The 101,020-nt window shown below is 40.5% G+C and overlaps 1 long non-coding RNA gene across 2 annotated transcripts; it reads left to right on the plus strand.

Moving 5' to 3' along the window:
* The first annotated feature begins 2,331 nt into the window (after window positions 1–2,331).
* Window positions 2,332–56,259, plus strand: LOC311257143. 2 transcript variants are annotated; one of them, XR_014622582.1, is made up of 3 exons: window positions 2,332–2,401; window positions 3,159–3,529; window positions 55,988–56,259. It is a non-coding gene; the product is annotated as an uncharacterized lncRNA (long non-coding RNA). The 2 variants fall into 2 exon arrangements; XR_014622583.1 differs by lacking the exon at window positions 55,988–56,259 and having other exon boundaries at window positions 3,159–4,352.
* The last annotated feature ends 44,761 nt before the right edge of the window (window positions 56,260–101,020 follow it).

Below are 101,020 nucleotides of genomic sequence, written 5' to 3' on the forward strand. Positions count from 1 at the left end.
GCTGGGTTTGATTGATATGGCACATTTCCGATGGCAGGTGGACGACTCATCTCGACATGGCAGTCCCCGGTGATTAATCTCATTTTAAGATGCATCTGGAGGAGTGGAGTCATTCTAGATGGGCTGGTGTAAATTAAAGTGTATAATAATGCAGCACAGTTTGAGCTATTCGAGTCGGGCTGAACTGGAACGTCTGCGGTTCTCATCATTCAGATCAACTGCCAGGGAGGATTGCGGGTCCTGATGAATGTATACGAAGTGGCACAAAGCGAGTGTCAGATTAATAATTCAGCCCACCATTGTGACACCGGAGTGTACAGTGTTGAGACAAGCAGGTACAAACAACACTGGGAATGATTAATCACAGTTCTCACACTTGTGGCCGACTGCAGCGACCCTCGCAGCACCGGCAGTGGATTGATTAAACGCTCTTGATCACCCATTTTGAAATCAAAGCTTTCAAGTGTATGTAGTGGAGGAATGAAGCTCAGTATATTTGGCTACTGTACTGTACCCAAGTATTTTAGGTACTTGTACTTCCTTTATATGCAACTTTATGCTTCTACTCGCCTACACCTCAGAGGCAAGCATTTAAATAAGTCATGAGCATGTAATGTAACCGCTTCAGTTCAAGTAAGGTCTTGATTGCAGGACTATTTTTTGTGTGGTAAAGCTACTTTTACTTGAGTATGGTTGAAGGAGTTATATGCAGAAGGAAAGATGTGCCAACAGTTTGTTCTGTGCAGGGTAGTGCTGATAAAGAGCATGTGTTATCAGCCAAACAATTAACCTTGATAAATAAAGGTATAAATACAACAGCACAGGCGGAGGCACCCAAGGTTAATGGTTTGGGAGAAAACGTATTTCTGCCCTAAGGAGATTATTGTAATTATGGCTTCTAGAGGATGTAATTCTACAAGTGAAATTAGATGTTTTTTCGCTGTGGTCCCTCATAATGCACGGGCCCGTATAGAGGATAGGATGGAGAATCTCTTGGTATGAAAATCAGTATTCTCATTTCACACAGTCTTAAACGATTGGACTTGTTCTGAAGTCTTATTCAGTTGGGTTCAGTCAAAGGGCTCCAAGGCTGTAGAGTTCAGTGGTAACCATGGATTCTTTCATTCAGTTAATGCCTTTTGCTTGAAAGCGAAACACAGCCCGAGAACTCATTGTCTGCTGCAGATATTTAATTGAAACGGAGTAAGGGGGTTTGTCATTTGCACTCTCATTCTCAACTCTTTTCCAATATTGTAAAACTTTCTGTGGAGGGCTGATGTGAAATGATTTCTTATTCTTTATAACTAAGTCTGCTGCTGGGAGAACTTTATATTGGGCTAACAACCCTGTGTTTTCACTCACTTTCTATCCTTTACTGCAAATAGTGTGATAATGTGGAACTTCAGCATATTATGATTACATTTTTACTGAATTACAGTTTACATAAGAATGGAACAATCAGTTATATTTTAATATCAATCAGTTTATCCCAGATTGATTGATGAAAATGATTAAAACATGTCCATATTCCACACCTTAAAGGCAGGGGATCATATTGGCTTTTGTTATAGTGCCTATAAAAAATAATTCACCCTGTCCTATAGAAAGGATTGACAACTTATATAAAAAAAAGAAATTTGTGTTTTATATTTGTAATTAATTTGAATCACTGTAAGTGTAGCCCAGAGCTGTTAAACCAGTCAAAAAGAATATACTGTATATTCTCTATTAATATGCAGGAATTTATACAGTTGCACTTGAAATAAATACACTGGTGTTTAATATGACACATTTATATATGCAGGGTGCTGAATCCCATAAGGTCTGAGCTCCCTGGGAAGCAGCAAAATCACAATGCTGTGGGGGTAACTAGTACAGTACAACAACCATTATTGTAATCACAAACAATTAACTTTGCAATGTAACTATTCTTTACATTAATTATATAAATAGATTAAAAGAGACACGCACCAAATCTTCTCTGAATAACAGTGACACTTAATGTAAGTCTCTTCTGTGCGCTGTCAATCCTTTTCTTATTTAATCTGTGAAACCATAAAAGTCATGGACATGGACCAAGTGATGAAGTGAAGTCAGCAGAAACAGCAATATCCCAGACTCCTTTACAAATCAAGTGATTTTAAGAGTTGCTGCGTCATGAGGAGAAACTTCCCGAACTTTGTGACAAGGCTACGGCAAAGTTTAAATGATTGGCGCCTTCTTGTAAAATCGGCATTAAGTACAACACATTAAGATGTTTTTGTTTCTGTGTTCTGGCTGCTTCTGTGTCTGAAGTGCGCGGTACCTCCCTCAGCCCGCCTCCCGGCCGTCCTCACTAGTCACAGTGGTGAAGGTCAAAGGTCAAAGTGTCAGTCTTAGCTGAGCCGTCGACATTGAGCTGGTAAGAAACTTAACTAAACAACTCAGAAACTCTAAAGTTGATTGTTTACATTATGTTTTGTGTTAATTCATACTCTGTGTTGACAATATCAACTAACGGCTAGCATGTAGCTAACTCGCGGTTACTTCCGCTAGCCGCGATGCTAACTTTCACTGTGGTAAACTCCATTGACGTAGGCTAAAAACGTTAGCGATCTAGAAGTCCGCTAATCGTGATGCTAGTTTTCGCTATGATAAACCCCACTGACTGATGCTAAAAACGTTAGCGATCTAAAAGTGTGGTAGCTGCTATGCTAATGTAAATTACCATTTGTTTATGCTAACAGCGTCTTGAAAACTAGTTGTGTAATGGGTTTAAGAAATACTAATGATAAGCAGACATGTTCTGCCACCATAGTGTATTACAGTGGTTGCTATTTATTGTGTTTTGATGTACTCCTGTTAGTTCCTCTCTTAGCACTTATTCCTACAGTAACGTTAACATTTTAAAGGTGCATCAGGGATAAACTCATGATGTTATTTGTGTTTTCCATTATGCACCTTAGCTGCAGTTGAGTTGCTACTGAACGTGTTAGGTCTTCAGAGTAGTTACTTTTGTTGGTTGTGAATGAAATTGTGATTTTGAAACTAAAGGTAAATTGTACAACAGAAAATTGAATTGGAGCATTAAGTTAAATTCTTAAGCTTTGTCCTTTGTTAGAATCAGGAATGCTCATAAAACTGGCATATATTTAATTTTGTCTTGACCTTATTTATAGGTCAGGTTTTGTGTCGAGTGGGAGACCTCTTAAGAGGACTTCAGAGGAGATCTCAGAGCCAACAGAGGAGATTTCAGAGACTTGAGGAGATTTCAGAGATTCCAGACGGAGAGACTTTTCCGGCACTGGATGGCGAGCCCAGCCCAAAGAGATACCGAGCCAGCTGCAGTAAGCTGGCCGTGAACCAAGGAACACTCTCTCGTACTCCACGCCTGCATCAAGTGCGGTAGGATTGAACTGTACACACATACAGCTCTGGAGACATCATACACCACTTGCTTCATGCTGTTCCTGCAGTGGATCTGGAGTTTGAACTGTGACACCTCACAAAAGCCTTCAAACTATACCCGGGTCTTTATATTCTTTTTAAGGTGCTCACAGTTTGTGATTATTGGTTTATTTTTTCAAACAGATTGTGTACATATTGTATATCGTAACATGTGCTTACCTTGGGTCCCACCTGCTTATTAACTCAATCTAACTGTTTAATACAATCAGTTAAAATTACAGCAGTGTCAGAAAGCCACAACCTTGAATCAATTGTTTAAGCTAATAAAACATGAAAACATCTATCGTGGGTACTTGTACTTATAATAGATTGAACTATGTATTTATAAAATGTTGCCTTAGGAATCAAGACTGGACTTAAGATAATGAAGGTAATGTGAATTCTAGTAGGACCTGATATGAATGAGACAGCAACACTAATTGAAGAGTCTGGGCTTAAACATTTAATTTGCACAAGGTGTGTAAAGGGGCAGAAGTTAACATTTTGAACAGTGTAAGAAACAGCCGTGCTGACGTTATATCAAAGCCATCTATGTTATAAAGTTAAAGGGATGTCTACTGAAATTATCATGCTAACCGGCTAGCCCCTACCAGTTTCTTACTGCCAGAGGCGATTATCCGATAGCCCTGTGTCAGCCCTGTGACGAACTGGGAACCTGTTCGGGGTGTATCCCGCCGCTTGCCCAATGTCAGTTTGGATCAACTCCATCCCGCCGTGACCCTGCAAAGGATGAGTAGTAACAGATAATGGCTGGACAGATGGACCTGCAGATGAAAAATAAGCTGTCAATATGTCAATATTACATGATAAAACATGTTTCCCCCGTCTTCCTTCTGTGTGCACAATACAACTGATTCAAAAACTTTAGAATGAGTATGCATTAAAAGAACCATTCTGTGATAGCAGGTTCAGCCTTTTCTTTGTATTTTGCTGTTGGATCAGAGGGTGTGCTTTTATGTCAAGTGTATGCCAGGTGAAGGTCTTTTCAAATCAGCAGAAACTGCTTGTGTTCTGTCTCAAATTGACCTACATGTCATGTTTTTACAAAGACAAACATCAAACACAGAAAAAATCTACTATAGCGATAGCTTTTTGAGACACTTTGATTCGTCTCACCTCTGAATTGTCCCCATCTAAACATCAGAGAGAAAATAAATTACCGTTCTGTTGACATTTCCCAAAACTGTCTGCAAAAATGGAACATTTTAAGCTTTTTAAGGTTACCGCTTGTTGTAGGGCTATTGTGTAGGATTGCATTTGATTGTGTAGGTGTTCACATCCTGCTTATAATGATAATATACAGGACACTAAAAGAATTAAATGTGACATAAAGTTGTTGAGGGATTTGGTAACACATTTCTAATTGATGACCATACATTTCTAGATCGATGCAATGGGTGTTAAATAGGCCTTGTGGGTCCAGAGGGCACGAATTCTCTGCAATGCATTAATGACAACATAAAATTTAAATTTAAACCTACAATATGCAACTTCTCGCCTCCAGGCAGTAAAGTGAAATGGTACCCTTACACCTCCAACCCTCAGTGGGCCAAGTTCATACCCCAGCACTTGTCATTCATCCTGATGAGCTGTCGACTTTGAAACTACATCAAGCCTGAAGCCAAGGTAACTGACATCCTACAGCCACCACAGGCACCGGGATGAAAATAGACAATATGCAGAACAAATGCTGCATCTGTGTTTTTGTAATGGGCGGCGTCGCTGCTTTTATTGTTTTCCTTCATTGTTTGTTGTCGGCGTGACTTTGCTGCAGAGCCATTACAGTCTCTTTTGAAAACTAAAATCCAGCTGACCACTGATAACACCCAGAGAAAATGCTGTGATCACAAAAAAAACAGACTCAGACATCACTACTTAAAAATATAATCTAATATAAAAAATGAATCAGTCAGCAATAACAGACAAAGTAGCACTAACGGTATCTTGATTATTGAACTTTCATTTTTACCCATAAGCTAAAAAGTAAGCAAAGATTTCTAATTGATTTTAGGGAGCCAACTAAAAACAGTTAGAGCCCCTCTGCAAGAAAGCGTCAATACAGGCTAAGATGCAAACGAGTGTAGAAAGTGCAGTGTTCATTTCATCACAGAATCCCTTACATCATGGGTCTGGCACACAATGGTAATCAATACACGGGGAGTAGGGAAGGTGCCTCTGATTGATTCGGGTCAGAGTGAAAGTAATCAATACAAAAGCAGAGTGGATCATGAACTTTGGAGGGAATCGCAAAAAACTAGGTCATGTATTTGTTTTGCTTGAATACACCAAGGATCAGATATATAATATTTGAATCGATCGCTTTAGTTGACCTGTACGGCGAATGTTCAGTGATTTACTTTGGTGACATTGGTGTCACCTTGACGATTGACATTTCACACTTTGCAAGGACTTCACATGGCTTTAACAGACGGCACAATGAAAGGACAGGATGACAAAGAACTTGATAAGTGATGCTGTCCATGTTATACTCTGTGTGCGTTCTATCTAATGCCATTATTCAGTCTGTTGCTGAGCTGCTGCTGCTTACTCCCGTGTGTGTGTCCACACAACGTGGCTCTTGCCATTGATAATTACCAATATATATAATGCCGTGAGTTTTCTTTATCCCTGTAGCTCACTAAATTTGTGTATATATTCAAATAAAAGTATACTGAAAGGGTTTGCAGTACATTTCTTCAACAAATGTGGTTGAAATTCCCATGACAGCTGTGATTATGCATGTAGATATAGCAGAGGTTTTAAAAATGTAACAAAGCGTAGCCTTGGATGCATCACAACTGATGTCAAACTAATCTTGACGACGTTCCAGTTTCCTCTATATTTATTTCCGTGCTCACAGGTGGGATAACTGACCTGGGGTGTTTTGACCCAGTGCATATTGTATTTGTTCAGTTGGACTGGATGCCTATCAAATTGTGAAATAGGATTTTTGGATCAATAAACAAAATGTTTTCAGTAAGAGTGCACATGACTGTAGCTCCGAGCAACTTTGATTTTCCTTGGAGTTGAGGAGGGGAAGTGTCATCTCTAAGCCGTTTAACTTCTCTCCGCCTCTCTCCTTCTCTCTACATATGTCTGTATGGCTCTCTCGCTCTCTCACACATACACAAAAACACACACTTTACACACAGCTAATATGTAGTTACTTTGCAAAGGAGTTTTTTTATTTCCTCTCAATTTCTCTCTGGGTTTCTTCTTTCAAATTCCTCCTGTGTGTTTCCCATCCTTTCATGGTAGGTTGAGCTTTTCAGGCATTGTCAGACTTGTTTAAATTTTTAACAAGCGGTGGGAAGAAACAAAGAGACTGAGGTCCCTCATCTGAAATCTAAGGTATATTTCCCATGAAATGTTGTGCAGTGACGTGGAAGAGTCTTCGCCTTTTGTGCCTTTTGATGCCGCTGGCCCCTTTTACCCAAATGGTGAACGCAATGCACTCTTCAGCTTTCACAGTCGCGGTTGGTCTACCAAGCATATCTATGCCCAGGTGGTTTAAACTGAGCATCCTTCTTTAAATGTCTTTGAATCCACTCCCAGTTGATTTCATTGGTAACGGTTTGAGAAGTATTTTGCCTCAGCTCTGGCTATGCAGCAAGTTTTGTAAGCTTAGTTTGCTTGTGCTCGAGGGTGATGAAACACAATAAAAAGAATTATGCTAATCAGTAACAATTTTCCGTTATGCCCCACACATGCTTCCCTTGATTGAAATGTAATTGGGTAAAATCATCAGCGGAAGATGTTGATCATGGCTGGCCCAGCAGAAACAGCGTCGTGCCTCATGTTGTCTTCAACAAGGAGTCATCTAATTTTGTGACAGGTGTGAAGGTAATTGAACACTGCCAGACATCAAAAGGCAGAAAGGAACATGAACAACAAGAGAAAACAAACACAGACAGCCATGCAAACCTGCAAATTGAGTTTAGTGCCAGACACTCTGACAAAGCATGATTACTTTGTTTAAGTCTAAGGAAATCATATAGACATTTACCAGGAGACACAACAGTCGCCACCGCTGCGGTCATGGGTTTGGTATAATTTGAGGATTTTATCCAGCGGGAGTTTTTACTTGTCACTTACAAACTTGGAGGTTATTTTATGAACTGATTTCAGTGTCTTCAGACTGAACGCTTTCAAATTATCCCTGGAAATGTAAGCTTTCAAAACCCACTTAGACCTCAATGTTGGGAAATACAATTTACAGCAAAGATAATTGACCAGTTAACTGAATATGAACACGAATTAGAGGCTACAGCCATGCCAGCAGCTTTGTGAGGCTTTATTTAGGCGTAAGGGTGCTTTGAGCAAAGAGCTAATGTCAGCATGCTAAACATACTCACTATGACAGCGCTAACATGCTGCTACTAAGCAGGCTTATACAGACAGCAAACAAACAGCTGAGGCTGAAAGGAATATCATCACTACTTCAAGTACTTAAGTACATTTATTTACTGGAAACTTGATGCGTTGTCACATTAAACTGCAGTTCAATGTTTGACACTTTATGCTAATCTGATGCTCTCCTTTGTCTTTAGCTCTATGAGCTCATTAGCTGTTAGCTGTCTTAGCCAAACACAACGCAAGACTCGGCTGCCCACCCACTGCTTAAATCTAACATGCTCTCCTCCAGCTGATTCTAACACATATTTGTTGCTCACGATGTAGCATTATCAGGGAAAAAATAGGATGCGTCCCCCGTTGACAGAGTCCTTTTGGATTTTAAGGCAGCATATTGTCATCGGTTTTGCGCTGAGTAGCCAGCAAGTGATAGTTACTGAAGCAACAGCATGAGAAAACAGTGCTCCATTGCAGTCGACGCTTGGTTCAGTTTGTCCTTTGTCAAGCAATTGTTGTATAAAAATATAAAATTCCTCTCATTTGCTAAGCATAGTTGTAAATACAAAAATCCCTTTAATCCCAGAGACGTCCTGGGGTAGGATCTCTCTTTGTCCCAACAACATTAACATGACGCCATCAGTCTTGAGCCTGCAGTCCACATGACAGACTGACAGACAGACATTGCCATGCTTAAAATGAAAACGATAAAAGAGACATTTTCTATTTAATACACATTCATATTTTCTAAAGCTGGTGAGGGGCTTGGACCTCCTCACTGTTTCTGCAAATGGTTACAGCCCCTAAAGGACAAACAAATGAACAACTAAGACTGTAAGAATACATACTCACATGTAAGGTTCAGGGACATAAGGACCTCAGTGGCAGACAGAGATAGCGGTTACACAACAAACACCTTCAGTGTACAGTGATTTTCAATTATGACTGCTTTCTTGCTGAGGCTTAATTGCAGCTAAAGGATCTGAGAATAGAAATAGAGTAGAAGTCGACGATCCCTATGAGATGCTTTTGAGAGCATGCCAATGTCAAACAGGAAACCAGGGAGAGTTGGCAAACTGGCTCCATCTCCTGGAGGAGACATGCGATGGGGCTCTATTGAATACAACCCCACCTTCACATGTTCACATTATTCTTTCAGCTGAGTGCTTACAGAAGGCTGTGTTTTATTGTCATTATTATTATTATTATTATTATTATTATTATTATCATCATTATAAACAAGTAATATTTCACTGACATTCAAAAATTCTGCTTCAAAGCATGCACTGCAAATGAATAATAATAAAGCAGAGATCCAGTCCGTTTGTTCCATTTGTTTAGGGATGTCTGCAGGTGCAGTAAGGCATGAATTGGCCATCCATGACCAGTAATCATGTCCTGTCTATTAGACTGTACTGCTGGGAAATAACACAAGGAATAGAAAAGAGCTATGAAATTCCTGGAATTACCACAGCTCACTTGTCACAATCCAATTACTTTGTCTATGTTTGCAGCACATCTCCACCCCCTCCTCTCTCAGTCTCAGTTCATTTCCCGAGGTTAACACCTTATTATTTTTGACCACATATTCTGTAACACGCACACCTGCATATGTCTTTGCCCTCGCAAAACCCTAAAATTGAAGAGAGGGAAAAAAATAAAAACGCGTTAAAATGTCAGCACTTTGATGTCTTAAATGATATATGCTCCACAGGCCATGAATACAGCGTTGCCCTGTGTGGCTTCCAACATATTGGATTTTCCAGTGGGGAAGCAGCAATTATATTCAGCTGTTTGGTGGGGTTTAGAAAACAAGGACTGATCCTTATTGTGCATCTTAAGCTGGTCCCTCTCCCTTAAATGAATTCGTTTAACAAGCACTTCTTGAGGGTTTGTGTGCCAAGAAGCACTGAGTTACAGCTGTTCCACAATGCCTCTCTGCCACAGTCCAAATTTAGCTGGATGGCTGGAAGGGAAATTGCTCTCCAAGCTGGTTCAGGATCTTACTCGGAGGTGCACCCCACTACATAGTACGACAACATTTTCTCTCCTTTACGAACCAGAATAGTACAATATTTACTAACCCATGGCAAAAAAATGACTGCACTGTGTCTGCAGGGGGTTGAAAGGCTTGTTGATCAAGCCATATTGATTCACTTCTGTTCTTTTGTGGTTGAGGTTTGTGATTTTACAGCCCATGTTTTGTAAGAAAAACTCCCACTTTAGTGTCTTGAAGCTCCCAGAGTCCTATCATTCTGTTACTGATGTCCAATTCACTTGTGTCATGATGTGTGAGCATAAAACATAAATTTCCTTTTGTTGTGAAGTGTTTTTAAAAGACCCTTGGGTCTTTGTCTCTCTTGCAAAATTAGCATTTCTTTCATTCTTTCAGTTTCATGTACATGCAAATAAACTGAACTAAATATATGAAAATGGAAGAAATAAAACCCAAATTTCCCATCAGCACAGAGCACCCGCTGAGTGTTTATTCCCATATGTGGTCTTAGCTAGTTTGCTAGTTTGTTGTGTCACAACATTTTCTGAATAAAGTAACAGCTTTTGAACAATAATGAATATGAATTGCCTGAGCCACATGTGCAAAGAAAACATGATGTTGTGTTGTTTCTGAGAAAGTGCAGCCACATGCTGTATGTCCATATGGTTGCACTCTAATGATACTTGCAGAGGTTTGGCTTCAGAGTGAAATTGTAAATGACTGTAACCAAGAGAAACTAGCTTCCTGGCATGCTCACTATGGGGAAATACTTCATTTGTCTCCAGATTTCACTTGAACCCACTCAGCGTTCATGGCTGTCAATGTCAGACAGCCAGTACCATGGCTGTTCACCTTGAGGGGTCCCTAGGAGATTGGCTTCTCTGGAGCTAACAGATATGGACTGGAGCCCAATTTCCTTTTGGCTAATTAGCTTGGCTACAATACCAGTGGCAGTCCTTATCAGCCCCCAAGCCTTCTGCTCTCTGTCTGTTTGTTATTTCTGGAGAGCAGTAAGAAAGCTTGTCCACAAAGTTAACAGTGACAGGTGTCTCTTTGTATTTGCTTGATAGCAAAGGTTACGTGCGTTTGAAAGCATACAAACATGCCTGCATCATGTCCGTCTCAAATTTCAGACACATTTATAGAAACTATTTTATGAGGGATAAACTGGTAAAAGTCTGAAGCTCAGTTAACTCCCCAGAGGTTAATTATTTAAATGGACAATTTCAGAAAATGTTCATACAAAACACACTGGTGAATACATATCTAAGAAAAATGTCCTTTTCAGACTGGCAACAAACTGTAGTTTTACTGACACAACTAGATAACAGACCTTTTGTATGTAAACCTAATTTAATAACATGATTTTGTTAGTAAGCCTAATTTAATAACATGGGCAGGTGATGTTTAAAGACTGACTTGAGTTGGCATTCATAAAAAATATCATGCATCAGATATATCCAGCACCTGTAACTATAGAGGAAAAGTAGTTCAACATTTTAGGAACAATTACTTATTCAAATTGTCACATACACATTATCAGGACAATGGCAGTGTAATGTGTTCCTGCTGTGCTCCCCCCTGTTGTGCAAAGAGTTACATACAAAAGAGTTCAAACCGGAGGATGATTAGAGGAAACGACTGTGGAATATAAAACACAGCCAGCAAAATGTAAGTTTAAAACTATTAAGAACAAATAAAAACACATTATAAATGTTATATAAACATAGAATGCGAAAATCATACAGTGTGCAACATACACATTGTATTGTATGTATAATATCAATAAAATAATTGACATATTGAATGTTGCATCCATGCCAACAGTTTGGATAAGAGCAATACAACTCTTTGCCATTAAGCTACCGAAAGCAGATGGTTAGCTTTAGCTTAGCATAAAGACTAGAAACAAGGGGGAAGCAGCAAGCCTGGCTCTGTATGAATGTAACAAAATCAGACTTTGGCATCACCATGAATTTGCCGGCAAACCAGTTGGATTTTGTTACATCTCGACAGAACCAGGCTAGCTGAGGCTAACTGCCCACAAGTTGTAGCTTCATATCTAACAGGCAATGTATGCGTCTGCAAATCACGGATATGTTTAAACTTAGCACTTCTCTATGTTGCAACTTTTCATTTCTTTGGGTTCATTTTTTATCTTGTATGTTTTATGTTGTGCTTGTGATCTGGTTAGGTTTAGGCACAAAAAACGCTTGGTTAGGCCAAGGAAAAGATTGTCTATCAGCTTGAAGTATCTGTACTTTGCTAGCGCTGAGCTGAAAATGTTGCAACGTTCTGTCACAAATATTCAGTGGTTTCACATGTACAAATGTTGAATCGCAGTCACTGACTTGGCAGTCGTCTAGCTGTAACACAACTGTCTGTGCCCTCCACCTCCCAACATGAAGGTCACATCATATACAGGTATCGTGAACAAGATATAACACGTATTATAAAAATGTCAATAAAGTACATATGACATCCACAAATATGAATGGTTGCAGAACTTAAGCTGCCACCATTTAATTCTGGTGACTGGGCTTTTCTCAAAATATATTCAGTATTACTTTAAGATACTTCACTGTCAGATGATAACATGAAAAATCTACTGTATTGTTATTTAAAAACAAACTATCAAATAGAAATAATCATCATTGCTTGCTTTGGTTGTGGTTAGAGGGGAGTTGCCGCCATTTCTTTTTTATGTCAGAAACGCATTGCTACACAGTTTGACCTCTGATTAGCTTCTTTAAGCAGAGAGACGCTTCAGATGTTCTACATTGTTTAACGTCTCGTTTGTCCCTCTCCTGACTGCTTGGCACCTATCTCATCCACTCTGGACGGAAATGCACCCACTCAGCAAAAAACACTTATTGTGTGAATTTTCTCGTGAGCGGGATATCTTCAGAGAAACCTTATTCTAATTCATGTAATCCTCAGAGATGGCACAGGCCCAGGATGCACCCATTCAGAATGCACCAGTGCCCTCAAATGCCTGCTCAGTCCCAGAACACAGACAGTAAAGGGCCTCAGGGTAATTTCACACTCTGTTATGATTTTGTTCAGAAATAATATGGGTTTGGAGAGAAGTTCGGGTGACTTCAGAGAAAAAAACAAAACATTCTGGTGTTGCTTAAATTGTGAGTCTCGCTTTGATAGCTTAGAAAGCCCTGTACCTGTCAAGTAAATGCAAATGTGTTTGCATATTAAGTAGAAACATTACAGTGATTATGGCTGTGCAGTAACAATAAAGCTTTGTTCTTAGTATTAGCACCCGGAATGAGATAAGAAACCTCGGTGCGTAATCTAATGAAACTAAAGAAAGGGTATTCTCATATAAAGAGCCTGTTCCTGTGTTGCATGTTTCATGACGACATGCAAGAAAAATGGACAACAGACGTTTGAAGGAAAGCACCTGGTAAACACAGACTCTCTAATGTCTCCGTAATGTGTTTCTTTGGAACATTTGGCTGCAGGGCATCACAGGGTGACACATGTACACAATAATAGCGGACTAAAAGAAGCATAGGACCATATAATAGCCGCCGTGACCATTAAACTTTAATAGGTGCACATAACTAATGCAGTTAAACCTGCTGCAGGTTTTTCCTTGTCCCAGACCACCAGACTCACAGATTAAATTTCTAACCTAGATTGATTTGCACAGACATGACCAATGGTTTTAATGTGATAATGCATCGTAGGTCAGTGTACTGTTATGGTGGTGGGGAGAATGATTGTGGTCACAATTACGTGACTAGCTTGCAGCTCTCCTGGCAAACAACACAGAATTACCGCCAAGCAGAGGATGTCAAGGCAACCTAATGCTCTGTCATTGAAACCCATCTCAATTAAGCTGCGGCTGGACAGGTGCCTGGGAGTTGACTGATTGGTTATTCCCTTCCCCTCTCAGTGTGGTGATGTTCCTATTTTCCCGGTGGGAAAACTGAGGATGTTAAGGAGGTCTAAATGGAGTTTCTCTGTGTTGTTCAATAAGGGGAAAGGCACTTACTAACTCTTGAATGTACGAGTCAGGATCTCCCTGTTGTGATAATAGCTTCACTCTGGTCTTTACAGTGCTTAACTGTTTCATTTGGCTGTTGACCTGCTATTTCAGAAGCACATCGTTTCTGTTATTAGAATGTAATTATGCCGAAATTACATACTGTAAATCTTTCTTTAAGTAGGCTACCAAAAACTAGTTTACTTAGTTTCCACGAGGTAGAACAAGAAGAGAAGGACACTCATTATGCTCCTAAAATACAGTGGTGGACAGTAACTAACATTTACTCACCTTGTCACCTTGTAAACATTGTGCTTTTTACTCACTTCATTGGTTTGATGACTTCACTTCTGCTTACTTTGCAGATTCACATCATTAATATTATGCTATATTATCAAAGGTTAAGGCATGATAGGATAAAAACTTCATCGATTCCTGTAGGGGAATTTACAAACTACACAGCACCTGTAACAGCTGCACCATTAAATTGACATACACATTAATGCCTCAATAGTTATCATCAAATACTATAAGATGCATTGTTCTTCCAACATTGCTATAATAACACTGTGAGTGCACTCAACGACAACAGCAGGTTGAAGTAGAAGCAGGAAGTCTGTAAACTGGATGTTTACAACAGCGAGCTCAGACAATAGCTTTGCAGTTTTTTTGCTTTCTTTTCCAAAGATATTTGACCCGTATGACAGCTTGCATTCATTGGACCTATGATTTGTTAATTGGTGCTGTAAGATTTAAATAGTTTCACATTTTCAGAACGATTAGAGCCGCACATGACAAAAATAATAATCCATGATTTCCCTTAAAGTGAGAAATAACCCGTGTAAATCAAAAATATCTCAGCACAGTAGCTAAATATCTAATTATTTGGTTTTCTAAAAACTGCTCTGTTAGATTAATTAAATCAATTAAAAAGAACAGATTGTTTTCTGTTTAAATGTCTGGAACCATTCAGAAAATAATATTTCCACTGAAGAGTTCAGTAATAAAATTGTCAAATCATATTTAAGTTGCTTTTTTGTGAGTTGATATAAATGTAACTGATTGTGTTAAATAGGCACATGATATCATCTCATTTCAGTCACAGGCGTCTGTATCGTACCGAATCGAAATCGTATCGTGGCAGACTTGCTGTTATTGGCAAATATCGTATCGTTGTCCAAAGAATCGATATGATATCGTACCATGATGGCACTTGTGATTTACACCCCTATTAAAAACGTACTGGTTAGGCTTCAGCCTGAGGTGCTGAGGCAGGGAGGCCTAAAACTGAGGGTGATATGATGATTCAGAGTAGACTTGTATAAACTGTTCTCTCTGTCATGACTCAAAATAGAGGTAAGTGGTGTTGGGAGATAGCACGAACCTCCACATGTGTGGCACTCTCCAAGTGAAACTCCCCACTGTCAGGTGAAAAGCAAGTCCGCATGCATTAGAGGAGGCAAATGACAGTCTGCACCCTGCCAAGACTCACAGAGGGGCTGGCAGTGACAGAAACTGAGCTCCACACTAGGAACTGGTGATATGAATCTTTATCATATTTTTAGGGAAACTGCTCTATAAATGAGACAAATAGTTGTTTGGTCGCAGCCAAGACAGAGGCACAGAGGTCTTAATGGTGCTGAACATCAACACAATAACTAGCCAGACTGTAAAGGAATAACAGTCACAAGCCTGTAAGTGATGCCACAGACAGATGCCACGGACGTTAGGTGGCTTCCAGGAGGTAAATTTTCCATTTCATGAGTTTTGTCGCTGCAACTGGCTGATGGGTAGACCTTATCAGAGCACAGATAAAAGAGGACGGTTTCACACTGTCGGGTCGAGAATCTTAATCACAACCTGGGTGCTGCTGCATTTTCTTCCTCAAGCTGTTGAAGACTTCCTCTGGATACATTTCATAACCGACAGCTGTTGTCCATGCTTGTTTTTGACAGAATGCTAAGAAACCTGAGTACCATGACCACCATGAGCCATAATGTGCAAATGAGCCAGCTAAAATATATTATAAAGATATTGGTACACAATCACGTGCAAAAATTATGTTTTGCACATGTGAAGCAAGATGAGTTTGAGGTACAGCAACGTTGATTGCAGATATTCTTGTCCTTGACATGTATAAAGTCTTTGACCAAAACATGGTAATCTTTGAATCATTGAACCGTTGTAATCTTAAAGGGTAACTCCAACAATGTTTACAGGTCTTGGGAGGCTATGTTGCATTGTGGGTAATGTAGGTGGCAGGTTTTGGAAAGCAGTCTGCTGCTATGTTGAACTCATTATTGACAGTTTAAAAACAAATGAACAAAATAGATACAGCAGAACCAGAGATGTAACATTTTGGATTCAACACGTTCTTAGTACATGCAGCTTCTTCTGGAGCCACAAAAGGCTTTATACTACTTTTTTCACCGATGCATTAGTTCTCCTCAACACCTGTAAACACACTTTAATGGATACGCTTAACTTAGAGTATTCAGGTCAATTTACTATAATCACCACTTTAGAAAATAGTAGAGGAAATGTTCAAGTATAACTCAGCAGGACCACTATATATTGAGCTTTTCCCTTGTTAAGACCCTGAGAGGAAAAATGTGTCTTTTTGTAACTGAAAATAAATTACAGTGTAATTAACATATAATAAACGTTGCTTATGTAGGAGGTATGTTGGACGGAGGCAGAGATAATGCCTCATCTTAAAGCTGCCATGTGAAAACAATATTGTTAAACTACTACAAACGCGTCAGGCACTGGATGAATGTTTTTTTTATGTATTGAAAAATGCAGCTTTTATTTTGTAGGCTGCTGTAGTCTGAATAAAAGGGGAATTTAAATGATGAAACAGTAGCCTCGTGCGGTAATATAGTTCACTGAGGATGCCGTACACCGAGATGCATCGAGAATAATTTTGCATTCGAAACACTGACAGCTGAATCGTTATCGGTTGAATCGTGAGGCCACTGAAGATTCACACCTCTAATAATATCCAGTCAGCCATTTTCTTTCTCCTCTTTACCATCCCAATGAAAATTTCTGTTTCACACTTCACATTTCCAATGAAAATTGTTAAATATGTCATTGTTATAAGGTAGGCGTATAATAGAAATGCAAGCCAGGACAGATTAATTATTGTAATTATTGTGGTACAGTGGCTTCTTTGCAGCTCAACAGCAGAAAGAGGGGAATTGGCAGAGATTCAGCGTTGTTTTCTCTTTTGCTGTCTATTTCCATCGCAGGCTTGGTCTTAAATTTCATATAAAGTGGTGTTAAAAAGTGTTAAATTTAACTTGTTTATATCTGTGGACACCCTGAATGCGTTTTGGTGGCGGGTTGTTTAGACCACAGAAGACGCTTTTCATCACAGCGTCCAGTGTGTCTGTGGCTCTATTCATATCCATGATCTCCAGTTTGACCTTTTACTGCTGTTGGAACTTTTACAAAATTCTTTACCAGTCTGATAATAGTTTTTCAACAGAGGCACTGTTGGGGAAAGGGCAGACATTATGCTTCATCCTTAATGGTTCTGCCGGAGAATAAGTGAGGAAGGATCAGGGGGAGTTTCGCTGCTGCTGCTAGTGGTGTACATGTAATATCATCAGAAAGCAAAACAGGCTAATGGGCTCTGTGTCTCAGCCAAAAGGCATTGAAAAAACGGGCTCTTCTCTGGTTCAACAACTGTAGAGGAGCTTCTTTATTTTTAAACTCAAGCTCCTTTTATGGTTTATGCTCTTTTCTGGGGCAAAAAGCACCTCATGGATCCAGAGAGTGAGCCGTTTACTGTAGATTAAATGTTATTCAACCAGTAACAATATATATATTGGATTTGAGCGAATGTTAAACTCCACATTCGAGAATAACTTTGGCTCTCTGGATCTTACAGCTCAGGTTTAATTTATTTAGACATTACATTGCATTGTTTTACTTTCTTATTGCATGTAAGGGTTATAACTCTTCAGGAAGTAGCACAGCATGTAATTAAATGTTGTTTCCCCAGTCTGTTGGTTAATCTGTTGTCTCATGTTTATCGAAGAACATTTTATGGTACATTTGTCAGTGTTGCATTTAAATGGTGATAAGAACCTGATCAGAGAGGAGAATTATGTGGGCATTCAACAGAGATTAAAGCGCCGTTATCTTCAGAGCAAATGTGTACAAATGTGTGCAGCTACAAACAAGTGAAAAGATTCAGGTTTGTCCTTGTTAAAATGTCATACATGTAGATTTAGATAGAGATAGAGCGAAAATAATTTCATATTTAAGAAACGGTAATTTATATTTCGAAAAATTTGTGATTATTTATTAGCCTAGCTTGAAATCTGTTGCGTGACTTAAAGGAAAGGTTGCCAGACTTTACCCTGTACATCATAAAATACACACAAGAGAAACACACCAACACGCAAAGAGCTCTGAACTCAAACGTGCAGTTAAAGAATAAAGCTTGTGGTGTTTGTTGCGGTGCATTAGAGGAAAGTGAGCAACCTGAAGTGGCATGGACCTGTGCACCTGTCATTTCAATCCTGTTCACCCCCTCATGATGGTTTCAGTCCCAGTCTCTCACAGTTGTGCCCTCCAGTCAGTCATGAGGTCTTTATCCCCACGGGGCGGCACAGTGACCTGGTGGTTAGAGGCCAACCCATAACTGAAAGTTCAAGCGACTGAGTTGCTGCATCCATCCGTGCCCATGTGTCAAAGTGGACTAGAGTTAGACATTGAAGTATTACTTACTCCTGTGGCCTGGCATCCTGCTGACCCAGCACTGTTCCCCCTGCAATTTTAAACTGCTTTCTGTGTTAACGTTTATTGTGAGGTTTAAAGGAGGTTCTTGCTTTTGTTTTAAATTGAGTTTTGTCTCAAGTGCGTCTGCAGCTCTAGAATCCACAGTCTTCGTATATCTCTTTAAAAAAGAAAATAAGCAGCTTATTCACCTGAATGCAATTTTTTTTTTACATTTCTGCAAACCAGAGACACGTTCAAATTTGTGTGTCATATGTACCATATTGACATTTTTGTGTCATATCAGGTGTACATTACATGCACTTTTGTCTCAAGACGGGGAGTGGATGGCGGTGGTGTTACAGCTGAGCAAGACTGTTGCCAACACAGACATTCAACACTTGTTGTCGGTAGCTGGCCCGACCGACCAACCCAAAGCGCCAGTTTGGGAGTTGGGAATGTTACTCATTGATCAACTGTCTTACAAATTTGAGCTTTAAGCCAAAACTTAATCATTTCCAAACCCTAACCTAAACCTAACCAGACCATAAGCACAGTGTTGCCATGAAATTGAAAATCAATCCTAAAGAAACATAGAGAGAAACAACAGGGAGAAAGTGAGACTTTAGCATATCCATGGATTACAAAAACATACAAGGCCAATGTTTATTCTGGCGATGGGGGTTGAAATAGAAGCACGATAACACTTGAGTCCAATATCTGGTTTTCTACTTCCTCCTCCTCAGCATTTATTTGTACTTGCCAATGATGGTAAATTAGACTCTTGATTACAGCAGACTTTTAATAACTCTTCCACCCCACTCGATTTGTCATAGCACAGCTCCACTATTTCTCCTTTTCAGAGATTTTTTTAATTTTGAAAATGAATTGCAGTCTCCTGAATTGTGTGCTTTTTCCAACCTGGCATAGTAAGAAAACAAAGATGACCCTGGAGGCAGAGCTTGTGTTGCTTCATGCAAATTCAATTACACTGGCCTAACCGAACAATAAAAAGTAAATAAAACCTTGTTGAACATAAACTAAATTCACACAATATCAGCTGCCCTTTCACTACAATCATTCTGCTACTACTGATAATAATGTTTCTTTTTTACCTTCATTATCTCTCATTGCTGATGTTGTCAAGAACGGCTCCCGTTTTTGAACCGTAAACTCGGTGGGTTGGGAGGCTCAGCAAATGTTGTCCGCCCACCAAAGGTGCCTCTTAATCACAGTAGGAAGTGAAGAAACAGCTTGTGATTCTGTGAGTAAATATAACGTGAGACTTTCTCCTTTAGCAGATCTCTTTTAATGAGTGTTTTGGCATTTCTCTGCTAACTGAGAAAAGCGGTCGTGAAGTACAGTAAGTGCTTTGTGTTAAAATGGAAAACAACACTTTGAATTGAGAAGAAATAACCTGCTTAAAGTGACTTGTATCAGCAGTGACTACAGTGTATTACCCTTAAACTCCACAGCAGATAACAGCGCTTTAGTGAGTTCTGTTTGGCCTTAGGTTCAGTGTCAGGAATAAGGAATAGCACTGTACCTTCCAAGGCCAACGCAAGCCGACTTTTTAATGCCTGCAGAACAGCCATGATCTGCAGGCATAACCATAACCTTCACCTGTCTGAACGCCTGAGGAGGAAGGATAGTGTTTCATGTTAAGAGAGTTCAACTGTATGCCAACTAAAAATCAAAAGACCCAGAAACAGAGCACGTGCAGTCCCCTCTGATATTGACTCAAAAGCTCGGGTTCAAAAATGCAAGTTAAGACATGAAAATCTTGAAAAAGGTGGAAAATAGCGTAAGGAACAAGATGATGATTATATTTTATTGCAGGTTTCTTGTCAGTGAATCATTTTATGAACCTATCACAGTGACAGCTTATAGGAAATCTCAAAATAACAGAACAAACATATAATGTTTTACTATTAGATAGTTCAGTTTGAAATTGTGTTTTCTAAAGAAGCTAATGATGTACAAATATCAATAGAAAACCCTGAAACAGTCCCATTGTACATAAATTAAATAGAAAACCTTCTCCTTTGGACACAAATTGCATTCTGGGCGCCTAAATGGATATTTTTCTGATTGATGACAATGTGCCCTATAATGTAATAAAGCTCATTTGGGTGTGAAATACTACACATCATTTCTATGAGTCCACAAATCCTATCTACTGCTTCAGTGAGCTCCACTTCCAATGGAGCAGCTCTGGGTTTTCTCTCTTCATCACATCACGAATTAGAGCCTCAGTTCAACTGAAGCTTCAGGAATGAACTGTTTAAGCTCGGAAATAACATAGAAATTCTGCTCGAGGGTTGATGCCTGGCGTAAGATTGCTGCTCTTCAAATATACTGGAAGTGTCAGAGCCACCTGCTCTTGCCATGAAATAGACTGATAAGGTGAAGGTTATGATCTTTAATTGATTTCACTCCCATTTCACTCATGAAGGGAGATGTAGATGGAATCATTTTTAAGCCTGGTGACATGGTGGAAAAGGAGGGCAACGTTAGCAAGATGTGTTAATATTTTGTGTAGTCGGGGTATGTGAAGTGAAATGATTAGACCTGCATGGGAGGAAACAGCTCATGGGAATGATTCCCAATGTTTATGTTGGATTATTCTTTGGGTTACTGCAGCTGTCTCTCTCTGATTCATTTGTGACAGAACAGAGATGTGCACATCCAACAGACCTCGATAAAACATCGACTTAAATGAGATATCCAAGCACTGAAATGAGATCTCCTATAAGCATTTATTAGCATGATGTTTCAACCCAACACGGGGCTTCCTCAGGAGACACAGGTCACCTTCATCAGAGGAAAACCTGGACTGGTTGGAAAAACGTTTCAGAAAAACTGTATTTTTCTGCACCGATGTTCATTGAAAATTAGCATTTTTTTAATCACCACATGAAGAATCAGTAAACTGTTGCTTTATGTTGCTCAAAAATATCTTAATTATTAGATATTACAAGGTTTAAACTGAACCTTAAAGCCAAGACACAAGAATTTTGCAGTGCTCAATTAAAGGGGGAAAAAAAGTGATTTGCCTATGGACACTTCACTCGGATGTTTGACCTTCACTGCGCAGAGTGATGTATGTGCAGAGTTTGACACGAGAAGGTTGTTGTCATATTCATCTGCTGCAGGGAGAAAGTTTCTCTGTGCTCATAAATCTGAGTTTAAGACGTGCATCACCATTTTTTTCTGTGTTTGGAAGCTAATCATGGGCCCAATCCCAATGTTCACACTCTCAGACTTTGAGGCGCAATCCCGGTAAGTCAGCGACGGCTCAGGGCTGTCCCACTGTCAAATCATGAAGTTCATGAGGGCTTTCGCACAGACATTTTGAGCCCGTTATGGCCATTTTGTGTAAGTATGCATTTCTGCAGACTTTGCCTCAGACTCAGGGGAAGCCTGGAAATGATTTAAAAAAAGATAATCCAGATCAATATTGAATTTCTTATTAATTTCATTATTCCATTATGCAATGTCTTTTATTCACAGAAATGTCACTATGATCTGACATTTTCTCCAGGAACTGATTCTCTACTTAAAGCACTCAGTTTACTTAACCACAAAAAAGTAATAACCTTTTGAAACAATATGGAACTTTTTTCCTTGAAACCTCTGACTGAACGTGTTTCTGTTTGTGTCCATGTGCACTCCTTTTGATTTTGTTAATATATATATTAAAACAAGTGAAATGTCACAAATTGCTGTTTAAATGCTATTTATACCATTTCAGCCCACTTGCAACCGCTTTCACTCAACACATGCCAGGTGATGCCAGCTATGTCTGTCAGAGTTCAGGGTTTAAGGCCTTACTGGTGGAGGTCTCTGTGACCTTGCATGTGCAATGTGGTTTTGTTCTGTCCTCGACACGGCTTCATACCCCACCAAGAGCATTTAAGAAGTGGAGTGTCATGCCTGCCTGATATTGTCGACTTAATCAGATCATGTTTGTTTCGTAATTTTTCCTTGATTCTTGTGCTTCTACCTTGGGTGAGTAGGCTCTTTTTGTGTCTGTTTTAAAACTGTTTCGATCGTATTAGATTACTTTTATTGTCCACCTCAGTGGAATGTTCATTGTGGTCTGCCAGACTCAATCTGCTCTACGCAGCTTCACGTGGCTTCTGTCGGCTTCTGTCATAAATAAACTTGGCGCGTATTCTCCGCAGAGTAGAACAGAGAGCCGCTTCTGAAATGCACCAGGGTGCTGCTGGTGGAACTGCAAGCACTGTCTAGAATGGCTGCGATAAACTCTGGCGGTTGTGGCCGTAGCGTGACGCAGACGTGCCTTGTCGAGTCTGGGCTAGAATTGGGTCAGTCAGCCATCAGTGAGGTGGCGTTTGCACCAGTCATCCCTCGTCGGCGGCTTTTTGGCAGATTGAGCAAGTTAATTCTGAAGCAGAGCCCGCCAGAGACAGAAATCACACTGACAGGATGGTCAGCTAAACAAGTCTGTGAACAAGAAGTGAAACAGCAAAAAGAAATGGAAAGCCTCTTCACCAGTGCCATTTGCAACTTTTATCGGACATATTGTTAATTAGAAGTGGCTATATTGGTGAGAGTGGTGTGAAAATGATGCGCAAACTCTGCTTTATCACAACAATAGTTTGTCTATCCACAGTAACCTGAGTGTTTTTGTTTTTGAATGACGAAGATTGTTTCTGTGCAGAGACGAGGACTGTGAGAGCATCTACAGCTCCAGTGTGCGTTCCAAAATACACACAAAAATGAGCAGCCAGTAAACTACTTAGTCAGAATATCACAGAAAATGAATAGATGAACTCACAAGTTGCAGTTCACCCACAAAGTAAACGCAAATTATGTTTTTGTGTCACAGAACAATAGATTTATGTAACTGAAAAATAACTAGGAAGCTGTTCAGAACTAAATAAGAGATATCTTACTGTGCAACAAAGCTGTGCAACTTAGTATGCTGTATGACATCTTCGTGGACTGCCTCATTATGCCTAATTCATCGCACAAACACAGTGCTTCACATTAAACTTTCCAAAAGGGGAAAAAAAGAAAGATGTAGTGGTTGCCGCACGCAGAGAGGCAAGCATGAACAGACTCTTTATACACCAGATGCACCCTCAAGTGAGCAGGGACATAATCAGCGAGATGTCCCACCCCACACACAGTCTCTTTCAACTCCACCATCTGGCTGATGCTACAGGTGGTTCACAGGGAAGTCAAAATATTTCAACCATCACTTCTTTCCCCCACGCTGTGCCACTCCTCATCTGTCACAGTTCATTTTTTTATCATCTGTCATATCAACAATAATGACATCATTACAATAATGTGAAATGGTTGATTGTGGGATATTTTTTGGAAGTTAAATAGAAAGGATAACAATTTTACAGAAACAAACTCATGTTCGGGAGGCCACCTCTGTCAGAGCACACGGGAAGCCTCTCCTGCTCTGTTCTGGCTTCTTGGCAGGATGATGTAACGCATCAGAATTGAGTGTATCATTGTTCATTTAACAGGTGGATTACATTATTTTGGCTCCAGATGTCACAACCCCTGCCAGCTCTTAGATTTGTTATTCATTTTCCTGTTTTCCTATCCAACACTAACTTTCCCTCAAACATCCTAAGTCCGCCACTGGTGCCAACCCTCTCCTCAAACTCCCCAGATCTCACTGTGTACCATTTCAGTTAAATTCTCTCTCTTCTGTTTTCTGTTTCTGTTTTCTGCCTGACCCGTTTTGTCTGTTTGGACCTTCACCTGATTACCCAGACTTCTGATATCTCTGCTTGCTCCGTATTGGATTTGTTTGCTTGTTGGACTGATTTCCAGCCTTTGACTCTTGCCTGTCTGAACTTAAGTTACTGAAGTTTCTTGCATTTGATTTTTTCTGAGTTCAACTCTGCCTCAAGGCGTAGCAAACAGTCATACTGGAGACTCAACGCAGACCAAGATACATAATGTTAATTCCAGAAGTACGCTCTGGAGAAAGAACTGTCTGAGGCTAAAACTTAAAGGTCCCGTGCGTAGGATTCAGGGTCAGAAATATAATGAATATAATATTGGCAGAGATGGAGTTTAATATTAATTATTTTGTTTTCATTTTGTATTGTTAGCGTAAAATAAGAACCATTGTGTTTTGGTTACCATGGGAAAGCCTTCTTCATCTTCAGAGGTAGCTCGCTCTCTTCCACAGTCCCCCATGTTTCTCCATTGTGTTTCTACAGTTGCCAAGGACAGATCAACCAAACATTGGCTCTAGAGGGACCTTTTTAATGCTTCAGAGACCACTGTAGGGGATAGTGAGATGATGGGTGGCAGGGGTGGATAGTACCAACACACCCTTTTATCTAAAGGACCGAATAGGTAGATTTACAAGTGACTCCAAAAATGACATATATCACCGTTCCCAAAACAACATGACCATTGCAGCGTACCCGCAGCAAGTGTACCAGGTCTTCATCATACGCCAGTGGTTTGGTTAGATTTAGGCAACAAAACTACTTGGTTAAGTTTAGGAAAACGTTCTGGTTTCGGTTAAAATTACTAAATAACTTCTACAGTTACCAACATACCTATGTACGTATGTGACCTAATTTACATTGTACAAGTGACATAACTTAGGGTTGTCAGATATCATTGTTTTTCTGCTTAAGACACTGATGTTTCGGATGCACTTTTAAACTCCGGAAAACAGCTGATTTAAACTGGACTGAATCAGCTTATGTGCAAAGAAGCAATCAAATATGAAGAGATGTGGAAAATGCTTAACAGCCCTCTGTGTGATCCTTTAAGACTGTACAGTATATCCATTATAATGTGTTTACAAAAGGTCGAGCCATTGTTACACAACACAGCCCCACACAGAAGCTTAGATTGACTGAATAATGTCTGAGATTTCTTTAACTGAAGCAAAGTCTGACGAGGGAGGGGTGCGAAGAAAAGAAAGGGAGCTGGACAAAGAGATAGTGAGGGAGAGAAAAGAAGAGGCAATGAGTTTGAGAGAGCGAGAGATTTGGAATTGCTGCCTACTACATTGTGAAAGATATCTCTCTATTAGCATAAAATTACAATGGTGAAGGGTTGCCTCTGCTTGAGGGATTGTCTGAGATCATCTTAATCTCCAAGTGCCAGCAAATCTGATGACTCCCCCAAAGTTTAATCATGCCACCAGGGCAAGAGAGGACCTGATGAGTACCAAATGACACACTGGGGTATCCACTCCAGCGAACCGGTTTCTTTATGAGCACCACATGATCCCGCAATGTCCCGCACAACAGGACATCAGAGTTTTAATGTGCCGGCTGGCCACGGACTGCCCCCATAAACGTTCTAAATTCCATGACATCGAGCGACACCTATGAAAATTTATTTTATTTATTTCATCATTATCATGCCTCGCAGTGCTCCTGCCGATGGACAAACGATGGAAAAACGACCCTGGATAGAATATATTGTATGTTTCTGTAATAAGTTACAGTGATGCAGGATTTCTTTTTGCAGGCTGCAGATCAAATAGCTTTTGGCCACCAGTGAGGTCATTTTTCATGAGTAAGCAAAGGTTTTACACATTTGTCCCAGTATACTCAGACATTGACATGAATAGACCACAAAACCCAGATAGCAAAATTGTTGCAGCCCAGATCCAGCCCACAGCAGACATGTACATCCTGCCCACATACCATGTGGAATAATGGCACTTGGGCAGTCCACTCATGACCAGGTTATGGCCTGCCACTAACAGGCCATAACATGGCCAGATGTCAGCGCAGAGCAAACCGAATAAACCAGAATGGGTTTGAAGAAATAAGTGCTGGATCTGGTCCAGACTTGGACCTGTTTTGCTTTATTCGGTTCACTCCTGGCTGACATCTGGCCATGCTATGGCCTGCTTGTGGCTCAGATCTGGCAAACAGGGGCGGACCGCCAAAGTGCCATCGTTCCATGCTGGATGTGGGCCGGATGAGGTTGTCTGGTACAATTTTGCCCATCTGGGAAGGGGAAATGTGTAAAGGAGTATTCTTCTGCTGGAAAGATGGTCTTTTCATCAAACTGGGCTGTCTAATCAGCAGAAACATGCAGATATTTTTGAGAGTGTTGCTTGGCAAAAAGCCTACAACAACCAGAATGTACTGGGCTGCAGTGGAACAGGAGAAAATGGCGGCCTGGTCGCAAACTTAAATGTATTAAAGCTAAACGGTACACTAAAATATGTTTCTGAAAACATATTTTGAAAATAAGTATTCTTCCATTTAATTACTCCCTCCCCACGAGAGAATGTCTGCAGAGGGTTCCCAATATGTCACAAAATAAAGACTGAATTTTAACATACACCCAACATTCAATAAATGTGCAACATATTTCACACATTTGTTAAATACTGAAAGAACTCTAGCATACAGTAAATGTGTTAGAAGTAACCTTTAGTTCATGTTGGATTTCTTTGAGTATTTAAATGTCCTATTTGTAAGAAAGTCGAGTCCCATTCCCAAATCGGCGCTGTACTCCCTGTGAGCCGGTAGAGGGTAAAGCTCATGTAAGAATAAGTCCCAGAAAAAAAGAGTCTATGTTGAAAATAAGCAGAATCACATAAAATAGCACTACTAATGTGAGCCATCACGTGAACTGGCAGCAACAATGAAACACATGAAGACATATCATCATAGTAAAACAAACAGTAGATTAGAGTTTTCCACATTGTGCTGATGAGTGTAAATGTACAAGTGTAAATCCTAATGCCTTTTAGGAGGCCGTCAGTATCAACAGACACTAAACTCAGTCATTCACTCTGCATCCTTACTGCAGGGCTCTTCACATCTGTCACATTTAAAAATGAAACACTTCCACAAAAGACATTTTCTGAGTGAATTAGCTGTGGTGAACTCCCTGACGTCTGCATATCACTTCATTATTTTTTCCATATCGTGAGCTTTAATGCCTTATTTGCCGCCCCATAATTGCCTGTGCTTCAACATGCCATTCATGGAAAGGCGTAACAGTGCACTGAAGAGAAACTGACATTTACATTTTAGGTATTTGGCTTCTGTATTTTTTATTTATTTATCTTTTCAAAGAGCAGCTTAGAAACTGCACACAATGTGAATTTATCATATGGCTAATTTTCTTTTACTCAGTGTGTTGCAGTTCCATTGAACAAGAAGTGGAGTTACATCAGAATTATCTACAGACGAGTCCTCATGAATTCCTTTTTTCCTCCTTTCTGGCCTGGGGATTCGTAGTTTGCATTCAAGGTCCAGTAAGACATGTTTGATCTTTACAATACAAGTGCCAGTAAAAGTTAAGCCTAAAGATTTAAATTCACTCTAAAATTCATCCTCTCTCCCCAAGAACAATACCTCTGTAAGCCCCAACACTTTGTGAACTTCAAAGGCCTTAAAAACTGGAGCTTCTTTGTGCTTAAAACAAAGAAGGCCGTGCTGTCTTTCAGGTTTTGGAGGGCAATATCAACAGAAAACCTCTGAAGAATTACAGAAACTCAATTCACCTGGAAAAGTTTTTTTACCTTTTATTCCTTGCATTCTATACAGCAAAGTTGTTGAAACAAACGACTGTATGGCTCGAGCCTTGACAAAGCTTGTAAAAAAAAAAGCAAAAAAAAAAGCGCAGAGAGTAAGCGAATGTGCCCCGTCTTATCATCTGCTGCCACTGCACAGATTAGTGCCGAACGGAATAGAAAAAGGTTGCAAAGGAGGGAAAAAAAAGAATAAAAGCTGCTCTCCAGTATTAGAACAGACAGTTGCATTAGCCTTCTAATAAGAAGAGACAGAGCAATACTGAGCCCTGAAAGGGGGAGAGAGAAGCGTTTCCTCGCTCCTCGCAGCGTCCTCCACCCACCCACAGTGCTTTGCTCTCCACCCACATTTTCTCCTCCGTCCTTTCTACTTAAATCAGATAGCGGTGGGTAGCAGGAGAAGCATGTCATAGGTTTAACTCATACAGTATTAATTATACTCCCATCCCCTGACCTCGCTTGTACCGATAATCTACTTCCCACAACCCTGCTCACTGAATGGAGGCTCTTATCGTTACTAAAGTTGAACCCTTTGGCATCTGCTGCGCCCTGGTGCCATGCGATCCCCTTTTGTCCTGTAGGCCCCCGATGATTTATGAGGCTTCCAGCTGGTAATATTCCGGATGCGTCAGACAAGGCGAGGAAAAACTCCTCCTCACTTTTCACTTAGCAGACTGACTGTATCATGGTGATGAGTCTGCAGTCCTGCACGAGTGCGTTCATTTGACATACAGTAGCACCACAGAGTGGCTCATTCACGGCGGATTTAGATGAACTGCTGTTGATGTAGTTTTACGGTCCACCTCGTATTTACTCGGGATGCGACATCCATCAGAGATATGAACTTCCAGCTGATGTATTTTATTTTTGCTTTAAGGGAGTTAATGTAATATTCATCTTCCGCTTCTTCCTCCTGTCACTTAGTCAGCACAGCAGTTGCCACTTATCATTGTGAATTATCAACAGTGAGGTAAAATCCTTCAAGCCACCACTTTCTATAACTGAAACATGCTAGGATACAGTGCCACATGTTGTCCCTACATTTGTCCAAAAAACACAGCAAAAGCATGATAAAAACACGACTGAAGACACATTTATCCCAAGATATTATTACAAAACACCCCTCATGCCCAATCTACAATGGAGAAAATGCGGTTGAACTAGCTGTGTTGATCTTCAGCTACAATCTGTGGGCCCTTTATGTAGCACAGTAAAAGGTTAAAGGTGTGGAGGTTGGAGTTGCCCATGCGTGTATAGCACATCAGGCTTCTGTGTCCGTCCACCAGTTCATGTTAGGCGAGACTGGACACTTTCTTACTGCTGTCATGTGTGCAGTTGCAAGAGAAGGGTAGATGTCGGACCTACACAGCCTCAGTGAACGAGCTAGTTCATTACTTACCCACTTTAAATATTAGTTACTCTTTTCGTGCACCCCCGAACTAAAGTGATAAATCATAGTGAGTAGTAACTAAGTAGTCCCTCATTACCTTATAATTATCTGACCATCACTAACCATTTTAGTGCCCTCTAAAATAAAGTGTCCCATCATATTGAGTAATTACTAAGTAGTCCCTCTTTACCTAATGATGGTGCTTGACTTTGTGGGGTATCATCATTCAAAACTGAAAGGTGGAAAGTGGATGTTGAGTTTTTACTGAGGAATCCACAACGATTTCATTTATAATAGAGATGGTAGGCTTCTCAGATTTTTTTAATCATCACGTTCACATTGAGGACACAAAAAAGGGTAAGTACCAGTCAGATAATCATGTAGTAATGAGGGTGTATTTAGCATCTACTCAGTGTGATGTATTACTTTACTTGGGGTGCATAAAAAAGTAACTAATGCTTAATTAATACATGTGTGGCTGGATCATTTAATACGTCCTCATACCTAAATGACTGAACAGGTCGATTGCCAGTGACTCCTTAAACAACATGCATCATATCCCAAAATGACATCATACCACCCACAGGTGAACCGGACCACAGGTGAACCGGACCATTGCCGTATGGTCGCTGAGGTTCAGGAATTAAAAGTGCTTGGTTAGGTTTTAGAAAAAATCATGTTTAGTGTATAAATATGGTGCACATGTAACAGATGTAAGGTTCATAATTTCATTTTGGTTGTCAGCTCTTCCATATGCACACTTTCTTGCTCTTTATACTCTGTCACCTGACTTCCTCCTTTGCTGATGTAACAATCACTTCGACTACGAGAGTTTTCCGCCTGCACAGCTGCTTGTGCAGTTGTCCCTTTTTTCAGTTATTCAAGAGCTACTAATTACGCTTTATAACAGGTTGTTCCTGATTCTTACCCCACTCATCCCTCAGTAACTATTCCTTTTTTTGTACCATATTATATAGTGTTACTGTGCCTTAATGTCCCCTCAGCATGAATTGTAACATCACTGATGAACCCCTTTTTACATTTTTCAGGTATGATCATGCCTCATAAAGTCTAAATCTCCCATCTAATTCAAACTAATTCCCATCAGCCTCAGCTGTACTTTGTGTTTGTGCTACCAAGTAAATGTGGGAATGCTAAACAGTGAACATGGTTAACATTATACCTGCTTCATATCATCATTTCAGCACTGTTTTCATCAACATTTAGCTCAAAGCATTACTATGTGTGAGTAAAGCCTCACAGAGCTGCTAGCATGGCTGTAGTCCCTTAGTCTGTGTAAAATAACCTAGTTTGGCCACAAAACGCAACATTTCTAGTTTGGAGTGGCAATGAGCAGCAAAGAAAGGGCCTCTGCACTAACTCCAACGTATGTGCCTGTTCCAAGGATGTACTGGAAACCTGATTTCGCTGAAATGACTGCCATGTAGCACAAAGGACTTCACTTGAAATGTGTCCTTGTTGTCATCTGTCCTTCCCGGAATAAAACAGCCCCACGGCTGCATTTGCAGAATGACAAAAAGCACAACACGAAAAACTTTTCAACAAATGCCCTTCAAGTCCCGCACCCAGCGATGTAGGCCTTAAGTTCACAGTAAAACGTTAACGAGTACATGCATTTTTCCTCGATAGGATGACCAGTAACTGCAGGACGACGGGGCTGAGTGATCGCAAAAGATCTGAGAGCCTTCAATTACTGTCACCACAGGTGTCCACTGGGCTCAGGATGAGAGAAAATGGAGCAAACCACTGTCAGGTCTTAGTGTTAGACAGCACACACACCCTGCCAAGGAAGGAAAGGGAGGAAAAGTGAGCTGAATCCCAACACCTGGCTCTAATGAGATTGGCATGCACACCCCGCAGCCATTAGCTTCAACCCAGCCGTGTGAAATGTAGATTCCTGGAGATGGCAAAACCAATAGGATTAGCCTCCAAGGTCTTTTGTCCACCTACTGTATTTCTCATCCCTGCAGTGTTATGTCTACCACACACTCTCATCAAAATACAAGGCACACAACAGATGGAACAGTGTGCATGTGTGTTTTTAAAGCAGAGGACCCACCCCTGTCATTTTGTTAAGAAATGCGGAGGAGTTGACTATTCATGGCCAATTATGCAAAGGAGGTGCTGTGTATTATTTTTGTTTGTGTTCTCTCTGCTCTCTCTGATTCACAGTGCGTCTAATGGTGAGTCCGCTTTTTTTTTCTTCCACAAGAATGCCGTGTTAGTCGACATCCAGCAATTAAAACTTTAATTAGGCTGAAATGAGAAACTGTCTCTGATGCTTAATTTCTCATTTACTCATGTAAGAGTGTGGCTATGAAGTTTCATTAAGCTCTATCCACCAGGACAACCAATATAGATCTGCTACAAGAGCTGGAGTGGCTATCTGCAAAGTCTCTCGTTTATTCAAGCTTTGCGATGATAAAAAGCATCACAAGCGTGAGCGTTTTGCTGTATCAATGCCACAAGAATGCCACATCAGACATAACTATTCTCCACTGCTGTGTGATTAAAAAGACAGAACATTCGTTAAATCATGTTAATATTTTACAATTTTTATCTTTCTGACCAAACATAATATGCATAAAGGCAAACAGACCCTGACAGAAATGGCAAAGCAGTATGTTTTTGCTGAAAGAGCCTAAATTCAAATCCTTTCTGTATATTTTGGTGTGGCAAAATATACTGTACCCTAATGTCATAGCTCCCCTTAAATTTCTAAAACCATTAGGGACTTCATGGGGATTTTTACCCATTGATTTTGATCCTTGAAATGCTCTCGAAAAGCCCGACCATGCTCTTAATTGCCTGGCCACCTTCAGATAAGGGAAGTGAAAAATTCAGCTGTGGAGTGAAAACAGCCTCTCTGTTCTTTGACTCTATTTTTTGCTTTTAAATATAGTAACTGCAATGCAAACCAATTATCTACATAAATGTGCCTGCTTTTAACAATGCATCGACCTGAATATTGATGCAGTCTTGTGCATTTTGAATTTACATTTCCTCTGCGGTGTACTTCGACTGAATACAAAGCAGACAGGATTCTCATTTTTTTAAGACTGGTTCTTGCGACTCAGGTTCAAGGACTGTGCCTACTGTTGCATAGCTTCAAAGATTTTTTGGGGGGGATGAAAGTGATAATCTGCTTTCGAGTCACTCCCCAACAGTGCCTGCTTCTTAGGCCACACAGACACCCTTGGAATCAGAAATGAGGATAGCCTTCTTGTCCGTGTCTGCCAGTCAACATGCCAAAGTGTTTGCCTAATGATGGCTCTCCTCTCTTAAGACTGAATAACTGTGCAGGGGTGAAACAACCCAACTGCAATGTAAAGAGTCAGTGAAAATCAATGTAAATCAGTATTCCTTTCTCATATTTAAAATACTGAAAGGCAGCAACATGCTTTCCTATTCCCTCTGCCTCACTCACACTCACACTCACACACCGCCTCACTGATTGTTTGTGATCGTGTGTGCTGAAATCTGGTTTGCCATGCATGTCACAGCTGTCATGTCATGCTGTCATGTCTCTGTGCTCTTGCTGTAGCTAAGACAACTAAATGAAAATGATGATGCCTACTTTGAAAAATTCCCCAATTTCACTTCATCTCCTGCTCTCCTTTTGTTTTCGTTTTCTGAGCAGATAGAGATTTAGTATGTTACTGGAGGACACACAAAAGGGTTTGAAAGATCAGACCTATGACATTTGCTTTATTGAAGAATCCATGTAATCAGGACCGTGCAGCCTTGGCTTAAGCTGAAATCCATATATTTTTCACCCTTTGTTTCCATCTACATCTGTGAAAGCAGACAGCAGTTGCTGTTTTATTTAATCAGCCACTGCACAACATGCACAATTACCCAGCTAATAAAGTGCATCAGTGCTTTGTTTTTGGGTGAAAATGCAAACATTTTTTGAAACGTGTCACTTCCACCTCTTTGACATTGGTATGCGTGGACTGATCAAAAATGTAGTAGACCGATGCGTCTGACAGGTTTACTTTTTTAAATTAATGATGAACATCGATTATCGTTACAAACAGACAGTTTATTTTGGACAGGATTGTACTATCTCGCCAGCTCAGTCCCCGGGAAAAACGTATTGGCAGTTAACTGTTCTGCAAATCACTGACAAGTTTGCATTCGTCATCTCACAGGTTGCAAACCACGCTGAAATTTAAAGGCAAAAAGGTCGCCAAGCCACTGACCACATATCGAGACTGTGTTTCAACATCTGGTAGTGTGAAACGCTGGATGTTTTTGACGAGGGACCACAGCATTTCAACATTTGTAAGCTTGACACCACTGGATATTTTTTAAGAAAGTCTCAGGACAATTAACAGCTGTGTTTATGTGACAAAGCGACAATACTCTTGACTAGAAGTCGGGACATCTCTGTGCCGATCAAACAGGTATTTTAAGTTAAAAAATGATCTTTTGCTAACCCTAACCAAGTGTTTTTGTGCCTAAATCTAACCAGAGCATGAGCACAGCTTTGTCACAATATGAAACAGAAACTTGAACCCAAGGAAAAACAGAGTTGCACCACATTTACAGCTAGTGATAAGTGTCTTTTTGTTTAAAAAGCCAATTGCTGATGGAATAGAAATAAAACCATGTATATGTTTGTGTAACCTCTCAGAAAGTAACACCCAGTATTGATGGAAGCCAATTAAAAGGTGCAGAGAGTTCAGGAAGATTTACATTTTCACTGTGATCATTACGGCACACATTTGCAATTTTCCCATCAAGTCTTTGTTTTTTACGCCAGAGATTACCAAACCAGTAGATCAAAGCAAATGTTATGACTGACTGAACACTTTCTACTGAGACTTGTCAAATTAAAACCAATGAGCCTCCTTAAGAAAACAATCTTTCTTCGTTTGCCATTTTGAGAATAAAATTAGTGATGTATACTTGTAGTATCAGTGGGAGAAGTAGATCTTGTGCAAAAGTCAATTAATATCTTTTTGGATTTAGACTGGCTTATTTGTAAGTCTGTCCACACAAACTGTCCTATCACTGGGCCATGAGTCTGTCCCTCATTATGCCTAAGGGTCTATTATAAAGTCCTCTGGAAACGTATGAACATACCTCTCTTTATATTAAGTCCAACAGTGATTTGTATAAAAGACAAATAGAAGCAGGGGAAAGGTGCAGCCCTGAGGACACCCTGCTCGTGGAAGATGAGACAATAATAGACAGTGAAGCGTTTATCCAAACTCTGTTCTTTGTTTGTCCAAAAATCAATTAACAGACAAACAAAAAATTAATTCCAGAATCCAATTTGAAATTTGACAGCAGCTTATGTGCAAGGATGTGGGGTTGAATGCAATTAAAAACTGAAGAGAATGCTGAGAGTTTCAACGTTTATTCATTTTACTCTTACATTCCCTGTCCACACAACATCCACTCTGAATCTAAAATGTGTCTACAATCATTGTAGGTGCATAAGGTGAAGGTGATTTCTTCCCTGTCTTCAATGCAAATACTGCATGTGCAAAAGGTATAGGGTGATTTAACACTGCACATATTAAAGCAAACATGTCAGTGACTCACACTGAAATGTGAGTAATGCCAGAAATACAAACACATACAGTACCAAGTGAAGGGCTATGGTAAAAGACAACATTGCCATTGTAAAGTTAATTCAGAGATCATAAGGGCTGTTTGTCTGCTTACGATTTATTTTTTTCCTACATGTGAGCTCTCAGGACACAGCTTAATGATCTAATTTCTCTTTTAATTGCAAGGTCAGAGATTCTGTTGTTTGTTTATGATATACACCATCCATCTTTGGGAAGGTTTTTAAGTAGCTTGGAGTGAAGCAGTTTCTGATCCCATACACCTCCAGTAATCCGTACAATCTATACGAGTCTTACACATTTCAAGAGGTTGGGTTTTTTTTTTAAAAGCCCTCCATGTGAAGTCACTTTTTTGAAGTCAACCATAAGTTGGTAAAAATACTTTGAAAACATTAACCTTTTGCCTCTTAAATCCGTATAATATTAGACCTGCTTCTATTCACTTTTTACTTATGGCCGACATAGCGCTCAGCAGGTCCCAGGTGATTAGAGTGCCTACTATAATAAGCACAGAATGGGAGTCCAGGGAGTTATTCACAGTGCAGACCATCGGACTGATTGCGCGTTTAGATTCAGATTAACTCTTTATTGTCCTCTGTAGAGGAAATTTGTTTTCACTGTCTGTACACATACTGTAACGGACAGCCCGTTCTTCAACAGTGAGATGTATCGCTTTAAGTTCCCTTTGCCTATATATGTAAACCCCAAAAATCTGATTGCGTCTCTACCAGTGGTGGGGGTGAAGTGTCAAGTGTTTTTGACACTGTAGCCAAACTTGCTCAAAAGCAAGAAGAGTACTGAAATATTTCTATATATTTAATCACAGTTAGTTCCTGTTCTTACAAGACAGACTTCTCTCTAAACTGGTGTTGGCTTCTACACCAGCAACCTGCCTCTGTGCTCCTACCAGGTAAACTATATACAGTAGATATCTCTGGGACCTAAAATGCTGAGAACTGCTAATGTATCACTTGTGATTAGTAATGTACATTCTAGCTTCAAGATTGCTGTGGTTAATCCTCTACCAAATAATTAATGATAATCTTTTTGAAGCCTTACTGCTTTCAGGGCCTGTCACTCCTCCGAAACTACCTTTTCAAAAGTGATTAATGATCTCTTGCTTAATATGGATTCAGATTCCACCTCAGTGCCTCAATTATTCAATATTAGTTTGACTTTCAACACCACAGATCATTGTATACTCATATAGACTGACTGGATATCTGGTTTGGCTCTGCATGGTTAAAGTCTTATTTATCAGAAAGACCACAGTGTGTTTCCTGTAATAATACGGCATAAAAAGTATTTGATGTGAAACATGGAGTACCTCATGGATCCGTTGCTAGCCCTCTGCTTATGCTATTTACACCCCTTAGTCAAATTATTCTCAGTCAGAGAATTAATTTCCACTGCTACGTTGATGATGCCATCTGTGTAAAACTCTACAGGCGGACTGTTATCCCTAAAGTATTCATTTAGAGGCTACTGGTAAAAAGTGGATTTCACATAACTTCCTGCTGCCTATTTCTAATAAAACTGGGATGCTGACGATCAGACCCGCTCAAAATAGACACCAGACACCAAGTTACACTGACTCCTGACAAATGGGTGATGTTTCACAGCCAGGAATGTTGATGTTTCGTTTGATCCCTCCCTCTCTTTTAATCAGCACATTAAAGAAACATAGCTAAATATGTGTGTTTTCTGTCCATGGCTGCTGCACAGACTTGCCTTTGTTTCATCCTGATTATTATAATGTTTTGCTGTCTGCGGCGTTCTAGTACAAACAGTCTTCAAATGGCTCTGAAGGCTGCAGCTAGAGTCTGAACTAAAACTACAAAATTTGTCCATATTACATCAATTTTAGCTGCTTCCCTTCACTGGTTCTCCATCCGTGTCGGATCAGACTTTCAGGTGCTGCTAATGAGTTAGAAAATGCTAAGTAGATACTCCCCTTCATACCTGTGTGATCTCCATGAGCCTTAGATCCCATCCCATGCTCTCTGCTCTCCGGTTGTAAGTCAGCAGGCAGCAGGGCCTTTTCCTAACGTGGCCCATTCCTCTGTTAAACCTCCCTGCTGACACCAGACAGTCTGACTCTGTTGAAGCCTTTGAATCCCAACTTAAAACTCATCTTTCAGAAAACCACTGTATCTCTCTAACCCTCTGTTTGTTTGTTGTCCCAGAAGCACATGAAGGTCTAAGCTGTGTGCCTACCTCTCTCTCTCCTCGCCTCTGTTCACTCAGGCTTCTCTGTGCTGGATCTCTGGCCATCCTGGGACCCATCTCTCTCTCTCCACTGGCTTTTTGGGCCTCATTCCAGATGTTTTCAATCTGGATCTTTGTCCTCCAGGGGATTCAGCTTCTCCTCCTTTCTCACTCTTGTTTCCATTCCCCTATTTGTGTAAATGATGTGCTTGAGCTTTGCCTCTTGTGCTTTTGTGCAGGCTTTCCTCTTCCTGGTTCTACAGTTCCTATCCGTTTTTGCCACTTCAGAATTGCTTAACTACTTTCCAGATCCATATTCTTAATATATGTGATTCTGTCTGTATTTTGTCATCCTGATTGTCCATACTGTCATTTTACAATGCCTGTCTATTCTGTCACCATGACATCTATTGCATCTTCCGCCTGAAAGCAGGATCCCTCCTCTGTGACATTTTTATCCTCCCTAAAGGGTTTTTTGGTGGGAGGTTTCCCTGTTTGAATCAAGGGTGTTTAACCCTTCGAGCTAAATTTGTGATTTGTTATATCGGGCTATGCAATTAAAATGAACTTGAGTTTCCCATCAATATCTCACATAGTGAATATTCAGTGAATACTCATAAATTTACTCCTGCCTGCGAGCATGTTGCTATTTCCAGCACTTGCCTGAGGCAAATAATATAACAGACATACAAACAAAATTGGAAACTGCCCAGTAAAATTTCCGTGGAGCAGTCAGAGGTTAATTGTCTTGCTCAGGGGCAACGCAGTCGAGGTAGTTAAGAGCACTTGGTCAGTCTGTTCTGTTCAGTAACATCCTTAATGTCAACCACTTACAGTGGAGGTGGGTTCAGGATCTCAGACCATTGCAGTTACAGATGGTAAGATAACATCCATTTGTGTTGATAATGTTTGATTCTGCTCTTGATAAATGTTGATTGAAGTCTGTTTGAAACATCTGTGGAAATAAAAGTACATCAACATAAGCCCACAAATGATTATTGCACATTCTCTAAGTTTCACAGTCCTGACACAACAGATCTACCATCTTTTTTTGTATTGCAAACAGCCTCCCACGTCCATTAGAAGGCACAGCGCAGAATATTATGAATGGAGAGTGTGCGGCTCTGCTTTTCCCAAATGGATTGGGCTTATTGTGAATGGCCCTTGGTGGTTCATTTTAGCCTACACAAGGCATTAACATTTTATTGCATTTTAAGATCACTGTCAAGCCTCGCATTGCCAACACATTATCCCACTTTCACTAACCTGAGCAAGCAACAAAAACCTAAAAACAACAACAGAAGAAGAGGTGTTAGAGCTAAATTGGATTAGACTCAGTGTGTGTGTCGTTACCTGAATCATGTGCGTCTAAAGTTGATACCCCTTGGCTTAATGAAATGCACGAGTAGGCACATGTCATAGGCTACATACCGTATTGACAGGTCTACAAAATGTCTCATATCACATTCACAGTACATTTCAATTGTTTAATGTTGGCAGGTAGAGGGGACGAAGTGGAGTTACAGGGGACAAGTCTGCGTTTCATCATATGTAAATGTGAAACCACTAGATATGTTTGATGAGGGACCACAGTGTCTGCATTTGTTAGTGAGATACCACATGAGATTTTTAAGGAGACCTCCAGGCAATTCAGTCATCACAATCCCGTCATGTTTGTAGCGACAAAACTAGGCAGTCTTAAGTAGACCTGGGGACATCTCCAGCCAGGTTTGTGTCAACAAAACAGGTATTTTAAGCAAAAACATGTTTTCCTAAGTCTAACCAAGCATAAGCACAGTGTTGTGATTTATTCTGTCGGTTGGATTGATATCGGCCTATAAAAGACGAGGCATATTTTATAGTTGCATTACCACATACAAAATGCATCATTTAGACTTAACTAACCAAAAGTCCACCTGAAAGCTGATCACAAATATGCTTTATGAATTCAATAGTCAGGCAACAATACATACTTAAGGCCTGGTCGTTCCTGTGGGATGTGATTATCATACTCAGTCTGTGCTATGAATACTATAAAGTGTATTTATCTACATCCGAGCTTTTACGTGGAAAAACAACCTCTCAAGCCCAGATTTGTCTGTATGCCTCAATCAGTGTTGATAAATCACAGCTGACCTGACATCAACACAATTGTAAAAAACGTTTGAAAATGACTCATATCAAGGTTGAAGCCCACATTTCACAACTTTTATGGATTACGTATAAAGTTTTATTTAGTAATACCTCAACTCGCTGTGTTTTCTGTTGCCACGGGCAGCAGCATCATGTCAACGATAACTTTTTTATTGCTGAAGCAAGGTTGTTGTGACAACAATACGTCTGTGCGCACTGTGAGAAGAATATATGGAATTGGGCTGTCAAGACCACTGAAGCAGAATGATAGCTGTGTGTTTCAGAGAGCAGACTGTCTAATAGCCAATTTGTAACTGTGACTGTTGGAGCCCTGCCTGTGGTTTGAGTAAAGAGGGCATTCGGTGTGTATCCTTTCTGATGCACGATCACAAATATTGAACTGAAGTCATTTTCTGTAATTAGAACATACATTTAGTTACATTAACTGTTCACGGACTGAATTATCCAAGGGATGTGGCCCTCGATGGCATGTTCAGGAGTGAAAAATCTGTTACTAGAGTACCAGTGGTGAACTGAAACAGGTTTTGTTTTAGCAGAACTTACAGTACAAGCTTGGAAATGTCACTTCAACACCTGACGGAGAGTGTTTCTCTGTAATTACCATAGGCACGCTGCTAAAAAAAACACACAGTGGAGTTTATGTCTTGACGTCTGGCTCTTCATATTTGATACTTTTACTACTTTATCGTTCTGTGCAAGTGATATATTTAAGCAGAGGCAAACAGTGGGTAGTTTTCAAACCATTTGGAGTTCTCAGTTGCTGTTATTTATTAATGTATAATGCAGTTCAATGATAATCACAGTTTAATCACTTCAAAACATGTATATTGGGTCAGTTGTGAACGATTTAAACTGATATTACAAAGATAGGGCAAGCTTTCCAAAGAAATGCTGTGTTTGTGATTACCACTCAAATGCAAACACCTGGAAAATATGATGTGCCCATGTGATATGTCCATGTTTTTTTTTACAAGTTAATTGGCCTTCTTCATTTTGACATTTTGTAGGAGACATAAGCCGCTTTGGTTTCCAGAGTCCTGTTGTTGCGCAAGCTGGCTCACTGTCACACTGTCATGGCTTAACGGGACACTTGAATAGAAGGGAACCATTGTTAATGTTATTAGTAACACCTGTGCTTTTCTTACTATGACAAGCCAAAATGTCTGATGTGAAAAATGTCTCCAGGTAGACCTTTTCCATGCCAAATATTTTGACGTAGCAAGAAAATAACCTATAATACAGTATGCAATTACCTTTAATCTTAGCTGTGTTTCGAAGTATAGCATACCAGTAAGATTTTACAGTGAGCCAGCAATCACAATGCCAGTGGCATGAAATCGTCATGAAAAAAGGTCTGTGACGCTGCTAGCTGCAAAAGCACTCTGGTAACCAAGGAAATAAAGACGAGAAGATCCCAACACCAAATTGGTCCACAGAAGATGGTCATTTTAACAATAGCCATTTATGTCCAGGAAACGTTTACATCCGCTGAACACACTTACGTTCCATCATTTTATACACTGAAACATATTTATTATAGTATTGACTAGAGAACCACAATGGCCATTGTAGTTGCAATTGCAGTATCTCTGTTTTTGCCAGGATTGTATCTGAAGAGAACAGTGTGTACATTTGGCACCTTTTTAACTAATTATGTATAATAGGTGTTATTTTCTGATGCATTTTGAAATAGCGGAGGAGTCTAGTATCTCAAGAATGTGAGGAAAAACTGCATTAAAGCAGTAATTAGCAGCAGCCGCTTACTGTTGGAAATTAATTTGTGGCTTAATTTGTGACTTTTCCTTGGCAACGAGTGAGATGGAAAAAACAACAATAGTGCCGATATCATACAGTTTATTTAAAACTGTGGTAGGCCCTGGGCTACCACAGTTTTAAATAAATACTACTATTTATTTTTGTGTTTTTTGATGCAGTCAGTCACAATTTAATGCCCTTAAATCAGCCTCATATTGCACAGGCACATTAATCTCTGCTTTGTTTAATTGTTGTCACCCTGATTGGTCAACAGTGTAATATTCTGTACGTGTTCAAATCCATGTTATAACTGGTCTTATGTGGGAAAAGAATGAACAACAGCAGTCTTAAGGTGTAGTTGTATTTTTGGAATATATAGTTGAATCACACAGGTTTCGAGGGCTATGTAGGGGCAATAAAAGCAGAAAATGACCATGTACACTTGCATTTCAGTGCAGGGACAGGTCCATATTAACATATTTCTGGATTCAGGATATGGATATGCGCAAGTAGCAGTCATCAACAACATAATGGGTTCTATTTGAGGCACTTAGCCAGAGCCTCTGTTTGAAGTGCCTGTTAACTTTTGTCTTTGGAAAGTCAAAGAGCTCAATAAAAAGTAGTACGAGTCTCTCAATCACATTTTTTGCTCTTGATCCCAGTTTGAGTTCTTCAGTATTGGGTATGTGCTACTACAGTCTGATCCTGTATCTGTTTCCATTTTGTTTTTGGATCATTTTCTTCGTTATGTAGCTGCATACTATGTGTTCAGGCATGAAATTACGACATTAAATAAGCAGAATGACTATACTTTTAAAGCTTTAATCTGCAATTTAATTTTCATGTTATTAAAAATGAAATACCAGAACCATCAACAAATTGATCTTTTAACAAGTATTGTCTGTGTATGACAGCCTGATATATCTTATTCCTCTGTGCCACTGAGCTCCATTGATGTCCAAAAACTACACTTACACTGGGCGACATGTTCCTTCGTTCTGCTGAACATGGCCACTGTAGTGTACTGACTCAATATCACATACACACATAAAAGTCATGTTGCTGTAAATACTCACTGAAACATCAAATGTGTGCTCACCCACTACTGAAAATAGTCCCCAACAAAACCATCTGGTGTGTCGGGTTACCACTTAACGTAATGTTTGCAACAGCCGCCACCTGTTTAAGGAAATCACCGCAGATGAAAGTATACTGTGCAGTTGTTGTTGATATTTATCTTTGAGTGCCACAAAAAGAGTAAGAGGGCTGTTGAGAGACATCCATGTTGTTTGTCGGGATAAACAACATGGATTTTTCATCAGATACAGATGGCCAATTACCTGCTTCTCACGGCAGGTACCAATAAGATAAGCAATAATTTCACGTTTTTGTTTCTTTAAAAGCAGTTCATCACCACCATTTTATGCACACCTGGGGGTAAGAAAGGCTACGATGTCAACACATCCTCATACCTAAAAGACTGAATAGGTGGATTTTCCATGGACATGGGACCAAACACTCTAAAACAGTGATTACTGTTGGACTATAGACCTATTTAGCATTTATTCTGATAAAAAAATATCACTTACAGCAGCTTTATTGTGTTGTGTATAATATGCCATTCACATTCAAAGATTCGAAAAGCTTCTCTTCATCTCCAGCAGAATAAAATCAGGTGTATTCTTTTGTAACAGCAGCACTTCAGAGTTATGGTTAACCTGCCAAAAGTCACTGAAGAAGACATAAACTGACGGTAAGCGAATACATTTCTGGCTGCAGGGTTCGGGGTATGGACACCTTCAAAACTTGTATGTGCAGAGATCTTCAGCTCAAACAGAAGTGGATGTCTTGTCCGACAAATGAGAGCAGCCACACCTGGTTATTTCCCAACAGCGTTTCACTTTCCCTCCAGAGGCTCGGGCTCGGTGATCGTGTGCAATGAACTAATGAGGAATCACATTTTATTTCCTACATCTTTATGGTTTATTACGACATAAGGCACTTAGCGGGGATCAAGGGTATTTACTCCTTATAAATAGGGAAATATATTTTAAGATTAATGTACAGCATGTTATGCCAATAAAACATTTTGCCGTTTACAAAAAGCCTCACTTTTAATATTCAGTTTGTTTAACTTCAGAATATTTCTTCCTCATCTAGTATCCCTCCTCAGAGACTCAGAACATATGCAAATAAGATTCCAGTTCTCAAAGGCAATCGTTACGAGTGTGGGATATGAGATAAGACAGTATTGATTAAATGAAGCAACTAAGAAGCCTGTGTTACACGATCGACTTGATATAGTGATGATATAGTGAAAGGACTGAACTCAGGGTTTTAAAAACAATGACAGTTTAAACAATGGTATTACTAGTGTTTGTCACGGCAACTAATGCATCAGCTCGGAGTTGAAGTGAGGATGACTAAACCGCCCACAGCCCAGGCAGGTGCTTGTCATTTGGTATCTCATCAAGTGCTAAATTCTTTGGCAGTATTCTAATATGAATGCAACAGAGTGCAACCACCCATTTGAAAACAGACCATCTTGTTGATATTTGCATATTGGGTCAACAGTTGTACTCGGTAAGCTGGCATGGACTCTGTCTTAAAATAACCACACATGTTTTTCAGATGTGTGTGTGTGTACGTGCTCATCAATATTACATTTTCACTGGTCCCCTTTGAAATGAACTCATTATGTACCCTCGGGCTACCCTGAGGTATTAGTCTAATCGAGCCAAATACTTGATGTGTAATTGCCTTCAGCTTCACTCAAAACAGTAAAAGAAACCGTCCCTTCACTTCTGTGCATTTACAATGCGACCAGGATCCAGTGGCACCACAACGAGCGTGAAAGTGGAAGCAGGAAGTGAGGAGACAGGTTCAGGCTTGTATTTTTTCCCCCAATTAACTGCCCAGGGTTCAGGTTGCAGAACATCCCATGCTCACTCTCCTCTCCTATAGCTTGCTTTCTCCCTCCACTCCTCAGGCAGCCACAATACATCTATCACAGCACCTTCCAATAGACTGTCTGGATGCAGTGCTGCTCGTGAAGAATATTAATGATTGCAGATACCCTTTGGCTACCTATCTATTAACCCAGCTCATTTATAGGTGATTGATAAACTGCTGGAAGTTGTTACAGCAAGGTTGCAGTTACAGGTGATTTTTGGGGGAGATTTGTGCCGTCTTTGTATCTACTGAAAGGCTCGTTAGAGGCTACATGTCAGGCTTCAGCTGTTGTTTTTTAGTCTAGGAATCTGTCAAATGCCAAAATGGAGAGGCTTTAAAGAGCGTTTTGTCCCGGGCACAAGCCCTGACTGAAGTACCTGGAGTTAATTGTATTGGACATTACATTAAACGTTGTAAGGAACATGCCTTGATGAGCTTATAATGCAGCAAAACAGACAATACATTACACAAAACATAGAAATTAAACCATCATATAGATAAAATTGAACAAAATGCACAATGCAGTTTTTAGGTCAAGAATCAATAAGCTTAAACACATTCAAGGACTGGAAATACCACAAATAATAACAGAAAACAGCTAAAACTAAAATGTAAAAGTGCCAAAGCTTTACCATCGAAGAGTTCAATAACCTTCAGGTATTTCTGTGTTCCTTGCTTTAGATTTTTGACCCAGTTGAACCCAGATTCCAACCAAAATGCTTCCTTTGGTGAAAACTGAATAAACAACAGTTTTCTATTTTTTTTCCTGTTTTACATTGATTATATGTGGCGGACCCTGCCACCTTTCTAACTACAAACAGTGTTCTGAGACCTTATTTTCCTCTGAGAACAGAAGCACATGTTTAAACAGACTAAACACAGCAGGTCAGTGTGTGACAGGGAGTGTGTGCAGTATTTATCACCCATTTCCTTACAAAATGAAATGGGGAGCACAATCTGGTGTGACCGCACCGTAAGAACGTCACTGGGAGGGTGTGGATGACACCAGAACACCACACCAGATATCTACAGTGAAAGGTATAAATCCATAGTGTAAAATTTAGACATGTTGAGGCAACGCATGTGAAGTCTGTATTTTTCTGCCACCATTTTCTGGTGTTCTTTTCACAACCCTTACATCCAGCTGTGCTTCTTCATACTGCTGCAAGTGAGTGTACCTCTTTCTCCTTTACAAATATGAGTCATTGCATTGATCGGATGAGCTATTTGAATATTTTAGTGACGTGGAGACGAATCAGCTGAGCAAATCCGAAGGAAATGTACTGACTTTTCTGCAAACGAAGCTCTGGTTTGCTTGTAATATATGTTTTAGCAGACCAACCTTCAGACAATAGACTGCAAAAGGATTAAGTGAAGTGAGAGATAATGAAATGACCTTTACCATAAGGGGAATTGAAGTCCACTTTAAATACAAAACAGTAAATGAATCCATTCTCTTTCTTACTTATCTTTAGAATACAGGAGGGCCTGTTGTCTGCACACTGTCCAGTGCACATTGTTTCTTCAAGCCTGCAGTGTGAATCCAATTACAAAAGAGTAGACGTATGTACCTTTAACTTTTTCCCTGCAAAGCCTGTTTCATCAGGAGCAACTCACTGTGTTTAAAGGTTATCTCTCAACAGCCTTCAAAATCAGAAATGTTCAGTCTATTAGCTGACTGAGAGAGTAAAGTTGCCCTTTACGGTGCATCCAATAATGTCTGATTTTTCTCTGTTCATTATTTACAGAGCAGCAATGACTTTCCATTCAAGCTTTTGGTTTGAAAGAAGTAACCATCAAAAGGCAGCCTTGAGATAAAATTAGTGTTCAAGTATGCCACAGTGCAGTGTTTAGAGACATGTTCATCTCCTGCATTGACTGGGTAAAATTCCACTGTTGTTTCACGGGCTTCTGCGGGGTATTATCGACAGCGCTGCACCCTAGGCTTAATCTTTCAAATAATGTTCTTCTGAAAATGTCAGTGATTTGAAGAGAGAGCTAGCTAACCCCCCCTCCGACCCCCGACCCTCCAAAATCAATACTGAATTACGGCGAAGGCTAATAATAGCATCCATGGTAAGGTACAGTGTTTCGTGGTATTTTAATGTAAAGAATGCACATAAAGGACGGTGGGTGATAGACTGCTCACAGCTGCTTAATACCTTTATACCTTCAGCTGCCTGAATATAGAAACTCTGCATAGTAAAGTGCTTTGTAACTAGAATTTAACCAGAAACATACAAATGAATACCTTCATTTACTTACTGGAAACATTTACCTCAGCTCACGTTAAATCAATTCAACTGAAGAAACTCATTCATCAGATGACTTGAGTATTTTTTTTAATAGAGCCTAGATAGCTATTGACTTTCTGAATCCTCAGTGTAATTATATGATCAGCAGTCCCTTTAGGATCTGGAGGTATAATTAAACCATACAGTGTGTCAGAAAATCAATAGACCAATTTAATGGTCTACATAATTTGTGTGTGTAATATGACAACTGAGACTATCTTGTCATTGAATGGCAGACGCTGACATTGTCACAAACAAATGATGTGAACCTGATGATGATTATTATGCCACTGATGAGTCTAAGTATGCAAAAATGGACAAGTGCTGCATCCGTGTAGTGGTTTGTCATGTGTCCAAACCTAAACTTTAACCACAAGTAGCATTCAAATAGCAGGAACAATATGGAATAATGCTTTATATGGTAATTATAGCTGTAATACCTTGGTAACATCTTAGTGATGTCTTGTTATCAACAGTGAGAATAGCTTGGTGGCCTTACGTGAATTCATTTCTGCAATACGGCAATAATGGGGCAAAAATATGGGGCTAATCACAAAATATAGATTGAGTGTTACATATCAGTAATATATTAATAATGAGGTAACAAAAGGCTAAAATACAAAAAATAACTGGGTTGTATCTGGGTAATATTCCCTAACAACAATGAGTTAACAGTGTAAAATATTTGCTGTTAGAAAGTAAAAACCTGAATGTTCAACTTTACATTAGTTTCGGTTTATTTTTTATTTCTCTGGTCACAATGCTGTTATGCTCTGGTTAGGTTTAAGCACACAAACACCTTGGTTATGGTTAGGAAAACATCGTGGTTTGGCTTAAAATATCTGTTCTGGTCACCAAAAACACAGCACACAGCCTATGACATGTTCATATGGTTACATCTGTAGTTTGCAGAAACATTGCCTGCTAACATTATATCTGGGCGACTGGGCTGAGGGTACTGAGAGTAATAATGGAGGTAATAATGAAGTTGAATATTCTTATTGTTATCAGTATATTAATAATTACTACAGTAATTACACTTTATTACCATGTTATTACAAGATATTATGACATTTCTACCTTGCTATCACAAGCTGTAATGTAAGTTTCTACTGAACCCAACATGACATTAATATAGTTAATGTTTTAAGGCATACATATACATCTCTGTATATTTTACAAAATAGTCACTAATGGTGAACATCTCTAAGACCTACATAACATAACATGGTGTCTTGGTGGCCACAACCACAACTCCACCAGTCTTTTATCATTGGGGAAACAACTATGACAACGTCTTGCACTAAACTGATGTGTTACTTTTTTTTTTATATTTAGAGGTCCACTTTGTAACAGAGTTTATTTTTGGGTCTCATTTCCAACTCTTCAAATACTGACCAATTGGGTGGCGACCGACCCGACCTACAATCTCCAAGCATCAGCATTTGACGAGTTGGGAATGAGGCTCAAAAATCAACTTTTCTTACAAAGTGGACCTTTAAACTGGCAGCAGACATTTTTTTTTTTTTTTTTTTGGCTTTAACTTTTCATTCTGAAGTAATACTGAACACTGATTGCTCAGTGTAATGGCTGTAGAAAAATGACATCATCCAAGTATAGATGGTTCCCTGGAAGTCTCTTTCACTATTCTCTCTGCCAAAGGACTGGATTTTTCCTTAAAAGAGAGGGTTGAATTATGGCACAAAGGAATATGTCTGGGCAATCAACACAGGAAGAGGCATCGTTTTCTGCAGTCGCTATCCCCAGGTAATGGTGGAGCAACTGGGCTAAATGTGGAAACTCTACATGATTGAGAAGATAGAAACCAAGATGTAACGGATGGGCGTTCACTCAATGGAGAGCGCTGTTGTGTCCGAGTCTGTTCCCCTGCTGACATGTGTTTCCCCTCACGACCAGGACACGAGAAGGTTAAAACTTCTTTCTGCTGGATCAGTAAAAAAAAAAAAAAACCTGCCTACTTATTAATCTGCATGTTTCGTAGCACTTGGATTGGGGTTTCTAGGTCGTACTGGGATTCTCACTGTTGTTTTTTGCTCTGGGCAAACAGAATAAAATTATGACGGTGATTAAATGTAAAGTTGTTCATTATGAATATTTTGTCAACACGCTGATAAAATAGTAATATTCCCCACATATGGATCCCTCTAAAGTGGAGGATAAAGATGATGAAAATAGCTTTAAAACGTCTCCCTGAGAATACACTTGACTCGGCCGGAGGGCAGGATTTTTTAAGTGATGTGTCAACATCGTTCAGCCGTCACCGCACTACTGAAGGTCCTGAAATAACCTGGTAGACACAAGGCTGACAAGAAACTTACAACAGCTGAAAATATTGGTTTATCTTGTCTTACCACACCTAACCACACCCATCTGTGATGCCCAGTGAGGTCAGAGGTTAAACCGATTTGGTCGCTGCGCTTCAACCTGGTGTAACAAAAATGAATGCGTGAACAGCAGATTTATACCCAGAAATTCATCATTGACATTATATTGCATTATTTTATGTTAATGTGAAAAAACAAGACTTTCCATGAGACAAAAAGGAAAGCTGTGTAGTTGTAATAATAATGAATTCAATTTATGCACCTTTTCCATAATGCAAAGACACTTTACATAAATAAAACATGCCAAACTATTAAGTTAATTAGGGTCCAGTGAACTCTGAAGAAAAAAAAACATTAAAATGATTCTGAAATATGATTTATACATATTTAAAGATATTTAATAAATTATTACATCAGGAGGTTTATGTAAATTCTAGTTGGTTCCACTGTTATATTTCCAGGCTGCTCTTGATCACATTTCACACATCAGAAGTGTAACAGTGGACACAACCTCAACATGAGCATGTAAAAGGTTCATGCAATAGGATGGCTGTTTGAGCCATCAGGAGAGTATGTTGTGCATGGCTTGTTAGAGAACTGCACGAATGAGTCCTAAAACCCTGGAAATAAGTTTGCATTTTTGAACTTCGGACTTCCTTGTCCCAAAGTCTGTGGGTTTTTTTTGAATGGGTTTCTTGGCTAAATGTCTGAAATAAGGTCTGTGATTAACACAAGCGTAAGAGATTTTCACGTTTTGCTCTCCGACATAAAATACATCAGTAAATACCCCAGATTTGAATTACAAAGCATTTATGTCTCTCAGAAAAGGTGGTTGCTAAATGAGACCACAGACGTGCTAAACGTCATCACCTCGAACACAAAGACTGATCTACTCACGAGTCCATCGACGACTCAAACAAATCTTAATCTAACTTGTACAACTTAGATTGATTGATTTTAGTGAAGTGTGTACATTTACGCATAGTGCTTAGTGTTGGTGACATTGAAGTCATGCAACCACAGTGTAGTTTGTTTCTGGCCTAATGTTAGCTTTTTACTTTTCCATTGGGCGATTTCAATGGTCTGTGAAGATTATTAAGTATCATAAATGAACTTATTTTCCACAATAATCCAAAATCCAGTTATAAAAATACCGTCAGCTTTTTGCTGCAGGAACCAGGGCGATAACTTCTAACTTCAGGGTTAGCTTACCGTTAGCGTATCATTCAGCAGCACTCTGTTATATTTTATTTAGCATGTTATTTCTGTCCCTTGTTCATTCATCATCCGCTGTGATTAGCTTAGGTAACCCGCCACAGAACCCGCCACTCTTTAACTGTCACTTGCAACTTGTTTCCTGTGTTTAACCCATCCCTGAGGTTCAGCGGACGCCTCAGGACCAACTCCAGCTCTAAGCTAGTGACTTGCTCAAGGGCACTGACAGGAGCATTGACCTAATATACATGTTTTTTTGACGAGTGGGAGAAGCCCCAAGAGGAAACCCACGCAAGCCTGAGGATCATAATTCATACTCTGCAGAGAAAGGTCCCGCCCTGGCCGGGAATTCAACCTGGACCTTCTTCTCCCACTGAACCACAGATGTACACCACCGTCCCTGTGTAACACTGATCTTCTGATAAGGAAAAGAAAACATTTGCTCAGCCAGTCGCTGTTCTGTTTAGCTCAAAGAACCGAAGGGATATGTGAGGTGAAATTGAACTCCTTGGACCATTACACACTGAAGTAGAACACAGGACCCAATTCACTGGCTTGCCAGGAATACACTCTCACTGTAGGCATTATGCAGGAATTAGGCCTCTGACTGCAAATGACTAAATGGGGAAATCTAATTAAATACAGGATTTGTAAAAGTATCTGTGCTGAGGATTACAAAGGCTCAGCTTCACTAAATCCACAGAGTGATATTTCTCCAAATGGCGGTTACATAAACCAGCGGACAAGGCGAGCCTCTCTCAAAGGGCCACCTCTGCATTTCTGTCAACGCTCAGGGAATAAAGGGTGATGTCGTATCTTGTATCACCGTTTGTACCCTGTATGTCAAAAAGATACAAACGTCTTTCCTTTCTGACAGTGTCAAAGCAAAAACACACTTCAGGTCACTCAATCTGCCGCTTAGCACACTTAAGATGAGAAAGTTTGAGGGTTGCTATTAAGGGGAAGGGCACTCTAAAGGAGATACTGTGCTGCTGTGATGAATAGACTTTCACTGTCTTTTGATGCACTAAAAAATAACTTTCCCTTTCGCTTTATGAGGCATAGCTGATCAAATTGACTGAGCTCACTGGATAATATTACTTACTGGACACTTTAACCTTAGGCTGTAACCTTGCAGCCACATCACCCGTGAATTGGGCTCATGTGCAACTATTTCACATTAACGTAATGAGGGGAAAATGTTATGTTCTTCTGGGGGAAAATATCAGACATACACGTTGTTTCAAATCTTATATCTCCAAAGCTTTCGCTGCCAAAACATTTCAGTTGTAAGTGCATTTTTTTTTATATCGACAACGAGTTAGAGATGGGAGGTGAATGAGTGCTGCCTGTGTGGAAAGCAAAATCAACCGTTCAACCAGCGTCTTCACCTTTACACCCAGTCGTTTGTTTCACAAGGGTACACTGGACAAAGATAAGAACACAACACTTTTTTTTGTGCTTCCAATTTTTCATGACTGAAGTAAAACATCTTTAAATGTTTTTTGAGCACACAAAAAAAACTATTTCTCTCAAATATTGAGCTCAGATTTGTTTAAATCTGTGTAAGTGAGCTCTTCTCCTTTGCCAAAATGATCTAGCCACGCGACAGGTGTGATTTATCAAGTCGCTGCTTGAAGAGCATGATTAGCAGACAGGTGTGCTTCAGACTGGACACAGTAAGAGGCCGCTCTAAGGGGATGTGTACACTGTAAACATTTTTTGCAATGAAACGGTAAACTTTTGTTGGCTTGACTCCGGATCTCTAGATGAAGCAACGCTGCAGCCTCGCTTGACACGTGCGTGAGAAGCGTGACTCGTGCATCCAGCGTGGCCGATGTGACCTGTTACTTTGGACGTCAAAATTAAAAGCTAGAGATAACGAGATGCAGCAGCGGTGCAGCAGTCGTTGTGTTTACTGGCAGTGTGCAATTCCTGTGAAAACAGCTCTGTGCAGGTGTATGACATTTTCAGCCTGACAGCCATGCAAGAATAGGAGGACAACAAAAACAGTGGCAGACTATCGAGCTTTGATTGTGCTTCTGAATCCACTGAGTTTATTAACGCTCCTACAGCAAAGTGTACATTTGCTACACCATCACTGGGATTTGGTGACTCGCCGCTCTGTTGACTCGCCGCTCATGGTGTTTTTCTGTGGTGTTTAATTGCACTGCCACTGAGGAGGAGTGAACCAGCATTTCACAGGTCACAGTCAAACAACCTAAACAACCCTGAGGCAAATGACAGCCCCTCCTGACCAAACTGGGGCAAAAACAAAAGTGTTGTTTTCATATTTTTCTGTACGGATTTTGTTCCATAACAATGTTTTGTGAAAGAGGGAAGGGGAGAGTTTTGTACCACCTGCAGGTTGTGGGAGGCAGGTTGTTGGGGCAGATGGAGGGTGAACACACCTTCGACACTGGGGACCTGCCTGCGGTTGGATTTAGGCAACAAATGAAAAATACTTTGATAATTTTTAGAAAGGTTTTCATCGAAAGTTGACAAAGCAAACGGGTACTATCTTAAGCTTCATGTCACGTGTGGCTTCTTCGATGTTTGACTCAGACCACAATTTTACACAAACCGTAGCCACGTTCCTTATCAGTTAATTTAAAAAAAAAAAAATCTTCCTTATGTTGATACAATCAAAAGAAATATGTAATCTGCGTATCATCACTTTCTATCAAACATATTTGCTTTTGCAGTTTGATAGCGATGTAACTTCAAGGAGACGGGGTCAGAACGACGCGGCACTGCTCCTCATTACGTAACGTGAATTTGACAGATGTAATGAAGCAAAGCCCGGAAACTAGTTCAGGCAGTCAGTAGGTCCGCTTCGATCATGGAGGTGTACTAAAGCTGTCTATGCTCTGCCCCCCTTTTGCTGTCAAACCGCTCACCTGAAAGTCATGCTGTAGTTTACAGCCGCTGCTGCTGCTGTTTATGTAGCATTTCAAAAGCCCAACCTCCACCACAGCATCCACCACAGCCTCCACCACAGCCTCCACCACAGCATCCACCACAGCCTCCACCACAGCATCCACCACAGCCTCCACCACAGCATCCACCACAGCCTCCACCACAGCATCCACCACAGCCTCCATCACAGCCTCCACCACAGCATCCATCACAGCCTCCACCACAGCATCCATCACAGCCTCCACCACAGCCTCCATCACAGCATCCACCACAGCCTCCACCACAGCCTCCACCACAGCCTCCACCACAGCATCCACCTGTAGGCTCTTTTTTTCATAATTTTCTTTCCTTCTTTATTGTCTCCCTGCTGTGCTGAGCTTTGTGTTCCCTCGGGGGGACTGACAAGGTACATATTCAAAACAGTACATATCTAACATTCACTATATATTATATATATATTATATTAATCCATTCAACAGGAGCTGGCTGACTGAACAGCATGTGTGTATTTTCCACTTTGTGATTAGATTAAAATTGATGTAATAAAAAAAATGTACTCACTGCATTTTTTATCTACTATATGTGATATAACTGAAATGTTTATCTAGCAGCTGATTTGAGCTAATTAATTTCCAGTTTGTGAAATTCAGTGTGAAAGATAACATCTCATAAGTATTTCCTCAACATCCTCAACTGAAACCTTTAGCCCAGAAAATCGAAGTGCGTCTCTGCAATGAAGAACCTAATCTCATGTAAAATTAACTCATATCAGACACAACTCGAGTAGTCATCCAAGGCTTGATGCGTGTGTGTTGGGAGGAGGGAGATTTTCCACACCGTGACCCTGACAAGGTGCTCTGCATCCCAACAAATGAGTTCAGAGCTTCAGGGGCTTTGGCCAACTCATGGCACGAATCCATGTCCAATTATCTTCCTTGGAAATAGCTTTGGTTTGCCTAATGTATGAAAAAGCTACCCCCTTCCACACACACACACGCACACACACACACACGCACACACACACACACACACGGACTCTCTCCTCAGTACATAATAACACAGTGGTGGTGCCCACCCTTATAAAGAGGAGCCATTATATTGTAGGTTAGGGCCACCTTCATTTTTCCTCAGCTGAGGGGAGATGATTGCTTCCCCACTGTAGTCTTTAATGATAAGAGCTTCTGATCACAGAAAGGTGCTCTCAGTGCCATCACAGCTCTCCCATCACACTGACAAAAACACAGTTCCTGAGCAAACAGGTAGAGAATTAAATGATTTCATTGTGTATAGAGGTGTTTTTCTAATGCACAAGACGTCCTGATAAACATTAAACATGCATGAAAAGTGTAACAACCTGCTTTGAATAGAAGGCACGGTGTTGAAGTGGTGGATGGGCGTTTATCTATAAAAGATGAGTCCTGTAACGGCGTCTTTACAGGACTCTAAGAAATCCATCAGACGGCTGCAGCTGATTCAGAACGCTGCTGCTCGAGTCCTGACGACGACCAAAAAAGTAGCTCACATCACTCCAGCTCTCAGATCTTTACACCGGCTTCCTGTCTGTCAAAGAATATATTTCAAAATCTTGCTGTTGGTTTATAAAGCTCTGAATGGTTTCGGGTCAAGATACATTTGTGATCAGCTGCTAGTTCTGAAGCATCCAGACCTCTGAGGTCAGCAGGTTCAGGTCTGCTTCAGTCCACAGAGTCAGAACTAAACATGGAGGAGCAGCGCTCAGTTATTATGGAACAAACCTGCAGGTCTGCTCCGACTCTCACCTCTTTTAAATCCAGACTGAAGACTTTCTGTTTGCTGAGACTTTCACTGAAGCAAGTTTAAGGCTTTGAACTGCACTGTGACTTTTACTCTGTAGTCTCGTCTCTTTTAAACCTTCTATTTTAGCTTATTTTCCTATTTCTTAACTTGTTTCAGTGTTTTGTTTCTTGATGTCTTCCTACTTGTTTTTAATGTCTTTGAGTGTAATTTTATGCCTTGTGTCTGAATTGTGCTGCACAAATAAACTTGCCTTGTGGTTGTGATGTAGTTGCCTTCCCCACCCAGAACTTAACCATAGTTTTTTTGTTATTTTAACTTCCTCTAACCGCAGCCACATCGTAATAACCACATGGAAATACTTGAGAAAGCAATCAGTTTTAAATGTTGCTGTGAAAACATTGTCCTGCTCGGGGCCTGTTGCTGGTGCTGCACTTGGTCCACCATGTTTTTTGGGTGGGTGATTCGTATCAAGTGGCATCCACATGATAACCAAGTCACAAGGCCTCCTGGCAAGAATTGCTATGTTCTGATTTTCTAAAGAGAAAATACCTGTGGACGTCTCTATGATGTGCAGAATGTCCACAAGTTGTTTTCCTATCAGAGCATGTCGTTTTGTGCAATTGTTAGAGAGCGCACTCCTTTCTGAAGGCCTTTCATTTGGCAGTCACAATTCTACCGCTGCATGTTCTTGTGGCGCGCTAATATCAAGCACATTCCTACAAAATCAATACCGCAGTCCGTCCTCTTTTTCCCTCCAGTGCGATGGTTTGGAGATAAAGGGATTGTATACTTGACATGGCAAGTTTAGGAAGAAAGGATCCTATCCAGAGTAACCACCTCCCAGCTCCTGTGGGGGCTTTAAACTTAAAAATAGGCTCCCCTTATCTCTTACCTCCTCTATCTCAGCCTTTCATGTGCTGTATCTCACAGAAAGGTATTTGTGAAGGGATAATTCTGTAGGTTATGGAAACATGCTGAGCAGGGCTCTGCCTCTGGGGTGTAATACACAGTGTCTGTACATGATGATAGCATTCAAGCAACACTTCGGGTTCTCTTCAGAGGAGATTGACAACTGGTCCTGCTATCGCTATGACTAACATGGGCTTTCATACTCTAAATGGTATGGCCATTTATCTACTGAGGTTTCCTCAGACCAGGGGTCACCAACCTTTTTGAAACTGAGAGCCACTTCAAGGGTACGGAGTAATACCAAGGGCTGTGCCAAATGTGTGCCAATCTGTCTCGTAGATTGTTCATTGAGGGACGTGCTGAGAAACTGTTTCCATCTTCATTCAAACACCATTTATTCAACATTTCCTCTCACAGGTCGGTGGCTTCGATGGCAGCGGCTCTCTGCGCAGCGCTGAGGCCTACGATCCCCCCACCAACACCTGGCCAAGCGTCCTCCACGTTGACCTTCCGCTGCAACTTCGGCATCGAAGTGATCAACGATCTTCTTTTTGTTGTGGGTGGCTTCGATGGCTTCGCCACCTCCTGTGTCGAGTTCTACGATGTTATGACGGATGACTGGTCTGAGGCCTGTGACGTGGAGATTTCCCTCAGCGGCCTCAGCTGCCCAGCATGGCCGAGTACACTTGGTGTTGTGACGCTTTAAGAACTGTTTGTATAATTGTATATATTTTATTGTGTTTTTTTAATTAATTAGCTGATTTAATATCATTAAAAGATTAAATACATTTCTCTGAGCATTAAAACAGCTGCTCCTTCTGAGCTTTCTATAATTGTTGACTGAGTGAGAACTCATGTTGTGTTATGTGCGAAAGGTTCACCTGCTGACAGAACAATTCCTGCATGCAAGAGCAGAATTAATGTGTTAGAAACTGTTCAGTTATTTAACTAAATGAAAGGAAGTCTCTTTTAAAGTCTGTGAAATGTTAACACTTGCTAACATTAGCTAACGATGGCTGCATACCTCACAGATTGTGGGAGTACCCAGCAATGATTTCTATGGTTTAAAGTGGACATTTTCAAATTGGCTTACTTTTAATCTCGTGCAAGAGAAGTTCAACTTTTGTAAATATCAGTAAAACAGTGTTGGGGAATTTACAGTATTGCAAAGTGCGTTCTTTAACGTTACTTACTTTATTTAAGGTCACTCTATTGAAAGTAAGTAAAGACTTTAAATTATGGACTCACTAAGAATGTGAGTTTTGTTTCATTACTCTGAAAATAGATGTTTGTTTTTTTTTTGTTTTTTTTTGAGAAATCGGGTCCATCCATCCATCTTCTGCTGCTTATCTGGGGTCGGGTTGTGGCTGATCATGATATTTCTAGATGTCCCTCTCCCCAGCAACGCTTTCCAGCTGCTCCTGGCATTCCCAGGCCAGATGAGACATACAATCCCTGGGTCTGCCCCAAGGTCTCCTGCCAGTTGGTCATGTCCTGAAAACCTCCAAAGGGAGACGCCCACAGCATCCTAATCAGAACCAGCGAACCACCTCAGCCGGCTCCTTATGGCGCGAAGGAGCACCCTCCGGATGTCTGAGCTCCTCACCCTATATCTCTAAGGCTGAGCCCAGCCACTCTACGGGGAAACTAATTTTGGACGCTTGTATCCGTGATCTCATTCTCTCGGTCACTACCCACAGGTCGAGACCATAGGTGAGGGCTGCAACATAGATCAACTGGTAAATCGTAAGCTTTGCCGTCCGGCTCAGTTCCCTCTTCACCACGGCAGTCTGTCCATCTCACACTCCACTTTGTCAAGTATAAACCCACTGTAATGTCACTGATTCCCTTGTGGATTATTGTTTTGAAGCCTCATTTTTGGCATTCGAGGACAAGCTGTGGTAGCAACTTGTCAATCACAAGGCAGACACTAAAGCATACCCTGCTTTATCGTCTGTTTTACTCTAACTGTGGCCATCATTTACAAAATGCACTATTTGGTTTTGGAGAAGAAATTCAAACTCAATATTTATTTTTTCCATTACTGAATAAACAAGCTGTTCTCAGAGGAAAATAAGGTCCCAGAACACTGTTTGAAGTTAGAAAGGTGGCAGGGTCCGCCACATATAAGTTAAACAGTTTGAAATGGTCAGTTTGTTTATTCAGTTTGTTCAGTCATGAAAACAAACAGAGGTTTGCTTAAGCAGAAAAAGTCAATAAAGATCTGCTAATTAAAATTTATTTCCCAAAAACTACATAGTGCACCTTTAAGGCCACACATTTAAGACTGAATGACTTTTTAACCCGAGCATGTTTGAGTTGTGTGCGCTCGGATCATTGCTAATGTGATCAGACCACAAGGTTTTCTATTTGTCTGTTTTTTTCGTTTATCCTGGTGATGACACATCGCACTAACCTCCAGGGGCTTTACACATCTATCAACACAAACCTGCATCATCCCTGTCATAACTCATTCAGAAAGTAATTAGTCAAGCGGCCTCTGATCTCCAGCTGTCAGGCAGTGGCGAGAGTCTAATTGGCTAATCTGACAGTCGCGCTATCAGAATTGCAGGTGAATAATCTGATCTTTTATTCAAAGCTTTTAAAAAACAGTAAAGTGCTCAGATGAGCGTTTTCAAGGCACTGATTGACCGTGCGTTCCCCCGAGGATTGTTGTATTAAAAGAAACAAGAGTAATAATGAAAGTCATGAGTCAGCTGGTACAGCCTGAGCATCTACAGATGATTCAGATGAGGACGCAATGGAAACGTGATAAGCAGATGAATAGAGGAGCGAATGAGTGGATGGAAGGAGGACGTGGACGGACGGACGAGCAGACAGATGGAAGTAAGCGATTATTCCTCGACCCACAGATGGTTTCCGGTCTTAGCTGCGGTGTGATGGCAGCCAAACGGCAGACAGATCCGCTGAGCACGACTTCCACTGAACAAAGCATTTAGTGTGGACACAGCAGTTCCTATCTGGCCCGACTTACTCAATCATCTTTAAAATTCTGTCGTGCGCTGAAAAAGACGGCACTCTTGTGCTCGAAATAACTGCCACAGGTTATGAGACAGACATCGAGTGTTCTCAGTCAGGGAGTAGAAGTACGTGGAAGCCACTGCAACAGCTCTGACTTTGTGACTTTAAAAATCCCTCTGGCCTTTGGCTACAGTGCAACTCAGCTCACCATGTCACTTATCGCCTGTAACAGTATGTGAGGATTAGCACCTGATGGTTCAGCAGGAGCTACCTCTAGCTTCCCCCTCCCTCCCCAGGAGACTCTCTGTGACCCCTGCACGTGTCGTACACGGCAGAAAAAAAAGATGACTCACCTTACACCGAGTGCAGCGAGCAGAAATTAACGACTGTGAGGGAGCATTATAGAGAGAGAGGTCACAGGTAGAGAGCACGGAGGCAGCTCGCACTACTTGAACTAACATGAAAAGAAACAGTCCACAGTGTTAAGTTGACCGCGTTGACACCGACCGCCTGAAACACTTCTTTGCAGAGGAGCATCTCTCAATATCCCTCAATCTTTTTTTTTTTTCGTTTCGTTTCAAAGGCTCCTCCTGTTGTGATGCTGGTTTTAAATCTAGAGACTTGTGGCCCTGAGTGCAGACACACAGACAGCGTGGAGCGCTGACATCGACCTTCCTGTGTATCTGGATATGTGTGTTTCCGAGTGTGTGGACACAAAGGATGGCGAAAAAGAGAGAGGTTGGGAATCGGGTCCTTGGTACTGGAAGCACTATGTCTGGCAATTTATCATAAAATAGCAGCAGCTACTTTGAACATTCGCCTCGTTGTTCTTTTATCAGATGATATCAGAAATGTGTCCCGATACAGTCACTGATCACCTGTTTGAAAAATGTAGTCAGTAACTCAATCCAAGTATCACAAGATTAAAGTAATGGGACTTGATTACTTTACTTTTGGATTATCGCAATACGAAACATGCAAGAAAAGAGATAAGTAATATCTCTAAAGTGACTTTATTTAATCTAAATAACACATTTGGTTTCACAGGTGATGTGTGAGAGTCGTGTCATGTGTGCTCATGTACATGCTTTTAGACTTTATATCATTTTTAATTGTAAAATTGTAATCCTGTTAGTAAGTGTATCTGTAATCCAATTACATGTTTTTTTTTCGGAAACTTTACCAGACTACAAGTACATAATGAGGAGGGGCTGTAGCTCAGGAGTAGAGCGGGTCGCCCAGTAATTGGAAGGTCACTGTTCGATTCCTCAGCTCCTCCGGCTGCATGTCGAAGCTTCCTTGAGCAAGATACTGAACCTGAAACAGATCCGGTCACATTTTTAGAAGATCCCTAACAAAGTCATTATTGAACTGAACCATGATATACATGTTCTTTACAGGTGGATGTAAACTACTGTAGACTGTAGGTAAACCAAATCATGATATTTTCCTAACCAAGTGGTTTTTGTGCCTAAAGCTAACCAGACCATAAGTGCAGTGTTGTCACAACATAAAACAGAAAATTGAACCCAAAGAAATATGAAGTTGTGACATAAATAGATGTGAAGTTTTCACATGTTTGTGTTCTGCAGAAACTGACATTGGCAACATTCAATCTGCCGATTGGGTTGATGTTTGTCATGTTTTGTGCTTAATAAATAACTGAGCTTGTACCAAACATCACCAGAAGTCATTAGCGATGCGCCATCCGTCAGTAGAACAGCTCGTCCCTGCTAACGTTACCTTAAATGTCACGGGCACTCCAGACAGCTTCAGCCACAGGCTTGATAGCGGGCCTGGAAACTGGAACACAAATGGCATAAATCAAGCTCATTACAGGAGTGTGTGCTGAATAGGAAGAGTGCTCTGTCCACTGCCTCATCAGCATATTTAACTCTTTTAATCAGTGACAGTAAACACAATCCTAGATTTCTTTCTGACACTGTTGTCAAACAGCTGTCAGGTAGCTGCTCACCCTTTCCAACTCCTGCAGAAAAATAAATGAGATTAGACTTATTTCCTTTGTTAAATACGTCGGCCGACAACTGTCATTACTTGCTTGTTCAAATTAGATGCTAAAGTCATAAAAATACCCATTAAATTCTATAAAAATGAGCATTTCAACCTAAGCCATATCCTTGTGCAACAGCGACCCCACATTTTAAACTGGCAACAGACGAGTATTCTGCTTCGATGCATCGGTATGACGTAAATGTTGATTGCACAATGTGATGGATAAAGTGTAATGGAAGCATCTGTGTTTACACGGTTCCCCATTAACCTCGCTATTTTGTCTGCCACTGGGACACACAGTCACCTTGGAAATTGAAGGTTAACAAGCGGGACTTAATTTGTAGGCTCAATGGCAGCACGGTGGTGCGGTGGTTAGCACTGTTGCCTCACAACCCGTGCTTGCATGGGTTTCCTCCACCTTTGACCAAGGGTTAGGGTTATTAGGGTTTCATCTACTGGATGCTTCTACTACTGTTGAGACCTTTCAGTAAAAGACCAAACTGTCAACCTTGTGATGGCAAGCGAAAAAGTCAAAGGATCACCAGAGTCATCGGGACTAATCTCCACACGTGTCTCATGGTGATTCAGCCAACACTTGCTGGGATAATTCAGTCTTGACCAAAGTGCCGAACCGACCGACTGACTTTCATAACCATCTCCAGAGCTACACTGCTAGTATGTCTAAAAATATGGCATGTAGCAGAGGTCAAACCATCTCTCATGAAAGAGAAAACTGTAATATTACAGAGATGTCTGGCGGATGTCAGAAAGATATAGAATTATCTCTTCGAGCTCGCGTTGTAGTTGTAGTAAGTGGCCTGATTTCTCTGGTGCAGCAGCTGAAAACACAGACATGGCAGATATGAACAGGATTCATGTACTGAACCTGAACAGCACAGTAAAACCTGAGATTACCTGACCTTAGAGAAAATGACCGTGTTCAAACAGAGGCTGAAGACGCCCTAAATCAGAGGACATGGATGTGACAAAGTTTATAACATGACATAAAGCACTTTTAAGGAATATTTCCTCGAGGACCGTTGCTGAGTGGAGTGTTACGTAACGTAGCACCAGAATAAAAATCGCTCAAAAATAATGGTAAAACAAACACGCTGGAAAACCCAATTATCATATTTTAGATGTACTATTATCCATCTCCTGCAGTTTCAAGGCTGTGAAGGTTTTAATAAACATACAAAAATGATTTCCGAAGGGAGAGAAACAATCATTATATCTATTACTCTGCTAACTGTCCAGACATCGTGAGGAATTATATCAAGATAAGAGGCAAAAGAGGCAAAAAATAATAATAATAATGATAATAACAATGCTCTGTTTCTATCAATACTTTTATGTGGATATCTGGAACTCAAATTTTAAGTTGGGCTTACAGGGAGGATCTTCAAGGTCCCAATTAGCGAAGAGAGGAGACACTCTGTTCTCTCGCAGACTCACTTTGCAATTTAAGCAGATAAAAGCGTCTTGTGTTTACTGGCTGGTCCCTGTGGTGAAGGATTAAAGCACAGCAGTGGACAGTGAAGCAACCAAAGACAACTAAACAAGTGGTTGAAGACTCTTTGCACAGATTCACTGTACAATATCATAGAACAACTTGACAGGAGCTGTTTGGTCGTTGTAGAAAGAGGCTCTCATGAGAGACCAACACAAATACATATGTTAAACAGAGGAAATCAATATCGTACGAGTTTTTGAGTCATTAATTCTGAACGATCAGGCGATGTCCACGGTTCACTGGTAGTTTAAACAAATGTGCATGAGCTCATTAATGACCTCAGTTTGGAGTTTGTAAAACAAATGTTTGCAAAGATTTAAATATCTGGCATCATCTGCATATTTAATCTGAGAAGAGCCTTTTAACTGTGATGAATGTTATTATATAGATAAATTACTTCAATGGCCTTTTTGATATTGTTAGTGGACTAAATTTCACTGAAAAGAGGCACCGACCACACAAAGCAGACACAACTTTTACCAACAGATCCTCCCCTGAAGGACCGGAAAGGTTGATTTTTAGTGTCTCCCAACGTAACATGGCGGTTGCAGTCGAACAGCGTAACACGTACTGGACCTTTGTCGGTCACAGCTTGGTCAGGTTTAGGAGAACGTTGAGGTTTGGGTTATAATCACATCACCTCTGTAACTTCTGTTACAAACGTACCTAAGTAACTTACGCCACGTTACTTGCCTACTTTTGTTTTCCTCAACTTTCTGTAATTAAATCTCATTTTTGCCTCGGTGTCTTGCTTTTGGGTCCTTTTTGCTTCCATCACCACAAAGCCAGACCACATCCTGAAGTGCAACATGGTGGCATCTGTACACAACATGACATCAGTACAGATATTTGTTTATAGCTCAGATTAAATAGATGTTATTGTTCAACTTTAGAGAGCGAGCAGGCAACAAGGCTGACACGCCTCCGGTTACTAAATATTTACTTATTCTGTTTAATGAAAGCATCGAAAGACATGTTACTCACTGTCACTGTGTGAGGAATGGAAGCAAAAGAGGTGCGAAATGATAATATACAGTATAACTGTGGGCGTGACAGCGTGATGCACTCGTTTGTGCAGCTGATCTGCTCTTAACAAGACATATAATTATCTAATCACAGAGGAGCTACCTGCCAGGACAAACTGACACAATATTTTTTTTAACGAGGAAAGACCTTTATGCAGTACATTTGCAAAAGAGGGGACAATTAAGAATTTATTGTAGACAGCATTTCACAAAGTTTCTGAACTTCCCCCTAACCCAGCAACTCGCACAATTCAGTCTGCGGCTGATTTGCTGCCACCTCAAATTACCCACGGCTCGGTTCTGCCCCGGACGACGGAGATCCGAGCTCAGTGAGGATAACAAGAACACATTAAACAAACCGGGATGGGATCAGTTACTATCCAGATACTAATTGCTTTTTAATATCAGGTGTAATTGGGGTTCTTGTTATGTGGTCCATTGTTGATGCTTAATGATCAGGCGAAAAGAGATTGATGTTTAACAAATGCTTCCCTGTTTGCTCTCTCTTCATGTAGTCTGGCCACATTTTTAACCCGACACCCGGTCTTTCTACTCCAGATCTGGGTTTCAGCACGACCTTGATTCTGTGCCGGCGCCGGGGAAACTTCTGGCTGAACCTGCTGTCAGGTTTGAGTACCGGGTTGAGATTTGGGGTTCCTAAAATTCTTAAACCAATTAAAGTTGTCAAGGTTGAATGTGCGCAGCTCACCGGTGCTCTTGTTAAATACAGTGCCGCAGGTGTTGGAAATGTCATTAAGGCACATTTTGCACAGAGCTGATTAGCTGCCTTATGCAGACTTCAACTCTGTCAGAGCTTATTATTTATGTCAACAGCTCGTCTTTGTTGTTTCTTATTGGAAATGGTAAAAAATCATCCAGTCGGAGGTTTTCTCTCCATATCTGTCGATTCACCTCAGTTTCTCAAGATGAACCCTAAACTGTGATCTGAAAATACAAACATAAGAAATAAAAGATTTGGTTTACTGCCGACCAATGACTAACAGGTGTTGATCATGTGCAGCTGTGTAAAATGTTGGAGAAGCGTGCGTCTACTGCTCGACATCCATTCTGATTTGCATCTGATGAAGGTCACAGGACTGTCATGGCTCTTTTTTTTTATTACATTTGTCATTTTTGGCATTGAGAGAGTGCTGGCGCCTTTCTTTTATCATCTACATGTAGCCCCCCCGGGCAGATGACAGATTGTGAAGTGTTGGTTGTTGCATATTCAACACAGAAAAGCACAAAAAAACTTGCATGTCTCAAAACTTAAAGAGTGTCAGCACACTAACTCTACAACTACTCCAAAACCATATAAATTTATTAACGCCTACACACCAGTGGGTCTTCAGGCATACTGGGTTGATGAAGAAGTGTAAATCAATTTATACACTTGAGGCGCATCAATGTACAGATTCTTCAGACAGTAATACAGTTTTATTTTCAAACTGAGACAGTTATTCGGGAGTAAGAGTTTCCTCGGAGGAGCGACAGTTTGACTTTGAGAATCCAAATGTATAGGTTGTATTTGAGTCAAAGTCAGATGAAGTTTTGTCGTCCACAAAAAATTTTTGGAGACTCACAGCAAAACAGTATCACAGTATTCTCCCTAACAGCTGATGTGGTGGGGGACTTGTTTTCAAAAGTAAGAAAACAACTGAAAATTGAAGCCCAGAGCTCCCAAATTATTGAAAGAGGGTTAAAACAAAAGCCAAAATCTTCTTCAAGCATCAGCGTGCGCCCTGTCTGAAGTCTTTTCAAACCAGTTTGGGATCTCTGGGGCTTCTGGAGGTTTTGGTTACGCTGCACAAGCTGTATGGAAACACTTTATTTTGAATTTTTTTGCTTGTTTTTTGCGTTTTAAAGCGAGCCTTTATCTACTTCAGGTGCTTAGCAGGATGCTGCAACGCTGCAAACTTCACCTCACTATCTTCAACTTCTAGTGACTGAGTTTTCATTTTTTGGGTGAACTTTTCCTTTAAATAAATTAAACTTATCTTCTATATTGTCATTACTGTGGCCAGTCCGTATTATGCTTTTATCGACCGACTGGACGAGGCTGTTACGCAGTTGAGGAATATTATAAGACATAAATAAGCACAAGAGGAACAAGAATCAGTGATTTGTCTCAGTGTTCTGACGGATATGCATCGTGATTTCAAACAAATTAAACCGTTTAGCAATTACTGCCCTCTTCTGTGATTGAAAAAAACCTTTTGTTTAATGTCTGTTTGCGTTGCCTTTGCTTCAGTTAGCACAAACACAGAATTAAATGAAAATCATGAGCTTACATCATCTTAAAGTATGTCAAAACGAATGCCATCAACATCAAAACAGCACATCCAATAGCCAGCTCATTAGGCCGGTTGCTATTGATGTATAAACTCCCTTCAGCAAACAACATGAAGCTCCTACTGTTCCTCAGAGTTGATGAGTCAGAGCTGCACTAAACATGGGCCGCACAGCTCACTGCTATTATACCCGAGCTGTCCATCAATATTCTTTTCATGCTCATGATCAAAGCAGCGGACGGGGCATCTGCACACTTGACATTTATTTGTGGCTACATACGTCTCACCAGAAGTTACGTAACGAGACTCTGAAGCCGCACGAATGTCGACGCGAGGCAACAGCACTAATTACGCACCATAAAACTTCATCAGATGGATTGGAAACGGAGAGAAAAAACGACAAATAATTCTCTCGCAGTTATTTCAGAGGATAATGAGTAAACAACACATCCTCATACCAATACGGCTGATTGGCTGATTGCCAGGGACTCCCCTCTCCAAAACAACACGGTCGCTGGAGCAAAAGTTTCAATGCCACAAAACTTATTAGAGCGATTCATATCTGAGCCCTTCCTACCCTCAGGTATGTGTGAGGCTAGAAACTTATTTTAAAATGACAAAAATTTGAATTATTGTATATTTTATCATTGGCCTGGGTGATAAAATGATCAATCAATATGAATCAATATGTATCTGCAAAAAAAACACACGTCAGTAGAGATAAGAAAGTAGTTCGATCGTATAGTATGGGAATGATTTTATTTAATTGTCTGATTTTATGTGTTTTTCATTGTTGTGTGAACATTACTGACCTGTGTGCCTTGGTAAAGTGTTTGTATACAAAATAAAAAGGATAAATTCAATTATTTTTTTGCCTTGTCTTTAAAAATGATGAAAATGGGACAGGTCGTTAAAAATTATCAATAATTATCACTATCAGCCAATATGAAACTATCCTGACAGACTTTTTGGCCTCATCACCCAGGGATATTTAAGCGGTATGGGAAGCAGTTACTCATGGCATCATCACATCGGCTGAAGAAAATCCAGTGTGCATCACTAATACAAGCGTCACATACATAATAAACATAACAACATAATTTACCTGCAACCCTGTTTCTTATCATGCAGGGATTGTGTCAAATGTTATGTGTGTTCTTTGTTGTTGTTGCAGTCAGAATGTACCCACTATGATGTGCGTCTGTGCAGCTTGTAAATACAAGAAGTAAGATAAGTAAGGAGCTTCATGCCGCAGCGAGAGCAGAGCATCTAAAACGGGTGAATTATAGTGTTTACAGGAGCCGACCCAAATCAAGTTCTCTTGAGTAACTGGGTGGAGAATAAAATACACTTTCTGTGAATTACATGCAGCAGATGTTAATCATTGATAGCAACCTACTGCATATTCCACATATGTATTTCATGCCTTGTTAATTTGTATCTGTATGATCAGAGGCTCGACTTGAACGTCTCATCACACTGATCTTTATCTTTATGCTCGTATCACTTGCATCTCTGAAGAACATCCGGCCCAGTACACCGAGAAGTTTATTCCACATGTTTTCAGGTGATTTTGCGCCATCAGAACAAACTTTCACTTCTCCACAGTATAAAGTTTATGGGTGTAAATACACAACAAAACAGATTTTCAAAAGGCGGACAACGATCCATTTGTCTGCCGTGTGTTGGAGATTAAAGTAGCCAGTCACTTTTAGGGAAACTTTATAGCACTCAGCATCTGGATAGTATTTCCTCAAAGGCAATGAGTCTCTCATGAGACTCTTTGGTGTGAAACAACAACAAGGTGATTTCCATCACAATGTAATGACAAATCATTCACCAATTTCTTCTCCATCACAATATGAAAAACCCAGAGAAAGAGGAGAGGCTGATTATTTTAGATGAAAGTCGACTATACAGTCGACTTCCATCAAGCACCAGACGTGCAGAGGAAACACTGAGACGTGACGGAGACCACTCAGTTTGAGCATTTCCCTGACAACAGAAAATACCGCCTCAGCTTCACTGTCAGAAGATTGTGTGGATTTATATCTGGATTACAGGCAATGATTTGACATAGTAGTTAAGCAAAACACATGACTTAAAAGTTAAAATGCATCACTCCCATGTTGTAGCTTTTCAGCAAAACGGTGGATTAGTTGCGTCTACGGTCGGACTCGCCTAGGCGTGAAAAGTACACGGGTGTATGAAGGTGTTCCCAGCAGGGGGCGATAATGACGGAGGCGAGGGACGACGAGGGATGAGTATGGATGTAATTGGGACACACTCTTTTGTCATATATCAAACTTAAACCCTCTCGCTCATACGTCTGTCGTCCGTCTGCGTTCTCTCGTCTGTGACGTATTATTTGCAGAGGATTGTGGGTCAGAATAACAAGAAAAGCTGCAAAATGCGACGGGCACATGCTCAATCTTTTTTCTGCACTCTAAACAGTCAGCAGTGTTGAAGTCAGAGAGGAGAGAGGATACATCGCTCCAGTTGTCAGATCTTAAAACAAGCTCCCTGTTTTGTGATTTAATTGGTTTTAAATGAAATGATTTATTAATACACTTGTTGGTTTTTAAAGCACTAAATGGTTTACAGGCCAAAATGCCTTTCTCGTCTGCACCGTCCAGACCTCTCAGATCATCTGCGTCTGCTCACTGTCCCCAGACTAAAACAAAACTAAACATGGAGAAGCAGCATTAAATTTTTATGCTCCACATATCTGGAACAAACCTGGGATCTGCTCCGAACCTCAGCTTTTTTAAATCAGGGCTTAAAACTGTTTCCTGTGCCCTGCATTTTATTATACAACACTTGGAACTTTTTCTTTTGTTTGTGTTTCCTGTTGGCTCGTGTTATCGTCTGTTTTCACCGAGTATTTTCATTTTGTCTTTTTGTATCGCCTCCTGTGAATTTGCCTTTCCTTTCCGTCTTATGTAAAGCACTTTAAATTGCCTTGTTGTTGAAAGGTGCTGAACAAATAAATTGGCCTCCCAACCACTCACTCATTACTAATTCTGTAATCATTAGTCACTCTTTATTGTGCTCCCCAAAGTAAAGTGCTACCTCATACTAAGTACTAAGTAGTCCCTCATAATGATTTTGTCAAGCTGCCCGTGAGTTTTAGAGGAATTCACAATTAGTTCCTCAGCAACAAACCACAGAGAAACAGGATTCCTAAAAAATTTTTAATCAGCATATTCAGCCCACATACTGTATATAATAATAATAATAATAATAATGATAATAATATTGCTTTCCTCCTGGGTGAGACTGTGGGTCGAGGAGATAACAGAGGCTGAGACAGTGTGAACTGTTTCAGTAGTAACAGTTTTAATAGTGTTATAGATTTACAACCAAAGATGAACCTCGTATAAAGCATAAACTCCATTATTTGAATTTCCATAGACCCAAATATTACACTAATGCCTCATCACATCAATCAGAAGAGACGGATCAGATTCTGCATGAGGTGTGGTGTAAAACCTTTGATAATCAATACACATAATAAACATTTAAACACATCTGATTGTTTCTTTCCGGTTGGAATAAATACATTCATTCTGTGCATGATTACCTCGCGCAGGGGTGACATTGCTTCTGGGACGGACATAAACAAATAAACAAAACCAAAACAGAACCGGTCTGTGGCTGATACAACTTTTTGTTGGAGATCTTAAAGGATTTAAGGGTTGATGAACAACTTGGTGAGTGAGGCCCGAAAATACAAGTCGTTCAAAAGATAAACAAAGTCAGAATCAGAAATGCTAATGTTCCCCGGACAGGACGAAGGTCCATCGTCAAAACTGTACGAACGGGCCGAGCGAATGAACGATTTAATAGAGTTTTCTCAAAAAAGTTGGAAAACTTCTTCTTCTGTTATATCTCAGGCGTATCGGAGGCTTCACGGTGGCTGCGTGTCACAACAGTTATATTGTGATGAAACGCTTTGGGGCTCGTAAACTCACATCACATCACTTTATGTACCGTCCATGTAACTCAGCAGAATGAGTCTGATCTGCCTGAAGGAAGATTGTCTGTGTAACCACAGCTGATGGGAGGAATATGAAAATGTCATATTCAAGATAAGTTATCGCTTTTTTAGCAAGTGATAATCACCTTATAATGCATCTGTTTCTTTTCTAGTTTTAAAGGAAAAATGTCTCTCGTACATGTGTTTCTTTTAATGGTAAAGCTCTTAGTACAGACTCCCTCCCTGTGTTACCATCCCTCAGCACCAAAACACTGTCAGGAGAAAGACAAAGACTCCATTGTTGTAGGGCAGCTGTGGAGACGAGAGCGGTGATTTCTGTCCTCCGTCTCTTCCATCTGAAACATTTAAGTTAATGTGTGAACAAAATGTTCAGTGTGAACAGAAAGAAAGTAACACCTGCTTCACAAAAAGTGGCTATTAGAGCTTTGTAAGACTGACTGGAAATAATGTTCCCCGTAGCTTCAGAGCTATTTATAGTGTCTATATTTTATTTACAATGGTTATATTATCCTCATTCTGAATAAAAATCTAACTTACACAATGAGTACAGCCCCTCAGTGCTGCTCCTGCCTGAGTACGAGGTTGATATTCAGTTGAGTTTGGTTTTACTTAGAGGCCAGCGATGATTTTGTGCGAGAAGGTGTTGAATTTACTTTTTTTCTCTCTCTCACCTCAGAGTTCAGCGTCTCATATTTTCCAAAAAGAATTTGCTTCAAGGGAAGCCAAGAAAAAAAAAAAAAACATTTCACGTCATTGATATGAATTCAGACAGATTCCTGCTCTTTCTCTGGTTCCCAAAAGGACAGCAGATCTCACTCTTGCTCCCTGGTGTTCATGTCAAGAGGTTTGTTATTCAGCGGACTCTCCCACTCACTCGGGCAGCTTTTCAGTCGGTTAATGATCTGTCCTGAATATTCTGTGGCTGTGTGCGTTTTTTGGTCGTAGAGTGAGGATGATCCTTTTTCTCCCCTCATCTATCTTCCCAGGGGTTTTAAATGATGATAATGCCAGCCAGGCCCCCTCCCGAGTCGCCATCAAACTCCCTAATGGCCCTCCTGGAGCACTGTTGTGAACTTGCTGCCATTTTGACAGAAACATGAATTTTATAAAAGAAGAATCCTCCCATTCATGTGCTGCTGAGTGCTTATTTACTGTATATCCTTTCATTCAAAAGACTTTTTTTTTGGATGTCACTGAAAAGATTGTTAGCCTTGGTGCATCCAATATATTTGCTTCATTTGTTTTTGACTCACTCATTTTAGGTTATTACCGTGTGCACAAGAGCAAGAAAGTAGTCAGATGGAAATGCTTTCCTCAAATTGGCTTCGGGACGACAAAAACATACATGACCGTGACAAAACTACCTGTTCAGAGTGGCAATGAAACACCTCTCATGTCGGGAGTATTAAATTATTCCACATGGATAAAACCAAATAGAAAGTAATGTGGAGTAGCTGAGAAGATAAAAGACGAAAAGAAGCTTTAAACCGGGCATGAAAAACACCTGTGTTTCCATTTTTCTACACTTGTAAAGGTGAAGCCTCTGCTTATTTTTAATGAGACGTTGACATATTCCAGCCGTCTGGACAACAAAACCAGATATTATTGACAAAATGTAATAATTGAACAAAAAGAAACAGAGTTCTTGCAACTTAGAAAAATGTTTCAAGTTTCAACATATCTGTGGTTTTGCAGAAACACACATTGCCAACATTTAGATTCCAGATTTCCCGAGGTCTTGTTAAAAATGGTGGCTGGAGATTCCCGTCAAAAATATCCACTTGTGTTTGCCAGAAACATGGCTGTACAAAGGTCCCTCGTCAGAAACATATCCAGTGGTTTCAGACTTACAGATGTTGAAACGCAGTCTATGGTCATTTGCTTGGTAGCCTTGTCGCCTCTAACGCCACCACCTTCCCCTCGGCCTCGTGAAAGGAAAGTCATGTAATAACTGCGCTGACATTGCCATGATCAGGGGTTTGAGCCCCTCTAGGATTTCATGCGTGCACTTTAATCCCACTTGGACAATAGCATCGGCCAAACTGTGTTAATATTATTGAAGGAAATGTTGGACAGAAGTGAGACAGTTTAGTTTGAAGACGTTTCCTTGACAGCGTTGGCTGCTGCTCAGGATTAGTGCGTCCAGGCCTGCGTTATCATTGACAGGCAGTGTTTGTCGGAGGTATTTATAAAGTCTCGATTGCTCCCCAGACAGCTAAGCAATAGTGTGAAAGTTATTCACTGTGGCTGGATATGTATAATAGGCTTGCGATTAGTTCAGTTGGGTTATGGTGGCGTAGCATGAGACTATTGTCCGTAATTACATGTGAGAGTGCTGCTGCTGTGTTTCAGCAGGCCTTCACATTGAACCTACTCCCTCGGTGTTCATGCTACTGCACATGTGCCTTTATTAGCTTTATTGCTTCTCCACTACATGTGGATTCCCTGATTGATTGAGATTATGTGCTTGTACATGTTTCTCAATTTTCAACTTTGCTAGTGAAATGGTGGAAAGCAGTGTAAAAACTGAAAATAAAAATGGAAACCACACTGGATATTTCATGATTAACTGATGGGATAATAACTTTTTCATCTTATAAATATATTCCCATCATAAAAATTATGCATGTCTCATATGGGTCATTCCGCACCGCTTGGATTTCAAAAGTAAATAGTTAAAAAGACATCACAAAAACCTTAATCTTTTGAAGTTGAGGTTGAACTGGCGTCTGCTGGCTTTTAATATATGTTTTATATATATGCAATGAATATTAACACTTTCATGTTAAAAAAGAAAAAAAATCAAGGAAATAAGAATAACCCTTCTTGGGGAAATCTACGTTCAAAATATCTTAAAAAGTAGGTTTTTCAGCTTCAAAGCTTTATTTTTAATGAGATCTGTGGCGCTCAATATGCAGGACCAAGAATCTAGATGTGATAGGACTATTCTAATAAAACACAGAATCAATACATGGTTACAAGACAGAGGAAAACTAGTGGAGATAAGATTATTATTATTTTTCTTAACCTGATTTAAATAAACCCGGTCTGTGAGGCTCAGAATGCACCAACAATCACAAAAATGATGATGAAAATTTAACTGTGAGAGCCATTTAATGATTTTAATAAGAAAATCCATAACATGAACTGAGAAAGTTGATGATCCTTACTGTCTGTTCCAGCAAGGAGCTTTTTCATTATTCCATATCATAAGACTGTATGACTTTATGTCAACATCATCCACAAACATCATCATCCCACCTGCTGAACCTTTAACAATAGAGGAAATCCACAGACTACAGAGCTCCTTGCCTCGACTGAGCGGCCAGATGATCTCGCTATAGCTGCTATAATGGAAGGATATGTGACACCGGGAGCAAACAAATATCTTAAGGAAATAAAGCCTTTGACTTTACTTGATATTGGACAGTCTGGAGTCTGTGGCTGTTGACATATGGCCAGAAATTGAGTTTACTGACATATATACTGTATGTATCCTATTTCAACATCGGGGAAGTCCAGTAAACAAAGCCTGAACGCAATAAACAAAGCCGTAGGGCATCCAAGAGCCTCGATGCCTGATCCCAGCAATATCATGACCACTTCAGTCAGAGTGGCAGTCAGGATGGAGTCGCTGAGTCTTCTGCACGAGTACAATTTTACCCTTAAATATAACGGAACTAACACAAAATGGCAACTTCATGTCCAAGTTTTAACACCACATTTCCTTTGTCTTGCTGAAATGGAGTTCTCCATGCTTCACTTCTCCGTTGCCTTCAGCAGTTTGTAGAAACTTAAGCCTCACTTTCTTCTGAATCCATTTGTTCAGTCAGCTGCACAACAACTCTTTAACATTTAAGCAGTGTTTTTTTTTTCCCCCCCATGTGTTTGTTTTTGTAAATGCACCAGTGGCTCGATGTCTGAATCTTTGCCACAAAGAAAAGAAGAAACCGTGGTGACACCAGCATTGTGCCTGCCCACTCGCATGTTTGAGTAAGCTTTCATAAAAAATACATGTAGGCCTACAAGCTTTCTTGTTCAGGTACAGATCAAGATCTCTTCTTGCTACAGAGGCCGGAGGACAAATTGCATCCGTATACAAGATCATAAGACAGGATCGCTTAGGCTCATTATAAGCTGCTTCACCAACATAACCTGTTTCAGACACTAACAAGCACACACAAATGCCAGACATGAACGATTCATCTTGTTCCAACAAGTATGTGTGAATGGCTGCTTTGAGGGACACAAATAGAAACATTCACGTTGTTGGTGTTTTGACTTGGTCCAACGGGTCCTTATCCTAAATGATATTGATTGCGATGACTCCTAAAATGACATATATGACCACTCCCACAATGACACGACACCTACGATCAACACATCGTCATACAGTAAAACTTAATAAAACGATAGCAAGGAACTCCCGAAACAACTGATTCAAGTCAGATACAAAGGTAGGAGCCTGCTGGGGCCTCCTAAACGCTGAAGGTTACGGAGGGACAGATGGCTGCGCCTGTTAAAAAGGTGCCTTGTGAAATGCCTTTCAGCCATGTTTGTGTGATATACTGTGGCGTGCTCCAGTGAGTCGCTCACCACAGACGTTGACAGCTCGTCACCTAGCAACCCTTAAATGTTCATCAAATGTTGGGATGGGAAACACCCACCCAGAGGCCTGAAGCTCAGACGCCGTTTCCAAAAATATGTCGAAAAGCTGCTAAACTCACTTTTGATCGATGGGAGAAAAAAAAAGTCTGCGGTGTCGCTGGAGTTCATCTGTCTTTGCACGAACAGTGAGCAGGATGCAGATTTCAATTCAACTTTAAATGCAGAATTACCTTAATGCAGGGATGTAAAGACACTGTGCACATATTCAAGCATAAACGCAACAAATACCCATGAAGACATTCATAAACACACACACACACACATTAGATTGTATCCACACACAACCTTGAATGTCACACTGAGCTGATCGCCCTGTGCAAACAAACCTCTGTCTGCTGCATTCAAATGTCAGCCCGTCTCACCGGGACGCTCTCTTTAACTGACATATGTCACCCTCCAATTTGCCAGTGGCCACTTCTGGCTATTTTCTCTTCTGTTAATTGCTTGAGGCCCTCGCTACCATCTTGCTTCTTTCTTCTCCGGGATTAGAGGGGCACAGGGCCCCAAAGACGTACCAGCCTCCCCTGATGAAGAGACAGCAGCTAGAATACGAAACAGACGCAGCAGGGGGTCCCGCAAGTGACACGTTCATAAATGTCATAAAAAGGACGGCGTGCGATACGATCTGCATTAAACGGGGACTTTTTTTCTGTTACATTCAAAGATGAAATTGTGAATTTTCAGACCAGACTTTCTGTGTGCTTTTGCGGTGCTTGTTGACAACCTTGATCAGACAAATGATTTCATCCTGTTACCGCTCTGTACAGTGACAAAGGACAAAGAACACAGAGGCGTGGTTGTCAAGGCAACATGGTTATAGAAGGCAAAAGGCAGATGTGTGCGTACACACTCTCACACGTACGCACTCACTTACTCTTTGTCAATGACAGCTTTGCCTGGCTCCAGGATATTCAATCTGTGGAGGACCCTGGCAGTGTTACAGTATTGTCATTAGAGGCGATGGCAAGGACTACGTGCACGGATACGGACTCTGGAGGAGAGACATGACGCAAGGAAGACAGACACACAAAGACACTCAACGTCACAGCGTATGTGCGGCGTGTTACAGCCACCAACGCAGGCTGCACACGTGTGGCGTGTGCCAGATCCAGAAATCAAAGAGCTTTGTTCTGTTCTTTTGAAGTGAAACACCTACTCATAGAGTGATGGATGTTGTGAAATTGAAGTGCCAGTTTACTTAAACCACAACAATTATTTTTCTTTTACTACGTACCTCCAGTGGTATCAAGCTGTGCAGATCATTCGCTCTGCTGTTTTTTGAGATTCTTGCCACTGAAGTCTTTGCAGCTGCCAGGTTATATTGAAAAACTTGCGCAGAACAAGTCCTCACACTTCCAGTAAATGACAAAGAAAGTTGTTGGCTGACAAGAATACTTGTTGAGATACTTTATTAGATTATCATTATTTTTGATGGACAGCAGGGGGCGACTACACTGGTTTCAAAAAGTCAGATTACATGTGAGCCTATGAGAAAATGACCCTACTTCTCACTTGATTTATAACAGGAGAATTTTAGCCTCACATAGTGGTTAACGGCTGATTTTGACATAAGTCGTTAACATGTTGTGTCTGCAGAGTCGCAAAATGGTCACAAAACGTTGGCTTACATTGCTGAAGTCTGACAACACAGCAGAGCAGCCCATTGAAGAAATAATGTTGTTTTACATACAAGTGTCACATACAGTTTGAGAAACACTTCATTTAAAAGATGATATTTTACCAGATCTACTCGCAGACCACTAGGGGGCTTTGAGAAAGGCTGTATCTCAAACCAAGACCTCGATCTTTCCCTGATCCCCCACAGACGCTGGGTTAGGGTTAGGGAGAGCAGATAATGTAGGAAAACATTGTCAGTGAATGTTTTGAAGAAATATTAAACGTGAACATTTTGCAACTCGGCAGTTACTTTATGTCCGTTTGTAAAGTTCTCCCATTGAATGACAAACAACATTCCTCGGAGACATTCAGACAGACGCTTTCTGACCTCTTGTTTTCTGTACTCAAGTTTTACAAATTGAGTAGACGACTATACAGACAACAATACAGACAACACAACTGAATAATAGATAACATAGAAATATAATACGATGTCCGTAGCATTGTCTTGTTCGCAGCGATCTAACCTTTCAGTCTTGCATGAGACACCCCGAAGGTAAAGTTTTGTCAACACTGTTTTCTTACTGCCAGTTTGGCTTTTTCCCCCTTAGCTACTGTTTGCACAGTTTCTTTGACCCCTGCACTGTGCACAGTCGGCTGTTTGTAATGTTAATGTGTAGGAACGCTGTTGCAGTCGGTGGAAGTCACAGACTGGAAGTTAAGGTCAGCTGAATTTATTCTACCCCATTAAAAATGACCGTGACTCAGACTGAAATATACAGATCCTTCAAAACTTGTTTTTTTCTCCTTCTCTGTGAAATTTGTTTGAAGTTGCACAGTTTTACATTACTTATGGTAAATGTATGCTGGTCCACACACACACACACAAACACACACACACAGCCGAACTCTTGAAGTGAGTGAACTTTTGAGGAGTTCATTCAGTCCAAAGCGTAAAGATGCAAGTAAGCAAATTGATTTAGCCGTATTGATCTTGTTAATTTAGTTGTTGTTACTCCACCGCTGAGGCACAAAGTGAAGTGAGTGAAGTTAACTTTATTTTCTACAATGTGGAAAATTGCCTTTGGCTTCACCAAAGAGCATTTAAAAACACCACAAGACAAAATAGCAACTAACATCAATGAATGACATATTTTTAAAACAGATTTCAGTACAGTTATGGTGTTAGTTATGGTTTAAAAGGTTAAAGGGGCGATTTGTAAGATATTGTCAGAATGTTAGTTTAAAACATTCAAAAAGCTGATGATCAGCAGACAGTCTGCAGTCTGTCCTGTCTCATGAAACCACTTTGAACAACAAGAGGCGACTGTCTGATGGATGAGCTTATTCCAGCAATAACACAATAAACTCACACAATGTCAAAAAGGAGGAATTTCTTTTTCACCCATTTTCTTTAATAAATAGAAAAATACACCTTTAAACTGTTTGGATCTGAAACATTTAAGACAGAATAAACTGTTTTGTCTGTAAACCATCAGAAAATAGTTAAAACGTGTCTAATATAATTTCCTCACAGCTCGATATCGTCAACTTCTTCTTATGTCCAAACTCAAAAATATTCAGTCAACTATCAAACATGATGTTTCGCTTCGTTTGTAGAGAGTAGACCCAAAAGTGGACAATGAGGCAGAGAGTAGTGTGCACGGTAGTCTACTGACTTCACAAGTAGTCTGATTATTAAAATAGTTTTTATTCATTTCCTCTTGCTCCGTCTGTTTGTTGTATAATTGTTCAGACTCTCATTAAGTATGTATACATTGTATTAGTAGGTAGCTGGACCAGCGCCATGATTACAAGCAAATGTGAAAGCAAATTATCTTTATTTTGAGGGGAAATTATTTTCAAAGCATGTTTTAGCACCTTGTGAAATTGTAAGAATATAATGATACTGCAGGTTGCAGCCTTTGTTAACCTTTATTCTGCAGACAGGTGATTGCCACAAGGCTGAAAGTTGGTTCTGATGTAACCGATTATTTGACTGTGAATAATTTAGTTGTACCGTGTATGACTTGGCTGCTAAATGATTTAGTCTGAGCATTAAAGTGAATTCATGGGCTTGACATGGACATAAATCCATGTGGGGAAAAGGTTAATGCTCCTGATGAAGGTCTACGTTGATAATGGAGGTGTTGTTAATAACAGTGCTTTTTATAATGCAGGTGGGTTTAATTCTTTAGTGGTAAAACGGTCTGCTGCTGTGTATAAATGTACGTCTGTGTTCAATGTGGGTCATTACATCCTGTGTTAACAAATTGTCTGAAGAACTCAAGTTTAATTTAACTGACTGTCTTTGTCTGATGGTGATATCAACTCAAACCAGGCACGAACTTGCAACAACAAAGAAGATAGTCAAGCAGTGGCTCGAGGTTATTATGGCCGAAGCGACGATGGGTGCGAAGGCCCTTTATATTGTGATGCAAGGCGTCATTGTTCTCTCACATGAATCACATTTTGGAGGGATAAAAGAGCTTGAAAACAGACAAAACTTTGCACACGTCACACGTGATGAAATTTGACATGTTTTATGGGTCTTGGCCATGAGCGAGGCAAAATGTCTTGCTAGCACCCTCATGGTGACTTTCACCTACTTCTGTAGGCATGTGTGTCATATCTAGTTACACCAACAGGAAGTCTGCCATTTTGAGTTTAGTGCTCATTTTTGGCCATTTACAGGCTTTTACTGCTTCTACTCTTCCCACTGTTCAACGTCAGATTTGGTCAGTGCAATCTGAAGACCTTAACCCTGCGAAGCTTTTAAGTTCTCACAACATGGTGTGGCCGTGGGTGTTTGATAAGGATCTCCGCCGAAATCCCAGTCAAAATGTATTTGTAGTCATATGTTATAGTCACGTGCTCCTTGCAGCTATGTGCTCAGAAAAGCTTAATGACGTGGATGATCTGATCCGACAATTCTCACTGTGAGTCTGTTGTCACCGGTTGGATGTTTTAGATCTACAGCAGGACGTCCAAATCATGGAAATTTTGAATTTCAGAATTTTTAGTCAAAAGTCGTCCATGTTGTATCCCTGCAGTGCCTCTAAGAAATGTGTGACAAATTAAAGGAAATAACAAAATACAATGTCTCAGTAAGGTGTTGAGCCACTGTGACGGCTTCGGTCTTGGGTGGAGGGATAAACAGAATTCTTGCAAGAAATCTCCTCTCATTTCGTCATGTGAAGATTGGAGCGCAGCGTCTAACATGCTCAACGTCTCTTCTATAGGTGTTCAACCGGGTCAGAGACTGGAAGATTATTCACATCAATTTCATACTCATTAAACCGTTCAGTGACCCGTCGCGCCCTGTGTGGCAGCATATACATTCATTATGTTTCTCCACTCATGTATTCAGCTTTTTCACTCAATTTTCTGTATGTTTGAAGAATGATTTTCATTTTAAATGTCGGCCCGATGCAATTAAAAGGCAGACGTGAGCATTTGCCGCTCCTGGTCATTAATATCAGTGAACCCTGCTTCTACTGTCGAAGAATCCCAGTCATCAGGGTGATATAATATCTGGAGCTAAAGGCAGCTTGATTTGTTATTTTTGACTTGAGGACTTTCCACCAGGAGGCTTCATTAGTTTCTCCTCCATGTTGTATGCGAGTGCCACCCATCAGGTTACTTTTTACATACGAAGCGATGTGGACGGTCTCAGGGCACAATCACAGCGAAGACATATATCTAATAAATTATTCATTTATTTAAATGCTGTCCCCTGCTGGGTCCATACAGTACCTGGTGATTGTCTCATAAAGAATACAACACATTAACGTCACTAAGTTTAAATTTTAACCCACATTCTCAACATTTATTCACATTATCAGAAAACGTTCTCATGTTATTATTTATCTTTATATTGTGAAACGTTACGATGTCAGAGCTGCGTGCTGAGAACAAAGCATGATGCAGGACATCAGAGAGATTTCTTATTTTCTGTTAATGAATCTGTTAATTAATTACATTAAAAACAGTTCAATTATATGAAGGAAGAAAAATGACAAAAGTATAAATAATTGCAGAAATGAATACATGCAGAAGTAAATACATTTAGAAATGCAGACACAGAAATAAATGCAAAAACAAATGTAGAAATGAATACATGAATAAATGTAGAAATAAATAAACAAACAAACAAATAAATAAATGTAGAAATACATAAATAAATTAATTTAGAAATGCAGACATACAGAAATAAATAATAATAAATACATGTTAAAACATGAGATAGCATTTTAATTCCCCAAATATATTTAATTTTTCATTTATTTATGAATTTCATTATTTATTTCTGTAATTTTAAAATGTGTTTATTATTTATACTTGTTTATACTCAAGTATAAAGTGTGACATGTTGTAGACAATGATTACATGCAGACGTCAGGCTTGACAGGCAGCAGTGCATTGGGACTGACTGACTGACTGACTGACTGACTGACTGACTTGAATTTGCCTCTAAATGACTTTAGTGCAGAAGTCATAAGAGCCTTTCATGTGTGTCGTGTATCAATAAAAGCTCAAATGCATCGTCTAGGTCAGCAGAGATGAGCAGATAATTGATGACTCATGGATTTATTATTTTTTTATGCAGCCGCCCGAACGACAGATTCAAAAGGAAGTGTTTTTTACTCCCTTCTTGTCAAGCGATGATCAATTAATCACGGTCAATCTCGAGGCCTTTTTCTGCGGTGAGTGAGATTTGTCAGAAATAAAAGTCAAACAGCATCCATTGGTCTCCTGTGCAACACATTTCTTATGTTTGTCAAGCTTCATTAATCTCCCCATTCAATCGCATCCAGAGCAGTCCTTGAAAATACTTTCCACTTTCACAACTGGTCCTTCGAGGCACTCGGAGAAACGTAGCGGGAGAGGAGGAGAGAGGAGGCTCGGCAGAGCGAGGTGGTGAAAACTCACAGATTGATTTTCCCATCATGACTTGAAATAGCATATTTATTGATTGCTTATAGGGAAGGGGAGGGGTGAAGGGTGAAGGTCGCTGAAGAATGGTGTGATGTTGAAGTCAGTCAGCCTTTTTTTCTCGCAGCTCCACTGAGAGGTAAGGATGACGACCCCTCTGCTACAAGGACGCAACACAAAATGTTTCATAAGCTAATTGACATTCTGTTTATTTAACGGATCGATATTCTTACACTGTGCATTACTGTCGAGGAGCCCAAATAATCCAGCTGACGTAAAAAACTAAAAGCACTCAATCTTCATGGCTGAATGGCTTTGCTGTTTCTGTTATGTTAATATTGCATGGGCTGTTTCAAGTTGATTGCACTCTTGACCTCACTCAAGTGTATCAGCCTACACTGTAAGTGTAAGAAAAACAGTTGGTGGAAGAAAAACACCAACCAAGGACATTTATAGTAAAGCACTTCTCAGTCCAGTCACACAAGCATTTCAAACAGGAGAACTTGATAAGCTGTGATAACTTCTACTGTCTTGTGAGGAATCTAGAGATCGTTTGCTGGTCAGTGTTGTGCTTAAACGTGCTAAAAATTTATCGACCGTGCTCATTTCGATAAACGATGAACGAATCTGCCAGCGTCGCTGCAACATGGACGGCAAAAAGAAGTTGTTTCGCATTTTATTGCTCAGATTGTTTAAACAACACATCGACTGCCGTTTCCAGTATTTGAGTGACAAGCAAGTGAATTCATGAGACTTTTTGGAAAATTGTGTTTTCTAGAGCGAGCTAGCAACAAGAAACATCTGTGAACTTAAAATTCATTTTAATCTGTGCGAACTGAACTTTGAGCTCTTGTTGAGTGTGAACTTGCACAACACTGTCGCTAGTTAGCAAGCTGGCTTGTTACTATTGCAGCTGACCAGCGCTGGCATGTTTAACAGCTGGTTAGTGGGTCAACAATTAGCTTGACGACTGTGGCACAGTAGTTCACCAACTGACCCTTTAAAACGACTTCACCAAGCTTTGAGCTTGTAGCTTAGCCATGTTGTGGTGTGATAGGCCTTTACAAATATGTCCAAACCCAAACTGGAATGTTTGCTTCTTCTATACATAACACACAAGGATTATCTTAAGAGTTTAACAGATGTACCGTCTGCACATTTCCTTTACTCACCCAGGAAAATGCTATGAAGGTACGAGTGCATACAATAGAAATTCTCTCAAAATCTTTATTCCCCTGTTCATGCTGTCATACATTTTATCTATTTGTCAGCTTTTGACAAATTGATATAATAGGCCGACATACCTCCTGTCCCTCTTAACTCATTCATAATGACAGACATGACATGATAATCACTAACATTATCCCAGATTTAGATGGAAGTCATTATTTCTTTTCTTTTCTTACTTCCTAACCGTCTGAAACGTCAGCAGTTACGTTTGATATTTTAAAACGATCTAATTTTCTGCATCTCTCTGTTTGATTTACTTAAACCTGGTAGTACATAGATATCTCAGCTGCGGAGGGACGATGGATCAAATCTTGCCTCCCACTCCTCCAAGCTGTTGGTATAGATTGTAAGATTTGCTTGGTACATTTCTTCTTTACCTTTGTGCTTCTTCTGTGTGCAGAGTGAAGCTGGACGGGCCCTCGGCTCCTGGCTACTGCAAAGGAAATAAAAACTCCACTCATGAGGACATTTGCATACTGAAATGATATTATTGGTCGCCCTGATGCAGCTGACTTAAAGCTGCTCTTTTGACACCAATTGAATTGCAAAAGCCGTTAATACCAAGAAGGATTTAAAATATCCCAAAGCAACAGAAAACAATCTTTATAATCCCAAAATCATTTCGCAGAATTCAAATTTCCATTTTAAGTATTCTGCGTACCTCAGAATTCCAGTACGAACGAGGACGTTGTTCACTGGTTGTGCGTTCCTGAGGCGTATCTGTGCACAGTCATGATGACAAAACTCAAAAGCATAAAATGTGTAGCACAATGGGGCTGATGACCTTTCATTACTGAGCAGGTTGCAATGGTTTGGATGAGGGACATATCTCTTTTTCCCAGATAAGTCAGACTGACTTTTCTTTGTCTTGTACGTTGATATGTAGTTCATTGATTAGAGATTTAAAACCATTTCTGTTCCAAGCAAATCTGTTTGTAGCACCTCAGGTTATCTGCCTCCAGACCTTGTCTTGGTAGCTTCATATATTGTGCCTTTCTCTTCTTTTTCATGAAAAGCAGCTGGCTAGTTGAAAATGAACAAATATTTGATGAGAAAAGTTCATTCAACACTAGCATCAATCAATAATGTAGCAGAAAAATGATTAAGTAAGTAAAATAAAACAACAAACCTTTAGGCTAAGAAACGTTTACTCGAGAACTATCTCACTACCTTTCTTACTTCCTTAGGTCAGTGGTCAGAACCTGGAGCTCATCGTAACCAATAAGTTATAAGTAGCAGTGAACATTTTGCAAATAAGAAACAGCACTACTGAAAAGCAGAGAAACATAAATCTGTTTATACTTCAAGTACAAGGATGTACCTAGAAACACAAGTTTACTCGACTGTACAGTATACAATACAATATATACAGTATACAATACAATTTATATACATAAATATATTGTTCAAACATACGTTTAATCTCCTAACCAGCTACCTACCTCAACATGTTTTGCAAAGAGTACCATATATGTGACTGTCTTCCTCCGAACAAAGATCCGTATAGGTCTTCTGTGTAAGCAGCTTAGTTCGAGACATATTTACATTTATTGTTTGTAGTGACCTCTTGTGGCCGTAGTAATTATGACAAGAGCAAAGGAGGAAGTCAGGTAGAACAGTATAAGGGCCTGTGTCCACACTCCATTGTTTTTTCTGAGCACCAGAGGTTTTTTTCAGTTGTTTCCAATGAGGGGCGAGCGTCTGTAACAGCAGGCGGCTGCTCCGAGCGTTTCCAGTTGGAAATCTCTCGACTTTCCAGAAAGGCGCCATCGCTCTTCTTCTTTTTTTTTTTTTTGCTCTGATGTCCCGATGTCAAATAAAAAACAAACGGATAGTAAACCACACAGCAGCAGTTCGTGCCACTGATGATTTGATTCAGATGAAGTTGTGATGTCAAAGCAAGCTAATTATTTGATGCTGCATGTGATACAGATTGGCAGCAGCAGTCTGTCCTTGAATATACAAGCTCGGGTTCAAGGCCCACTGCTGCAAGGATCTGATCTGCTCCAGATATTGGATCCAACCCTGCTACAAGGGGCATTTTGCTGCTGACCGTGTGCTTTGCCCTCGTTATGGAGAGGGCAAGCGATCGACTAATTTCTCCCAGGGGTGATGAGGGTATTAAAAAAACAGCGACTAATTGGCAATTGCAAGGTCTAGACTGAAGGCCAGGGGCTGCAGGACCAGAGCTACCTGGCACATCCGATCTGAGGAGTAACAGCTTCTAAAACCCACATAATCCTCAAAACTGCCTCGTGAAACAATTGTTGAGGACATCCTTTTATGTAATTGTTTTTATTCTTATCATGTTTGTCGGCTTTATTCATTTTTAATCCTCATGAAACTCATGAATGAATTAATTACTTACTTAAAGGCTTTGTTTATTAGTGTTTTGTTTGTTGTACTTCTCTCTGTTTTGTTTCAAGTAAAAAGAAAAAATCATTAAATAAAAATCACAGTGTATCCTTATTGTTAAGGGATTTTCATACATTAATTTAAACTTTAATGCTTAGATTTAATAAGTGCATGTCAATCATTGTGTTGCCTTCGTAATAATGTTATTATTGTATTTCAACATGAAACCACTCGTTTGTTTTAACGTCGCCATCATTGTAGCGCTGCTTTTGGGTTGTTATCAGATCCATTCTTCACCTGTGGGAGCCATCTATCCCTCATGTAATGAACTTCCGTGTGACTTGTTCAAAGCTGTACAATTTAATCCTCACCTCGCAATCTTTTACATCCAGCCAATTCACGGTCCCCCCCTGTGAGGCGAGGACACGAGCTGGAGATGGACACAGGATCTAATACAATCAGGCTGCGGTCATGATTCCCTCAGGGAGCTGCTTTATTCACTTGTTTTCCTCTGTTTGGACCTGCTGATATATGGGCATAGCCGTGCCCTGGGGGAGGCATTCGGAGAGGCCTTCTTGATATTCCACTCGTAAAGAGCCCGGAGGTGGAGTGGGGAGGTGGAGTGGTGAGAGGGACGGGATAGTTATTTCATAGTATTGCCCACTGATGTTAAAGCTCTAATCTCCCCAAGGTCAAAGGCAGGTATTTCTGATGAGGAGGCCGATTCCCGCGTCGAAGTCTGGATTTTTATTTAGAGCTCCTCTATTAAAGAGACTGACCACAGCGTGCTGCCTTAAAGCATCAGATACAGCCTCTCCGACTTCCTCGGACGATGATCACTCACCCACGGAGAGAGATGTGGTCCTGCGTTTTTATGTGTGCACACTCCAGCGTTCATGTGGAGATGGAAGCCATTACGTTTGGTGGTGAACATGACGCATCGGAAAACAGAACGAGGTCACCGTGAGCCGAGCAAACCGGTCAAACTTTCCCACTTTGATGACATTGAAATGTCGTTCCACTTAGGTAGTACAGCACCAAATGCTGCCATCATGAAATGGGTTTTCCTCTTGCGTGTGACTCAGGCTACAAAAGGTACCGCAGAGATAAGGAACGCTCAAAATCGCAGTGAGGAGCAGCCGCGCTGTCTGTGTCTTTTGAGCCCAAAGTCTCCAGCTGATCTGATGGGATTACACCTCATAGGAATGTGAAAACTCCCCACCCCTTGCGCACATCTTTCATCCCATCAGATGCCCTTTTTCTGAGAGGGGCAGGAAAGAGAGAGAGAGAGAGGGGGAGAGTCAGGCATGAGGAAGAAAAAAAGAAGGGGGAGAGACGGATCGGAGAATGATAGAGTGAGGAGGACGTAGAGGGAGGGAGAGACAAAGTGGAGATGGAAAATGACAATATAATATGATTTGATTTGTGGGGCAGAATGGATTCTCAGTGCCCATTTTCCGAGAGAGAGGAGATGGGGATCGGGAGAGAGGGAGGGCGAGGAAGACAGAGGTGGGTGGAGGAGGTGGGCGGAGTGTGAACAGTAGGGCCGTGGAGTTCATTTAGCAGCGGGGCCGTGAGATGGCTTGACAGCTGCTGGTGGAGGCATTAGGCTGCTCACTTTACTCCAATTTTGCTCTCTTTCTCTCCCTGTATCCCTCTTTCTCTCACTCTCCGTCTCTAATAGCCGTCTTTGTTAGACCTGTAGTGTCTTTCACAGCTATGTATGGGCCCGGCTGTAGATTTTAGTGGCCCGGCAGAACTCGTAATAATGACAAAAACAACATTACGATTCATTAACGGTCGCAGAATAGCTGCAGGCGACGGGACATTTTAGAGGTCGTAAATTAGGAAAGTACTGTTTCCTAATAAAGCCTCAAAAAAGTTTGGTGCCAAAGTGAGACACTATATGTGTCATTTGAGAAACATGACACCTGCTCTCGGGGAATGATTGACGGACAAAATTAGAATGCATTTAGATGAATTTGATACATCCAGCCATTCTGAAAACAAGACAGCTGCTCACGCAAAATGAGTGACACGCCGGGAAAAAAGTAATTTCCAAGGAGAGTCTGTCGGTCACTCGGTCGACAGCGTGATAGCTCTATTATAGAATGGATTGGCCTTATTATAGGGATAATTAATTAGCATTGTGTGATGGTTCGTTTATCACGTCATCATTTTTTTGGAAGCCTCACAAATATCATCCTAAATCTCACTTTTGAGTTTTCACATGCAAACTGTTTGGTGATTCTCACACTGCAGAATATCGACTGTGCTTTGAATCAAAGTGAATCCATGCTTCAGCAGAATGACAGTGTTTTTTACTCGCAGCTAAGAGGCAGCCATAATTACTTCTGTCAAGGACCTGAACCCTCTGTGAGAGGAGCAAAACAACATCACCCGTCAACAAATCTGTCTGTCCGACTCTGTTTTCTATCTCTGTCTCTCCTCTTCTCAATTCACAGTTCAAAGAGCATCTGTGGCGAGAAAAAAACGCTGAGTAATATTTTCTTTTAGGAAAAAAATTCAATAAGGCTTTAGGGTTAAAAATAACCAAACAAAATGCAAACAGAATATTTTTGTCAATAAAAAGCTCCTTGCAGAAGTGCGAGGAAGTGTGTTGCTCTTGTAAACACGAGGATTACGAGGCTCTCCGAAAACACGTGAAACCCTCAGAAAACATTTGTGTAATGACTTCTACGAGGACGAGCTCGCACCAGGGGCCACCTGTGTGGTTTTGCAATGTTGCGAGGAAAAAGAGAGAGTTAAAAGAGAATTTGATCAAGATTTTATTCAGAACCTTGTTTTTCAAGAATATATACGAGAAGTATTCATTGCTATTCAAAAAGATGAACCATTTATTGTAACTTTTGCACCCTAGCGACGCCCCTTTTTCTCTGCGAGAGTGATTTTTCATCCGATGTGCGCATGATGTAACTGAGGATTCCTCTGTAGACCTAAATACAAGAGTGAGCGGACGTGAGAGTGTGTATCTGTGTGCGTGTCTCTATCTTTGTGATCATTGACCAGAGCTTGAGCATTCACTTAATCTGTTCACTTGATATCCTGAGTTGCTCCCAGCATCTAAAAACAGCACCGAGCTGAACTCACTGTCTTTTCTAATCAACACCAGTTTGTTCCCTCTTATTGGTGTAATCAGTCAGCCACTCCTTGTGCTATTGTAATACAATTTCATGTTACCATAGGAACCCCGAGGCTAATATTATTGTATGGAATTTACATATTAAACGTGTGCGTTCATGCTGCCCTTTGTTGCATTCTGCTCACGTGCCTTTGTTGCCCTTTACGTGCCAGTATGTGTTCAATTAGGTTGTGAGAGTATAAAAGTTCTGTACTGACAGTGTTGTTCTACTTTGGTGTAAAAAGGGGTCGTGTCTGGCAGAGGGAGAGGCTATTATGGCTCCTTTATGGATTATGAGGCAGGAGTGTGACCCTTATCTCAAGGTGAACGTCAGTAGCTGCCCTTGTCGCAGTCCATCACAACACTGTTCCCTATTACATTACAGGTGATGGCCCTGGCAGCACCTCATTGCAAACAATATCCATCTTAACAAGTCATTTCGTCCGGTAATGATCCTTACAAATTTGATTTCCCCTAAAACAAGTGAAAAATCCTAACGGTGAAGTAAGGTGATTTTATTTTCTGCCAATGCAGTTTTTTCCCGGAACAAGAGGCAGCGTCTGGTAATAAGGCAGATCACTCAGTCTCAAATTCATGAAAATTCTCGACACAAGGTGCTTCAGACGAGAAGCAATTGAGGCTGAACCACCTCACAGATGGATTGATGACTTCTGAAAAGGAGGTATTGTAAGGCTAATTACTAGAGTGACCTGTTGAGATGGAACACAAGCACACACTCACTGAAGAGTCTTCAGATTAGCAGGTTTTTGCGAGGACATGTTTATTCAAAGAAGTAGCACACACACACACACACACACACTCATCAGGTCTCACACAAACACACACCAACACATACACACAAACTCATCAGGTTTAATTAGCAGAAATTTGGAGACCTTCATGATCTGCAAATTATGCGTCTCTAAAGACATGATTATTAATATAAGGTATTTCTAAGAGTGTGACCTTGTTTTTTCTTGTGCTACATACAGTAGTTCTGATACAGAGACTTGACACATGTAAGGATCTGTTAATAATACACTATATATCTGATTTACCAACACAAAGCTTGTATTGTGCTATTTGTAAAAATGTCAAATTTATACTGCAAGCAAATTGGACGCACCATGAAACAAGGTAGTTGGGTTGTCCACGCCTATCATGAGAAACAAGGAAATGCACACTCACTAGCACTTTACTTATGAGTCTAGAAGAAACATTGCAAGTTTAGACAGACCATCAGGAGGAATAAACACCCCACTGGAGGAATAAACAGCCCAGTGGAGGAATAAACACCCCGCTGGAGGAATAAACACCCCACTGGAGGAATAAACACCCTGTAGAGGAATAAACACCCCGCTGGAGGAATAAACACCCCGCTGGAGGAATAAACACCCCTCTGGAGGAATAAACACCCTGTAGAGGAATAAACACCCCACTGGAAGAATAAACACCCTGTAGAGGAATAAACGCCCCGCTGGAGGAATAAACACCCCGCTGGAGGAATAAACACCCCTCTGGAGGAATAAACACCCTGTAGAGGAATAAACACCCCTCTGGAGGAATAAACACCCTGTAGAGGAATAAACGCCCCTCTGGAAGAATAAACACCCCACTCGAGGAATAAACAGCCCACTGGAGGAATAAACACCCCTCTGGAGGAATAAACACCCAGCTGGAGGAATAAACAGCCCACTGGAGGAATAAACACCCCTCTGGAGGAATAAACACCCTGTAGAGGAATAAACACCCCACTGGAGGAATAAACACCCTGTAGAGGAATAAACGCCCCTCTGGAAGAATAAACACCCTGTAGAGGATTAAACGCCCCGCTGGAGGAATAAACACCCCGCTGGAGGAATAAACACCCCTCTGGAGGAATAAACACCCTGTAGAGGAATAAACACCCCTCTGGAGGAATAAACACCCTGTAGAGGAATAAACGCCCCTCTGGAAGAATAAACACCCCACTCGAGGAATAAACAGCCCACTGGAGGAATAAACACCCCTCTGGAGGAATAAACACCCAGCTGGAGGAATAAACAGCCCACTGGAGGAATAAACACCCCTCTGGAGGAATAAACACCCAGCTGGAGGAATAAACACCCCTCTGGAGGAATAAACACTCAGCGCCACATCAGATTGTGCTGTGATTCGGAGCATTTTACTGACGGGAGGAGAGCTCAGAGACAGAGAATTGGATTTATCTTCACACCTGTTTTTATCGATCTGACTGCAGCAGCGATCTGCAGAGATGACAATCATTGTCGGGTGTTTATTTTCTGTTATGCTGACTACTGACTGGAGCTAAAGGGAAAATGTACTCTACTTTGTAAATGTAATGTGCAGAGAGAAGAGGGGAACAAGAAGACAGAGAACTGGAGTCTCTGGTGAGTGCTCAGTTTTCTGACCTGCTAGTTTACGACTAATTTAAATCAAAGTAATCTGCTAGATTTTAAAACAGAGCATCAATTTAAAAATTCACCTTTTAATTGATATCAGTTACATTTCTTACATTTTAGATAACGGAGCATCTTAACTAAAAATGCGTGTATTGTAGATGGACCTCAACATGTTATTTGCAATCCAAACAGTAGCTATAAGCCCCCAAATGTAGAATAAATGCCTTCATGAAATTAAAGCAGAAACATGATTATGAGCCTGTTATGCCTTTTAGATTAACTGGATCAGTATGCCAGCTCTCATTACAGCAGGATACTGAATGTAGGCAGATTGTTTACTGAAGGTAAACTCCCAGGAAAACAGAAAGTGATGAGCTGAAATGGAAAACCACAGAAAGGATATCTCCAGGTAACAAAAAGACTTCAGTGTTACACATGCAGATTACGTGTGAAACTTATGAAACAGAAACTAATGAGGTGACATGGCTTACAGTGATACTGGTTTTACTTTCAGTCTGCATTTGATGAGAAATCATAAAACTTTCACTGAAAATTAACTTTAAACTATGACCCTTAGTGGCGTTTTCTGCATACTAAGTCCGTTATTTACCATAAATTTTATATGGAAACTGTGAACTGTGTATGTATGTTCAATATTCACTCTCGCAGAAAGTTGCAGTGAATATAAATATTGTTATTATATGTGTCCTAACCTTAGTGAAGAACTTTGCTTTTTGCATTTTCAGCGCTGTAATGAAGTCCATCCCTGCCATACAAAGTTTCACCTGTTTACTGCGGCACAATCTGAAACAATAAAGCTCTAAAACTATGAAAAACTCTGTTGAGCATGAGTAGCCATTGGTGGTTAACCTTGGTTGACACTTCCTGCGGCTGCTTCACAGGAAAAAGTCTTCAGCAGCATGTCCTGCATTTCTCCAAAACTATGAATCAATTTTTCTTAAGAAAACAAAGCCCCCTGTTTGGTTACAGCCGACTGAATTGTGATCTGATAGCAAAATATGTCTTCACTTGTCAAATACTGACATACTTTACTTTTACTTTTTTATGAGACGGGCTTTAGAGATTCAGAGTACAGTCACATGGAATGACAAGTGCAACCGTAGGCCGTAATGGGATTATCAAGAAAGCAGTTTAAAAAAAATGAAAGGTAAAAACAAACCTGCACTAAAGACGAGAGGGAACCCACGAGGACGCTTCTGGAGACCAAAGGAGAACATGGAAAACTCTCCACTATAAATGGGGGGAAAAATGACTACATCAGCTTCTCAACACTGCTCAGCTCTTGAGTTAAAACAATGTTTTGTCATGACTTATTAAAAAAGCTTGTCAGTTATAATGACAGACCGTTTGGGACATTGGGGGCAGGGATTGTAACATTTGGCACCAATGGATGAAAACGTGGTACAAGACAGCAAAGAAAATTTGCTGCATCAACAAAACTGCTGCCCCCTAGACCTTTCTTTACTTTATTTTTTTAATGCAGTTTATTTCTTTATTCGGATTTCCACAACTTCATAATTTCTTGTGGATTGAACTGTGATGATTTCAGCTAGAACAACAGCGAATGAGCTTCACAGACGTCATCTGGACAAACAAACCTGATCAGGCAATCAATCCCATCACTTAAGAAAGCTTTACATTCAGCTTCATGTCACGTAATTGTTCGACAAGATTGTAGCATATAGACCGGACAAGCGGCAGAAAAACCCGCCTCAGCACTTCAGAGACCTGACTAGGTTGTGGGTTTTTAATCGACAGTGCTCAATTAAAATGTCCCATGTGGATTATGTGCCTAGGTGTCACCATGATGGAATGGCAGTACTCTTTAACCCCACAAGCAATGGTTCTCCACATCAATCCTGGAAAACCACGATGTCTGCAGTTTTTGATTGTGGGGCAGCCAGACGTAATGCTTTATCGAGTTGTGATGGGATTGCTGATGAATCTGCACCGTAAAATCTTACAATGCCGACTCTGGATCTGGAACCTGATTACAAGGACCGAGTGGTGTTCATCCAGTCAAAAGGCCAATATTATTGGAAGATGGTGACGATAATAAACCCACACTATTGAGCCAGATCGGCTCTTGTATAGTGAGTTCATCTTTTGTTCTTTTGACCTCTTTGCAAGTGATATTTTTCAGAAAAAAGGAGAAAAAAAAGCTGTGTGACAGAATGAAAGGTTTTAGGGTATTATTAGACTATAGTTAGTGGAACAAATGAGCAGTCAGCATTCTCAATTTATCTCTCAATCAAAAGCCTGCTCAGCTCCATCTAAATCCTCAGCCAAGACAGATTTCATTTAATATCATTAAGATTGTGAAGGCAGAAAGTTTCCTCTCTTTTCACCAGATAGATAAATCTTTATACAGTAGTCACTGTCTTGCAAAAATCAGATAACAACCCCTATATTCTGAGGAAATAAATAAATAAAAAGGTGTTTGAGTTCAGGTACAGGGCACCTTTGTTTTTACTGCTGTGTGGCTCTGAATTTTAGCAGCTGGCGAGATCTGCTCTGAGGCTTAGCCCCGTTCAAACCAGCTCCAGAGGTCTGGAGAGCAGGCTGTCCATCAGCGCTGAGAAGAGAGCTGGCATCACCTTTTCAGTCCATCACCCGTCTCTGTTGCTGCTTTCTGTCCAGAATGATAGGGAAAGATAATTGACCACTTGAAATTAAGATAAAGAGGTTTTGCTGTCGTTGAACATCCTGCCAGAATCACTACAACACTGTTTTAAAAAAATGCTTTTCACAATGTTGAGTAGGTGAGATGTTTGCAGGCAGGGTCCCAGCCTTTGCTTTGGAAAAAACATCGCTTTTACTTCTGCACTCTACATCTTTGTGTGAAAATGAAAAGGTAATGTTCACATGTGTTGTCTGGGGATTGTCAAAAGTTAATCCAGGAAATGTTGAGAATCCTTCACTGAAGAAGACAAGGCGAGGCATTTAGCGAGTACATCAACTGACTGTATAAGAAAATGGACGGAGCTTCTGTAGCAAATGCACAAACGCCTTAATCCTGCATCCTTATGTTGCGTGATGTAATTTCACAACATTAGTAAGTTAAAAGAATTTGCGTAGTTTTTTACGTTGGACACAAATACCCATCTCCTGAATGAAAGTCCTGTTTTTGTTTCACCCTACCGTCCATCCACAACCTCCTCCCTACACGGACTTTCCACTCTTTCCACTTCTTCTCCTCACTTTCTCCTTTGCAGCTGTAATACTCACTTAAGCCACTAGAGGGCGCTGCATAACAACAAACATGAATATGGATTGCACTGACCTCTCATTTTCAACCTATATGGGCATTTTTCTGAGGAGAACAAGCTGAAAGCAAATAACCTGCTTTCTTTCTCATGGCCAGCAGGGGGTGACTCTACTGGTTCCACCTAAAAAAAAGTCTTGTAAGCTTATGAGAATATGACCCTTCTTCTCACTTGACTTATCACTTCAGTAAACAGCTTACTTATTTACTTTACTTATTTATGGTCTCAATCAGTAGTTTAAAGTCTTCTTCAAAACAGCCTGAAGTTAATTGTGTAAATGTTGGTCCCATTGAGAATAAAACAGACAGAAACTGAAGCATGGTATGCTTCAGGGTGTGGCTCTCAGTCAGATCCAATTTCGATATCGTTCCCAGCTCCACCATCTCATCCAAATCACTTCTGGCTCCAAAAACCAGAATGCTGATGGCCCTAAAGCGAAGCCCAAAGCTTCAAAACATCTAAAAACCAATGCATGGCGTCAGAATATGATTATAAAACAAATGAAATGAAGATCACAGAAAGCTGTTACATGGTGGGAATACATTATACAGGGACAACAGACGCTCATAAACGTCAAAACAACATGAAATGTACAGCATTTACATATAAAACTGAAACACACATTTGTTTTCAGTCATGCATTAAAGCAGCATGGCATATATAGTGAGTGTGCAGCTGCTAAAGGGACAGCGATGGTCCTACAGTGTGTTTGAGCAATGTACCATGAGATAAACATACAGAGCAGAATGAATTTAATGAAAGCATTCAAGAAATAAGTCATGAAACAAACCGTCAATGTGTTCACAGCAAATGAATGTGAATGCGACACCTGTATGAAAAGCAGTGTGAGGTAGCCACTTCAAAGCAGGTACAGCCAGACAAAGGAATTGTTTATGTGCTAATTGACCGTGGAGATTGGAAATTAAACAGTGGGTTGTTAACAGGTTTGGAGGGCTCAAGAGTGCGGTACTTGTAATTTAAGTAGGTTAAAAACTAAGCTGCAAATACAAGAATTCTTTCCACAATGTTAGCTGCAAGCCAATAGCTCATAGTCTCAGATGACTGCATACGTACAGGTACACATTATGCATGCTCATTGCAAAAAGGTGGTCACTGTGCTTACAGGATAGAAACAATTCGAGTGTGCAGCAGCGTCGGTGTTGTACTGAGCACTGCATGCCAAGTGACAAACATTTTTGGAAAGAATCACTTCTTCGCATGCTAATTAAACAAATCAAGTTTTTTTTTTTCTTTTTTTAATTAAGCGAGTCCGTGTGCTTACTCTGTCTTTCGTTGGCCGCAGGACAGAAGGAAGCGGTTGAGGAAGGGAAGCAGAGTCTTGAATGCAGATTGAAATCCCCAAACAGAGGCCGCCCTGTGCCTCTGCAGCCAAACACTCTTAACCTGAATTGTCTCTCCGTACAGTTTCGGGGACGTTAGTCCTGCATAGACAACTCCCAGGATAAAGGCTTAAGACAGCCTGCAATGCACACACTGCCAAGAGCTAAGAATGATAGAGTGGTCTGTGTATTCACACTGTCTCTCTCGCTAGTATTATATGTTTATTAGTCCGTCCTGAAGCAGCATTATAAAACTGGCCAAGGCCCCCTCTGTCATACAAACCATTTTTCACTCCAACACCACGGCACCACTTTTATCATGTTTCTCTTCCCCTTAGAAGAAATGGTCAAAAAAAATTCAAATGCGCTCTGTTTTTCTGCTGTCAGGCAGCAAAAGGAATAGCTTAGCTCCCAGTTGTTTGAGATATGAGGTCACTGTCGCAATATACTGCAAGTCTTCAGCTCCACTTTATCACATTTTTAAAAGAGTAGGTTGCAACCGGCTCTTGTGAGACTAATGCAAGATAGATGCATTGTGAGGGACCTTTACCTTTGCTATCATTATAGTATTAATGCAGCATACGTGTCGGGAGGGGGACTTATCACTGCAGTATAAATGCAATATAGATGAAGGAGCTGGGACCTCTACCATTGTTGCCACTATAGTATTAATGAAATATAGATGCAGGATAGAGGATTTTTATCATGGTTGTCTGCCAGTGTTGCAGTAATTAAGTACATATGCAGGATTTGGTTGTGCTTTAATTGCCCCTTGGTTATAGCTGTTGGGAATTGCTTTCAGCAGAGAGTTACACTGAAGCACCACTGAGAAATAAGTGAGGGATTTTTAAACACGATCAGTGGTAATTATTGCGGAAAACTATTAAAATAAGGCCCAAGTTGAAAAAATTCACTTGAAATTGACAAAAGAAATAATGTCTGACCCGGGTCGAATGCCCAGCGACGAGCCATAAAGCATTGTCACTCTCTAAATGAAAGGAAGGGAAATGATTTATCTTCTCTACATAATCCTGATCACCCACATCATTAGTTATAATAAAATGCTAATACTGTATCATATGTCTTCAAGGGAAACTCATTTGTCAAACATTCATTTGAATATGACGAGAATCTCTGCATACATTCCTCTAACCTTTTGCAGCGGAAGAGATTATTACATCCAACACCACGGCAATAATAGATCTGCTGTAAAGAATAGAGAGACTCTTTATTCACTTTATTCATGTTTCTGAAAGGGTACCTCGAATCTGTTATCCTTAAATTAAATGTATATTGACGGTGGTGTGAATACATGAAAACAGGAGAGCCAGAGAGCACCGTGAAGAATATCGACCACACAATTTTACAGTCTGAGGGATTTATTTGTCATGATACAATACAGGAAATAACATTTTGTAAAACCCTTCATGACACATGAAAATATAACATATATACAGTTATTTATAAACACGTATACAGAACACAACGTGCATTTTCTGAGTTTGCGTCAGGGTGAATGTAAACAGAAGTAGCAGGTGAGGATCCAGTTTGAGCACCGAGCATCAATGACGTCCTGCGTTCTCGGCTCAGAAGACGGTCCGCCCATCAAGTGCAACAACTTGATCCAGGATGTTGAGGTGTTGACAGGTCTCTGCAAAAGATGTGGGCACTGATTTCCTTTGATTTTCCGTTGCTTAGCCAGCCTGAGTACAATTTGTCTACCTCGTTTTTCCTGCGAGCCTTAAATCAAAGCTGGATTAGCATGGCTCTTATCCTCTCCCCTCAAAAAGAGTTGCTGAAGAGGGGGATCCGAGTGGGGGCAAGCTAATGCTAGCTTGGTAACTGTTGGTTAGCAAGCTAGCAAGTTAGTCTGGTTGGTAAAATAACTAATTCCTGATTTTGTATCAATTTCTGTCCCTTAATTGTCTAAAAACCATGTCTGTTATGTGACACTGCCTTTACTCCAACAGAGGAGGTTGAATAAAAGTGGATGGTAGGCCTGAATAACTGATCACCTTTAATAGCTCCCTCCATTTTGGACTCAACGTCTTTATTTCCTGTGAAAAGTCAGCTTTGTGTGAAGTTAAATTCAACATGAAAGACATGTACTGTTTTATTTGCCCCTTGACAGTTATTCCACTGTAAAGAACTGATTTCGCAGAATTTCAACATTATAAAAGCTGTTGTTATACTTCCTCTCTTATCCATTATTTCTGCTCTGCTTTCTGAAGTGCTGCTTACAATAATTGAACATTTTGTGTTCTGTAATCAGCAGCGTGTCTGAGAGTGTGGAAGGTTATAGGAGCACAGACTAGAGACATGAGAGAAGACATGAGAGCAGCTAAATTGTCCTAGAAGACTCTATCAAAGATAATGTGCTGCACGCAGTAAAATCCCCAGATTACAAACATGTACATTCAGTTTACCAGCGTGACACAAACAGAAGAAGAAATCCCCGGTGCAGCAGCCTCAGTCTGCATCAGACGGATCCCACTGTATCATCCAGCCCCTGGCTCCCCATTTTTAAACCACTCGTGGCAAATGAACAGCCATGATAGGATATATATTGCTGCTCCTGCTGTTGTCAGTCTGGCTGGATGTACAGCCATGTTATCTATTACCTCCTATAAATTCCAATTATCTCCCTCGTCAGATAAGATCACACACACACACTTACGCCCACATGTCAGCAGAGCAATACACACACAAAGCACGAGGCAACAAAAATTCACTGTTAGCAATAAAATAATCCTGTCCTTGAATCTAATCTCTACTACCTCGACTGTAGACAAACTCCACTCCAGTGTAATTAAAGCTGATTTAGCATGATTTACACGCTATGGGCAAGATAAAATAAACATGATTAGGTTAGACAAATACTGAGGTCAATATTTTTGAAGGCTTGAAATTAATAATACATTGTGTATGATAAACACTTGCACCGTGGGCTCCAAGCATGGAATGCTAAACAGTTGGGTTGCTGCACCAAACAAGGATCTGGGGCCCCCTGCTGTTATCGACTCAACCTCTTTGTTAATTGCTGAAATGTGTCTCTTAAGGCACTTGTTATGTCTCGAAAATGGGACATAATGTGCTTTGAATTTGCAATATCAATGATTTTCTCTGAGACAGTGTCACTTTTTTCATAATTTATATTGTCATTCTCATTTGGAACAAACATTTTCAACCCACTATATCAGTCTTCTTTGTCAAAAGGAAACTGATTGTTCTGAATACGTGCAGACATCACAGTCGTCGTCACTAATTCTGTAAGACACTGCACCTTTAAACAAGAAGACAGGAGACAGACATCAGATGTATGCCAATTGCATGCTTCAGAACTTAGGGTAATGATGCAAAATATGTTCTGCAATTTCTGCAATCTGCAAGATCTGGGACACGCTGTGTTTACAGTGATTTCCACCTGAGAAGGACTGGAACCTGAGAAAGAAAGAAAATAATGTCCTGCTCATTGTGAGCTGCTTATCGCAGGCACTCAGCAGTGTCATCCTCTAAAATTAGCTTGTGCTGGCTGAGCACTATCTGGTGAAGATAAAATAAGGGGAGGGGGGGGGGGGGATCAGTTATGCTGCATTATTAATCTTGAGATGTGAAGGGAAAGAAAGAGAAAAAAGAAAAGGGAAGGGTAGAGAGAATTGAATGGAGGGGGGGACGTGGTGTGAGGACAGGACAAGATAACTTCCCTTTGAACTCCTTTTACAAGCTGGAAGAAAAAGGAAAAACATTTAGCTAAATGAGGTTGCCACTCTCACCTGGCACAGCTGCAGGTTTAGGTGCCACTTGCTTCGGGTAAAGAAAAGTGGAGGGGATGACTGTCCCCTCGAGGCTGGTGGGAAATCTCTGCAGCCAGAGACACACACATGTACACCGGTGCTCTCCTTCAGACACAATCACACACTGCAGCAGAAACACGACTGGCTTCTTTTTTATTTTCTGCCCCAAGAGAGATTTTGGATGGCCCCATTGCACCCAATCCCACCTCTTACTCCGGTCGCTGCCACATCGCAGCTCTATATCTATTCTTGAGGTCAAAATTCAATTACATCACAATATAAATGCCTCAATTCGGTATAGCGTTTATTTTGTGATAGGCCACAGCCATGAAAAGTTGATGTGTGGTTGTATTATACCTTGACTAATAGCCCGGGGTCTGGGGATCAACTTTGCTGTTTTTTCTCTCTTTCTAACAGAGTACCTGTTATATAAGGCATTTATACCATTTGATATTTTGGTCATTCAGTAAATAGCTACTTATCCGGAGCAGCTATACAGGAAGTGGTTTCAAATGAGGCTGACTCAACAGACACCTAAGAGCATATAACCACGCACACTCAATTAGTGATGCACATGCATTTGTCTTCCCACAAAAAAGCATTTGCATTGCAGCTGGGGGAAATAAACCATGTGGGCTCGGTGTATAAGATATGCAAAACAGTGAGAATTTATAGGAAAAAAGCACTTATGGTATTATATTTACCATGAGAGGTGATGGTGTGATGCTATTGAGCCAAAATGACATTTTCCAAGAGCGAGCCATGTATGGAAATGTCATCACAGAAAACAAGGGAGTCCATCAGTCTTCATCCACAATTTATGAATTCATACATCTGGGCAGGTCAGAAAAAAAAAATGCCAGCGTGGCACTTCATCCACCAGCGATGAAAAATCCAACCATGATCCAACGGGGTGGTTCAGGACAGGAGAGGGTTTTCAAGATAAAGCTGCTATAAAAAATGAATGACTATTTGCAACAAACACAGTGGCTCCTGAATCATTCATGGGTCATGTAATGGAAAAGTATGTAGGAACGAATGACAGAGGAAACCCTTTAGCCTGACAAACTTCCCTGGAACAACAAGGGTTGGATGTCATTGAATCCCAGCAAGCACTCTAACCAACATGTTTTTTTTTTTATATAATATGCGATGTCAGTATGAGCCAACACATCCTCGAACCTTCTACTGACTTGCAAAATGGCAAATATCCCTGTTCCTAAAACAGCAGCAGACCACTGTCAGACAGACATGGCCTTCAACGTCAGCGCAAAGTTTGGTTATGTTTACACGCTAAAACTACTTGGTTAGCTTAAGGGGCTAAAACTACTTGGTGAGGTTTAAGCAAGAAAACTCCTTGGTTAGGTTTAGGAAAACATCATACTTTGGCTAAAAGCAACTACATTATAAATGTAACATCAGCTACAGTATGAGCGTACCTACGTCATGTTTATGACGTGACTTAACTACATTAGTGAGTTAAAATAACTCATCGTTGACGTTCTGATAACAGCGGCCTCCTCAGTGAAAGTCCTGTGTTTGTTTGACCCAACCATCCGCCCCTGACCTTTTCCTTTGCAGACTTGTCAACTTGTGGACTTCCTCCTTTGTTTCTGTAATAATTACTATGGCCACCAGAGGTCACAACCCAACAGGAAACATAAATATGGGTTGTGATAACCTCTTCCTGTCATCCTATATGGTCGTTTTCCTGATGAGGACAGGCTGGTATCAGCTGCCGTGTTTGATGGGTTGGTAGTGAGAATGTACTGGTGTAGTAATATTGGAAGAGTGAATCAGTGGGAGAGAAGATTATCAGCTACGTGTCCAACAGAAAATGTTGTGTTGATCAACACCGCTTCTACTACAAGCTAAAGGTTTGAATTTCAATGTAACATCTGCACATTATAGGCAGTACTGTATTAAACTGCCTTCCAAATAGGTCACGGAAGAAAAGATTGGCAATATACACTGTCATGGCAATGGTGTCTATCTCCTCAGTGTAATTGGATTATGCCTCTCTATATGTTTAATGAATGTGAGGTTTGTACTCACTCCTCAAGGTCCTGCTTTATGTGATCCACGCTGTAGATCCACATCGACACAAACACAACGACACACCGTGTCTTTCTCTGCTGGATCTGAGATGTTGCTCATCTGATTCACATGAGTTTGTTTCTTATCCAAAAGGTAATAGCTCTGATTACATCGCTGTAATGTTTGTCTCCTCCTGTCAATTCATAATTGATAACTTAAGCTTATTCGAGATGATTTATTTGTCATTATGGAATATGATTGTATAATGGAAATGTAGTTAGTGTTTCCCGTCACAATGCTTTTTATTGACAAGATCTTAGAGAGAGAATTTGTAATATAATGTTCTATGTTGTCTCTTGACTTCATCCCTGTCAATCCGTTGTTTACATCGACTTTCCACAGAGTCAGTAGGAGTAATGTAGTCATTAAACAGATAACTTTCTGCTTCTAACTTTCTTCAAGGCAAGTCACTGAAGTGGTTCAGTGCGTAAACCTCAGCCATAAAGAAATTGCTTTCTTGTTCAGAAAGTGAAAGGATATAATTCAACTGACCAAAAGCCTAAATGCAAGAGATTAGATTGCCGTAAAGATCCCAGCCTCAAAGAGACGAACGCCTCCTCGCCAACACCGAGGACACACAAAGCTTGAGATCTGTCTAAAACGCTCTCTCAATTATCATCGACAAAAAGCTACGGGAGGATTCAAGGTCCTTCGATGATAAAGATGTCAGAATAAGAATAGCTCAAGTCACCGAGAGCAATGAATGTGAATAGAATTTTATCCATGACATTGGTGGGAACACGCGATGGATGACTATCA

Source organism: Pagrus pagrus (genome assembly GCF_965226575.1).
Source record: "Pagrus pagrus genome assembly, chromosome: 5".
In the NCBI taxonomy this organism is placed as follows: Eukaryota; Metazoa; Chordata; class Actinopteri; order Spariformes; family Sparidae; genus Pagrus; species Pagrus pagrus.